This window comes from Brienomyrus brachyistius, chromosome 5, assembly GCF_023856365.1.
Source record: "Brienomyrus brachyistius isolate T26 chromosome 5, BBRACH_0.4, whole genome shotgun sequence".
In the NCBI taxonomy this organism is placed as follows: Eukaryota; Metazoa; Chordata; class Actinopteri; order Osteoglossiformes; family Mormyridae; genus Brienomyrus; species Brienomyrus brachyistius.
In genome coordinates, this window is record NC_064537.1 from 22,869,354 (window position 1) to 22,999,040 (window position 129,687).

Consider the following 129,687-nt stretch of genomic DNA (forward strand, 5'->3'; position numbering starts at 1 on the left):
CAGTCCTTCGAGGCCCTGGGAGGAGTTAGGGTGCAAGGTAGGATGTATGACCCCCCCAGACACGATGTCTGATGGTTTTTTGTGAATGACGTAAAAGGGTAATTGTCAAAGTCATCCTGCTGGATGTGTTGCCAGAGGGAGGTGACAAGCCATGGAGAATTTTGGGAGTGTCTGATAGTGGGTTGAAGCCATAGGAAGTCAACATCCTCCTGGTTCAGCAGACGGGAGGGAGATTGTGATGTGAGTATAGCAGGTTCACCCCTGGCATACTCACCGGAAGCCATCATTCACGCTGTTGGGGATTTGAGGCAGAGGCAGGGCAGGTTGTCTGCAGATAGTAGCATGCTCAGGGGACTACAAAACCTTCTGATGAGTTCTCCCAACATTACCAGGGGAGGAACAGCTCGACAACTGGATAGAGCAAGCGCATCTCATGATAGACAACTCTGAATGATCAGATAAAGAGAACAGATTTGAAGATTATAGAGAGTTTAAAAGGTCCAGCTGCTGTGGTAGCCCAGGCATTTAGACACCCAGACGCATCCTCCAAAGAGTATATACTGAAGCCACGGAGAATACTTTTGGGTCATTTGTTACTGGAGAGGAACTTTAGTTCTCGTTCAAACTCTGTTGACAGCGGTGACAGCGGTGAGCAGTTGTCTGAGTTTCTTACACAGATAGAGAAAAGCCTATAGATGAGCTTGTTATGGGTGTGGTGGGACAGGATATGATGCCTGAGAATTTGAGATTGAAGAAGCGAAGAGTTCACCCACCTAATTTCTTAGGACTATTAAATGAAATCCAAATGTAGAAGGGATATGAGGCTGCCCGCAACAAGCTGATGTCTACAGTGAATAATGGTAGTAAATAAAATGTTACATTGCCTGCGTTTCAGTGACGCTTAAATTTACGCATCATCTGGAAGTAATAAGTAGCACCAAGAAATGATGAAAATATGAAAATACTTTCTATGCTTTCCAGCTCATATACCACTTCCCCTCCCTCCTTCATTGCTCTCTGTATTAGTCCCTTGTAAAATCATTTTCTCTTCTTAGTTACCGTTTAGTTGTTGCCAGCAAGTGCCGTTCAATCAAAATCGAGCATGAAAAACGTGGTGGTTCTTTTTGGTAAGACCAACTCAAACTCTCCCTTTTCCCTCAATTTTCCACCTCATCCTCTCTCTCTCTCTCTTTAATTAGCTTATCCAGTTTTGTTTGTTTTTCATCTTTAGTCATTTTTTCATTGCATTTGTTGCTGTTTGCTACATGTATATACTGAGGCTGAATGTGAAAAGATGTATTAGTTTACAGCATAAATACTTTTTCCCATTCTTCCAATCGGTGCGGACTTTCGTTGGGTAGTAATTGTGTTTGCTGATCCTCATGCTCCAGTATTCTGATCGGAGAAAAACTGAACGTGGGTTCGATAGTCTTAAGCCTGAATATTTTATCATGTTATATGTTATATTTTATATGTTATATTTGGCATTTTAAACGCTTCACTCTTGTAACATCGATTCAGCAGCTGTATTTGTCTAACACATTGTTGATAATTATTAACTATGAACACACCGGAGGGCAAAAGCCTACAGTGTAAAAAAGAAAAAAAAAACGATAAAAAAAAAGTCTGGCAGCAAAGTTGCCAAACGGTTAATGTTAACATTTGGTATTTAACCGTAATTTATTTTACAGTACATGACTGTAAAACATTACAGGGTTTTACCGTATGTGTGCTGTAATTTTACACCCAAACTTAAGCCAAACCTTTTACAGATTAAAAACAAAACACACTTAAAACAAATAATATAAATTTACTTTACCATCCATCCATTTTCCAACGCGTTTATCCTTCGGGGTCGCGGGGGTAAGCTACGGGCACGAGGCAGCCCACCTATGGGCATTTTTTTTTGTATCTCCAATTAACCCCTGGAGGACATGGGGAGAACATGCAAACTCAACGCACTTGTAACTCAGGCGCAGACTCGAATCCGGGTCCCCGAGGCGTGCTAACCACTGCACCACCATGCCGCCACATTTACTTTACCGTTTCTTTAAAATCACATTATCCTGGGGAAACAAACACTGCCTATCATTTTACATGCGTATCCTATATAATTACAGCTAATTACTGTTAAATATTATTAAAGCCTTTAAAAAACTGCTCACTGTTTCATCTACAAGATCATAATCGTTATAATACAGAACATCATAAGTAACACAGAGAAAAGAAATGTAAAATTACATGCGATTGTTGTTATATAAAATTTGATAAAAGACAGTTCCCTTAAAAAGTACTCCATACTTTACTACATCCATCCATCCATTCATTTTCCAAACCGCTTATCCTACTGGGTCGCGGGGGGTCCGGAGCCTATCCCGGAAGCAATGGGCACGAGGCAGGGAACAACCCAGGATGGGGGGCCAGCCCATCGCAGGGCTACTTTACTACATTGTAGATTAAATAGATAAAATAGTATTCAGCAAATTTATATAATTTTTAATATAAAACGGGGTGAGAAGCTTAGTGAATATGCTTCCAAGAACTCTTAGCTGTAACTGCTGATAATGGAGCTTTCATATAGAACTGAATTGCTGGTCTGAATACTTACATAAAGGAAAGATTTAAGTCTTTAATATTTAACACATTTACAATTTAAATTTACGTTTTTATTAAAATTACATTTACAAAAAATACAAAAAGGGGCCTGAATACTGAATAATGACATTAAAGCTCAAAAACAAGGTGAAAACTAAATCTTCACATCGGTTCTGAGCCTCATTCTTAAAACCAGTTAAATTTTCCATGCCTTTTGCTTCAGATAAAATCACGTTTGGTTGTAAAATAAGACATTAATGAAAGTTCACTGTAACCACAGACAATGGAATAGAACGACAATGTATCGTAAATAATAAACTTTAAAATAGTTTTTACGTTTTTACAACATGTACAATAATTTTATTTTACTATTTAAATAATTTCGTTTTAGTATTCAGTAATAAGTACACTGTGTAGAATTCCTCTGAATGTATTTACTAGAGAACTTTCATTAATGCCTTATTTTAAAACCGAAAGTTAAGTGATATACTGTAAGCTTCGTGTGACGTAGGCTAAATAAACGTGTGTTAACGCCACGTATCGGACTTGTGTTTCATTCCGAGATGTACTCCGCGATGGACCTTGAAACAGTACTGACTATTAAATCGGGTGACTATGCATTTCTTGTTAAAAAGGAATTCGCAACAATTAATCATGCAGTAACTGCTTAAAATACTATCAGGTTAATAAATTTTCTTACATATTAACTAGATTTTAATTGCATTCGGCATGGTTAGGCAGTGGTTAGCACAGTTTGCATTTTCTGTGGTTTCCTCCCACTGTCCAAAAATGTGCTAAGGTGAGTTGGAGTTGCCAAATTGCCTGTAGATGTGAACGGTATGTGAATGTGCCCTGCTGTGAGTTGCCCTGAATAGGATAAGCGGTTACAGAAGATGGATAATTAATTAATGTTAAGCATTTATTGCAATTTCTACTAAAGTTAAGCGTTTAAAACTGATAACTAGATTAACACCATGCACAACACACACGCAACAAAAATATAGGCGTTCTGTTCTAGATACTCTTTGACATTAGGTGTCTGGGTTTATAATGAAACCCATGTAGGATGCATTTATTACTAATTTCTATACATTGTGCACAGGGACGCTGTAAAGGGGGGGGGGGTAAACGATGACGATTCTCGGGGCCCATGACTGAGAGGGGGCCCAGAGAAGCCCCAAATAAAATTGTGGTGCTGATAGTAAAAATTATTAACTTAAAATTATTCTATTTGCTGTTTCCTGGTGTCAAAAAATGTGTTTGTTTAAGAAACACAAACGTCCGTGAGCCCCTCTCCCCCTCTCGATTATCATAAAATGGTTCAGTCCGCCCAAATTGTATCCAGGCAACAGCTTGACTTCACTTATAGCGTCGGCAGAAGTGAAAATGCCTCAAAAATCTGGAAGCCAAAAACGGACAGAGAAAAAATAAGACAAGTGATATAGGCAAAGGGTCGACAGTATGTTACCCAATATTTCAGAAGAAAAGGTGGGTTTGTAAGTAGGACTAAATTGTTAGTGGACCGCCCGTGTGACAATGATCGTAGCCTACGGTTTAAATATTTATTTACACAAATATTTAAACTAGTTTTAATGAAAATTCATGTAGTTTTAGGAAAAGTCAGGGAGCAGCAAGGCTTTGTGATTTATTTAGACAAAGTTATTGAATATGCAAATTTTAAAACGGTCAAAATGACACCTTGTTCGTTCTAGTGTTAAAGATAAATACCCTAAGTTTAAATGTTGTGGTTAAAATGACTGCTGGTGGCCGTTCTAGTGTTAAAAGTGCATGATAAGGGAACTGAATTTTCTCCCCATGTTAGATCAAGAAGACGCTGGAAAAAATAACAATACACAGTTTTAGTTAAACGTTCAATGCAGTCAAACGCACTTTGTGAAAATCATGCCTCGTTCCAAACAGAGTCAAATGAACCAGCAGCAGCAACTGGTACAAATATGTACAGTGCATACATACAAATATAAATATATGTGAATACACTATATGACACATGTACAGCTATGCACAGTATATACATTATACAGTACTGAAGTAGTGCAGTATTACAGAGGACAAATTACGGGTGTGGACATGGGATGGAGTTCAATTGTCTGATTGACTTAAATATATGAGAATGATAGTCAAAATACCATAAAAGCGCATGATTTTATGTAAATTAATATGAAAAAAGTCTCAGCTGTGTTGGGGGCCCTGTCAAGATTCTTTTCATGGGGCCCAAAATCCTTAGCAGCGCCCCTGATTGTGCATATAATTATTCTAAATTCTTGTGGATCCTGCATGGCTATGGTACGAATTGTGTGCATATGTTTGCAGGAGTTGCCATTGCGGTTTTGCCTGTACATTTCTTTAATTGAATTATTATTTTTATTTTTTTTTTTGCGATAAGGTGATGTGGCTTTTTTTTGTTGGTATATTTGTGACTTTTTTGAGTGAGTGGCTGGCAATGACTACTGCTGGAGTATATGTCTTTTTTTTCACTAAGTTCAGCTTTGGAGTACTGGCTGGTCTAATTTGTGTGTTAGTCTTGAGCGTATTTATCCTTTATTCTCTTTCCATCTATAGAGCCAGTGAATGTGGTGCTGGTGTTCTGGGGGTGTTTGGTGGGGCCTTTCCTGCACTGCATGGAGTGATTAAGGTGTGAGTCAATAAGCACTCGCCCTATGTTGTGGTTTGTTGTGTGACTGTGTATGTTAGTGATATCTCCTTAATACTTGAGCTCTTGGTGTGTTTGCTGTGAACTTCCTTTCCCTACTTCTTCTAGGCAAGCACTCTCATTGGCTTGCATAATGGCTTAACTTTGCAGAATTGAACTGCCAGTACTGTGGCTTCGTAAGTGAACTTTCCCTTCCTGGCTTACGATCTGTGGTTTTAGCCATGTTTTGATATTGTTTTTAAAGGCTTTATTTGGGTTAATAAATATTGCCCAGTTACTGAGTCTCTGTCGTTTATGCGACGTAGCTGTGTCTGAGGGAATCCTGAGGGTAACAGTAATCATATAACTTAAGGGGCAGGGCCTTAGGTGGCGTACGCTGGTCTCCTACCTACACTTAGTGACGTAGCACCCCAAGGTCACACATTTCCCTACTGTCGCACGTGTGTTTGCCTGTGTCTTGTATATACCCGGTCTGATCTTCGTGTGTATTTAGTGTGTATAAATATCCCACTGTGTGCGCATCTTGCAGTTCGGCATCTGACAATCTTGTGTTTCCCGTCTGTGTATTTGGGCTCGGTGCTTGTTGGGTGCCTGTTGTGGTCCTTCTATTTACAATTGCACGGGGCATGCTGGGATATGTGCCCTGCCCATACTACACTAGTGTAAGAAAAGGAATCTGGTTGAGGAATCTGTTCGTTGACTTAATTTTTTTATGTCAACCAATGCATTTTTTTCACAAAATTTTTGGTTGCAAAATAAATTATTCGTAGGCCACAGCACAGGCATTAAAGTTGTTAAACTATTCAAGTAATAAAGGATTTTAAACCATCTGCCACAACTGCACCCTTACCAGTTATAGAAAGTTAAGGCGCATCTCATGTATTTGCATAGATTTTCCAAAAATATTATTTGAAATAATGACAGAACCAGTAAGCATAGGCTTAACTGTTGTGCTGAATTTATTAAAGCAAAATTAAGGAAAAAAACACTCAAAGAAACACACATTCGTAGGCCTATGTGATAACTGTCATGCCCTGCCTATCGGCCCCTCCTGTTTCCTCTCTAGTGTGGCCCTAATGAGCCATGCTTAGGGCTTGATTGTCTTACCTCTCGTTCCTGCCTTCGTGTCAGTCACTCCCAGATGCCTCCTGTTTGCTCCATCTTTAGCCTTGCATTTAAGTGCTTCCCAGTCCTGTGCTCCTCAGATTATTAACGTCATACCCCCATGTTGTCTGTGCTTAGCCCCTCTCTGGATTACCTGTTTGGATCTCTTATGATTCTGTTTATTAAACTAAAAAGATTAAATTGCAAATAAAGTACCTTTTGTTTGCTGATTTTATCCGCTCCTGGGTCCTTTGTCCTTCCGTACACAATAGAATGACAGATTTCCCCAAGCTGCTGATTACTCAAATCCTTTCTGCTGATTGCCACATGTTATTTCAGATATCTAGTGCTGCTTCCACAGGCAGGGGTGCATCTCTGCCAGTGAGAATAGCTCACCTCTGGGAGTTACAGGAGCCCATAGCCACCATCTACCTGGACTCTGATAGTGGACTCTAGAACAAAGTGGGTATGCTGATCCCCACTGCAGACAATGAACCCACTGACTCCACACTACTTGCCACGGGGCAGCCTGCCTCTTTGTCATGAGGAGTAGGACAGCATGCCACTTCTCTAGGACCTGCAGCTCCCAACAGAAGCAACTGCAGACTCCTTGAAGCTTTCCGCCAGCTCCTGCTGCAGGAAGTGGAGACTTAGGAAGTAGACTGAGCCCATGCCCGAGTCCAACCCCGAGTCCTTCCACACCGCAGCTACAGCCCCAGCTCCTGACCCAGAAAATGCCGCTCTGTCCAGGCTCCTGGCACAGCGGAAACCAATCTGTCCACTGGCTTCCCACAGCTGACTGCCTCTGCTGCCACACCTGTAGCATCCTATCCAGGAGAGCCAGCCATCGCAGCTCCCATGTCCAACCCCAGTGAGATCCCCGCCAAAACTGTAGAGTCTGTCTTGGCCTTGGCTGTGTCTCCTAGACCCATTCATATTATTGCTGCAATTTAGACTTCTGGACCAGGAGAGGCCACTGTGCCCAGGTCAGAGTGGGCGACTTAGTTCTGCTCATCTGGTGTCCCAGATTCGTCCTGACCATCTGCAGGTGTCCAGCTGGCACCTGCTTCACTGTCCTTTGAGGTCTTATGGCACCCGCCTCCTCGTCTCCTGCTGCTGGCTTCCTGGCATCAGCCTTGCTGTCAGCCACATAGTTGCCTGCCATTGACTCCCAGACATCGGCCTGTCGTCTCACCTCTTGTTGTCGCCGCCTACCCAGAATGGATGGATCTGGACAAGGCCCAACGAGAGGACCCAGGGCAAGGTCCAGAGGGTCCCATTCTAAGTCCCGTTCCATGGGCCTCTACTGTTTCCCCATGCACATACCGACCTGGAGGGGGATACGGGGGCACACTATTCAGGTTTGCTTCCCAGACCCCAGTCTGCCCAGAGATGTCCACCCAGACATCTCCTCTGTTGTGGTCCAGTGGACGGCAACTGTGACACCGTCCTGCTCCTATTCCTGTACCTCTCCTTGTTCCAGTCTTGCAGGTCCCTCATCATCCTCCGCTTCCTGCCCTGCAGTGCCCTCTTCATCCTCTTGTCCTGTAGTACCCTCGTTGTCCTGCAGTCCCCTTGACACCCTCCAGCCCCAAAAGCTCTGCTGACCCTCCAAGACCCACTGGACCTGCCACCTAGAGGGGCTCTACCCCCCAGGGAAAGGGACTTAGGAGAATCTACTGTATGGCCCAAGATTACCACCCAGCTTCCCACGGTCTTTGCCTAGTTTCATGGGATCAAGAAGGCTCCCTGCATGCCCCCCTCTCATTGTCCCTCTTCACACCTCAGTCTTTGTCCATTTGCTCTGACTCACAATTATTTGGCACTGGCCTGTTTCCCCTGTGGCTCTTTCCTATGTATCTGTCCCTGTCCTTGTTATCTCTTCACCTTTTCACCCTGTCCTGGTGTATATTGTGTTACTCATCCTCTGTGTTGTCCTTAGTCATGCCCAGGTCTGTTCAGTGTCCCTACTGGCATCCTATGTCAGGTCTCATGTCCGGTGGTGTTCTCTAAGCATTCTGTCTTCTCATGTCTGGTCCAGTTCAGTCCTCTGTGTGTCCTGTCGCCTCTTGTAAAGTGCAGTATACAGTCTGGTTGCCACCCCTTTGGTTGTCCCTTTGGTCCCCCCCGGCTGTCTGGCCTTTATGCCCGGAGAGTATACTTTAGCAGGGCAGGTATTGCCACACCCTGCCGATCTGCCACACCTGTTTCCTACTTAGCGTGCCCCTAATGAGCCACACCTGCGGCTCATTTGTCTTGCCTCTCATTCCTGCTCTCATGTCAGTCACTCCCAGCTGCCTCCTTTTTGCACCCTTGTTAGACTTGTATTTGGTGCTCCCCAGTCCTGTGTTCCCTAGATCCTTCATGAATGTCATACCCCCCTGTTGCCTGTACTTAGCTCCTCTCTATTCTACTCATGTGGATCCCTTATGATTCTGTTAATTTGCTGTTTTACCCATTTAGTTTACAGTTTTTCTCAGTTGCTTTGATACATATCTCGAATCATCCTTAACATTTGCAAAACAGTAAGTGCATTTCTTGAAACAATTCGTACAAATAGCAACACATAATGGATTACGTACAAAAGCCTGTAACTTTAGCAAAATCCTTAGTTTGTCCCTGATGTAAACTATGCCTGAGGTTTCGATGACAAGACTGAAAATACACAAGGCTGTACATTTTCTGTATAACATATATCAGTTTCAACAGTATAAAGTTACGTATGCCATTCATGTACTGTAACAGACAACACACACGCATACTCTATATGCATTTTTACAGTCTGTATATAAATACACACTGTAAATATGTATAAATGTGTGTGTGCTACAGTTTATGTACAGTATGTAACTGTATAAAGTATATTTACTGAATAACTATAAAATGCAAGTGGAATACTGCAATAGTATATACAGTAAGTATACAGTATTACAGTACAGTACATTGATGGACAACATACCCATTGTCTTTATAAAATGTTTCAACGATTGAGGACACAGTTGTTCTCCCAACATTCCGCTGCAGCATTTGACCTGCTTCAGCCTTTGTACGGCCATGATTGAGGACATGATCCACAATTGTGACCCTTATTTCATCAGGAACGTGCCTCTGTTCTCGGCTTCTTCTACTTCTTCCTTTGTTTTGCTTCCCTCACTCCTCTTCTCCATACCAGCTGGTGATCCTGTTCATTTCCTCGTTGTTCTTCCATTGCCAAATTGTAACATCATGTCGTGCTCAGTCACTACATGCTTGCCAACTGAAGGTTCATGAGATGTACCTCTGAGCTATTTTAGATAATTGAGTGATCATTGGTCGAGCTACTGTAATACTTTAAGCATTCCCCTCTATTTGGTGAAAGTCAAGATTCAACTGAGAGAAGTTAATCAATTCAGGACATGTTTATATTAAAAAAATAACTGTAATAGAGATGTATAGAGAATATGCTTAACAGATTACTGGTTCAACCATTTTGCATGTGAAGACTTATTCAATGAACTAATGTCTTAATGTTTTGAGGGGGGAGATTATTCAACAGAAAACTAGTATAATACATTCTGACCAACATGACAATCTATAATGTAGGAATCAGCAGATGATTGTACATAATAATTTGCATGACTGTGCTAAGGCATTTTTCAATTTGACCAAACAAATGAAACTGCATTTATGATGTGCACAAGTGACTCAGTGATGTGGAGGTTGTGCAAGTAGTTATGAGAATTTCCTTTCTATTCTGAGAAATGTAGCCAAGCAACTGAGAAAAATTGTAAAGTCCTTTTTGTTCACTGATTACATCTGCTTCCATGTCCCATCCCTCCAAACACAGCAATTTAAATATTGTTACTGGGACCAAATGGAATCTGATCATTTAAAGACATTCCAATCTTAAACCAACGTATATGTGCTGATTACTTTTATATGCATTAAATAGTAAAGTAATTGAATTACTTCTGAATTAAGTAACTGGTACCTGTAACTAATTACTAATTGCATTTTTCAGTGCATGTTCTAGGAGACAATATTAAGTCCCACGACTATACCTGGCGGAAGGCAATATTGCAATATTCAGAAAGTCAAGCACCTAACAAAATGAATTTTTTTACATGCCGCATGTAATCTGGGATAGGCTCTGGACCCCCTGCGGCACTGAGCAGGACAAGTGGTTACAAAAGATGGATGGATGGTAATGAGACTACATTATCATTGTAGTTTTATTTTTTTATTTATTATACTTTATTGATCCCCTGTAGGGAAATTATCTTTACGCCTCCCTCAACTTGCTCTTTGTGGAGTAAGTTGACCGCGAAGGGCTGCCAGGGAGCTGGGGGTTAAGGGTCTTGCTTAAGAAGCCACAGACGTGCTGAGGCTGGGTTTGAACCTGTGACCTTATGATTACAAGGACAAAGGCTTAGCCCACTGAGCAACACGCTGCCCCCAGTCACTACGAGACTTTGTTTGGTATCTCTCAGGGAAAACAGCAGCAATAAAGAATATAAAATACAAAATAAAATTACAAGTATAATTCAAGGTAAAGTAAAACAGAAAAACAGTTCATTGTAAACAGGTATTGCATACCGTGAGCGTGGGTAATGCGCGCGGGCAGGTAGATGGGCAGGAAGCAGGCAAGGTACGGGGAAACGGGGTTTATTCTCAGGACTCAATACAGGACGAAGCACGAACATCGACTAACATCAATAACAGACCATGAACTAAGGCAAGACGGGGACTGAAATAGACAAGACAACTGGGTACAATCAGGGAAGCACACGTGGGTAATCAGGGGGCGTGGCACACACGAGGATCGTACGAGCCGGGCATGACACATACATTATAAGAATTGCATTTGTTTAATGTAAATTGCATTTGTGTGGTGTAAATATTTCTAGGTATAAAGTGATCGGTGCAGTAGCAGCAGTTTGAGGGAGGGGAGGGAGATGGGAAAGACAGTTGATTGGTTTGCTCTCTTCAGTCTTCAACAGCTATGTGTATATATGTATAGTGTGTGTGTGTGTGTGTGTTTTTTTTTTGTCCTGTCCGGCAGCTTTAGCAAGCAGAATCATGGTCTGAATGCCCTGCTGTACCATACATGTTTGCTTTACTATGAGGGGCTCTATAAACTCTGTATGGGCCCCTCATGTTGATCGATTTCTTTTTTATTTTTTTTATTTATTTCATTTTTAACACATGTAAAATACTGCAGTGGGTGAGCTCGCCGGAGAGGAGGGACAGATTAGGAGGGGGGAAAAGTAAGCGAGAAACACAAGTCATGAGTGATATGAGTAGAGTAGAAAACACAATCTGCAATTGCTGAATCTGTAAAAGAGAGGGAAGGAAAAAAAGGCAAAAGATCAACAGCATCTGAAAGAAGTTCAGAAATTGATAAATTCAGGAACAAACAAAAATGAAGAATGAAGAAAGTAACACAGCTATACAAGCATATAAAATCTTAGTGTGTGCTTGGAGGGGTGCGTGCAAGTGTATGTACATTCGTGCTCAATTGTGTAGGCGAGATGTGGGCTTGTGTGCGTGTATTGTGTGCGTGCGTTGTGTGTGTGTGTTGTGTGCGTGTTTTGTGTGTGTGTGTTGTGTGCGTGTATTGTGTGCGTGCGTTGTGTGCATGCGTTGTGTGTGTGTGTTGTGTGTGTGCATTTTCAACATGAAACGTACTAAATAGCAAGGGAGGGAGGCTGCAACCACACCCCACAAGAGCCAGAGGTCGGCAGAGACAGGACCGGGAGGCGCAGGATGTCCGCAGCCCCCGAAGAGCACGGATGAGCCAGGGATCCATGTCGCAATGACAGCTGCGCCCCCTCTCCAGCTCGGGGAGGAGGGAGCTCCCACACGCAGCCCCTGCAGCTAAAAGGGCATGAGCCCCAGAGAACCAAAGGCAACAGGCAGCGGGGGCGGCCGCTCCTGTACGAGCCAAGGCCAGGGCCCCATGTGGCTGGGGACCGACCAACCCCTGTCAGAGAGCCTTGCAGACACACCTCTCAGCCAAGCACATAGACCATACACACATCCCCACAACATACACAGACACCCACACACAGAGACAAAAAGACATAAGCCCATCCACTCCGGACTGCCCTCCAACATGCAGGAGAATGGATGCAACTCCCGGCGTCAGCTGGGACCCCAGAGCGCCGCCAGCCGAGCAACCACCCAAGGCAGAAGGCCGCGCAGCACAGTGAATAAGGCCATGTAAATGGCCCACCCCACCGTAGTATACATGGCATACGCCCACCCCGAGGTCCTACATGTGTGCATGGCATGTTGTTGAATGAGGGGGTAGAGGGGCTGGGCTTCCAGGAATTTGATGCTGTTGACCCTTTCCATCTAGGAGGAGGTGTTGTTTTCCTGGCTCTCCTTAAGTCCACAATGTTCTCCTTTGTTTTAGTAGTGTTCAGGACCAAGTCACTGTTCGAACAACACCAGACCAGATGTTGAACCTCCTTCTTGTAAATATTCTCATGTATTGTGAGGACATCCAAAATCCATGAGCACAGTGTAGATGTTAATTACAGATTTCTGAGGTTATGTGTGTCCAATAGGCATGTAATGATGAATCTCAAATCTGTTAAAAATTGATGTAAATGTATGATGATTTAAACCGGCTGATGTGGAAAATCAATCGCTACTTTAGGAGTACTTCACAGTACTTTACTTAACAGAAAAACCAGTGTAATATTACATTTGATGTCACTGCGTATTCACATCGACGTCGTAAGTCAGTTTTTGATTTTGACCAAACGCGAGATAGCGAGCGAATTTGAAATTGAGGATGCATTGCTGGGCGACACGGTGGCGCAATGGTTAGCGCTGCTGTATCACAGCAAGAAGGGCTTGGCTCGGGTCCTTTCTGTGTGGAGTTCGAACACTCTCCCTGTTTTCGCCGGGGGCTCCGGTTTCCTCCCACCGTCCAAAAGTGTACAGCATGGGTTGATTGGTGAGTCTAAATTGGCCCTGTAGTTGTGTGAGTGTGTGCGCCCTGCAGTGTGTTGGCGACTGCCCGGGGTTGGTTTCTGTCTGCGATCATTGTTCCCGTGATAGGCTCTGGTCCTCTCCCCCCCCCCCCCCCCCATGCGCTGCCAGTTTGCTCCAAGGCACTTTACATGGGTGTGTTGTGACATCATCAAGAGAGAGTAATCTAAAACAGGGAAAATATAAAAAATTAAATAATGAAAGCCAGATGACAATGGAGGATAGGAACCGAAAACTCCCAAGTAGGGAGAAGGTCAACCAGCTCCCCAACCCCCTGCTGAGTGAAAAGTTCAGCCCTTTGGAGCTGAGTGCGAAGATTAAAGCATTCCTTTCCGTGTACTGGAACCAGCAAACAACAGAACCTCGGTTTTCTGAGCGTTTAGTGATAAAAAATTATTTGACACTTCAACACATTCATAAAGATTAGTCAAACATGATTTAAACCATTTCAAGACTGTTCCACACAACCCAACCTCAAATTTAAGTCTTTGTAATAGGGTAAAATTCATTATTCGTTATAGGTCTTGGCAGAACTTCCAGGGATTCTTTAAGAAGCTTAGTGGGTCCAGTGTACAAGTTGTTGGTTTGATCTTAGTTATAATAGTTTTTAGCTCTTGTTCATTAATTAATTCAAAAACATTAAGGGTGTGTTCACGTTCCGTTTGCCTTGGAGTTAATTGTGAGCCATTTGAACATGTTTGAAGCCTATTGTAATTATATAATTAAAGAAGTTCATAAAATGTTCACTACTGAACAGCAGTGGTAGCAGAGGTTCAGCCTATTTTGTTAGATGAGCTGTTGTTTTAAAAAGGTAATGAGGGTTATTTCTATTGCCATCAAAAAAGTTAGAATAATAGGCAGAACGTGCCCTAGAAAGGGCTTGCTTGTATTGTTGCAGCCTGTTATACCATGTCAACTTGAACACTTCTGAGACTGTGGATTTCGATTTGTGCTCCAATCTGAGGCACTCCTGTTTGTAGGTACCTTTGCGATCATTAAACCATGGGGAGAGTCTGGTGGATTTTACTATTTTATTTTTCAAAGATGCTGTTACGTCTAAAATTTTACTAACCACTGTACTGAAGTCATGGGTGACTTCATTGATATCTGTACTAGACATGAAGTTAGTTTTACGTGTTGCATTTACAGTATAAATTGGAGGCAAAGTCTATCATTTAGGTGATTGTAATAATCTTCTTTGCCATACTCAAAGAGGGTGGCTGAATCACAAAGGTGATTAGAAAACGGTCAGAGAAGGGCTTGTTCAATGTACTGTAATGCAGAGCCTTGAAATATTGAAACTGGTGTCTTTGACATGCTCCATAACAAGTCTGTCAGGATGGCATGGGAATGAATAGGATGGAGATGGTCCACGAGGATGTAAAAAGCTCAGTCTCAACTCTCCAGTGCTGGGCATAGTTTCTTCAACACATCCTTGCCACACATAGAATGAACAAGTTAGCAACATATTGCAGCATCTATCTTTTTCCATTCTTCAAGAATGGCCTCTTTTAGAGCCTGGATGCTGGACGGACAGTGACACTCAACCTGTCTCTTCAGAATTCCCCATAGATGTTCAATTGGGTTCAGATCAGGAGACATACTTGGCCATTGAATCACTTTCACCCAGTTTTTCAGAAATGCACCAGTGACTTTACATGTGTATTTTGGATCATTGTCAAGTTGGAAAAGTGCACGACGACCAAGGGCACGGAGTGATGGTAGCATCTTGTCTTTCAATACAAAGCAGTACATCTGTGAATTCACGATACCACCAATGAAATGCAGCTCCCTGACACCAGCAGCACTCCTGCAGCCCCGCATAAGGACACTGCCACCACCATGTTTCACTGTAGGCACCATGCATTTTTATTTGAACTCCTCACCTTTACAACGTCACACAGTTTTGAAGCCATCAGTTCCAAAAACATTTATCTTGGTCTCATCACTCCAGAGTATAGAGTGCCAGTAGTCTTCATCTTTTTCAGCATGGGCCCTGGCAAATTCTAGATGGGCTTTTTTGTTCATGAACTTTAAGAGAGGGTTCCTTTGTGGACACCCAAGCATGCCATTCCACTGCAGTCTACGCCATATTGTGTCATGGGAAAAATCACCCCAGTTTGACTTTCTACTTCTTTAGCTAACTGCAGTGAACTTGCATGCCGATTTTCTTCAACCCTTCTCATAAGAAGATGCTCCTGTCGAGTTGTTAACTTCCATGGACGACCTGGACGGCTCTGTGAGATGGTTGCAGTTCCATCTTTCTTTAATTTTTGTATCACTTTTGCTACAGGATCTTCACCAGCTTTGCTGAGCTTCTTATAGCCTTCAGCTTTCTTGCGTAAAGAAATCATTGTCTTTCTCAGGTCTTGTGACTTTTCTCTTCCATGTGGTGTCATCGCTGACAGCATGGAATGGGAAGGGGTTTCTTTGTTAATTAATGCCCTTTTATGGTCAAAATGCCTGTTTAATGAATAATTAGACTCCCCTGTGGTTGATTTCTTGTTAATTAGAATTTTGTAGCTTAAAATTTAGCTTTGCGCCTAAGACCTTTAGTGGGGTGTACTCATTTTTGCACATGGTCTTGAATGAATTTGTTAGGACATTTCCTTTTTTGTGTGAGCAAATTAACAAATCTTGTTTGCAATCAATGACCCACATTTGTGGGAGTATTTTGAAGTATAGTATCCCATAGACAATTTTGATTTTGAAAGGTAACTAAAGGTTTTCTGACAAATTTGTCAGAACTCATTTATGCTGAGCACTAAATTCACATTGAAACAATGACAAATTATATTCAGCTGTGCAGAAGTGACATTACGGTGTGGGGATTACACTTCCATCCATCCATTTTCCAAACCACTAATCCTACTGGGTCGCAGGGGGTCTGGAGCCTAGGGGCAGGGGAACGGACCAATGGGCACGGGGCAGAGGGATTACACGTGTTGTTTTGAAAATGTTAACTGTCATTGGAAAAATGCTCCTAAGCAATTGAGAATAACTGCAAGGCATGAGTTAATTGTTTCGGGTACATTACAGGCTTTTGCGGCTAAACCACAGTGATCTATTACCACATTTATTCAGTTTTGATCCCAATCAGCTACATTTGTTTGCTAGTCAATCCAAACGTCTCCGCCCAACTGCCAGTGCTATTTCAAAATCTATCCATCCATCCATTTTCCAAGCCGCTTATCCTGCTGGGTCGCGGGGGGTCCGGAGCCTATCCTGGAAGCAATGGGCACGAGGCAGGGAAAAACCCAGGATGGGGGGCCAGCCCATCGCAGGGCACACTCACACACCATTCACTCACACATGCACACCTATGGGCAATTTAGCAAGTCCAATTAGCCTCAGCATGTTTTTGGACTGTGGGGGGAAACCGGAGTACCCGGAGGAAACCCCACGATGACATGGGGAGAACATGCAAACTCCGCACACATGTAACCCAGGCGGAGACGGGAACCCGGGTCCCAGAGGTGTGAGGCAACAGTGCTAACCACTGCACCACCATGCCACCCCTCTATTTCAAAATATTGTTTCAAATTCTTTGTTATCTGAAGCGTACTGTTTCGAAACATTGTTCCAAGTTCTTAACTAAAAACAGAAACAAGTTATGCAACAGGACTTTTTTTACATTTCAGGGCTTTAAGTGTTTCTTCAAGATTCTGCGTAGGCTAAAAGTTGCACAATGTATCTGGGACCAGAAAATTTAGCTCCTGTCTGAAGAGATTGTCTTCCTTAGAAAAAACAGTTCATCATTCACCAAGGCCAGTTGCACAAGCAGCCTCATAACAAACGATAGATGCATTATAAGAACTTTTCAATCCACTGAGAAACATAGCTCCATCAATTTCACATCAAGCAAATGGACAACAGACCCAGGCTAGACAAGTGCTAACCCTTTGAACCCTGTCTATTTTTGAATGTTTTTCTATCCCCTTGATTTTAGGCTCATTACATTGCATGTACATGAGTTAGCCACATGTTGCATGTTTTTGTTTTCAGGACATTCTGAGCTACTCAGATATATAAACACTGTATAACATCTGAAAGAAACTGATGTCGAAATACAAAATCAATGTTTAGTTTATGAACCACAGGATAAACACAGATGCTTGACTTTACAGAAGTCAAGTCAAGTAGTCAAGTCAAGTAGGTTTTATTGTCATTTCAGCCATACACACAGTATATAGAGAAATGAGATAAGGTTCCTCCAGGACCGTGGTGCAACACAGAGCAGGACAAAGACAGAGCGACATCATAAGTGCAGACAGGACAGCATAACAGTACAAATTGACAAAACAAGACAAGAAAACATACAGTGCCAATTAACGGTGGTAACAGTCTGGATACAGAATTTAAGTCCTTCTTCTTGCAAGATTTTGTGGGTTTCTAACATGATTTTTCATGAAAGCCATTTATGCCTAGTAAATAAGCTCTACGGACTGCACAATATTACAAAGTGAATAAAGCTACATGTTTCAAAAGTGCTTGAAATACACCATGCACGATTGTATGTTTTGATGTTAATGTATGAATCTTAAACATAAGTGATTCGCTTTTTATAATGCACAATGATAACAGTTTTGTGTCTTTCTTATAAGAATGGTCATGTCATGAGAAATGGAGGATTTGAGGGCAGGTTTCAGGAGAGCCAAAGTGGCTTTATCAAACAAAACAGAAGCAGGGAAACAAACAGGACTGCGAGGGGTCAAAATAGGAAGGCTAGGACTGAGAAGGCCACGGGTAACAGGAGAACTGACCTTAATGACCAGACTGAGAAACACAGGACTGGGAAGCACATATATACAGGACTAATGAGGGACTGATATAATTCAAATGTTGATGTTTACTACACTAGGGTTGGGGACACGACACAACTAGAAAAAAATAGAGGGGTTCTGGAGGACCAGCAGGGACCCCTGCTGGTCATACCAGGGGATGGACATATTATGAATATTATGAATATTATGAATTTGTTATTATTATATATTATTTAAAATGCAGTGAAATTATCTTAAGTTTCAAGCCTTTGTCGCATGAATTTTCTTCATATTTGTGACCAGTGCTGGCAAAATGAGTCGGAATGAGGAAAATTTCAAAATGGAGTTATTATTATTTTTAGATTCTCGTTTTTAAAACCTTCAAAATGATTTATGGTTTGTTGGAATTGGACAAAAAATGACCGAGTTACATCCGTTAGAAGTTATTTACATCAACAGGGCTTTATAAAATTGAGTTCTATTGGTTCAGAGTGATGTCATTGGAAATTCTATGCAAATTTTTAGAAAGTAGGCGAGCTTCGCTTCACGGTGGAATTTCATGATTTTAGATTATTTAAGTTGTGAAGATAATTGTACATATGTTTTTTTTTCTTGCAGTGTTTGGTGCCATTTTGCCATTTTCACTGGGTCAATCTAGGCCAAAAGGTAATTTAAAAACACACACTTGTTTTGTGTCCATTCCAGAAAGTAGTGTTCCTTTAGCCTTTCTTAACATCCAAGAAAAATATTAAAACCAAGTAAATGCAATCCAGTAAGGATATAGTGTTTTAGAGCAGAATATCAAAGCATACTAAGGCAAACAAATGTGCATTTTTTAGTGTGTTCTATAATCATGTCTCGAGTGCCTACTAATAGAAGGGGTGACATCTCTCCCCTGATCAGACCTTAATTAACCAATAATAGCTAGAATACAGTGTAATGAAGTATCAGTTGAAATTTTACTTCTGTTTTAAAATGTCATATGAAAATATTTGGTATTAGCTAATTCATGGTATGAAATAATAACTTTTAAAATCCTCATTAATGACATTAATGCTTTAAAAATAATAATAATTATTATGACAATGACATTTATTGATCCCCATGGGGAAACTCCCTCTTCACCTACGTCATCATGCTCTCCATGACACACAAAAGCTATGTAGGTGAGAGTGAGCTTGGCAGTGAAGGGCTGTCACCTGTGTAGCACCCAGTGAAGGGCTGTCACCTGTATAGCACCCAGTGAAGGGCTGTCACCTGTATAGCACCCAGTGAAGGGCTGTCACCTGTGTAGCACCCAGTGAAGGGCTGTCACCTGTATAGCACCCAGTGAAGGGCTGTCACCTGTATAGCACCCAGTGAAAGGCTGTCACCTGTGTAGCACCCAGTGAAAGGCTGTCACCTGTATAGCACCCAGTGAAAGGCTGTCACCTGTATAGCACCCAGTGAAAGGCTATCACCTGTGTAGCACCCAGTGAAGGGCTGTCACCTGTATAGCACCCAGTGAAGGGCTGTCACCTGTGTAGCACCCAGTGAAGGGCTGTCACCTGTATAGCACCCAGTGAAGGGCTGTCACCTGTGTAGCACCCAGTGAAGGGCTGTCACCTGTGTAGCACCCAGTGAAGGGCTGTCACCTGTATAGCACCCAGTGAAGGGCTGTCACCTGTATAGCACCCAGTGAAGGGCTGTCACCTGTATAGCACCCAGTGAAGGGCTGTCACCTGTGTAGCACCCAGTGAAGGGCTGTCACCTGTATAGCACCCAGTGAAGGGCTGTCACACGTGTAGCACCCAGTGAAGGGCTGTCACCTGTGTAGCACCCAGTGAAGGGCTGTCACCTGTATAACAACCAGTGAAGGGCTGTCACCTGTATAGCACCCAGTGAAGGGCTGTCACCTGTATAGCACCCAGTGAAGGGCTATCACCTGTATAGCACCCATGGATCTGGCGGTTAAGGGCCCTTGCTTAAGTGCCCACAGACATGTGGGAATTCTGGCACAAACCAGCATCCTTCTGATCAATGGCAAAGAGGCTTAACCTGCTGTGCCACACACTGCCCAAATCTACAAAACAATATGCAATACTGGGGAATTTTTTAATATTTCAAATAATTCCAAAAGAAATACTGCATGTATTTTCTTAGTGTAGTTCTCTTCTGTGAAAATATGTTTGTCCGATACGGAGAAGCTGGTATGTATGTGTGGGTCTTCATCTTCCCTTTCCGACAGTGAGCATAAAGAAGCAATTTTTACCTGTATACTTGGGGGACACCATAGTACTCACCTGCTCAGGAGGAGGCAGCGTCAAATGGTATTTCGATGGTACTGTAATCCCAGATCAAACGCAACAAAACTATATCGTCACCATAAAGTCTATTAGTGAACAAGGCCAATATGTGTGTGTGAGGAATGGAATTAGGAGTAAAGAACTTCAGCTCAAAGTTGAAGGTAACTAAATATCTGCATTTGAAAATAACCTATTGTTACATTTAGATCCCTGTAAAATGTGCCACATGCTGTTTATATGCAAATATATACAAATATGCTGCTATAGAAATATCTCTGTGAATTTAGTACAGTGTTATTTGTTTGCTTAGCAACAATCATGTATCAAGAAATACATGAACTTGTTCAATTTGGGAAAGTGTCTATTTAGATCTTTGTAATGAATGGTGATGTGATTACCCAGTTAATATTTACATTACTTAAGGTTTAAAGAGAAAATAAGAATGGCAAATTCGCCTTGATTGGCAGGTCTGAGCCTGACGATATCTAATCTCCTCCTTTCCTTGCTTCTTTCATATCCCAGATGCCTTTCCTCCAGAGATCCTAGTCATTCAGTCTGGAGATTCAGTGGTCTATAAAGATGACTCTGTTCATCTAGCCCTTTATGTGGACAACGACTGGCAGAATTGGACCTGTTATGTGTATAAACACCAGCGTCTTTACCATGTTATAATAAAAGATTACCCAGAAACTGGCCCTTTGGAGTTCATGACGTCCTCTGTGGAGAAGACCTCAGAACCATATATTTATTGGTGTAAAAATAAGATCACAAACACGAGAAGCAGCACTGTTGTACTCTCAGTAACCGGTAAAAAAATGCTTTTATTAAAATGACACTTTCTATACTTTCCTATTGATCCATTTGTACACTAGTTATACAGTTTTTCTGAATGCTTAAACACTGTATACCTATGTGTCTGTGTTTGCTACATGTATGACAGCACCTTTTTTGCAAACTGCTGTGCCTGCACAGGGATAAAGCTAAAGCCACAAGTGCTTTTCATTTACACTGCCAGTGCGTAGCTGGTGCTTGGTGTGTAAATTCAAATGATGGTTTGTGTGTGCCGTATTGATGCGATAACACAATTTTAAAATAGAGTTTGAAGAGTTTTGCTTTTTCAAGACATATATAATGTGTTGCTGGTTTGGTGTAAGGTTTTCTGGTTTCTGGTTAGAATTTAGCCTATAGTTTCAAAGGTAGTGCCTAAGCAATAAGAAATAATTGGACGATTGCACAATTAATGCAACTTTATCTGAACAAGGGATTTTCCATCAATCAAATCAACTGTAGTTTACAGTTGACATGTACATGGGGAATTATTTCAGTCATATGAGGTGTTGTGTTTTTGTGCTAATTTTATATGAGAGTTTTCTTCATAATTATTTGAATTGTCAGTCTCTCTCTGTTTCTCATTGTGCTGTTCTTGCCCCTTCAGATCTAATGGTAAAACTTGTGCCTCACCCTGATCTGGCAGAACTGAGAAAAGATTTAGAACTGGAATGTGTTACACATGGCGCACCAAAGACAAAAAATGTTATTTTCTATAAAGACGGTAAAGCAATGCATCCCCAAAACAATGTGAAATATCTGATTGAGAATATGACAAAGATCGACGAAGGAAACTACGAATGTGAAGCTACCTACACGTTCCAAGCGAGTACCAGCAAAAGCGAGTTCACTGTCAAATCTGTGCCTCAGGAAGTCGTTGGCATAGGTATACAGTGAGTGTGAAAGTGTGTGTATGTGTGTAAGTTCTGTCTTATTTACAGTACCAGTCAAACGTTTGAACAAACTGCCTAGAAAGGAGAGTGAAAGAGTGTCGCATCACATACAGTAACCTGGCCACCTGACCTAATCACAGCAGAAATTGTTTGGAGGAGATTGACCAGAGAGTGAAGGAAAAGTGGCCAGTGAGAGTCCAGAGTGGGACCTCCTTCAGGGCAGATGGAAAAGCATCCCAGGAGGCCACCTCATGGAACTGGTGTAGAGCAGTCAGTAGGGTCATCCAGTCCCTGGAGTGATTGGGGTTAAGGGCCATGCTCAAGTTAATTAGTTTAGTGTGCTTGTAATTATTCTATAATGTAGTGAATATTACAAGTAAACCTTTCTACGGGAAGGTGTGTCCAAACGTTTGTCAGGTACTGTATATATCTACATGTTTATTTGTTTATTCATTAATACCATATTTTCATATTCTCTCTGTCTCTTTATCTTTAGGCTGTATTTTTTTGTGTATTCTTGACTTGATGTTTAAATTGTATACTCATGCTACCCCCCAAAAAAACTCCTGGTAGTTTTTTTACATGGTAAATAAAAGGAATCTGATTGGTTCTGATTGTTTCAGATTGGTTCTGATTGGTTCTGATTATCTCCCTTTTCCTGTCCCTCCAGAAATAACTCTAGAGGCAGCCATGTCATACACATCAGGGAATCCTGTGTGCACTTGCAGCAAATGCAAGCCTGAGGGCAAGGCTGAATTCTACCAGACTGAAAATGGTCGCTATAAAAAAGTTAAAAATACAACCCTATCCCAGGGGAAGTACGCCTGTAGAGTTCGCTGGGATACCGGAGCCTCCTCATTCAGTCTGCCATTGTCTGGTGAGTCCTGGATGGTGATTTTATAATGTGCAAAACTAACAGCCTGCATCCATGCCAAGTCAATCTACCGATGGACTCCATTCCAACCAGTCACATGGTGCTATATGGGAGAGCTTGTCTATTAAAGTTATGGCGCCCCCTGGAGATCCTGCAGGCGCTGGCAGGTGTCTAGTGGAGGCTCAGTGAAATTAAACCACACAGAACAGGCAGATTTGCTTTTAGGACTGGGTTGGATTAGAGCATTATGCGTGAATCAGATAAAACAGATTCTATACATGCTACATTCTTCAGATATTGACAAAGAGTCTTCAGAATGAGATTCTTTTTCTTTGCTTCAGAGTTGCAAGCTGCCTTGTTGGTCAGACAAAGTATTCAGCTGAAGAATCTCTTCACTATTATTGTCCCTCTCATTCTCAGTTGCAGTGTCAGGAAATGAAGCTCGTTCCAATACAGGTGTAATCGTGGGGGTCATGGTGCTCATTTTGATTGTAATGGGGCTCATCTTCACCGTGGGATAGTTCTGCTGGAACAGAAGACATAAGCAAAAGTGTAAGTCTTGATTTTGGTTTGTTGTAACTGCTTAGGTCTGTCGCCACCTTTCCATGTTTGTCTACCGAAATTCAACTTACAGTCATTTAATTAAATACCCTTCTTTATACTTATCTGTATTTGTTTATATGCTCAGTGTGCTTCTCAGCATTGATTCAAGCTTAAGTCATTCTCCCTTATTGTTAGCCAAAGCAGTGTGCCAGGTGGCACCAGGCACTGTGAGATCTGACAAGGGGGAAGGAGGTTATGTGGAGCTCAAGGGAGGAAAAAGAGGAGAGAGGAGTGGAGAGTACGACACACTGAAGGGGCCAAACACAGAAAGAGTAACTACAGCGGAAGTCTCAGACACTAGAGTGCAGGGTCGCTATGAGGCCCTGAAGGTTTCTCTTAAGGGGGAAGGAGGCAAGGGGGTAGAAGGGGGATATGAGACCCTGAAGACATTTAAGGCAGAGGAAGGTGCAGGAGTGTACCACACACAAGCAGGGGAACATGGAGTAGGATGTGAGGCACTGAAGCTGTCCAAAGCAGAGGGGAAGTAAGGGGAGTATCAGACTGTTCAGCCAGGAGGAAATTAAATGGGGGCCTGCAGGAAGGGAAATGCCAAACTAACAGGGAAACAAAGGGGTGGGGGGGAGAGAAGAAGTGAACAGCTCGAGAGAAATGGAGCTAATGTCTCTGATACATGTACATGGGTGACGATTGTTTTTACATTGTTTGCTCTATTTTTTTGAGACTCTATGGTTATGCTATAATGCAAAAAAATGCTGTTTGGCCCTAAATGTACTTTATTTACCCACTGAAATGGTAACTAAATGCTACAGTTATTACAGGTTGTAGACCATCCACTCTTCATTACAATCAGGACATCAGCATCATCAATGGAGTGAAAATGATTATTGTCTTACAGGTGGTCTGTCATCAGTGGGTTACATGGGAAGTGGCATTTGCACGTCTGCGGTGCGTGAATCCAGTGTGTGTGACACAAACACATGAATAACAGTGTGTAAGTGTTAAAGAAAAGATGTGGCTATTGAGTAAGGAGCCAATCGTGTGATCATACGTTTCTTTCTTTATTTCATTAAACTTCCACATGTACATTTAAGTATACAATTACAAGAATCACATAAAGTGCATTTCTGCTTTGATATTGCATTTTAATCATTCATCAGTTCAGTTATATGCTGAAAACATGAATTTAACAGTTTATTATTCAGTATTGGGTTTATACTTTAAATGCATATTTTGGTATAGATAGCTACAGTAGATATATATACCAGCTTCATCAGACATACCATATTTCTATTTTAAAATTTATCTATGCTGAATGACCATAAAAAAACTTCATTCTTCAATCCATCCATTTTACAAACTGCTTATCCTACAGGGTTGGGGGGGTCTGGAGCCTATCCTGGAATCAATGGGCACAAGGCAGGGAATAACCCATGATGGGGGGGCCAGTCCATTGCAGGGCACACACACACACACCATTCACTCACACATGCACACCTATGGGCAATTTCGCAACTCCAATTAGCCTCAGCATGTTTTTGGACTGTGGGGGGAAACCAGAGTACCCGGAGGAAACCCCATGATGACCTGGGGAGAACATGCAAACTCCACACACATGTGACCCAGGCGGAGACTCGAACCACTGCACCACCATGCCACTCCCGCATAATTAATCAGTTTATAGACAAATATAAAAAATATAATTTTTTGTTACCTAGCATTAAGCAGCTAATTGAGTATGTTTGTGCGAATTGAATGATATATGATATGTAAAAATATATTTTTTTATTAATGAAATGCCATCCCTTATTAAACAATATATAAAATTCTCTAGTTTGGTGAAAACTTTTTTTCTCCAGATTTATCTGAACTAATAAAAATTATTGATAAAAAAAACTGGTTTTGATTTTGTAATATGGATCAGCATATGCCGGCTGTCAACAATGTTTTCACGGGGTGGTTCTGTGTCATCTCTCCCTAAACATCACAATATCTTTTTCCATAAAGATCAAACGCAATGTTAGAGATTGAAACGATATTCATTCGTACTCTGCTATTCGTATTTACAGGTGTTCATTTTTGGACTGGCAAGATAGGTGGAATAGAAGTAAAACATTAAGCAATTAATAGAATATAATCAATACTAATTATTTAATAACTGAATAATTAGTTAGCCTCACCGGCACAGCAATATATTTATCAAGATGCTTCAATTATAGAAACATAATTAGCAAAAACTTGAATCCTGAGAATAAGCCCAAGCCTAATATACATGATTAACAGAGGAGTAAACACGAGGCTGATGTGGCTGATTAGCAGGAGGTTAACAGGAGGGCAGGGGCAACAGGTAAGACTAAGGAACTTCAGGGACAACTGATTAGCAGCCACGCCCAAGGGAAATGGTGGGAGCAGACAGGCAGGATGGGGCTGGACGTAACAGCATTGCTTGTGCCTGTGTCTGAAATAATTTCCCTACAATATGGTCAACTAACACATTTAATGAAATTCATAATTATTGAATTTCATAAATGACATATCATGTGCATTATGTGGGGGGCGGGGGATGCATTTTACAGCAGCTTACTTGTTTCGTATTTAAGAAACTTCGAACAAAGTTCGTGCTGTTTATTCAGGTTAGTCTATTGGGTAGATTTATGACAAGCATTTTAGGAGATCAACTGACAGGAACATGCAGGGGTGGAGGGGGGTGTCTCCTTATGCAAAAGGTGTGCACCCTTTTCAAACCTAGCTGCACTGAATATGTGAAGCTTGCTCAAATAACTGTAGGTCCACTGTGTGTATTATCAAAAACATGATGACATGGACATGGTCATCTGAGAGATTTTGGCTCTGGCTCTGTTGGTGCTACGTAAATGAAACTTGCTCAGATAGTACACTTTGCTACACAGAGTGTGCTCTCCATTTTATGATACATGACCTGAGACAAAGATGCAGGGGGGGGGGGGGGGGGTTGCCATTCACGCACATGACAATACTAAAGCATTTGTAATTGCAACGATTTTCTGGGAGAAATGGTGCCATAAATGTTGGGGAGCCAATATATTTGGCCATGACTGTACTGATAATTTGTTTAAATGAATCCTGACATAAAGCTGCCCTCTGTATCTGTCTAACTGTAGGTCACTCCATAAAACACCATGATTCAGGGGAACCTAAATCATTTAAAATTGGGTCCATTTTCCAGCAAAATTCAAAAGGGGTGCAGTTCCCGGCAGGTACCCTGCTGTGAATGGCACCCCCCTGCATCTTTGTCTCTGGTCATTATATCACAACATGCTTTAGACAGTACACTATGTTTAGTAAAGTGTACTATCTGAGTAAGTTTCATTTGCGTAGGACATATAGAGCCAGAATTCAAAGGGGGTGCAATTTACGACAGGTACACAACAACAGCTACTGAGCCAGTTTCTTAAATATGAAACAAGTAAGCTGCCGTAAAATGCATTTCGTTAAATTTGTTGGTTGCTAACAGCATTTCGTGGTAGAATCAAAGGAGAGAATGGAAATGGATTTCCAGCCAGGTAAGCTGTCATAAAGACAGACATCTTTTTTGTTTAGATATTTCAGATCACTGTACCAGAACAGTCTCTTCATTATGGAGAAAAAAAAATTAAATATGTATAAGGAATGATATTGTGTAATTTTCTTTGGTTATTAAAGCCAAGAACTTCCTTGTTCACAAACTACTAAACTAAGGATGCGACAAATAACCAACATTCTCGTTCAGGGCTCATCGTCTACATGTCACAGTTTCTCAGTTTTAAAAGGGTTAAATGCGACTTTCATGACGTGAAACAGTGATAAATGTGCAAACGCACATTTAATATTTCTCTTGCACATTTAGATTGATGGAATGTCTTCCAAAGAGAATCAAAAATTGTTTTAAGTAAATTATTTAGTAAATTTTTTTTGTTAAATTATGATTTTCAAGTATATACAAAAAAGATTAGTAACACAGAATACACATCCCACCCAACACGTAATTTTATTTGAAAATGTTCCCATCTTCTGCATGAATCACACTGCACCTACAAAAAAACAAACACATACAAATTAAATGGTCACATGTTTTGAGAGTGAGTATATTAATAAATATTTTGTGTTACCATTTTGATCATGCTTGTTTCTCCATTTTCAAGCATACAACACAGAAGTCTTCAGCATCCATCCATCCATTTTCCAAACCGCTTATCCTACTGGGTCGCGGGGGGTCCGGAGCCTATCCCGGAAGCAATGGGCACGAGGCAGGGAACAACCCAGGATGGGGGGGCCAGCCCATCGCAGGGCACACTCACACACCATTCACTCACACATGCACACCTATGGGCAATTTAGCAACTCCAATTAGCCTCAGCATGTCTTTGGACTGTGAGGGGAAACCGGAGTACCCGGAGGAAACTCCACGATGACATGGGGAGAACATGCAAACTCCACACACATGTGACCTTGGTGGAGACTCGAACCCGGGTCCCAGAGGTGTGAGGCAACAGTGCTAATCACTGCACCACCATGCCGCCCCGCAGTTAGTTTATATTCCAGCATTTTAACATACTACAGAATCACTCGATTTTGGCAAAATTAATGCTCTATATTTTAATCCCCAGAACCCAGTGTTGAACATATAAGCATTTTTTGCCCTTTTGTCTAGTCATATCATTTTTTTCTTTAGCTTACCTGGTTCTATGTTTTAAGTGAGTGAGGTATATTTTGGTAATATCACAACAGGACAGTGTCATTATGCTCTGCGGAGACTGTGGAACTGTTTTACAATTTGCTGTGAATGAGCTGGGTGAAAAGCTGAGCGTTGATGCTGACATTAGTGGCGCCTAAACTTCTTCTTTTTTGCTATCAAAATCTGCCTCCCTTGCCAGGACGAGTCGCCGACAAAGCAACCACGCCACCATTTCGCCTCTCCCTTCCCGCGCCAACTTCCATTTTTTCCGTCCTTGGAAGGGACAGGAAGGAGGATCTCTCCAATTTTTTTTCTTTTATATTGTTTTAGCATTTGGGTACTGTCACGCTCGATCACGGGCAGAGCGGCGATCGTGCGGGCGAGCAGGCAGAAACGGGCAGACAAGCCGTAATCAGGGCAAACAAGGGGTTTATTACGGATAACGGGGCAGGGAACAGAAGACGCCAACTAACATCAATGACGGACCCCAGTCCTTCGTCTGTGTCCCCTCCCTTTACGGGACACAGACATGACGACCCCAGGTCGGGGTCGAGTTCGCCGGGGCGAGGGTGAAAACGTCACAAGTGTGATCCCCGAGGGGTCCCATTCCAGCTCCTCCACCTCCGAAGAGGGAGGAGCCACGATGGAGTCCTCCGGGACCACCTTGGGGACTAGGGCGACAGGAACGGGGGCAGGCCGGTTTTCAGGCTGTCACTTGGATACACGAAGTTTGAGTTCCCTCCATAGGTTTTCTGTGGGATTAAGGTCTGGAGACTGGCTAGAGCACTCCATGACCTTAATCTGCTTCTTCTTGAAGCAGCTTAGGGTTGTTGTCTTGCTGGAAGACCCACCCACAATGCATTTTCAGTTCCCTGGCTGAAGGAAGGAGGTTCTCTTCTAAGATTTTATGCTACATGGCCCCATCCATCTTTCCTTCGATGCAGTGCAGTCGTCCTGTACCCCCAAAGCATAATGCTTCCATCTCTGTGTTTGACAGTAGGGATGGTCTTCCTAGGGTTACAGTCAGCATTCTTTTCCCTCCAAACACAACGAGTAGATTTGATGCCAAACAGCTCGATTTTGGTCTCATCTGACCACATCACATTCTTCCAAGCCTCAATAGAATTTTTTCGGTGTTCACTGGAATACTTCAGATGGGTCTGAACATGGGTCCTAATGAGCAGGGGTACTTTGTCAGCACTGTAGGATTTCAAAATATACTGTGTTACCAATGGTTTTCTTGGCAACCGAGGTCCCTGCTGCTTTGAGATCATTAACGAGCTTCTCCCGTGTAGTTCTGGGGTTAGCCCTCACTGTTCTTAAGATCATTGATGCCGCACAAGACGAAATCTTCCTTGGGGCCCGAGATCTAGTGTAATTGACAGTTATTCTGTCTTTATTCCATTTGCAAATAATTCCACCAACAGTTGTCACTTTCTCATCAAGCTGCTTGCTCGGCAGCAACCGGATCTTCCTCTCTCTGCTTCTTTTTCTTGTTGCTAATAAAAAAGTGCTTCATCCCTTACATGGACTTAAGCAAATGCCTCCTGTCTTTTTCCTCTCGCTACACTGGTGACCCCAACATCTCCTCGTAAGTGTTTGAGATTTCCCTCAGCATTACAGCTAACGCTGTGACTTTAAAGCTGCCGGACTTATGGCATGACAATGCCGCTGTGGTTCACACAGGCTGAAGCCCAGTTCGCCATCCAGGGCATCACAAAGGACAACACAAAATATTATTATGTTGTTGCTGCACTGGACAATGCCACAGCATTGCAGGTGGTGAGCTTTCTACAAGATCCCCCGGCGGACGGCAAGTACGAGGCTTTTAAATCGCTGCTGCTAGCGACTTTTGAGTTGTTGGAGCCGAAGCGGACTTCTCGCCGTGCCCTCCTTGGGAGATCAGAAACCGTCCGAGCTTATGGACCACATGCTGTCTTTGCTGGGCAGACATCAATCCTGTTTTATTTTTCGTGAGCTATTGATGTAGCAGATGCCAGCTCCCATTCGCTCAGCCCTAGCAAGCTCCCCACTTACAGATTTCCGCGAGTTGACGAGATAAGCAGACAGTTTACATTGCCAGTCGGCAGTTCTGCGCCGTGCTGATTTCACTTTTTCTGCCCCTGGTGTCGTTGTTACAGCTCAGCGTGACTCTAAATCCGGTCATTGTTTTTATCATGCCCGTTTTGGTGTGCGCGCTAAGAAACGCATCCCGCCCTGCTCCTTCAAGCCACCGGGAAATGTCAGGACCGGCGCCCTGTAGCTGTGCTGGGCGCCGGACGGCAAAGCAGTCTGCTGTTTGTCAAAGACTCCGTTTCTGGGCGGAATTTTCTGTGTGACACAGGCACTTAGGTGAGCGTCCTCATCGACTCATAACTCGACAAGCAATCCGGAGTGCGTGGTTTTCCCCTAACGGCACTTCGATTGAAACTTTTGGCCAGTAGACCTCTGTTTTCATGGACAGCATTTCCGATGGGTTTTTGTGTTGGCGTCAGTTTCCACTCCATTGTTGGGAGCTGATTTTTTGTCTGTCAACAATTTGCTAGTGGATGTTAAAATAAGCACCTAATAAACGTGGAAATTTTTGCCCTTTTCCATGTACACTCAGCGGGACTGGCCCTTCCAACCTATCTGGTGTTTCTGCTTTGGCTGATGTTGCCTCCTGGCAATTTCCCACCCTCACCACACCCACCTTTTCCACAACCTCGGTAAAACATGATGGGGAGCACCACATAACCACAGCAGGCCCACCATTGCATGCCAAAGCTAGATGCCTAGACCCTGAGAAGCTGGCTGTCATCAAAGAGGAGTTTGCCACGTTGGAGCATTTGGGGATTGTTCAGCGTTCTGACAGCCCCTGATCTTCTTCTCTCCATATGGTGCCCAAGCCTGGGGGTGGCTGGCGCCCTTGTGGGGACTATAGACACCTTAATGATGCCACTACCCCTGACCTGTTCCACACATCCAAGATTTCTCTGCCCGTTTGGCAAGCACTCTCATTTTCTCCAAGGTGGACCTGGTTAGGGGCTACCATCAGGTTCCGGTACACCCCCAGGACACCCATAAGACTGCTGTTGGTACACCTTTTGGTCTGATTGAGTTTCTTAGGATGCCTCATCTTAGGAGGCGCAGCTCAAACCTTCCAGCGTTTGATGGACAGTGCTGTGCGGGACGTGCCTTTTTCTGTTTGTTTATTTAAACGACATTTTAGTTGCCAGCACCAACTTGGATGAGCATTTGACTCATGTTCAGGCATTGTTTTCACGTCTCAGTACTCACGGGTTAATTGTGAATGTTACCAAGTGTCAGTTTGGTGTCTGTTCTATTGATTTTCTTGGCCTCCACATTACCTCGGAGGGGGCGGTGCCTCTCCCGGAGAAAATTGCTGCTGTTCAGGATTTCCCACGGCCAGTCACGGTCAAATCCTTCCAAGAGCTTCTGGGAATGGTTAACTTCTACCATCGTTTCATCCATGGGGCCGCCCACATTATGTGTCCCCTATAATCTGCACTTAAAGGTGGTTGTCGAGTAGACTCCAGAGCAGTGTTCCATAATGCTAAACAGGCCTTGGTGGATGCCACGTTGCTAGCTCACCCTTTGCCGGTTGCTCCCATTGCCATCACTACAGATGCTTCCAGTGTTGCTGTGGGTGCAGTACATGAGCAACTGGTTAATGGGGAATGGCAGCCGCTGGCCTTTTTTAGTCGCCAGTTGCACCCGAATGGGCGCAAGTACAGCACTTTTGACCGTGAGCTCCTTGGTCAAAAGCCATTTTCCTGTTAGAAGAGCACCTATTCACTGCTTTTGTGGATCACAGCGTCATCTGGCGTTCATTTCCGAATTTACCACAGACATCCATCATGTTTCTGCCAAACACAATGTGGTGGCTGATTGCCTTTCATGTTCAGTGGTTGGTTTTATCCACCTCAGTGTGGATTATGCACTAATGGCAGCGGACCAGGCAGCTGACAGTGAGATTCAGGGGTTGCAGTTTGCTGACACTGGTCTGCAGCTCCAGGATGTGCCCTTCGGTGATGCCTCGCTACTGTATAGCCAGGTATAGCCTGCTCTGATCTTTTTGTAGATTGCATTTGTGTTATGAGTCCAGTCCAGTTTATTGTTTAGGTGAACACCAAGGTACCTGTAGCTCTCCACAGCTTCAATGTCCATACCCTGGATGTTCAGTGGTTGCAGTGGAGGATGTTTGTGCCTGTGGAAGTCTACCACCAGCTTCTTGGTTTTTCCAGTGTTGATCTGGAGGTAGTTCTGCTGGCACCAGTTCACAAAGCCCTGGGTCAGTTCTCTATACTCCTTGTCGCCCCCATCAGTGATTAGGCCGACTTTTGCAGAGTCATCAGAGAACTTTTGCAAGAAATAGTTGGTGGAGTCGTAGGAGAAGTCTGCAGTGTAGATGGTGAAGAGAAATGGCGCCAGAACCATTGCCTGCGGGGCCCTCGTACTACAGATGACTCTGTTCGACACACAGCCCTGAGTTCTTGGCCATAAAAACCAAGCACAATTCACAGAACACGTACAGTACTACCTCTGCCATTGTGATGCCAAAACGACACTTGCTCTGCGAGAGTCCTTCTTGCAGCCTGCGCCTTACCTCTCTTAACTGCTTTATTAAGTGCGGTTTGCAGTATTTTAAGATAGTGGGAAGGTTTCTCACCAGCATTCTGAAAAACGTTCATGAATTTCGCGAACAGCTCATCCCTATCATGAATCGTACCAAAAGCTGAATCAAGTAATTCAAGGTAGGCTCGTGGAGAAGCATGACAACCTAATGGCTTAATGACGTCTGCAGCTGGAGGCAAGAGACTCTTCCTGATCCTATGAAGATCAGATATAGAGGGGTCTTCAAGGATTAGCTCAACACTAGTGCATCTGTTATCGTAATCAGTTTCATTGCTAAGACAAGGACATCTCCCAGAAACTTGACAGATGTAGGAGACTGAGCAACGGCTCCATGACTCCTTACCATGTGTTCAACAATGACATTCTGCACCTCAAATGGGTTGATATTCACAGGGCTGGTTGAAGCTGGTGCTTTAACTTTCTCAGTAATACCCTGGAAAGAACCTTGAGGGGTGGGACAAGCAGGGGCTCCTATCAAAGCACACTGTTCTTTGGCTGGGTTAGCCTCCTCACAATCACTTTCTTCGTCTGCATCGCCAATAATGCTTCTATCCACAGGATCCAACGAATGTGATATTAGTGTTCCTCATGTAGTATGTCACCGAAAGACATACCACTTTGTTTAGCAATGTTTTTCAGTGTGTCAAGATAGGAACTTGTGGCATCAGTACTTTCCTCAGAAGAATAAACAGTGTCCAGGGCCCGTACAAGGTAAGTAAGGTGTGGGTCAGTTTTAACTGAATAGTTAAGAGGCAGTAAGGGCCTGATTGATTCCATTGCAGACCCATACTGGTATCCTACAATGGTGTGGTTATGAAATTTGGATGGAAGATCGTCAATGGGAATGATTCCCCATCTGGATCCTTACATAAACTTCAGCTGGTACAGAATGCAGCAGCCAGAGTTCTCACGGATTACACCGGTCTTATCCCCCCTTCATTGGCTACTACTTAAGTCTTGGATTGACTATAAAATACTGCTATTAACCTATAAAGCACTGAATGGCCTTGCACCAGAATACCTTAGTGATCTGCTGACCACATACAACCCTCCACGCTTGCTTCATTCTCAAGGCACAGGATATCTGTTAGTACCTGGGGTAGAAAGAGCTACAGCAGGCTGCAGAGCTTTCTCCTATAGAGCTCCTCAGCTGTGGAATGGTCTTCCACCACATGTGCGGGCTTCAGGCTCACTCTCAATATTCAAGTCTAGACTAAAAACGCACTTGTTTAGTTTAGCTTATAGAGACTCTAGTTCTAGCTCTAGCTAACTGCTCACCCCCAGTTAGACCTGTAGTGTGTGGTGTGGAGCTGGATGGGGATCGGTGCCATTGGCTTTGGATAAACTGAACTGTCAGTGCTGTCACTCTAGCTTCACAATCCCTTGTGGAATTGGAGTGTTGCCATTTCAGGGACTCTCCATGCCGGCGTTCCCACTTGCCTCTCCCTCCTACTGATGCTGCCATAGCCATATCTGCCGGAGCTTGCACATTGCACTTCATATTGCACTCACCTAACTATTAGCACTGCCTATAATCTCCCTACTTTGAATAATTGCACATTTTATTTCCCCTACTCCTCCTGGGGGGGGGGGGTGCTGCCTGGAGACCTCAGCCTATCAAGACATCTGTCATCTTCCATGTATGACCCGCTTGCCTTACCTCTGGTTGCCTGGCGACAGGAAGTGTTGGCACCAGCTTGTCATCACCTCCCTGCTCCCCGGTTGTGTCTCAAATTTTATGATTTGGAGAGTATGACTCAGCACTCAGCCATCTCTCCAATTTGACTCTCTGCCGGCCCCTGGAGGTTGGGCTCCCCCTTTGAGTCTGGTCCCTCCCAAGGTTTCTTCCTTCTTGGGAGTTTTTCCTTGCCACTGTTGCCTATGGCTTACTCACTGGGGGCTTTGGGTGGGGATGCTGTAAAGCACTTTGAGACAATGTAATGTTCTGATAATGCGCTATACAAAAATAAATTTGTTGTTGTTGTTGATTCTAGATATAGAACCATGGTGTTTCAATACATCAGAAATGTCTTCATCAGCTGACAAACTAATACGTCCATTTACCAAGAGGGCATTAGGTACTTTAATCATTTCCTTCCTAGCTACCTCCATTTTGTGCAGCTAGTTGTAATTCAATACCAAGATGTATTTAATGTATTCAAAATATAAAGTATTCCCCAATTTAACTTTAACGTAATAAATTTTAACAAAAACTAAGTGCATATTTTATACCTCCTGGCTGTGCACAAAAGAACCAGTTGTACTTGTAGCAAAGCTAAACTGTTAGTGGAGTAGAAAAAAATGTTCCTTCATGAGCCTCCATCTGTTATCTCTTCCAGGAGGTGTATTTTTATGCAGTGCTGTAGTTCATTTGCCATCTGTACACTCTTATCAGCTATCAATTCAAGGGCATAATGAGACTGACCAGGATGTTATTTTACACCCTCATTCCATTATTGCCGAAATGTCTCCTGTTAAGGCTATCATTCCTGATTAATGTGCTGCAAATTCCATAACTTCACCTAACAGGCCTGATCCAGTTCAGAGACCAAGCCTCAGCTTTGATTTTGGGGAATCGCTGTTATCATAAGAATGGAAATATAGGATTACAAAGATGCTGAACAGTATGCCAGAAGTGTTTGCACATGATGACCTTGACTTTGGATGCACGTTAAAGGTAAAGCATCAAATTAAACTTTCTGATGAAATTCCCCTTAAACAAAGGGCACGGCCTATTTACCCACAAGACATTGCTGCTGTCCGTCACCACCTGCAGGAGTTAAAAGATTCTGGAATAATCAGGGAGTCAGTCTCCTTTTGCACCTCCAGTTGTTGTCTGTAAGAACAACAGAGATGTAAGATTGTGTATTGACTACAGGAAGTTAAACGCTCAAACCATTAAAGATTCCTATGCTTTACCCAATCTTGAAGAGCCCTTTTCAGCCTTAACTGGTTCGAAATGGTTCTCGGTAGTAGACTTGAAATCTGGATATTATCAGATAGAAATGGAGGAATCTGACAGACATAAAACTGCGTTCATATGCCCAGGTTTTTAGGAATTCATCCTAATGCCACAGGGAATTACTAATGCCCCAAGTACGTTTCAAAGGCTAATGGAGAAGTGCATGGGAGATCTACATCTGAGAGAAGTTTTGGTGTTCCATGTTGATCTTATCATATTCTCTCAGACCCTTGAGGAACATGAGGAACATCTCATGAGAGTGCTAGGTAGGCTCCGGGAATATGGTTTAAAGTTATCGCCTGAGAAGTGTCCTGACTTCAGTATGCTATTTGGGGCATATCATATCAGAAAATGGAGTTCAGACTGACCCTGAAAAAATAAGAACCCTTGAAACCTGACTAAAACCTAAGAACCTCAAAGAGTTAAGTTCATTTCTTGGATTCTCAGGTTATTATCAATGATTCAGTAAATATTATTCAAAGATTGTCAAACCTCCTAATGAACTTATAGCTGGATACCCCCCTCTTCGCAAGGGAGTAAGACAAAATGGAGAGAGAAGAGTTATTGCTTTTGCAAGCAGAGGACTTTCCCACAGTGAATCTAAATACATTTACATTTTACATTTACAGGATTTGGCAGACGCCCTTAGCCAGAGCGACTTACATAAGTGCTTTGAGACTCTGCAATGAATTTCCAATGCTAGCTCAATAAGGACCCAAGCTATGAATACTATCTCTGAGAACTCCATTGAGTAGTGTAGATTTTTTTATTTATTTATTTTTTTTTTTAAACACACACCAGAATAAGAGTCGAGAAAGAATATAGAAGTTCTACGTCAGGTATTTCTGAAAAAGAAAAGTTTTGAGTCGTCGCTTGAAGACAGTCAAGGATTCTGCTGTTCGGACATCTAGGGGGAGTTCATTCCACCAACTAGGTGCCAGGACAGAGAAGAGCCGAGATGCGTGTCTTCCTTGTGCCTTGAGGGGAGGAGGGACCAGTCGAGCAGTGCTGGAGGATCGGAGAGATCGTGGTGCAGAGCGGGGTGTGATGAGGTCCTTTAGGTAGGATGGTGCCAGAGAATTTTTGGCTTTGTATGCGAGCATCAGTGTTTTGAATCTGATGCGTGCAGCTACAGGAAGCCAGTGGAGGGAGCGCAGCAAAGGAGTGGTGTGGGAGAACTTGGGAAGGTTGAAAACAAGACGAGCAGCTGCATTCTGAATCAGTTGGAGGGGACGGATGGCGCTCAGTGGTAAACCCGCTAGAAGCGAGTTACAGTAGTCAAGGCGTGAGATGACGAGGGACTGGACGAGTATCTGGGTAGCCTGAGTGGAAAGAAATGGACGTATCCTCCTGATGTTAAAGAGGAGAAACCGACAAGAGCGAGAAAGACTGGCGATATGTGAGGAAAATGACAACCGATCATCTATGGTAACTCCAAGGTTTCTAGCAGAAACCGAAGGACGGATTAGGGAGTTGTCGAAAGAGATCGCAAGGTCCTGGAGGGGGGATGAGTCAGCCGGGATGTAAAGCAGCTCAGTTTTACTAGTGTTGAGTTTTAGCTGGTGAGTGGTCATCCAAGATGAGATGTCTGCCAAGCATGTAGAGATCTTAGTGGAGACATGAGTGTCTGAGGGAGGGAAGGAGAGGATGAGTTGAGTGTCATCGGCATAGCAGTGGTAGGAGAAGCCATGTGAGGATATAACTTCGCCAAGAGATTTAGTGTAGAGGGAGAATAGGAGAGGACCAAGAACCGAGCCCTGAGGGACACCGGTGGAAAGACAACGTGGAGTAGATGTGGATCCATTCCATGTCACTTGGTATGTTCGGCCTTCTAGGTAGGAAGCCAGCCAGCGCCAGGCCAGGCCACCAATGCCAAGACTCCTAAGGATGGATAGGAGAGTTTTGTGGTTGACCGTGTCAAATGCTGCTGATAGGTCAAGAAGGATGAGGACAGATGACAGTTTGGCCGATCTGGCAGCATGTAGCTTCTCAGTGACTGCTAAGAGGGCAGTCTCTGTAGAGTGAGCTGCTTTAAAGCCAGACTGATTAGGATCCTGGAGGTTGTTCTGAGAGAGATAGAGAGAAAGCTGGTTGTAGACTGTACGTTCGAGGATTTTTGAAAGGAAGGAAAGAAGCGATACTGGTCGGTAGCTGCAAGTGTCTGAGGGATTTAGAGTGGGTTTTTTTAGGATGGGAATGACCCTGGCTATTTTGAATGCTGTTGGTACATGACCGGAGGTTATGGAGCCATTAATGATAGTCGTGATGAAGGGAAGAAGGTCTAGACCGATTGTCTGAAACAATGCAGAAGGGATTGGATCAAGTGGGCAGGTGGTAGGGTTGGAAGATGAGATGACTTTCATGATCTCATCTGCCGTAAGACCGGAAAACTGGGCCAGTGAGGGGGGAGGGAAATCCTTAGTGTGTAGTGTAGTGGATGAGGGAGAGAATGTCTGACAGATTCTGTCAATCTTCTCGGCAAAGAAGTTGGCAAAATCTTCAGCAGTCAGGAAGGAAGGAGCAGGAGGAGGGGGAGGGTTGAGAAGAGATGAAAAGATGTTATGGAGTTTGCGAGGATCTCGTGAGGATAATTCAAGTTTGTCTTTGTAAAAGGCAGTTTTAGCTGCAGTCACGTCCATAGAGAATTTGGATAACAGAGTACGGTAGGAAGACAGATCTGCATCAAGCTTAGATTTCTTCCACGTCCTCTCTGCTACCCGCAATTCTCTTCGGTTAGTACGTAATGCAGCTGAAAGCCAAGGAGTAGGCCGAGTTTTCCTTGGTTTGGAAGACAGCGGGCAGAGGTTGTCCAAGGATGTGTGAAGTGAGGAGATGAGAGTATCAGTTGCAGACTCCAGTGCCAAGGAGGAAAAGGAGTCAGGGTCAGGAAGGTAAGACAGGGTGCAGGAAGCAACAGAAGAAGCGGAGACAGAGTGGAGGTTTGGTCGAGTGGGGAGGAAACGTTGAAAACTGGGATTGGCCAAGACGGGTAGGGCAATGGTAAAGGATACAAAGTGGTGATCAGAAATGTGTAGAGGAGTAGAAGAGATGTCAGTAGCCGGAGAGGGGCGGCTGAAAACCAGGTCGAGGACGTTACCTCCTTTGTGTGTCGGAGAGGAGCTGTTGGATGTTAGAGAGAAGGAATCGAGAAAAGGGAGGAGACCAGAAGAAGGGAGCTTGTCATGGGGGAGGTTGAAGTCACCAAGGAGAATGAGAGAGGAGCTGTCAGTGGGGAAGAGACTGAGGAGAGTATCAAGCTCCTCTAGAAAGCAGCCTAGGGGGCCAGGAGGGCGGTAGACAACAATGATCCGAATATCGAGTGGAGAGGTAACAGCAATTCCATGGAATTCAAAGGATGAAATGTTGAGATGGGGCAGAGAGAGGGGCGTGTAGCACCAGTTCCGAGTTACCAATAGACCTGTGCCACCGCCCCTGCCAGTCTGGCGAGGAGAGTGAGAGAAAGCATAAGCAGAGGAGAGAGCTGCCGGGGTAGCCGAGTTCTCAGGCGATATCCAGGTCTCCGTCAGAGCCAGAAAGTCAAGAGAGTGGTGTGAAGCAAGGGCGGAAATGAAATCAGCCTTCTTTACAGCAGACTGGCAATTCCAGAGGCCACCCAGCACGCTTCGCTGGCACTGGGGTGTTATGGGAGGGTAGACAAGATTACTGAGAGTGCGGCACCTGGATGTTGGATGAGATATTCTAGGTCTCAAAGATAAGTGTACTGGTATACGTCTAAGGCACATGTCTTACTAGCAGAGAAGTAATCCACAAACAGAGCTTAAATACCCAGCACATAAACTAGAATTGCATGCCCTCAAATGGGCAGTGGTTGAAATGATTTCAGATTATTTATATGGTAACAGCTTCACTGTAGTAACTGACAGTGACCCCGTCACTAATATCTTAATATCTGCAAAACTGGATGCCACAAGCTATCGGTGGCTGTCAGCTTTAGCCGCATACTCATTTGACCTGAAATACAGAGCTGGTAAATAAAACAAAGATGCTGATGGGTTATCAAGGAATCCTCATGGCAATCTGGTAGATGATTTTGTTTCACAAAAAAGTAAGAACGAATAGAGCAGTTCACATTTAAACACCTAGGTACGGATAAACATCCGGTTAAGGACCATTCAGCCATCCAAGCCATATGTGAAAAACACTCACTTGTTGCCCTAGTGGAGTCTCTGTCCATTTATGAAACGGCAATTCCTGATGATTTCATTTCAGATTGGAGGTCCGAAGTGTGTTTAATAATACCCAGTTTTACAGATGTGAAAAATGCACAAAGGTCTGACCCTGACAAAGGTCAACTCATGTGAAGCCCCATTTCTCAGCCTTTTCAGTTGCCAGTTCAAGACAGGTGCATATATATGAGCAGTTTTATGTTCATTGATGCTAAGGTAAAGGTTAGATTTGTATGAAGTACACTTGTACATGGTGGTTTTAAGTTTCCTCTGTTTTTCGATTGGCTCATCTCGTTTGGCTCTCAGCGGAGGCGGTCGCACTTCTCTCCCTCTCCGTCCCCTTATCTTCCCTGCTTCGCTCCTCTCGTCTCGTCTAGTCTACTGTCTTATACCGGAACCTAACTGTCCGGCGGGAACGTATGCTGCTGGCTACACGATGGACGGATGGGAGCGGTGGAGGGTCGTGTGCCTGGCAGCTCTTTCCGTGGAGGACATTGAAGACATCTACCTATTCGGAACCATGATTACAGGTATTATGCTGATTGGATTAGGCATTGCCCTGGTTTATCGAAGATTGAAGAAAACGGTGACAGCCGCTCAAAGCCCCACTAGGCTGGCCGGAATGATTGATGGAGTGGGCAGAGCTGTCAGCACTCAGACTGTGACAATTGATCGGAAACTGGATAACATCACTGTGACTATGGATCGCAAACTGGATAACATCATGGAGAAGCTCACAGCTTTGCAAAACTTATTGGATGGCAGAGACCGGCGTGGACATTAGCGTGGACATTAGTGGAGCTGGAAATTACAGCTTCTCGTACGGAAACCCAAACAACCCTATTCTATTAGGTTTTGGCTCCCCCCAATCAGCACTGGCCTCGGCCAAGGCCACTGCTGAACTAACAACTCCCCCTGAAGAACAAGGCAGTGAGACTCTCTTGCATTCCTCTCCCCCGATCCCAAGGACTTACCGCTCCCTCCCCCCCATCCAACGCCTTCGCCGCTTCATACCCCCAGCGTGAACAGGCGGGTCTGTTGACCAGCGCCTCCATGGCTGCAGGACCGGATGGCTGTTTGTCTCTGCTGGACTACCTCCACCACCCCTTTTCCCTCACCCGTTGCAAGTCGTGTCATTTTTATGTTGTAAGGCGTAGTGACCATGTGCTTATGTTGCTGAGGTGTTTTTTTTCGGTTCCCACAATGTCCTCCCCACTGGAGTACAGTCTGGGGGCTGTTTTTTTATTCTCCTCCTCTCTCCTCATGTTACTCTGTTTCTTTTCTTCTCTCTTCCCCTGTCTCCCGACCGGTCTACCCCCTACTGTGATGTTTGTGTATATGCATGGTCGGGTTGATGGCCAGTTTTTTCGCTGGTACTCGTGACTAGTGACATGGTATATTGCAACAGCAATAAAGGGTTTCATCAATCAATCAATCAACTGGGATTGAGATTCCACGCAAAGCACTTTATTTGACTTCCCTCCCTTGTGCAAGTGGTTAAGGCTTGGAAAAATATAACAGAAAAAAATCTGTATAATCCAAATATTAACTCACAGTTTGACAATTGATAATCATACAAAGCTGACCACATCACCAACTGTGCAAAATGTCTGTTGTGTTGGAAGGGGACAATGGGCTGTTTGTGGGAAGTGTGTTTGTGGAAGTGCAAGGTTTTTTGTGCAAGTTGCTGATTCAGCTTGAGTGCGTCTTTCTGCTCAGCGCCAAATGTTTCAAAACACCAGTTTCTGTAAGAGGAATAAATAGGGTTTCAGCTGACATTGATTTGTGTGGTCATTCTTTAGGAGAAATGTATATCTGTAAATTTATATTTAACCCTCGAGTCAAGTGCATTGTCGGCGACGCAGCATACTTTTCGCATCTATTTCAGTTTATATCTTGCTGAAATCTTCATGTAGAATTGTGAAAAAAACACTGACTAAATCCGTAATCTGTCATCTTTTCAAAACGTCAATTGTTTGAAGTATTAAAGTGTTTAAAATTTGGTTAAATTGGCAAAAAGTTAAACCATGTCACCTTACTTTGTTTTACCTGCATTGGGGGCAGGGACAGATTACGGACCGGGCCAGCGGGGCCGTTGCCCAGGGGCCCTTGGGGTGCAAAGGGCCCATGGGGCCCCTAGCCCAAAACAATTTGCAACGCTTATCAACAATGTATTTTCGTTTGTCTATTTTAGAGGGCCTACATTCTTTGATCCTCTGCCTACAAGGGCCCCTGACCCTATAGGGAGGGCGTTTGGCTGCCAAGGGCCCTTGAATTGTGGTGCTGGTGGTGGTGGGGGGGGCCCTCGCGAACGTTTTGCCCAGGGGTCCACACAACCCATAATCCGTCCCTGATCGGGGGTGTGTAGCACTGCCCTCACCTGAAGATCACTATTCACGTTCTAAATAGCCGCATTACCACATATTCAAATCACATTCACATGGTAATTTGATGAACAACGCAATGGTGAAACGTGATCCAGATACATCCCCATCAGCACCATAAAAAGGGGGGGGGGGGGTGTGGCCAAGTGTGAATGGCTCATGCATGCACAGGAAAGTTGCTACATATTTAATGAAAGGAGGCTAGAAATAGTGACATAAGTTAGGTTTTTCTTATTTATGTATCAAACTGAATGTTGCAACTACACCATTTAGTCATCCTCAGGTAGCCAATACTTTGGTGGTCAGATATCTGGGATCAAAACAAACTGCCACCATTGCTTACTATGTACTTTCTAATGTTTCTGCAAGTGTTCCAAACTTCATTTAGCAATGTCTATACTTTGATGTCAAATTACAAACTTCACATAAATCTGACATATTTACAAAGTACACTAAGATTAAGATGAGTTTAATGCCAAAACATTTATATAAGAAATAATTTATTTGCTATAAATTAAGTTTATGATATTGAATGAAATGTGTGACCATGCCCCAGTCAGTGTGTTTCCTACCCCTAGACCCCAGAGGGTTAAATGCAATTACTGTATATGTAACACAATTTGCATAATTTAGGGGATGGGTAACTGGAAAAAAATAATTTGTTGAAGGTAGAGTGTGATGCCTGGTCAATAAGGGAAGCAGGGATCCAGAAATGCGAACAACCCGAAGGTTTATTTGCAATACGGAGATGGAGGTAATAGAAGGGCGAGACAAAGAGAATAGTCGTAGAGCGTTAGCTGGGGTCCAATACCAAAAGATCTGTCCGACGATGAAACACGGGACACGCAGACAAAGGGAGAAGGGGACAAGAGTAGCCGGTCTCAGCAGGGAAGGTTGTTCAGGTTCAGGTTCGGGAGCAGGTCTGGGGAGAGGAAGAGGACAAGGCAAGGTAAGTACATGAGGCAGACGGAACAGGGAGGAAGCAAGGGAAGTAAGGCACATTTGCATGGCTCAATACTTCGCACTGAGCTGCTTGAGTCTCCAGTTTAAGAATGTTCTGTCATTAGCGGCATGTGGAAACACCCGCCGGGCTCCACCTATGTAGGCGGGGCTACCGTGGAGTCTGCGGCAGGTCTGGTCTGCCCGGGCGTGACATCACCCCCCCCTTGACGGCCGCCTCCTGGAGGCCGATGTCGCTTGCGAGGTCTGCCACGCGGCCGGGGAGCTGGCCTCGTAGGGTGTAGCGCATGAAAGGAGGCACTAACTGAGGGATCGATCGGTGAGGTTGCCGGGATCCAGCTTCGCTCCTCCGGAGAACAGCCCACCCATTCCACCAGGTACTGCAACCCACCCTGACGACGACGGGAGTCCAGGATGGTCCGGACCACATCGGAGGGCTCTTCGTCGGGCGTCGCTCCAGGGGCTTCCAAGGGCAGGACCGACTCCGATCTCAGGGGACTGCGCTTGGCTGGTTTGAGGAGAGAGACGTGAAAGGTAGGACATATACGGTAAATCCGCGGCAGCTGGAGACGCACGGCAACCGGACCCACTCGGCGCAGAACGCGAAAAGGGCCGATGTATCTGGCGGTTAGTTTTTTACACCCTGGGAGGCGTAAATTTTTCATTGACAACCAGACCAGTTGTCCCGCCCGGTAAGTGGGTCCCGCACGGCGCCGACGATCCGCATGCCTCTTCTGTCTCCCCGCCTGTCCCTTTAGGGACTGCTGTATTCTCTGCCAGACTCCTCGACTTCTCTGGTACCACTCCTCCACCTGGGGTACGGATCCCTCCGGAGAGTCCCAGGGAAAGAGGGGAGGTTGGTACCCCAAGACGCACTGGAAAGGTGAAACGTTAGTAGTGGCATTTACCCGTGCGTTTATGGCATATTTGGCCCATACTAAATGAGCTGCCCAGCTGTCGGGTTCTCTGTGACAGAGCGTTCGTAGGGCCTTGGCTACCTCCTGATTGGTTCTCTCGGCGAGCCCGTTGGATTGGGGGTGATAAGCAGATGACAAGTTCAATGAAATGCGGAGTTTTGAACACAACGCCCTAAAAACCCGGGAGCTAAACTGGGGACCCCGGTCTGAAACGATCTCCTCCGGTAAGCCGTAATATCGAAACAGAGTGGAGATAAGCAAGTCAGCCAAGTCACTCGCCGTGGGGAGCTTGGAGAGCGATACTAGTCGACACATCTTAGAAAATCTGTCTACGATGGTTAATACAATTGTTCTACCTCTCGACCTGGGTAGGTCAGTGATGAAGTCCATCGCGATATGGGACCAGGGTCGAGATGGGACTGGAAGTGGTTGGAGAAGCCCAGCGGGAGCCTGGTGAGAGGCCTTAACCTGAGCACACTCGGGACAGGAGTCTACGTAATCCTGCGTGTCCCTCCTCCAGCTGGGCCACCAGTACCGCCGGGAAACCAACCTTTGAGTTGCGTTCACCCCGGGGTGTCCACTGCCGAGGTGGGTGTGTACCCACCTTAACAACGCCTCTCGATGGCTTCGGGGAACATATTGAGCCCCGGGAGGGCAACCCGGGGGTGGAGATCTTCTCTCGTTCTCCCGCCTGATGGTCTCTTCCAGGGTCCAGGTGACGGTCGAAACGAAACACTTAGGATCAAGGATAGGCGCCGCTTCCTCGGAGTTGGTGGGTGGATCGTATTGCCGGGAGAGAGCATCAGCCTTAACATTCTTGTTTCCGGGAAGGTACTGTACGGTGAAATCGAAACGTGCAAACCATTGCGCCCAACGTACCTGGCGGGCCGAAAGCCGCTTGGCTGACTGGAGGTACTCTAGGTTCCGGTGATCGGTCAGAACCAGGAAGGGATGTCGGGCTCCCTCCAGCCAGTGTCTCCATTCCTCTAGGGCAAGACGTATAGCCAACAGCTCACGCTCTCCCACTGGGTAGTTATGTTCAGACGGGGATAACTTGCGTGAGAAATAGGCGCACGGATGTCTATGTCTAGTCAGTGTGTCACGCTGAATCAGGACTGCTCCCACCCCAGCCTCAGAGGCGTCGACCTCTACTTCGAATGGGATTTCTGGATCTGGCTGAGCCAGCACCGGGGCAGAACAAAATGCTCGTTTTAGTCTGTCAAAAGCTTTGGTCGCCTCCTCGGTCCAGGTTAGGCGAACCTGAGCTCCCCGAGTTAGTGACGTGAGAGGAGCCGCCACCTGACTGAAATTACGTATAAAGCGGCGGTAAAAGTTTGCAAACCCCAGAAACCTCTGTAGCTCTTTTAGTGTTCGGGGTTGGGGCCAGTCTAGGATGGCTCTCACCTTCCCCTCCTCCATCATTACCTTCCCGTGTTGAAGCACGTAGCCTAGAAACCGGACCTGAGTTCGGTGAAATTCACACTTGGTCTGCTTGGCAAAGAGGTGATGTTCCCACAGTCGTTGAAGTACTTGTCTTACGTGCTGGATGTGGGTCTGCTTGTCTGGGGAGTAGATGAGGATGTCATCTATATAGACGATCACACACTTGTGTAGGAGATCCTGAAAAACATGGTTCATAAAAGACTGGAAAATAGAGGGACTATTAGCCAGTCCATAAGGCATCACAAGGTACTCGTATTGCCCCCTACTGGTGATAAGAGGTCTTCCACTCGTCCCCCTCCTTAATACGTATCAAATTATACGCACTTCTCAAATCCAATTTAGTGAATATCCTCGCCTCCCTGAGTTGTTCTAGGGCCGAGGGAATCAGAGGGAGGGGTTCCCTCCTCTTCACCGAAATGGCATTGAGAGCTCCGTAATCGATACACGGACGCAATCCCCCGTCTTTCTTCCTTACGAAGAAGGAACCTGCCGTCACGGGTGACGTGGAAGGCCGTATTATCCCCTGCAGAAGACCCTCACTAATGTAGTCCTTGAGCGACCTCTCCTCTTGGACCGACACGGGGTATAATCTCCCCTTGGGCAGGATGGCTCCGTCCAGGAGGTTAATCGCGCAATCGCATTCCCGATGAGGGGGAAGAGTGAAGGCTCGCGATCGGCTGAACACATCCTGGTAATCCTGGTACTCTTTGGGAAGCAGGTGCAAGTCCTCGGACTCCGGGCTCTCTATGCTGGAAGCACGACAGGGCAGAGACATGCAGACGGAGAGACATTCCGGGGACCAAGAGGTAAGCTCACCCGTTCTCCAGTTGAACTGCGGGTTGTGCCGTTGTAACCAAGGTAGACCCAAGATTAGTGGATCCTTGGAATGAGGAAGGAGATACACCTCAATCCGCTCCTCGTGAAGAACTCCTACTCGCAGGCTGAATGGTTGCGTACGATATCGTATTGTGCCTTCACGGATTCTCGCTCCAGTTACCCCTAACACCGTGAGGGGACATGCGAGTTTAACACAAGGCAGGCCCAAACGCCGAGCCAGCGCTTAGTCAATAAAGTTACCGGCTGCCCCACTGTCCACAAGGGCGAGGGTCCTCTCCGCTCTATTCTGAAAACCTAGGACGACTGGAAGGGTTAGTTGGTTACCGGTTGGAATTATCTGAAGCGGAGCACCCACCGGTGGCGTGTCCTCTTCCTTGCTTGGGCAGACGGGACAGGACAGCCGCATGTGTCCAGCCTCTCCACAATAGAGGCAAAGTCCCCCTTGGGTTCTCCTCCGACGCTCCGCTGCCGAGATGGAAGCTCGCCCCAACTGCATGGGCTCGGGCTCCTCTGCTGACGGTCCGGGAGTGGCCCGTCGCACCTCTGTCAAGACCCGTCGCCTTCTGCGGTCACGGACAGTGTTGTCCAGCCTTACTGCGAGTCTAACGAACTCCTCGAACGTAAGAGCCTCTCCTCGGGAGGCGAGTTCGTCCTGCAGGTCTTGATTCAGACCTCGGCGGAAGATGGTCATGAGTGCGTTATCAGGCCATTGGAGTCCGGCGGCGATCGTACGAAACTCTAGCGAGTAATCAGCAGCCGAACGACCTCCTTGTTTACAGTCCAGGAGACGATCGCCTGGTCTCCTTCCTACGGTAGGATGGTCAAACACCTCCAGTAGTGCCTGATGGAAATCTCTAGCAGAGGTGATGAGTGGACTCTCATTTGCCCACAAGGCCGTTGCCCACTCTCTAGCGCGACCGGTAAGGAGAGAGATAACGAATCGTACCTCGGCCGCTTGGGAGCGGAACATCGCAGGATGTTCCTCCACGTAAATCCCACACTGCATTAAGAAGCCCCGGCAGGTGTCGGGATTACCATCATATCGCTCGGGCAAAGCGATAGGAGCCGAGGCAGCAGGGCGAGGTGGAGAGGCAGGTAGGGGAACCTGGGCAGCTTGATTGGCGAGGAGCTGCTCAATCGCTGCGAGTCGATGCTCCACCGAGGGGTTGTGCGCTGGATCCATTACGAACCGGCGAAGTATTCTGTGATGCCTGGTCAATAAGGGAAGCAGGGATCCAGAAATGCGAACAACCCGAAGGTTTATTTGCAATACGGAGATGGAGGTAATAGAAGGGCGAGACAAAGAGAATAGTCGTAGAGCGTTAGCTGGGGTCCGATACCAAAAGATCTGTCCGACGATGAAACACGGGACACGCAGACAAAGGGAGAAGGGGACAAGAGTAGCCGGTCTCAGCAGGGAAGGTTGTTCAGGTTCGGGAGCGGGTCTGGGGAGAGGAAGAGGACAAGGCAAGGTAAGTACACGAGGCAGACGGAGCAGGGAGGAAGCAAGGGGTAAACGCAAGACAAGAGATTGCTCGGTAAGGCACATTTGCATGGCTCAATACTTCTGAGCTACGCACTGAGCTGCTTGAGTCTCCAGTTTAAGAATGTTCTGTCATTAGCGGCATGCGGAAACACCCGCCGGGCTCCACCTATGTAGGCGGGGCTACCGTGGAGTCTGCGGCAGGTCTGGTCTGCCCGGGCGTGACATAGAGCAACATGAGATTAAAGCAAGCATTTCTTTGTTATTGTGTTAAGAGCATCATCATAAGCTGAACAAAAAGCTACAAGTTGGCTGAACTTCACTTTCAAATATGTCAATTTGAAAGCCTTTGTAAAGTCAACAACGGTACACATCAGTTTCAAAAATCTCTTGCATCATGTTCCCTAGATAATTTGAGTTTTCTCAACATTTTTTTACAGTGTGGAAGTATTAAGTAATACTAAGAAACAATGAGAATGTGAAAATACTTTCTATGCTTTCCAGCTCGTATACCACTTCCCCTCCCTCCTTCATTGCTCTCTGTATTAGTCCCTTATAAAGTCATTCACTCTTCTCAGTTACCGTTTAGTTGTTGCCAGCAAGTGCCGTTCAATCAAAAGCGAATATGAAAAACGTGGTGGTTCTTTTTGGTAAGACCAACTCAAACTCTCCCTTTTCCCTCAATTTTCTACCTCGTCCTCTCTCTCTCTTTAATTAGCTTATCCAGTTTTGTTTGTTTTTCATCTTTAGTCATTGTTTCATTGTATTTGTTCCTGTTTATAATATACTAGGCTCAATGTGCAAAAATATGTTCATTTATCACTAGATTTACCGAGTTTTTATTCTCTGCTGAGAGTCCCAAGGTGTTTGTCACCCCTGCTGTGATTTTCGCAGGTCTTCAGCCCCATCCTCCTCCTGCTTTTGTTGCGCAAACACACCCATTACCTGTGAGGCCTGGCGCATTTGCATTTTTTACTCAGAGTAGCTCAAATCCAAGGCAGGCTAAACCTCTGTGTGTGACATGGAAACCTTCACAAAAGTCTGCCATATCTATACCAAATATCCCACACGCTGACTGACCTGCAAATATGAAAGACGCACATTCACAAAATATATGGAAACACAAGTCTGTGTTATTTATAAAACAAATTGAGTGAAAATAGAATGAAAAGTTGCTAATAGAATGAAATGAATAAAATGAAAACATGCTAACACTTCAGTCTCCAATGCATGTTTGTATATAAATGTCATAAGCTGAGTGAAGTCATGGTCCATGGTTTTTGACATGCTCATACACATACAGAATAAAATGTCATTTCATTTTCATTGGCCATCACTGAATTATAACACCAAAAGTGAATTTTGTTTTTGTGTGATCTCTCCAGCTTTGCATGTTTGGCTGTTCATGTAAAAATTGATGTATCCGTGCCTCAGTTCCAGGTTCATCTCTTCGTCATCTTTCTGCCTTTTGTCTCAGTGGTTACTGTCCCACACAGTCTGTCTATCTTTCAAAGTCTGTGTTTGCAGCGTTTGAAAACCCAGTGACCATCATCCCTGTATTTGGCAATGGAGTTCCTTGGCTAGAAGAATCGGAAACAATCTTCTTTTTCCTTTCCACCCTGTAGATGCTTTGTACAGAACGTAGGCATTCACCGCCACCAAGTCCAGCATGTTGTAAAACACAGATACTGGCCACTTGCTTGTTGCTGCTCGTACTGAATACATGCGCGCCATTCTAAACACTGACGTGGAGAATTCCTCTCCCTGTGCAGTGTCCTTTGCCAATGGAGGAAGTTCACGGCAAACGTTATTCACCATGCCCAGTAAAGTGAAGCAGTCTGTGTGACAGTGACAGTGAGGTGAAGAAATTGTCCATTGTGACATTTCTCCCGTCATCCAGAAATGACTCCATCAGACTCATGACCACGTTCTCTGCCAGCCTTCACCAAGAACTGTGCTGAAAGTTTCACTCCAGGAGAACACATGAACATAGATGTACAGCTGTTCTCGACCAAGGTTCATTGTCCATGCAGTATATTTACATTTACATTTACAGGATTTGGCAGACGCCCTTAGCCAGAGCGACTTACATAAGTGCTTTGAGACTCTGCAATGAATTTCCGATGCTAGCTCAATAAGGACCCCAGCTACGAATACTATCTCTGAGAACGCCATTGAGTAGTGCAGAATTTTTATTTTATTAAATTTTTTTAAAACACACACCAGAAAAAGAGTCGAGTAAGAATATAGAAGTTCTACGTCAGGTATTTCTGAAAAAGAAAAGTTTTGAGTCGTCGCTTGAAGACATTCAAGGATTCAGCTGTTCGGACATCTAGGGGGAGTTCATTCCATCAATTAGGTGCCAGGACAGAGAAGAGCCGAGATGCGTGTCTTCCTTGTGCCTTGAGGGGAGGTGGGACCAGTCGAGCAGTGCTGGAGGATCGGAGAGATCGTGGTGCAGAGTGGGGTGTGATGAGGTCCTTTAGGTAGGATGGTGCCAGAGAATTTTTGGCTTTGTATGCGAGCATCAGTGTTTTGAATCTGATGCGTGCAGCTACAGGAAGCCAGTGGAGGGAGCGCAGCAAAGGAGTGGTGTGGGAGAACTTGGGAAGGATGAAAACAAGACGAGCAGCTGCATTCTGAATCAGTTGGAGGGGACGGATGGCGCTCAGTGGTAAACCCGCTAGAAGCGAGTTGCAGTAGTCAAGGCGTGAGATGACGAGGGACTGGACGAGTATCTGGGTAGCCTGGGTGGAAAGAAATGGACGTATCCTCCTGATGTTAAAGAGGAGAAACCGACAAGAGCGAGAAAGACTGGCGATATGTGAGGAAAATGACAACCGATCATCTATGGTAACTCCAAGGTTTCTAGCAGAAACCGAAGGACGGATTAGGGAGTTGTCGAAAGAGATCGCAAGGTCCTGGAGGGGGGATGAGTCAGCCGGGATGTAAAGCAGCTCAGTTTTACTAGTGTTGAGTTTTAGCTGGTGAGTGGTCATCCAAGATGAGATGTCTGCCAAGCATGTAGAGATCTTAGTGGAGACATGAGTGTCTGAGGGAGGGAAGGAGAGGATGAGTTGAGTGTCATCGGCATAGCAGTGGTAGGAGAAGCCATGTGAGGATATAACTTCGCCAAGAGATTTAGTGTAGAGGGAGAATAGGAGAGGGCCAAGAACCGAGCCCTGAGGGACACCGGTGGAAAGACAACGTGGAGTAGATGTGGATCCATTCCATGTCACTTGGTATATCGCATTCAAGCCGGACAAATTTGGGATCAAGTTCTGGATGGCCACGGATTTGGAGACCAAATACGTCTGCAACGTGTCCCCTAACTTGGGAAAGGACCCCAGTCACCAGAAAAGGGAGAGGCTGGCAGAGAACATGGTCATGAGTCTGATGGAGCCATTTCTGGATGACGGGAGAAATGTCACAACGGACAATTTCTTCACCTCACTGGCACTGTCACACAGACTGCTTCAGCGCAAAACAACACTACTGAGCACAGGGAATAAAGTTTGGTATGAACTTCCTCCAATTTCAAAGGACACTGCACAGCAAGAGGAATTCTCCGCGTCAGTGCTTAGAAGTGGCAGTGTCTCCTTGACAATTTATGCACCTAAAAAAACAAGATTGTGTGTGTTCTGAGTTCCTTGGACCAAGATGTGGCGATCTGTGAAGGCAGAAAGAGGAAACCCAACACGATAACAGACTATAACCACATGAAGGTATGTGAATGTGTGTATAATTTTACATCAGTGCTACAATGTTTTCTGATATGTACTATACAGGCCTATATAGAAAGAAGGTAGAAAAAAAGCAAATACACTCATGACTCTCTCTCTCTCTGCTGTTATAGTGTGGTGTAAATGTGTTGGACCAAATGGCGCGCATGTATTCCGTAAGAGCAGCAACATGCAGGTGGCCAGTAGCTGTATTTTACAACATGCTGGACCTGGTGGTGGCAAATTCCTACGTTCTGTACAAGGCATGTACAGGGTGGGAAGGCAAAAGAAGATTATTTTTGAGTCATCTAGCCAAGGAACTCCATTGCCAATTTATGCCACAAAAGGCTATGGGGACAGAGGAAGGCTGCTGCTGTGCCAGGACTTGTATGGACAACTCAGTGTCAGGTACAGGAGAACTGCAACAGAAACCGCAGCAGGTTTACCAGTGCAAAGTGTTACAAATTCACTTGCGCCAAATGCAGGGATGATGGTCACTGGGTCTGCAAACACTGCAAAGTTTGAAACACTCAATTTTTTTTATAAATAAAACAGACTTGTGCTTCCATATATTTTGTGAATGTGTGTCTTTCATATTTGCAGGTCAGTCAGCATGTGGGATATTTGGTATAGATATGGCAGACTTTTGTGAAGGTTTCCATGTCACACACAGAGGTTTAGCCTGCCTTGGATTTTAGCTGCTCTGAGTAAAAAAATGCAAATGTGCCAGGCCTCACAGGTAATGGGTGTGTTTGCACAACAAAAGCAGGAGGACAATGGCCCAAGAAACTCTCAGCAGGGATGCTAGTAGGTGTTAGGCCCAGGGAATTTACGCAAATTTGCGTAGATTTGGCAGTTCTAGTGTTAAACCATAAATAGTTTTTTCCCCCTTCTGGTGCGGACTTTTAATGGGTAGTAATTGTGTTTTCTGATCCTCATACTCTTTTGTTCTGATTGGAGTAAAAGTGGACGTGGGTCTTATGCATGAATATTTTATCAGCATTTATATGACGACATGTTTGGGCTTTTAAACTCTTCACTGATTTAACATTGATTCAGCAGTTGTATTTGTGTAAATCATTATTGATACTTAAACTATAAAAAATATTAAGTAAAGCCTGTATTGACTGTTGAAATATTGCTCCTCAAATAATAAAACAAAATAAATTATTCACTGAAAATATTAAGATGTTAGTGTCATGCCCTGCTCGTCGGCTCCTCATGTGTGCCACGCCCCCTGAATTCCCACGTGTGCTTCCCGGATTGTCTCCACCTGTGTCCCATTACTTTGATCAGTCCCATCCATTTAAGTCCGAGTCTTGCCTGTATTCCTGGTCGGTCATTGTGGCTTCCCCTGTTGCCTGTTGTTAGAGTCCCATTGGTTGCATGTTCCCCGGTCCCGTTTCCACCATTAAACCCGCTATTTACCCCGATCTCCGCCTGTCTTGCCTGCTACTTGCCCGTCTGCACGCACGATCGCCTGTCTGCTCAAACCTGATCGTGACAGAATAACCGACCCCTGGAAGAAGAGGAAGCAAAGGAGGAGGAGGATCCCAGAGGAGCCGATCCAGATTGGAGCCTGTACGCTCGCCAGGATTTGGCTCCCTGGTGAGGACGAAGAGGAGGAACCCGTCCTCCTGGACCTGGAGCCGGTCCTAAAAGAGCTACGACCGCCCCTCGAGCGGTACCCAATTCAGCCCAAGGGGCTGGATGACTGGAGAGGAGCAAGAGCCGTGAGAGATGCTATGCCGCGTGTGTCACACCGGCATGTGCATGACAGCACTGAAGCGCAGGCTTTAAAGGGAGTGGGCAAAGAGAGTGGTCGTGGTCCGTTAGCAGGGTTCAGTAGCCGGGGAATCTGTCCTACACGACACGGGACTGGAACACACATGGGGAAGTGGGAACAGGAGGTGCTGGACTCAGCGGGGAAGACAGGTCAGGGTCGGGAACGGGTCTGGGAAGAGGACGAGGAGAAGGCAAGGTTAATACACAAGGCAGACGGAACAGGTATGGGAAATCAGGGAGACGATAGACAAGAAAACGCTCGGTACGGCTCAATAACATTGGCTCAATACTTCGCAGCGTATTCTAGCTTGTCTGTGCCTTTTGACTGCTCGGAGCTGAGGATCCCTGTGGTGCACCTGGTGGGCTCCGCCCCTGTGGGCGTGACAGCGTGTGCCCCGCTTCCCAATAATGCAAATGCCACTATGTTACTGCAGGGGCGTTATGGAAACGGCAAATGCTTTTATAGTGGTAAGTAGTTGTTGATACAATGAAGCGTTAAGGATACGTTTAGTGCTTTGCCAGCGGTATGGAACCGCCATATTAATGTGAGGGCATTATGGAAATGCCAAGATCGTCTATAGGGGTAAGTAGTTGTTGATGCGATGAAGCGTTATGGATATGCTTAGTGCTTTGCCAGCCGTATGGAACTACCATGTTAATGTAGGATCGTTATGGAAACGGCAAGCGTCTCTATAGGGGTAAATAGTTCCTGAACCTGACCCGTCTTCTCTCCTGCTGAGCCCGGCACGTCCTGTTCTCGTTTCCCCGTGTGTTCCAGTCCTGTGCCCCCGTGTAAGGAAGGATTCCCCGGCTTCAGACCCACGCCTTTGGACCTCGACTATTCTTTCAGCCTGTTCCCTCTAACCCTTCTCCAGTGCCGTTATTAAAGAGCGCTGTGAAACGCATTTCTGGATTCCTTTCCCCTTTTTGTGGGCAGTGTCACAGAATACTTTGTCTAAACGTGATGGATCCAGCGCACAGCGCAGCACTAGAGACGCGCCTGACCGCAGTGGAACAACTCCTCGCAGCGCAAGCGGCTCAAGTACCTCTGCCTGGTTCACCTCCCCGCCCTGTCACGTCCGTCCCAATAGCGCTTCCAGAGCGCTATGACGGAGACCCCGACGCTTGTCGGGGTTTCCTCATGCAATGCGGCCTCTATGTAGAGGAACACCCGGAGATGTTCCGCACTCAGGACGCGGAGGTCCGTTTCGTCCTCTCCCTCCTTACCGAGCACGAGACTGGGCTACAGCACTCTGGACGTCCCAGAGTCCACTCGTCGATTCCGCCTTGGACTTCCGCCAAGCTCTGCTCGAGGTTTTTGATCACCCGGCGGTGGGACGCAGACCAGGTGATAGACTCCTGGACTGTCGCCAGGGGAGTCGCTCGGCGGCTGACTGCTCCCTGGAGTTTCGTACCATCGCCGCCGGTCTCCAGTGGCCGGACGACGCTCTGATGACCATCTTCCGCAGAGGACTGAACCAAGAGCTGCAAGACGAGCTCGCCTCGCGCGGAGAGGCTCTCACTTTCGAGGGATTCGTCAGACTAGCGGTTCGGCTCGACAACACGGTCCGGGACCGGAGACGCCGACGTACCCAAGCTGAGGCACGCAGTGTCCGACCAAGCCCCCCACCTGACGTTCCGAAGCCCATGCAATTGGGAAGATCACCCCTCACCGAGGCTGAACGACGGAGACGAACCCAGGGAGGCCTGTGTTTGTACTGTGGGGAGACAGGTCATCTACGCTATAGCTGTCCCCGACGCCCACGCCGAGAGGAGGACACGCTTCCGGTAGGTGTGGTGGTTGGGGCTGGGTCAGCCCTACCGCAATTAGTAGTTCCGGTACAATTGAGTAATCAGGAGAGGGGCGAGTCTGTTCTGGCACTGGTTGACAGTGGGGCTGCAGGATCCTTTATTGATCAGACCCTGGCGCAGCGTTTAAGGCTTCCCCTGACTCGCGCACCCAATTTCGGTCTTGGGAGTGACCGGAGGAAGGATCAGAGACGGTACCATCCGGTTCCGTACCCGCCCAGTCACTCTTCAAGTCGGGGTGCTCCACCGGGAAAAGGTGGAGCTGTATGTCCTAACCCACGCTAAGGATCCCCTTATTCTGGGTTTGCCATGGTTGCAGCTGCACAACCCGAAACTGGACTGGAGAACCGGAGAGCTCCTAGAGTGGTCACGTGAGTGCTTAACCGCCTGTATGAGTTTACCATGTAGAGCTTCCAGGGTGGAGAGCCCGGAGCCAGAAGACATGGAGTCGATCCCGGAGGAGTATCTGGACTATCGGGACGTATTCAGTCAGGAACGCGCCTTCACTCTTCCGCCTCACAGGACCTGTGACTGCGCTATCAACCTCCTGGAAGGAGCGAACCTCCCCAAGGGGAGGTTATACCCCGTTTCGCTCCAGGAGGAGAAGTCCCTCAAAGAGTACATTCAGGAAAGTCTAAAACAAGGTATAATCCGACCATCTACCTCTCCAGTCACCGCCGGGTTCTTCTTCATTAAGAAGAAGGACAGAGGGTTGCGGCCGTGTGTTGATTACCGCGCCCTTAACGCTATCACGATAAAGAGAAGAGAACCCTTACCGCTGATACTTTCTTCGCTGGAGCAGCTTCGAGAAGCGAGATTCTTTACCAAGTTAGATCTCCGGAGCGTGTATAACCTGATCCGAATCAAAGAGGGAGAAGAGTGGAAAACCTCCTTTGTAACCAGTAGGGGACAATATGAGTATCTCCTTATGCCATACGGGTTGGCTAATAGCCCGTCCATATTTCAAGCCTTTATGAATTATGTGTTCCAGGACTTTCTGCACAGGTGTGTTATCGTTTATATTGACGACATCCTCATCTACTCTCCCGACCTTCGAACCCATGTCCAACAGGTGAGACAAGTACTCCAGCGCCTGCGTGATCATCACCTCTATGCCAAGGCAGCGAAATGTGAATTTCATCAAACCCAGATACGGTTCCTTGGGTACGTACTCCACCAAGGACGGGTCGCCATGGAGGAGGGTAAAGTAGCCGCCATTCGGGATTAGCCGAAACCCCGCAATGTGAAAGAATTACAACGATTCCTTGGGTTTGCTAATTTTTACCGCCGATTTATTCGGAATTTTAGCCAGGTGGCGGCTCCCCTCACCTCCTTAACCCGAGGTTCGCCAACCCGCCTCTCCTGGACGGCCGAGGCGGCTTCTGCCTTCGCAACTCTGAAGCGATCCTTTTGCACCGCTCCGGTGTTAACTCACCCCTGTCCGGATCTTCCATTTCAGGTGGAGGTCGACGCCTCTGAAGCGGGAGTTGGAGCCGTACTCATCCAACGCAATCCTCAGACCGGCAAAAGACATCCCTGCGCATACTTCTCGCGCAAACTTTCGGCGGCAGAAAGCAACTATTCTGTGGGAGATCGTGAGTTGCTGGCCATCCGCCTTGCCCTTGAAGAGTGGAGACACTGGTTAGAGGGGGCTCGTCATCCCTTCCTGGTCCTCACCGACCATCGGAACTTAGAGTACCTACAATCTGCTAAACGTCTATCAGCTCGTCAGGCTCGGTGGGCCGAGTGGTTTTCACGCTTCGAGTTCAAGGTACAATACCTCCCCAGAAGCAAGAATGTCAAGGCGGACGCGCTGTCCCGGCAATTTGACCCTCCTACACAAACCGACACCACGCACCCCATACTCGACCCCACTTGTTTTGTGTCTGTCATCTCCTGGACCTTGGAAGACTCCATTAGGCAAGAGAACGAGGGGAGGTGTCCTCCCCCCGAGTGTCTCCCCAGTCTTCTCTTTGTTCCCCGCAGGCATCGCGGTGCCCTGCTGAAGTGGGTCCACGCTCAACGGAGTAGCGGACATCCGGGGGTCAGCGCCACCCAACACCTCCTCTCCCGCAGGTACTGGTGGCCGGGCTGGAGGCGAGAGACTCAAGCCTACGTCGAGTCCTGCCCGGACTGTGCACAAGTAAAGGCGTCCCACCAAGCACCCGCAGGTCTCCTTCAACCCTTGCTAGTTCCGTCCCGACCCTGGTCTCATATCGCCATGGATTTTATTACTGATTTGCCCAGATCACGAGGTAAAACCATTGTCTTAACGGTTGTTGATCGCTTTTCCAAGATGTGTCGCCTGACAGCATTACCCAAACTCCCCTCCGCCGGGGACCTTGCCGACATTCTGATTTCCACTCTATTCCAGTACTACGGTATCCCCGAGGACATAGTGTCTGACCGGGGTCCCCAATTCAGCTCCCGTGTGTTCAGGGAGATCTGCCAGAAACTGTGTGTTAATCTCAGTCTCTCTTCGGCCTATCACCCCCAAACGAATGGCCTCACGGAGAGAACGAACCAGGAAGTCACAAAGGCTCTAAGAATGATGTGCCGGGACGATCCCGCTACCTGGGCCTCCCAACTGGTATGGGCGGAATACGCCCTAAACGCTCGGGTGAGTCCTGTCACCAACTTATCCCCTTTTCAGTGCGTCCTCGGCTACCAACCACCCCTCTTTCCCTGGGACTCCCCGGAGGGAATGATACCCAGCGTAGAGGACTGGTACGACAAGAGTCGTGGGACGTGGCAGCTGGTCCAACGGTCCCTGCATACCCAGGCGGAGAAAAGACGCACCACGACCAATAAACGACGGTGAGCAGGACCCACCTACAGGGCGGGACAGATGGTTTGGCTTTCCACGAAGAATCTTCGTATCCCTGGCTGTCGTAAGCTCACTGCTCGGTATATTGGTCCCTTTCGCGTCCTTTGGCAGGTGGGACCTGTGGCTGTCCGACTGCAATTGCCCAAGCTGTATCGCATCTGTCCCACGTTTCATGTGTCCCTGCTTAAACCTGTGAAGCTCAGTCCATTCCGTCCGGCGATCGCCCCCCTTCCGGACCCGGCACTAGACGTACAGGACGAGATTCCCGCAGACAGGATTTGTGCTGTCCGGGATTCCCGCCGACGCCGGGGACAGCTCCAATATCTGGTGGACTGGGAGGGCAGTGGACCCGACGAACGCAGCTGGGTGCCCGCCACCTCTGTCTCGGATCCTACTCTCCCGCAGGCGTTTCACGCCGCGAATCCTGCCAAGCCGGCGCCCCGGTCGCGGGGTAGACCCCGGAAACGTCCTCGGCCTCCGGGAGGAGGCCGTCGGGGGGGGGGGGGTAATGTCACGCCCACAGGGGCGGACTCCACAAGGTACGACGCAGCGTACCTAATTAGCGAACAGTCAAAAGACACAGACAAGCCCCAGGATGCCGCGAAGTATTGAGCCAATGACTTTGTGCCTTACTAAGCGTTTTCTCGTCTCTCGTTTTCCTGAATCCCTGTACCTATTCCGTCTGCCTTGTGTGCTTACCTTACCTTGTCCTCGCCCTCTTCCCAGACCCGTTCCCGAAACTGACCCGTCTTCTCTCCTGCTGAGCCCGGCACGTCCTGTTCCCGTTTCCCCGTGTGTTCCAGTCCTGTGCCCCCGTGTAGGAAGGATTCCCCGGCTTCAGACCCATGCCTTTGGACCTCGACTATTCTTTCAGCCTGTTCCCTCTAACCCTTCTCCAGTGCTGTTATTAAAGAGCGCTGTGAAATGCATTTCTGGATTCCTTTCCCCTTTTTGTGGGCAGTGTCACATTATGGAACCGCCGAGCGCTTCTATAGGGGTAAGTAGTTGTTGATACGATGAAGCCTTATGGATACGCTTAACGCTTTGCAGTGGTATGGAACCGCCATATTAATGCCAGGGCGATCGACGAGGAGACATCAGTGTTCGATGGCGTTATAGATGATAAGTAATGGCATAACATCCTTAAAAGGGGATTGCTTAATCACCACCAATGGTTATCTGAAAGATACTTACATCAGATGAGGCGATGACCCGCTGTGCTTCCAGGATCATAGAGGTATCTGCGCGGACGTATGAGGCGGAGGTGTACTATTGCAAGCCAGTGTTTTGATGTACCCAATGTTTATCTATATATCTTCTCAATTTAGGTTTTAGGCCTGCGATAAACGCACGTTTCAATTGCTGCATACTCTGCTTTCTACGTATATCTCTTAATTTACTTTGTTCCAACCAATTATCTGAATACTTATATTCCTTCTTCCTTTACTCCAACTTTCCTTTCTTTGAGGTTCGTAACATTTCTAGTTTTAAATTTTCTTGTAATTTTAGAATATCTGGAGTGTGGAGTTTCCCTTCAAATCCATGTTTTTTTCCTCCAACTCCAATTACTTATTTGTCCTGATCCTGGTTTATATCCTTCCATGAACTTTTCATCTCTCTCTAGTTCGATTTGTTTACTCTGATTCTTCCCCATTATTACCTTTTATTGAATACATTACAAAACATAAAAAAATCCTAAAAGCAAGTCCCTGGCATGAGACTTCAGGAGGACACTAACACGGCCTTCTACTGCTCCCTATTAGAGCAGCGGTGTTAGTTTTCAGGGATGAAACCCGTCCTTTATCCTTCAGTCACCAGTATGTTGTTGCTTTTAGGGTGGATCGTGTAGGTTAGTCTAAAACCTGTAAGGACACATCCACATAGAACGCCGTACACTCTCTCCCACAACGCCTACTTTCGCTCCCGCTTAATTTCGGCTAAGCTTAACCATATGCATGCCTTGGCCACCTACTCACTTAGGTGCCGTATGTCTCACTTGGCCACCTATTCACTTAGGTGCCATGTTTCTCACCTATGTAGTGTGCTCTCTGTTCCGTCACCGAGGTCCTTCAGGCATCACCAGACGTCGAGTGCAGTTCTAACCACCGGCCTGATGACGAATTCACGTCACAGGTCTTTCTTGCACCCGTCTCCGAGTGGCTGCCGGCAGGCTTCAGTGTTGCTCCTCTCGGCGCGCTGGCGATGTCGTCAGGGATCCTCGGGTCCGGCTCAAAGGACCAAATTATATGTTGGGGAAAGCGCCCGGCGTTTCCACCCCAACTCCACCTTTTATTGAGACAACACACTTTATAGTTTTACTTGCAAGGGTACCCACACTCTCTGCAATGCAAACTACAGCAGAATGTGTTACAAAGGGTGGTTCCCCTTGGCTCCTTTATTTATAGTCAGTGGGAGGTGCAAGAGTCATGCAGAATAGGGATGTGAGAACAAGAACAGTTTTTTACTTAAGTGTACAGCTGTTGAGCACATACTCAGGTACGTGCAGCTAAATACTATTATTAATATAATCTAGAGTATGAGGTTAGAAGAAGACAAAATAATGTATATATATATTTACACTCATAGCTAATCATACAGGAATGATAACAAAAATGATTAATAACAGTTTCTTCAACCTAACAGTATCAAACTGGTAGCCCTTCGTATGGCTCAGTACCCGTGAAGTAGCTCTCAGTTTCAAAAAGGTTGGTGACCCCTGGTTTAAACCATAGAAATGAAAATGCTTTGATATATTTTCAAAATGTCAGTACAAGTATGTTTATAAGCTCCAAAATTCTGAATGATCGTCAGTTCCAACTTTCCCATTGTCACTGACTCATCATTTTTCATTAACAAATTGATAGTAATTCACGTCAAAGACAACAGAAAATTGTGCCAAATGATGATAGTTGAACAAAAGGGACATTATGGTGTGGGGATTAAACTTTTAATTATCATTTGAGAAAAGCTCCAAAGCAATGGAGAAAATCTGTAAGTGCCTTTACTTGTAGAAATGTCCAGCCAGAGACTTTTTCAAATATGAAGAGAATAATTTATTTCTACTCAGACAGAAAATCAACTCTGCATGCAATCTCCCCTTTGCTGCTTGAGCACAAGCACATCAAGTGTGGAGACAGTGAGCACAGATGAACAATTTCTCAGGGCAGTTACAAAATCTTCAGGAGGTATCTGATCACTGCATAAATAAGAAATACAGTTGGCTAAGACTTTGCAGAACATCTGCATCCAAGCTGAGAATAAAACTGTACTCCCTATCCCGCCAGCTTCGGCTGAGGAAGAATCTAGTAAAGGCTGAATTAAGGTGCTGGCTGAATGGATCTTAACTGCAAAGCTGCTTGAGAGCAGTGAATGATGTCGCAAAATACATTTCATGATTAAATTTGCAGGTCTCTCTGTATTAATCTCTGTATGACTTCTCCTTACATAATTATTCATGAAAGCCACTGACTCTGCAGCAGTCATGCCTTTAGTAAATAAGCTCTACAGAGCCTTCTTGGGGCACAATATTGTAAAGTGAATAAAGTTATATGTTACAAAAGTGCTTGAGATTCACCATACTCCATTTTATATTTTGATGTTAATGTACAATGCCAATGGCTTTGTCTTGTTGTTATGTTATAATAATATTATGAATATGTTGTGAATGTATATGATCAAAAATGCAACAGAGGAAATGAGCTTAAACCCTTGTAATGTGATTTTTTTCACATTTGATCCAATTTTATAAAGAAGCCCTTGCAACTTTGCATGCTTAACTGAACTGCATAGGTGGACATTTCAGGTACAGAAAGTAAAAACCAAAACCAGGATTTTGCTTCAACCAGCCAGTTGATTACTCTGTGACTGTGACTCTTTATGCTCAATTGGTTGGTTGAAACAAAATCCTGGTTTGGATTTTTACTTTTTGGACCTGAAATGTCCACCTCTGCTGAACTGTCAATATCCATTTATATTTAATTAATTACTTTTAATTGCTTTAATGATTAAATGATCAACAAATTTATCTTGGGAATTACATGTTTTTAGATTAGTTAATTGAGATTGTTTTTTTTTCTTACAGTGTTTGGTGCTATTTTGCCATTTTCACTGGGTCAATCTAGGCCAACAGGTAATTAAAAAAATACATTCTTATTCTGTGTCAACAGAAAGCAGTCTTCCCTTAATCTTCCTTCACATCCAAGAAAAATATTAAAACCAAGTAAATGCAATCCAGTAAGGGTACAGAGTCTCCCAGAAAACTAAAGTTTACTAAAGCATAAGGCAATGAAAATGATTGTATAATATATACAGCTTTGGAAAAAATCAAGCAAGGAAGAAGCCCTTTATTAATGAGAAACAGGGAAGAGTTGGACAGGAGTTTGCAAAAAACATGTATATTTTACATAGATGCCCACCCATAAATTGAGAAATGAGTGAAACAAAAAAATGTGCTGTGGTCTTTTAATTCCCAGAGCTGTATATGAATATACATTGATGGTGTCAGTCTGTAGTTTTTTGTAAGATGCATGTTGCATTTGTAAGATGCCATGATTTATCGTTTAGCTAGTTGCCCTTGTCACGATCGCTGATCGCGTGTAAGGCGCACGGACAGACAGGCAGGCAGGCAAGGATCAGGCAGGAAGTCCAAAGTCGGGGAAACTAGGGGTTTATTCAGGCGACTAAGGACCGGAAACATCAGACGACAGCTAACATCAATGACGGACGAGGACAACAGGTAGGACCAAGACTTAAAACAGGACAAGACTAATCAAAGTAATCAGACACAGCAGGAGACGATCAGGGAAGCACACGTGGGTAATCAGGAGGGCGTGGCACACACGAAGAGCGGACGAGGCGGGCATCACAGCCCTGTGAACTCCTAAATGACACTGACCTTCTGGACAATGTTAGCTCGCCTTCTGATTGGCACTTATTAGTTAACTAATAGCTAGAAAACATGTAAATATTATTTGTGTCACGATCGCTGGAGAGCGGGTGATCACACGGGCGAGAAGGCGGGCAGAAAGGCAAGCAGGCAGTCAGGATCGGGACAAAACGAGGGTTTAATTGGGGAAAACGAGGTGCAGTGAACATCAGACGCTGATTGACATCAATGACAGACCACGGACTCAGGTAAGACACGGACTGAAATACACAGGACTGATCAAAGTAACTAGACACAGCTGGATACAATCGGGGAAGAACACGTGGGTAATCAGGGGGGCGTGGCACACACGAGGAGCCGACAAGCAGGTCATGACAATTTGAAATTTTACTTGCATTTTAGAATTTAATATGGAAATATTTGGTATAAGCTAATTCTTTGTCTGAACTAATAACTTTAAAAATCTTCAATAATGACATTAATGCTGTTAAAATATGCGATACTGGGGAATTTTTAAGCATTTATAATAATTCCTAAAGAAATACTACATGCATTTTCTTAGTGTAGTTCTCTTCTGTTTAAATTTTTTTGTCCAATACGGAGAAGCTGGTATGTATTTGTGGGTCTTCATCTTCTCTTTCCGACAGTGAGCATAAAGAAGCAATTTTTACCTGTATACTTGGGGGACACCATAGTACTCACCTGCTCAGAAGGAGGCGACGTCAAATGGTATTTCAATGATACTGTAATCCCAGATCAAACGCAACAAAACTATATCGTCATCATAAAGTCTATTAGTGCACAAGGCCGATATGTGTGCGAGAGGAATGGAATTAAGAGTGAAGCATTTCAACTCGAAATTGAAGGTAAGTAAATATCCACAATTATCAATAACCTATTGTTACATTTAGATTCCTGTAAAATGTGCCACATGCTGTTTATATGCAAATATATACAAATATGCTGCTATAGGAATATTTCTGTGAATTTAGTACAGTGTTATTTGTTTGCTTAGCAACAATCATGTATCAAGAAATACATGAACTTGTTCAGATTGTGAAAGTGTCTGTGTAGATCTTTGAGAAAAGAAGAATGGCAAATTTGCCTTGATTGGCAGGTCTGAGCCTGACGATATCTAATCTCCTCCTTTCCTTGCTTCTTTCATATCCCAGACGCCTTTCCTCCAGAGATTCTAGACATAAAGTTTGGAGATTCAGTGGTCTATATATATGACTATGTTCTTCTAGCCCTTTATGTGGACAACGACTGGCAGAACCAGCACCTTTACCGTGTTATAATAAAAAATTACCCAAAAACGGGCCCTTTGGAGTTCATGACGTCCTCTGTGGAGAAGACCTCAGAACCATATATTTATTGGTGTAAAAATAAGATCACAAACACGAGAAGCAGCACTGTTGTACTCTCAGTAACTGGTAACACTTTCTATACTTTCCTATTGATCCATTTGTACACTAGTTATACAGTTTTTCTGAATGCTTAAACACTGTATACCTATGTGTGTCTGTTTGCTACATGTATGACAGCACCGTCTTGAAATGTGAATCCTCCCTGGATACCTGCTCCATTGGAAACTTCCTGAAGCACTGACCTGTCACAGGAACTGTGTTAGTCCGGATGGATTGACCAAAGAATATCTAAGAACTGTGAACATGGCTTCTCATTAATTCAATGATGCTACTAGTAGGTTTTTCAAATTTAAGATCTGATGTAATTTTCTCTGTCTGAAAGTGCTCCTTCTCATTAGATTCACATTTCAAGAGGGGTATTCTCAAAATTGACCTCTTGGCAGCTGAACGGAAAGACTTGAAAATGTCATATTTGACCCTGGGAGTTTATTTTGAAGGAGTTGAGTTGAGATAGTTATATTTTCAGAATTTATAGTTCAGATATGCTTCTTTCAACTGTATAAGCAGGGGCGCTCTAAAGGGGGGGTAAACGATGACGATTCTCAGGGCCCATGACTGAGAGGGGGCCCAGAGAAGCCCCCAATAAACTGTGTTGGGGGCCCTGTCAAGATTCTTTTCATGGGGCCCAAAATCCTTAGCAGCGCCCCTGTGTATAAGTTTCATGCCCATCACTAACTATCTACACAGTCAACCACGCCCCCGAAGTAGGGGGTCCTGTGGGGGATTTCTCACCTCTGACCATTTTCAGATGGCAATATATCAAAGAATAAACGGTTTTGATTTTGTAACATGGATCAGCATATGCCGGCTGTCAACAATGTTTTCATGGGGTGGTTCTGTGTCGTCTCTCCCGAAAACATTACAATATCATTTTGCATAAAGATCAAAGACAATGTTAGCGATTGAAAAGATATTCATTCGTACTTTGCTATTCGTATTTTCAGGCGTTTTTGGACTGGCAAGTTAGGGGGAATATAAGTAAAAAATTAAGCAATTAATACAGTATAATAAATACTAATTATAATTATTTAACAACTGAATAATTAATGAAATTGTTGACCATATTGTAGGGAAATAATTTCAGACACAGGCACAAGCAATGCTGTCACGTCCAGCAGTGCTGCCTGTCTGCTCCCAGCATTTCCCTTTGGCGTGGTTGTTAATCAGCTGTGCCTGAAGTTCCGTAGTCTTACCTCTTGTTCCTGCCCTCCTGTTAACCTCCTATTAACCAGCCACAACTGCCTCATGTTTACTCCTCTGTTAATCATGTATATTAGGCGCTCTCAGTCCTGTGATCCTTGTTCAGTCATTGATCCGCATGAGCTTCCCTGCCTGTCTTTCTAAGTCAACACCCCTGTGATAGGTTTCATTTGTACCCAGCCTGCACTGGAGTCATCCTTCTCGCACTCCACTGTGATAAAATTTGAGACGCCCTTTGATGGTCTTGGGCTTATTCTCACATTTAAAAGTTTTGCTGCTTATGTTTCAATAATTGATACATATTGATAAATATATTGTTGCCACGGTGAGGATCAGCATATGCTGGTATGCCCATGGGCGATTGTAAATAGCCCCTTGTTGTACTGTTGTGTTAATAGTTGTATTTTCCAATTGTGGCATGTATGTTTGCCCGTGTCTTATGTGCACCCAGTCTGATCCTCACGTGTCCTTAGCTTTGCATAAATCTCCCACAGTTCAGCATCTAACCTCCATCCGTTTCACTAGTATATTTTGTTCCAGTTAAGTGTGCCCGATAGTCTTATTAAGAGCTACTACAAAAGACAGTATTTTAATCGGCGGACTAGTGTTTTCGTCATTCGTTGTTCTTTCTATATCTTGGCCTACAATATTGTGGCGCTGGGCGGACCGAAGCATTGTGGGAGCAGAAAAAAACAAGGAGACTTGCTTGCCAGGGAAAATGCGCTCTTTAAAAGCAGTCCATAACAAAACTATAACAGGTATCCAAAGAGCACTGAACCAATTACACAGAGCGGGAACACAAGGTTGTTAGGCGCCGAACTGTAAGGTTCACACATGGTGGGAGATTTACGCAAGCTAAATACATGTGAGGAACGAAGAGGGTACTCATAAGACACAGGCAAACACACATGCGACAATAAGCAAATGCAACCCTTAACAACACAACAAGGGCTATTTACAATTGCACACGGGGCATGCTGGGACATGCGCCCTGCCGGTGCTACATTATTGAGGCCGAGCCTCCGGGTTCGCCTAACTTAATAATAAAAAAACAACACAAGCTCCATCTCAGTCACTGAACACTTCTCATCTTTTTATTTATAATACCCCGTGCCTTTCTTTTTTAAAAAAAAACCAAGGGTGTCTTGCCAAACAGGACGAACACAAGTGGATCCAGGCAACCAAGTTTATTAGGGATTAAACAAAGCGTAGTTGTGAGCCGGGTCCAAGTTGTTGTCAATAGCCGTCCGATCGTATCGCCAAAAGCCAAAACTTAACCCAAAGCCGTGGTCGAGAGAGGCGAAGCGGAGGGTTGAGAAGCCAGTAGATCAATCCTTGGATGTAGATGACGGGGGAATACACGAGGGGCTTCACGTGAAGGGCGGAGGGGCAGGAGGGCAGGTAGGAGGTGCGGGAGGCTCAGGAAGGGCAAGAAGGACAGACTGTAACTGGGGAAGAAACACAGAGTTAAACCACTCAACACGTGCATAGCAACTATACCTTGCACTATGCTGTTACCAGTTCAAGGTTTAAGTACCGTCTGTCAATTGGTGGTGTTGGTAAAATTGGTAAATTTCTTACATATGCCCTCCCACAAAAAAACATCACTGTTTCAACAAAAGAAAAGAACAATCACAAATCCACAGCCCACAACAACCCAAATGACAAACCCTGGGTGTCCATTATAGGACCAAATCAATCCCAGAGCACAGAGCGCTATCAAAAAAGGGATATGTCTACAAGAAACAAAGAACAAAACAAGCAAAACAACAGCAAACAGAACATTCAGTAAACCACAAAATCTGAGAGATATGCAGGATGCCACAAAACTCTTCCGGCCTTAGACCGTGCCATACCGGAGTCCAGCCTCAGTATCTCTGACAACCCTGTATTCAAATGAGGCCCTGCCCCATCCAACCCAGGAGATGGGGGGTGGCTGGGGCATCAGCCACAGGGGATGAACTCAAACCGGACAAATGGGCAGGGGGATCTGAAAGATGGGGTACTGGTAACGTGTACGGTTTTAGTCTATTGTGATGGACCACCTGTGCCCTTCCAAGCCTGTCCAAAGGCTTGACAATCCAATTAGTTAGTCCAGCTTCCCTCTCTGAGTCCATCACTTCCACAATCTAGTAGGGGCCATTCTAGTGAGGGCGACTCTCCATGGGGTCATTTAACCATTCCATGGCACCAAAACCATAGCCCCCATGGTGAGCACCTTCATCATGGTACAATTTCTGTTTCTCATGTGCCTCAGCCAGATTAACCAAAGCCACACTGAAAGCCAACTTGAGTTTGCTGACACAAAATCTGCATGACTTCCCCTCATTCCTTTGGTCTAACACCCCACAAGGTACCAGCACATCAGCTAGGACTCATCTCCCACAGTCATGCATGAGGTATAATGGGGTAAATTTTGTACTGGAATGAACTATGAGTATTATAGGCAAAAGCCACCTGCTTCACATAACTATCCCATTCCCCACCTTGTGACAGCAGTTTCTTAGCTAACCGATCAATTAAAGTTCTATTGTGCCGTTTTACCATACCATCCGATTTAGGATTGTAGGCCGTGGTGTGAGTTTTCTTGATCCCTAACAATCGGCAGAGGCACTGAGTCACCTCAGCCTCAAACTGCCGACCCTGGTCCATATGCAATGTCTCCGGGATGCCGTGCACCAGGACAAAATCCTCAAACAAGCAGTGTGCCACTGTATTAGCGATCTGATTTGGCAGGGCATAGAGGTTCACAAATTTAATAATATAGACTTCCACTACCAGCACATACTTGTTACCTCTTGTGGTCACTGGCAACTCTAAGATGTCAGCTGCAATCCTCTGCAAAGGCCAGTTAGCAGGAGACCCACCTATAGGAGCCTTTGGTTGAGGAACTGGGGAGTGCTGTCACATCCCGATCATGTCACTCCTCCTGTGTGCCACACCCCCTCATTAACCTCATATGGAATCCTCCTGATCACCAGCTGTATCTAGTCTTGTCTAATTGAGTCTGTTTATTTAAGTGCTTCCCAGTTTGTGTTTCCTCAGTCTTGTCATCAACGTCTTGATGTCGCTAGTGTTTCCTGTGTTCCTGATCGTGTTTACCTCTAATAAATCCTGAGTTTTATCCTCTATTCCCGGACTCTTGCATCTGTCTCCATTACCCTGCACCGCCATACCTCAGCGATACATGACAAGCGTTGCGTCTGACATGCCCTACATTTTTCACACCAACATATATGTCCCGTAACATGAAAGGCCAATAATATGTTTGCCTAACTTTTTCCCAGACCTGTTCAGTTGAAAAACAAGCAGCAGCTGGCCCTCCATGAAACTGATTCAGGAGCTGAGGCACTAAGGTTGGGGGAATAATCACCTGCACCTGCTTCTCACTTGATGGAGATGTTAAAGTCTGGCACAAAAGTCCCTCTATAATCGATAAGCGGCTGAATTCTGTCCACAACTTACGAAGAGGGAGAGAAGAACCCTCTCCGGGGGGGTCTCTGTTTACCTTGCCCAATCCAAACTAACACCTTGTTAATGTCCAAATCCTTTCTCTGCAATGACATTGACTCCGACCTGTCCGAGGCAAGTGAATACATCAACTGGGGATTCTGAGCGGTACCAACTTCTCCTGGCTCTGTAGGCAAAATGTGCCTGGCTGAGGCACATGAGAAACAGACATTGTACCATGATGAAGGTGCTCACCATGGGGGCTATGGTGTTGGTGCCATGGAATGGTTAAATGACCCCATGTAGACTCGCCCTCACTGGAAGGGCCCCTACCAGATTGGGGAAGTGGTGGACTCAGAGTGGGAAGCTGGAGCCACAGAGAAAATAAGTGGTCTAACCAAAATAACAGTGTGGTGGGTAACTTTCTTATGCCCAGTGACAGGGGTCTGTCCAGGAACATCCCACTACCTTGATACCAGGTTTTATCGGGAGGCAAAATGTCATTCCCCCCTGGAGAACAGGCCGGACTCGACATCCAGCAACTTCCGTGGGATCCCATAAAGTCTCAGGATGCAAATCCTTTCTCTGCAATGACATTAACTTCGACCTGTCCGAGGCAAGTGAATACATCAATTGGGCCTTCTCCTGTCTTAGTAGGCAAAATGTCATTCCCTCCTGGAGAACCAACAGCCTGCACATAGCTGTAAGAGTTCCTTGACTCAATGTAGCTGTCCAACGCTGGCCAGCGTGATAATGCATCCGCATTTCTATGGCGGAAACCATCCTTGTGGACAATAACCCAGTTGAAAAGGTCTAACTCCAGAATCCACTGGCCCCTTCTCCTTGTTGGGTCATTTTCCAGGGCTATACAGTGTTATGCAAAAGTTCAGGCACCCCTGATAATGTGTTGGTGCCATGGATTGGTTAAATGACCCCATGGAGAGTCGCCCTCACTGGAAGGGCCCCAAGGATTCTCTAAAGAGACACAGAGAAGTCATTAAACACCTGGATCTAGGTTTTTATCCGGGACACCCACAATCTCAGACACTCATACTCCTCGCTCAGTCTCTCAAGAGCCCCAATCAGAGCTGCCATTGATTCTGCTAAGATCACAGCATCGTCAGTAAAGTCAAGATCAGTAACTCGTTCTTTACCAACGGAAGCCCCACAGCTGCTGGACCCCACGACCCTGCCCAACACCCAGTCCACACAAGTAGGAGCAAGAATACACCCCTGGCAAACCCCAGAATCAACTGGGACACACAGAGGTTCTCCATCCACTCTGCCTAGCACTCACAGTACCAGTGTACAGGCCGGAATTGACATCCAGCAACTTCCGTGGGATCCCATAAAGTCTCAGGATGTCCCACATAGCAGCTAAATCAAACGCTTTATGTAAATCGACCAAGGCTGCAAAAAACCTCTGCCGATGTTTGCGCTTGCGCTCGAGGAGAACTCTCAGTGCCAGAATATGGTGGATGGTAGACTTCTTAGGCACAAAACCAGACCACTCCAGTCATTGGTAGGAGAGCAAGTGATCATGGATTCTGTTAAGGATGACTCTAGCCAAAACCTTACCTGGCATTAAGAAACAGTGTTATCCCCCTATAGTTACCGCAATCCAGACGATGACCCTTCCCTTTCTAGATAGGGACTACAAGTCCCATTTTCCAGTCAGTTGGGATGACACCTGTCTCCCAAATTGAAGCAAAGATTACCTGCAAGGTCAGTATTACCAGCAGCCTGGAGAAGTTCACCAAGGATACCACAGATCCCTATAGCTTCCCTTACCCCCCAGCTGATTCTGCAAGGACATCAGTAGGCAGGAAGAACAGTGGGTGTCAGTCCCCTATGCTGACCTTATCAGGTACCCAACACAAATATCAGCATCATACAAGCTCTCTCACACAACTACATACATGTGAATTTTCTATTGTTATGTCCACATGTGTTACTGCCCTAATCACAAATTGATCTGCTTGAAAGTGGAGATACCAACTCCAATTCTGCCTCTCTTGACTTGCAGATATTTCGCTGATCTTCTATCTGCAACACGTGGTTCAAGCTCAAAGCAGAAGAAGACTTTGTTGAGAAAACTAATTCATACGGTTTCTGAGCAGTTTGCTGAGATAAGCATAATATTGACTAAGGAATATACAAGGAATATACAATGATGAAAACACACCTTATACTGAAAAATGTTAAGCAATATCAGTCTCATATATATACATTTTCAGTCTGCAAGCATTTTCTGTTTATCTCCAATCATCTAGGACACCCATGAGTTCTTCAGCTGCCTGATATCCCAGCTAAATGAGCTGGGGAAGTTAATTCTGGCCTGGGAGAGAACAGTGATGTACACCAGTCCTATGGAAGGACACCTGTCATTCGAGATGCTGTGCCAGAGGACGTGTACCATGTACACCCTGCTGGTTTTATTGGTTTTGCACGGCTGTCTGAATGACTTACGTAATGCTGCCATAAAGACACAAAGCATTAGTATCGCTTTCCACTTTCTCTACCTGGATGTCCTCCCAAATTTGCAAGTGGAAGATCTGCTGAAGAACTACTTCGAGGTGTCTGTAGTTCTGCACACAAGATCACTCACAACTAGCAGTTTTCCAGAACACATACTCACCCTACGCCTGACTATCTGGTTCTGACACAGAAGTGTTGCATTGTAATGGTGCTGGTAAAAGGCACTAATGACTTAGTACCTCTGTGTGCTAATTACAGAATACAGAGGTGGAGTTCAGGTGTGCCACCTGCAGGGGGGGCATGCTGTCCTTTCATGGGCATTTATTACACTGCCTCGGTGAGTTCATTACATTCCCAACAAATAAGAGGAACAGTTGTATGCATATATGGTGCTCAGTAATGTGCACAGTGTGACAAATGGATGTTTTTGTGTTGAGCGGTATGTTGTTCATTTTCTCATACATGTGGTGTGTGTGTTCTGTGCTGTCCCTCTCCCCTTTCTCATTGACTCTCCTTCTGCATCTGCAGTATCCTGGTCCTGCACATGAAGAGATTCAACTTCATCTCAGTTTGAACTGGTCAAAGTGCAGGACCCAGTTCTCCTCCGCAGGGAGACCTCCCTGCTCCGCCACTTCAGGGAGATCTCCCAGCTGACAGGGACACCTCAGGCAGCACTGCTCCAAGAAGGTAAATAAGTACCTTGGGGTGCACTTCCAATATACATAATCATAATATACTGTACTATTCAGCAAACTATATGGAGGGATTGTACAGTTCAATGGATTTCAGTGGTGGAACCAGTAAGAGTAGATCATCTCCCCATAAAACCTGGTACCAAGGTAGTAGGATGTTCCAGGACAGACCCCTGTCACTGGGCAAAAGAAAGTTACCCACCATGCCATTATTTTGGTTAGACCACTTGTTTTCTCTGTGGCTCCAGTAGAAATGTCATTTCACCTCTCATCTCATTGTGTTTGGTTTCTCCTGTGGTTCCGGTCTCTCTTAAGCAGCTGGACCAGAGACAGAGCAGCAAACACCTGCACTGTTGAGGGTAGGGAGAGTTGGTGGAAGACATGTGAGTGAGAGGGAAAGAGAGGGAGCTTAGGACATTAGTAAAGTTTAATAAGAACAGAGTAAGAGAGACTGGAGATACGCAGAGTGGTGGAGCTGCCATAGAGGTAGATGAAGTTCATGGTGAGTTTTCCCTTCAGGCGGAAACAATGGTCGGACGGGCAGCCACCCAGACACCGCTATCAGCTTGTCGGTATTCTCAGCCACCTTGGCTCCAGCACCATCTCTGGTAAGATAGATAAATACACAAAGGACTTTTTTTAACAAGACCTTCTTACACAAGAAGTTTACTGTTATATTCATTTGTGTAACAAAATTCTCACGTAGTGAAAATGCTCGTATTTGTGTAGCTGCCCAAATGTGATTTTTATAAAGATACTAAATAGTCCTGTGACCTAGAAGGCATATTTTACACCATATAATCAGAGGACGGCCTACCTGTCTTTCTCGTAGGTCACTACATCAGCGACACCTTTACCATGGAAGAGAAGGGCTGGCTGGCTTTCAGCGACCACATAGTGACCAGGTCAGACGAGGAACAGGTGCTGAGAAAGAGGAAGAGCAGTGCGTACATGCTGTTCTACACCCAGCAGGTAAGCAGAGAAACACTGAATACACTCTGTTATGCTACATCCAGCAGCTAAATACAGACTCAGTGGATACATATTGCCCACCGAAGACGCAGTTACATACCTTACTGCAATATGTCAAACTTTCAGAAATATTAAACTGAATCTTTTATGTTTTATGCTACACTAATGAAAGCCTGCCACTTGTACCACTTGATGCATATGAAATGTGCAGAAATGTGTTCTTTTGTAGGAGTCCTTACACTGAAGACTACTGATGCCTTCATATTGGGGACTAATGCTGTGGTTTCTGGTTTTGTTGAGCCAAAAGAGGAAGGAAATGGTACCAATGAGTGTTTGATTACAGGTACGGAAGTAGATGTGGAAATTGTATGGAAAAGACAGCTCTGGGGTAGCTTAGTCCCCTGCTTGTTTTCTATTCATATTAAAATGGCCTCCCTTGCCACAGTTTACAAGGGAAAACATATTCTTCTTGTAAGCATTTTCCCCAAGACAAGGTCTGTTTCCGTTTAAGAGCTCCTTTCACTGGAACTAAGGGGCCAAGCCCAACCCCTGAAAAACAACCCCACCAATCTTTATATTTGGCACAATGCAATCAGGCAAGTACCATTCTCCTGGTAACCGACAAACCCAGACTCATCCATTGGATTGCCAGACAGAGAAGCATTATCCGTCACTCCACAGAACACGTCTCCAGTGCTCTAGAGTCCAGTGGCGGCGTACTTTACACCACTGCATCCAACACTGCATTGCACTTGGGTGATGTAAGGCTTAGATACAGCTGCTCAGCCATGGAAAGCCATTCCATGAAGTTCTCTACACACTGTTCATTAGCTAATCTAGTCTGTAGCTACTGACTCTGCAGACAGTTGGTGATTTCTGCACACTGTGTGCCTCAGCTTGTCTTGTCCCTGCTCTATAATTTTATGTTGCTGTTGTGCCCAATTGCTTCCACTTTGTTAAAATACCACTACAGTAACAGTTATCCATGGAATATTTTGTAGTGAGGAAATTTCACGAATGGACTTATTGAACACGTGGCATCCTATCACGGTACCACGCTTGAGCTCACTGAGCTCCTGAGAGTGACCCATTCTCTCGTAAATGTTTGTAAAAGCAGTCTGCATGCATAGGTGCTTGATTTTATACAACTGTGGCTATTGAAGTGATTGAAATACCTGATTTGGAGGGGTGTCTAACTTTTGGCAATGTAGACCTTTTTTGGGGCAAGTATATTACTTGGTTAAGAAATGCAAAATTTGTGAGCATTTGTTGTATTAAAATATCAATCATTTTGTTTGTTCACAAATGATGTGTGATGCAGTTCTACATTCATGACATACATGACAACTCTGCATGATGCAAGACAGATGGGGAAAGAGAACATATGTGGACACCCCCAGTAATTACGTAATTAAGTCATACCCATTGCTGCAACAGGTGAATAATTAAGCACACAGTCACGCTGAAGGTACACCTTCTTGGTTGCACTGTGAGGGAGCCAGTGACATACCTAATGATGCAAACAAAGCTGTGGGTCGGGCCTCCCCTCTCTCCAGCTACAGAGAATAATGCATAGCACCTTGGGGTACAGATGCCTAATGGTGCCAACCAAACTGCAGGATGAACTCTCTCAGTTGCCACGTAATAGAGGGACAGATGCTTTTTCTCTGACTGGGGACATCGCCAGGGCAGCACCAATGTGCTGTTCCAAGCCCTGTACAGGAGTATTTAGGACATAGAAGCCAGACTACTTACATACATCGCCCTCCACAATTATTGGCACCCCTTTGAAAGATTTGTAAAAATGGTTAGTAAAAATTCACATCACACTGAAAAAAATTAGGAAAAATCCAACATTGCCTTAATATAAATTTATTGAAAGAAAAACAAATCCTTCATCAAGAAATAATTATTTTCAACAAAAACACATGTGCCACGATTATTGGCACCCCTGCTCTTAATACTTTGTACAAACTCCCTTTGCTAGTATAAGAACACTGAGTCTTTTCCTATAAAATATAAAGTAGGAGAATACCAGCAGGGCATCTGAGTCCATTGCTCTTTACAATCTCTGTCATTTTTTTTTTCCAACAGGACGCTCTACAGCTGTACCGATTGTCAATAAATTACCCTAATGGTTATACCTAGGTTCAATAGGGCGGTATGAACGGCTTAATCAATATCAACGCATTTGGGTTATATTTATAGAACAAAATGTACTGCAATATTATTTATATCAGATGTTTAGTGGATTGTCAAAAGAACAAGCAGAATGAATATGAAATGAAAGGAAACTGATCCAGGTCACTATACAATATACACCATTAAAAAATAATAATTCACAAGCAAATATGAAAGTTGCCAATCTGGGTGCACCCTGGGTAACAATTCAGATTAATTATAAAAGAAAATACATTCATATATAAATCATTTTTGTCAAAAAATATACCGTCCGTGAAGTAAAACAGCAGCAAGCAAAACTAATTTTGTTTTCAGTCTTAGTCCATACGAACAACTAGGCCCAGTCCGTATATATATAGAAAGAGAATTCCAAGTTCAATTGTTCAAGTTCAAGGTCCAAGCAAATGGCAAACGATGCTAACACCCCAACCAGATTTTGGCAGCGACAGGTTAGAATCTCCGTAACTACTTGCTCTCCCTCACGTCTGCTCGCGCAAGGGTCTCCTGGTGGCTCGCCATCTCTTCTTTCTTTCTTTTTTTTAATCAAAAATGACCTGCACATTTAAATATGCAGTCATAAAAACATGAAATATTTTACACAATAAACTTAAAAAATAATTGCAAGCAAAACAAAATAAAAATAAAGACATTGAATAGGTAAGTAGATTATATACATGTATACAATGAACACAGCAGTATGCTAAGTTAGCAACATAGAATTGCTAGCATGCTAACTCACTTGCAGAACATTCTCGTTATACTCGACTGCTAACTACTTCTTTATTGGACTTTTATTAAAAGAAAAAAATTAACTTACCAAACAATGCATTTTACAAAGATATTTATATAGATATATCCTTTACGCAATGTTGGTTCTTTACGCCCACTGCCTTCTTCAAGCCACCTAATCTGCCATCTAAAGATCTACCGTTAAAACAGGATGATTTTACCAAGTTCCCACCAGCTACGAGGGGAAATGTTAAAAGGTTCCTACTTAGATTTATTAACTCTTATTGGGGAAAATAATTAAATAAATTAAATAAGTCTACATTGTAAATACATACATAAGCCTTTACTATTTATATTCATACTTATTATTATTATTATTATTATTATTATTATTATTAATAATAATAATAATAATAATATTATTATATTTCATTTTAATATCTGGGGGGTGGCATGGTAGTGCAGTGGTTAGCACTGTTGCCTCACACCTCTGGGACCCGGGTTCAAGTCTCTGCCTGGGTCACATGTGTGTGGAGTTTGCATGTTCTCCCCATGTCGTCGTGGGGTTTCCTCCGGGTACTCCGGTTTCCCCCCATAGTCCAAAAACATGCTGAAGCTAATTGGAGTTGCTAAATTGCCCGTAGGTGTGTGTGTGTGAGAGTGAATGGTGTGTGAGTGTGCCCTGCGATGGGCTGGCCCCCCGTCCTGGGTTGTTCCCTGCCTCGTGCCCATTGCTTCCGGGATAGGCTCCGGACCCCCCGTGACCCAGTAGGATAAGCGGCTTGGAAAATGGATGGATTTTAATATCTGGTTTTGTATTTTATAATTTACAATCTAATTGCAATTTTTAACTGGGTTACATCCTCCCCTTGTGAAGATAAGCAAGTCCCTTCACTTTATGAACATGCTTAAACTACTTCTAGATCTTGCAAGGACATGTTTCTTATGATTCCTGCATGGTATTTCAGGTACAGTCATAGAACTAACAATGGCCTCATTTAGAGATTGGAACAAGGAGTTAAGTACAATAAGTGGGTTACCTTATTGTAGATAGTGGAATTTCTTTGGGGGTTTTGGGGTTCTGAGGGACCGTCTTAATGTGGGGTCCTCACTAACTATGACTTGCTCTGTGTTCTCCTGGGTATTATGTAGGGCTGGGCGATATGGACCGAAAAATCATATCTCAGTATTTTTAACTCAACCGCAATATACGATATATCTCAATATTGTTTTCCCATAAAGTAATAACAAACAGGCAGTTCCAAGTCAGAGTCAAATGTCCTCAATATCACACGGGCACTTTTATTTACAGACAGCTGTACATATACATCACAAAATAGCTCACAAAAAATGTCTATTTGTCCTACCTTACTGCGTTTCAATAGATATATCTCTCGATTGGTGCTAGGATACAAATTATACATTTTATTAGTAACAAGTTACAATGTAATTCCTAAGTAATTTAGTAACTACTCGGGTACAAATGATGAACAAGGTAACTGGTTGAAATAAATGATCCATTATGATTCATTGCTAATGAACATGAGATTTATATTTGAACTATAAACGTGTAACAATGTATACAACTGTAGTGCAGCAATAACGTATATTACTCTCACTGACATTGCCCTCAGCTGGATTCAATCATACCTCGCAAACCGGATAGAGTACCTTGCTATGGGTGACTCCACCTCACACAGTCTCCTGTGGCGTTCCCCAGGGGTCAGTTCTTGGCCCCATGCTCTTCATTCTTTACCTTTCCCCGCTCGGTCAGGTCATCAGCCGCCATGGATTTTCCTTTCACTGCTACGCCGACGATACACAGCTTTATGTAAATGCCACAGCTGCAACGCCACTCTCATCATCCCCATCATCCCCATCTCAACTCACCGTCTGTCTGGAGGAGATAAAGGTTTGGATGGATCACAATTTCCTTCAACTCAACAGCTCCAAAACCGAGGCCATTCTGGTTGGCACCCCTCACCAGATAAAATCATCACCCATAACCAGTATCATCTTCTCTGGCTCTAATATCTCTCTCTCATCAACAGTCACAAATCTTGGCGTAAAAATGGATCCCCAACTCACCTTTGAATCCCATATCAACCATCTCTGTAAGACCTCCTTCTACCATCTCCGGAACATTTCCAAACTCCGCCCCATTCTCTCCCTATCTGATGCCGAAAAGCTGGTCCATGCCTTTATCTCCTCTAGACTGGACTACTGCAATTCACTTCTCTTTGGGATACCTAGCAAGAGCCTTCAGAGGCTCCAATACATTCAAAACTCTGCAGCAAGGATCCTGATGAGAGTGCGAAAACATGAGCATCACTCCCATTCTCCACTCACTTCACTGGCTTCCCGTCTCCGCCAGGATTGAGTATAAGGTTTTGCTTCTTACACACCAATGCGTCCATGGACATGCCTCCCCCCCCTACCTCAAAGAACTTATCAACCCACAACGCGCAACACGTTCTCTCCGTTCTACGCAGGCTAACCTCCTCCACAAACCAAGAACCAATCTGAAGACTATGGGAGATAGGGCTTTCTGTGCTGCTGCTCCAAGCCTATGGAATGCCCTCCCTGACTTCCTGAGGGCACCACAACCCACTGACTGTTTTAAAAAGCATCTAAAGACTTTTCTTTTTAACAAAACCTTTGGTTCCTCCACTTAGAAGTTTTAAATTTGTTTACTTTTAAACTATTTATTTTGTCTCTCTTTATATTAACTTGTAGCCCTTTGAGATCCTGGGATGTAAAGGGCATTATAAATAAAATGTATTATTATTATTATTATTATTACTTACCTCTGAATGGTACCAGTCACTCGTCTATGGTCATATGGCCGAGATTATACATGAAAGGCAGGTTTGACAACCACATGTCCCAGACTTCTCGAATGGGTGCTAGCCTGTCTGTTGTTCTTCTCGCTCGTCATGATCTTTTATCATTAAATCGGAGTGCCAATGTCAGCTGCCCGAACCGCACTCTGTTCTTTGTCGTTGGGAATATTGGTCTCCCAGTCTTTGGGTCCCACAGACTTGCGACACTCCTCTTGACTTGACAACCCCCGCCAGAATGCAGACACCGAGAAAGGCATTGAATTCTGAAATGTTAGTTCCACCCAGCTGTTGGAGAATTGATTTCTCCCCTCCAGGTTGTCATGGTGACAATAATCCTTTCCACTCGTAATAGCAGTCCTAAATCCCTTGAAGGAAAAGACAATGTCACTTGCCTGTGAGACATACAGCCGTGTTGGTCCTGGAGATGTGTTAAGGATGTACTGTGCTAGCAGTCTGCCTCCTCCTCCATCTGGTGCTCTGTTTGCCTAGGTTATGTTGCTGTTTTAGGGCACAAACATCTCTTCTTGGAAGCAGACCTCTTCAGACACTTCATGGGTCGTATTACTAAGCTCTATGCTATCCTCCTCCGAGGTACTGCTTTCCAGACCCACAATGTGATCAGCGACTTGTTCAGCAGTGTAACTTTCCATATTGTAACCGCAAGTAATACCACTCTGGTCAGGTTTGGCACCAGTGTAAGCACTCATTGTTTTATAAACAATTTCCTTTGATCTGAATGGATGCCTGCTAAGTGGCAATAGTGTTTTGTTCGTCCATTTGCCAAGAGATACGATCCCAGCAGACACTACAAATAGCTTCGCAACAGGGAAGGACCAATCACAGTGAATGAGTAGAGAAATCGTGGCCAAAGGCAAACAAAGATATAATAGCATGATCTTTTTATTTTCTTTTAATAAATTGCTTTTTAGAAGTCAGCACATTTTATACAACTTACAAATTACGCATTTTGCATGAAAAATTACAATTCAGGGTGTTTTCGTGAATTTTGAACAAACAATTCCCCAAATGCCAAGAGAGCACATTCAAATGAATGGGAGGTGGGAAGCATAGGAACTTTCAGGGGCTTGCACAGTTAGAGCGTTACAAAGGCATACCTTTGAATACGTTTGCTCTAAAGAGATCCCATCCATCCATCCATTTTCCAACCCGCTTATCCTACTGGGTTGCGGGGGGTCCGGAGCCTATCCCGGAAGCAATGGGCACAAGGCAGGGAACAACCCAGGACGGGGGGCCAGCCCATTGCAGGGCACACTCAAACACCATTCACTCTCACATGCACACCTACGGGCAATTTAGTAACTCCAATTAGCCCCAGCATGTTTCTGGACTGTGGGGGGAAACCGGAGTACCCGGAGGAAACCCCACAACGACATGGGGAGAACATGCAAACTCCACACACATGTGACCCAGGCGGAGACTCAAACCCGGGTCCCAGAGGTGTGAGGCAACAGTGCTAACCACTGCACCACCATGCCACCCCCTAAAGAGATCCAAATTTATAAAAAAGTCATTACATTTTAGACATCTCAAAAATTTTTATATTGGCTTAAAACTAAATATTTTAATTGCTGCTAGGTGTCGCGCTGACTCTGAACGGCTTTCCACGGTCTGTGTAGACATCCAGTGGTCAAAAAAATGCATTACATTAAACATAAGGGATGACTTTTTGTAGTAAAGAAGACATAGATTATATTAGCAAATTATAATAAAAAATATTAATAAAACTATTCCAACTGGGTCCCCAGGATAGCTATCAGCTATCACTTTTAAAGCCTAACAGTTAATGTACCATCTTGCAGCCTGCATGCAAATCTCAATAAATCAGGCAGACGTTTCTGACTTCCAATATCAATAGGCTCTAGAAATGTTCTTCCAGGAGCCCAGAACGATACACTACAGTGACACAAGCCACACTTTGTGGATAATTGTCATAAAAAGGAATATTCTTATGTTTAGTTCAATTGTTATATTGACTGAACTCATTAAAAAAAACACATGAACACGATGAATTCTGTCGGTGTCCATCTGCCCCTAGGGGAAACACACAGTGTGTGTGTGTAATATATATATACATTGTCATGACCTGTGCGTCCAGTCCTTGTGTGTGCCACGCCCCTGACCATCCACGTGTACTTCCCTGATTGTGCCCAACTGTTTCTTGTTATTTCGGCTTGTTTTCTGTATTTAGTCCACGTCTAAATCCATCTGGGTTAGATCCGTCATTGATGTTCGTTGCCATCTCCCTGCGCCTCCCCTTGGATAAATCCCCAGCTTTCTCTGTATTTTGCCTGCCTGCCTCATCCTTCCCTGCTTCCTGCCTGCCTGTCTGCCCGTCCAACCCACGGATCATCACAGAATGACGGATCTCCCTAATGCGCCTCCACAAACCAAGGATCAGCGCCTCGGTCTCTTATAGGAGGTGATATACTGGCTCAATCTACCCGAGGTCCAGGAGGACCCTATAGCTCGGGAGTTGGCCAGCCGGAGCGGGACCATTCTCCAGGGGATGTCTTCACCCGAAGACGCACACCTAATAGCGGAGGTGCGCGATAATTTCCGGCTGTTGGTAGCGAGGGTAACGGAGAGGCGGCTCCAGCCGCTAGCTCATTCTGTCACAACCTCCCCTCAGCAGACGAGCTAAAGACGGAGAAAGAAAGAGAAGCGAGGGGAGAGACCATTGGAGGAGCTGGCTGTCTTCCTGGGTTCCGCTTCTCTTCCCCGCTTCTCTCCCTGCCGGTGATCGGGAGGACTCCCCGATTATGCCAGACATCCCCACTGCCTCCAAGTTGCCACCCCGGGCAGCTTCCCCCTTCCAGGGCACATGCCTGGCTTTAAAAGGGGCCAGGGCAGTTTGGGACACTATCCCACAGATCCCGCGGGCTCTGAAAAGGGCAACGCCCACTAGTGAGGCAGCCACACTGGAGCCCGTGCATGATCTGCCTGTCCTGCCAGCATCTGATCTGCCTGTCCTGCCGGCGTCTGATCTGCCTGTCCTGCCGGCACCTGTTTTGCCTCTCCCAGCGGCTGCCGTGCCGCACAGCAAGGCTCCAGCCACTGCGGCACCCCTGCTGGCCCAGAGTCAGCAGTGCCTGCACTGCCCGAGGCGCCTGCCACCTCCCCGCCTCCAGTTAGGGCTCCGCTCCCTGCTTCTGCTGCCGCACCGCCTGCTGCACCTCCCAAGGCACTGACGCCTCCGCCTGCAGCTCCGCCCGAGGCGCTGCCGCCTACGCCGGAAATCCCGGCTACGCCCGCGGTCCTTGCTATGGCCCCGCCTCCTGCAATGCCTGCTACGATTCCGCCTCCGCCTGAGGCCCCTCTGCCTCCACTAGCTGCTCCACCCGAGGCCCCTCTGCCTGCACCCGCTGCTCTGCCCGAGGCCCCTCTGCCTCCGCCCGCTGCTCTGCCCGAGGCCCCTCTGCCTCCGCCCGCATCTCCGTCCGCTGGCTACCTCTGTGACTACTAATATTAAAATTTACTTTCGGAAAATCGTCTGTCATATTGTTGTTTTTGTTAGTCCTGTGTGCTGTATAGGTACTGTATGCTAATTTCCGTTATTACAGTTAACTATGCGAAGTGATATGGAACTGTAATGCGGTCAAGAGAGCTACCTGGAACTACGTTCGCCGTGCGTTTATCTGAAAATAATTGCACACCTCAGAACGTTCGTCAGCCAATCAGATTCAAGCATTCAACGGTCCCGTAGTATAATCTTAATATAACATCTATCTGCAAAATAAAACAACGCAACCAACCGTTAATACTAAGGAATAAACTATATCTTACACTGACCAATTTTCCCCGGTCCTTATCTGACCTGTGAGTTTAGCTGTGCTTTTATTTGGCGAATTATCTAATCCATTCAAATCTAAAACTTCTGACTTCCAACGGTCTGTTTGTTTGCAATCGCTGCATACGCGAAATGCGCCCGTTGGCAACACTGTTAAACAAAGCATATATTTTAAAAAGTCTAAATATACATACCTTAATATGTGTCTTAGTCCTTCTCTGACTTCGTAGCGCTTTCTTGTATCAATTCTCAGATGATCCCATCAGTTCTGATCTGCAAACCTTTTATTTCTTTAAACAGATAAATAGAGCCTTCCACTGACCTCTGCGTATGCGCACAAGTTTGAAACTAGTTGCGACCGGAAGCGTCCGGTCCATCACAGTATAGACCTTTTGTGAATGTAGAAGTTATAAATTCATATTATCTAATTTTTAATTATTTTTTGTAATGTTTGTAACCTTAACTCTACACAAACAATTTAATATATATACAACAACACAGTACAATTGTGGTGGATATATGTTTAAGAATGAAATGTGCAACAGGTTTTAGAACGGTTAACCAATGTAGATTTTATATACATTGAATGCAAAATTAAAGTTAATGAAAGAAAATGCACAAAAAAAGTGCTGTTGCGCTTTAATAAAACAACAGCACACGTTGGTACAGTAAAAACATTTAAATTTTACAGATAAAGCATGTAACCATAAGTCTAATTTCTGTAAACATACAGAAAAGAAATTGTCCAGTTTCACTGAAGGGATTTCTCTGTTATTTTACAAACTGTGCGTAAATATACGTTTATGCAATGTCATTTTAATAATTTTTTTTCTGTCATTTAACATAACAGGAAAAAAACGTGAATTACAGTCAAATTGACTGATATAAAACATTTTAAAATTCTGAAAAAATTTGTCTTATTTTACAGTGTTCTTACAGAGTTACATTTTTGTGATTAGCTACAGAGTTAATTGGGACATGATAAGCCCCAGAGCCAGCTAGGGTGCAAACACACACCTACTGTACATGATCGCAACATGCAACAGCAATCGACATGCATTCTCTACAGGTTACACTGTTACATTATCTTGTATTTTCCTAATGATCACATTAGTTACGTGTTATACAATGTTATATAATATCCCATATTGCCATGCATTATAACATATGTGCAGAGAAATATCATTGTTGCTTTGGATAAATAAATTCATGACCATACACCATAAATTTTGCTGTTTTGAATAGTAAACAAAACGTTGCATTACGTGCGTTATAGTAACTCTTAAAATCACGTATCATCTGGGTGTATTAAGTAATACTAAGAAACGATGAAAATGTGAAAATACTTTCTGTGCTTTCCAGCTCGTATACCACTTCCCCTCCCTCCTTCATTGCTTTCTGTATTGGTCCCTTATAAAGGCATTCACTCTTCTCAGTTCCCGTTTAGTTGTTGCCAGCAAGTGCCGTTCAGTCAAAAGCGAATATGAAAAAGGTGATGGTTCTTTTTGGTAAGACCAACTCAAACTCATTTTTTCAACATTAAACACCTCGTCCTCTCTCTGTAATGTGCTTATCAAGTTTTGTTTGTTTTTCATCTTTAGTCACTGTTTCATTGTATTTGTTCCTGTCTGCGATTTATTAGGCTGAATGTGAAAAATCTGTTCATTTATACCATAAATAGTTTTTCCCCTTATTCCAGTCTGTGCGGACTTTTAATGGGTAGTAATTGTTTTTGCAGATCCTCGTACCCTATTGTTCTGATTTGAGTAAAATTGTACGTGGGTTCGATAGTCTTAAGCCTGAATATTTTATCAGCATTTATATGTTATATTTGGGTTTTTAAGCTCTTCACTGATATAACATTGATTCAGCAGTTCTATTGGTCTAACTCATTATTGATAAGTATGAACTATAAAAAACATAAAGGAAAGCATATATTGACTGCTGAAATAGCGCTCCTCAAATAATAAAACAAAATAATAAATTATTCACTGAAAATATTAAGATGTTAGAAGACATCCAACTGCGTCATTTGTCGAGGAAAATGTTTTTTGCTTCCGATAAAAACATATCATTTCACTTTTGATTTAAAATAAGGCAGTAATGAAAGTTCTCTGTTACCAAAGACAAAGGAATTGGCCGACTATGTATCGTAAATAACAAGCTTTAAAATAGTTTTTAAGCTTTTCCAACATTTACAATAATTATTTTGCTGTTTAAATTATTTCGTTTTAGTATTTAGCACAAAGCACGATGCGTAATATTCCTCTGATTGTACGTACTAGATAACTTTTTAATACCTTATTCTAAAACTAAAAATTAAACGATATAAGCTTTTATCTGAAAGAATGAAACACTTTTATCCTAGGGCGTAAATGTGTATCAGGGGGATGCGTGTTAACGCCACGTCTCAGGCTCAGTTTCATTCCGCGATGTAAACTGAAACTATGCCGCTCTTAGTCACAATGCGAAGTTCCAAGTGTCTTGCACACTGATGTTTATTTACAGCACACTTAGCACTGACGTAAACACCGTAGAACTAAAGATACAGGACAAATACAAAGAAAATAAATATTACATATTCGCTAACAATAACATACATACAACGATAAACTCAAAGTACAACATACCACTTTTGCCTGCTTGTGAGCTAAGAGGGAATGTTTGAAAATCCTAGCTGGAGAGGACGTTCTCTTAATTTCTTGTGCAGTCTAAAACTCCAGCGCCGCTCGCAAAACTTATTCCTCTCCAGCATATGGGAAATGACGTATAACATATACGTCCGAAACAGTTAAAATATATGCAAAATATTTAAAGGAAACAACCCTTAATCAAATAAAATCCCCTTGCATTCTGCAATGTAAATAATATTAAATATAAATATAACACATATGAAATTAATCAAAAGCAGATGAATCTATTGAAAATGAAATAGTAATGCCAGCTAATGGTAATAGCAAATTAAACCAAATTACAATTTTAAAACAAAGTTTACTACTGTCAGCACAGAAACAGTTACAACCAAGGCTTGACACCGCGCAGTAGTGTGTCCCATTGCGAATTACACTGATTTTTATACACTTTTATTTTATCAGGATATTCATCACAGGGATTTTCCAGGTATCATTTTTGGACCATTTGCTATCATTGTCCCTCCCTTTCCATTGCTCAGGTATTCCTCGCACCTGTGTGATAAGGCTGACATTTATTTTATTATCTATTCCCTTGGTAAACATGACCGGGCAATATTGTTTCTTTGTATAGTTTTGGCAAAGACCCCATTAATGCAGTAGGAAAGCAAAACTTTCCAAGTTTCACTGATAAAAAGTAACAAGTTTTTGGTGGTTTCAGCTGGTCCCAAGATGCTTAGCCACAGAAAGGAATATTGTGGACCTTCGAAACAGTGATAAGCTGCGCTAATCAAAATACATATTCATACATCAATGGCTAACAGAAGATAATTAACAGATACAAAACTGCATTCTGTAGAGGTCACACTCTCTACCTGCGTATTATACAGTGCTATATAATATTCTACAGTGTTACTTTCTTTTCCTATTTTTGCTTAGCATTGCGTTTTTTACCAGGACACAACATCAGATATTAAGCCTATTTTCACTGATTTTCATTGATTTTTGGTGGGGCGTGACACACGAGGGCTGGACGATTGGGGCAGGACAGGATGTTTAGTTTAGCTCATCACAATACAGAGTGGGCACTTTACGGGTTTCCAGTGCATAGTTTGAACACTGACCAATCAATATCTTTGTCCTGGCCACTTCAATTGCATGTAGTCCACTAGGTTATTTCCTGTATTTAGTCTCACAGTCAAACCTATCAGATTATTTTTTCTGTATAAAACATCATTTGAAATTATGAACGCAACTTAAATATTTCAGAAAGATGGTCCACGGTGGACAATACCATTTCCTGAAACAGAGTAGCCTAAATTATCACTAGAGTTTTGCTGGGGCAGTTGGTATTTCGTTGTTCTTGCAAAAAAATTCTTTGAAGACGACCTGAATATTATTACTTATTGACTGATATACACACATGTAGAGCATATAGCCTTCTTTTTCAGTGGAGAAAATGGGACTTCAGAAAATTAAACATCACTACTAACCTCATAATTACATCATTTTGATCTTGATTTCAATAATTACTCTTGCTACTGGTGTCATCATTTATATCTCATACACATACATTATGGAAAGGACAAATCTCTTCAGAAATGTGGTAGGCTTGTGTTCTCTTTATTTCTGATGAAGCAGAAATATACCTTCATGAGGCCCAAAATCTCTGCCTACTACAATGAGAGTAAAAATAATTAGCATCCAAAGAGCTACACTGTCACCCCCTAAGAAGGTCTGACCTTGATTTACAGTCCCAGGATTTTTGGACTGAGTTTGCAGATCAGATCATCTGCAATATTTTTATTGTGTTCGCCCTTCTTAAAGTTCGACCTGTCTCACATAAGTTGTTCTTTCTTGCGTGGAATCCAGTCTCTCTCATGCAGTATATGCATTTTCATGCTTTACTTCGCATGGACAGTAAGCAAGGAGCTGGCAGTTAACATTAAAACTTCAGGCTTTATAGGGTTCAATTTTCGCTGGGTGTAATTCTTGCTAGAGATCCAATAGGTTCAATTTACGCACTTTTCCTGCCTCCTCATTAGCATTTGATTTAAATAACGAACATTCCGGCTTTCACTAGTTCAATTAGTAAACATTTTGAGCCTCATCAGTTAACATATAAGATCAAGGGGGCTTTAAATATAGTTAACCAGAGAGCATTTTGGTTTTCACTAGTTCACCTATAGTAAACACTTTAAGCCTCACTAGTCGACTAGTGCAGAAAATTGTCGGTCCCTAGTTAACTAACTGAAAAAGAGTGACTAGCAATAGTTTTTCTTCAGCTAGTGCAGTGGTTCTCAAACTTGGTCCTCAGGCCCCACTGCCCTGCTTGTTTTCCTGCTATCCCTACCCCACACATAAGTCCCAGCTGTCTTTCAGCTTCTGATTGACTGAACACACCTGATCCAGGTAATCAACAGTGTGTGGGGCAGGGATAGCTGGAAAACAAGCAAGGCAGTGGGTCCCGAGGACCGACCTAGAGAACCACTGAGCTAGTGCAACAAAATAGCAGTCTAGTGTGATGAAATGTCCAACTAGTGCTGACAAACACTGAACTAGTGGAGAAAACTGAGGTCTGATAACAAGGATGTTGAATATATGCTCAAACCGCTTTCCATAGAGTCCCCCCATGCTCTCCCTGTTGCGCGTTAATTTGAAATCATGACGTCATTTGCTACTTTATAGTTAGATGGGTTCTATGTAGTTTTAATGTCTTTCCCTGAAAGCGTTGAGGTAAACAAGTTATACATGTACAAACGTTGTATGTCTTTTTGATGTTTCAAAAAATAATTTAAATGAATTAAATCACTAATAGATGTTTGATGGGAAAAAATAGAATGTATTGCTTATAGGATTTAACCTATATTGTGCATGACAATTGATGTGATATTGTTAATTTCTAATTATAACTGTGACGATCGGTCAGGGAAGCAGGATATGGGAAACCGCAATCCAAAACAAAGGAGTTTATCTCAAGCAGGCAGACAAGGGAGCACACAGGCGACAACGTCAATGACCGACCTGGGGAAACAGACTTGAACGTGGAAATACAGGACATTGACATCAGAATAAATGCGAGACAGTTGGTACGCTGGGACTTCCCGCAAGGGTAACGAGACGGGCGTGGCACACACGAGGGCTGGACGCGCTGATCATGACAATAACTTAACTGTAGCAACTTAATCCTTACATTTATCAACTTATGCTGACAATGATGTCTTTGTAAGTATTGAGATATTATCCAGTTCTAAGATCGTAATGCACAGTTTCCTATGCTAATACACAGGCCTACAGAAATTACGGGACACTAACTGTAACATCATGATGCATGTAGGGCCTTACCCCACGTTTGAAAAATAGTGAGGTCCAGGACCCGGGGGTTGGGCGTGGGTCTTGTCAATCACATTATTGGTACCATCCCCGTCACAAGCTGTTGTTTTTTAAAAGTAATTAGTTATGTGAAAGTTTATTAGCCAATTTATTTATTCAGGTTTGGACTTCCTACAGCCCAGGATGCATGGTTTCCTATGGTAACACACATATACAGAAATTGCAGGACACCAAATAGGTGATACAGATCTATTTACATGGAAATGCATAGCTACCTCGTGTGGAATCTTGAGGTCTTCAGCTGATTATAGTCTTGTTAATAGCTATTGCGTATTTAAGTCTGCGTTAGAGTATGTTTCCGAAGTCCAGTCATTAATGTTGTGACGTTAGTTCATGTTCCTGAATGTGTCATCTTCATTAAATCCCACGTTCACCCGACTCCTTGACTCCTGCTCCTGTTTCCCTGGTCCGTGCCCAGAGTTTCATGATACCATGTTCCACGTTTTGTTTATTACCAAAATCATCAAGGGTGTAAACCCTTTTCTTGCTTGATGAATTAATTATAGATGACTTCTTGCACACCTATGCCTTATTTTTCACAGTGGGTGTGTCCTCGCTGATGAGGGGACAACAGGCATAAATCAAAAGTGCATAACATTTAAAGCACATCTGTGACTTACGAACCTGATGGGGGAATCGAACCCCTTTAAGTAAAGGTGAAGCATTTTAGTAGAGATAGAAAAAAATTGTATATTTAAATTGAAGCATTTCTTCCCTATTGTCAAAGTCATTATACGCAATCTTGACCTTGAATTACAAGTGTAACCCTGTGAGAAATGGCATTGAGATTAATTTTATGTATCTGTTTCATTGCTTAATTATGTTTTTTGTAAATTTGGGTTACCCCAGAATTTGAGGGGTCAAATTCTGTTTCAGGGGGATGTGTCTCAGGTCATGTCAGAAGGAAGAATGGGGTTGTTTTGGCTTTATTGGGGTTGGTGATGTTGGACCTCCCTGGGTCATTGCAAAGTGGTGCCCTCTGTCTGGAAGGTTAGCTGAGTTTTTAATGTGCAAATCCCAGGTGTTGAGTTTGCAGGTCTCTGTATTAATCGCTGTATGACTTCTCCTTGTACTTTTCCTTGCAGGATTTCGTGGGTTTCTTGCATAATTATTCATGAAAACCACTGACTCTGCAGCAGTCATGCCTTTAGTAAATAAGCTCTACAGAGCCTTCTTGGGGCACAATATTGTAAAGTGAATAAAGTTATATGTTACAAACGTGCTTGAGATTCACCATGTTCCATTTTATATTTTGATGTTAATGTACAATGCCAATGGCTTTGTCTTGTTGTTATAATAATATTATGAATATGTTGTGAATGTATATGATCAAAAATGCAACAGAGGAAATGAGCTTAAGCCTTTGTAATGTGATTTTTTTCACATTTGATCCAATTTTCTAAAGAAGCCCTTGCAACTTTGCATGCTTAACTGAACTGCAGAGGTGGACATTTCAGGTCCAGAAAGTAAAAACCCAAACCAAGATTTGTTTCAACCAACCAGCTGATTACTCTGTGACTGTGACTCTTTATGCTAAAGTGGTTGGTTGAAACAAAGTCCTGGTTTGGAATTTTACTTTTTGGACCTGAAATGTCCACCTCTGCTGAACTGTCAATATCCATTTATATTTAATTAATTACTTTTAATTGTATAAAATGATTAAACCAGCAACGAATTTATCTTTGGAATTACACGATTTGAGTTAACTGAGATTAATTGCACATGTTTTTTTCTTCCAGTGTTTGGTGCCATTTTGCCATTTTCACTGGGTCAATCTAGGCCAACAGGTAATTAAAAAAATACAAACTTATTCTGTGTCCATAACAGACAGCAGTCTTCCCTTAATCTTCCTAAACATCAGAGAAAAATATTAAAACCAAGTAAATGCAATTCAATAAGGGTACAGAGTCTCCTAGAAAACTAAAGTATACTAAGGCAGACAGCAATGAAAATGATTGTATAATATGTACAGCTTTGGAAAAAATCAAGCAAGGAAGAAGCCCTTCATTAATGAGAAACAGGGAAGAGTTGGACAGGAATTTGCAAAAAAAAATGTGTATTTTACATAGATGCACACCCATAAATTGAGAAATGAGTGAAACAAAAAAATGTGCTGTGTTCTCTTAATTCCCAGAGCTGTATATGAATATACAACAATGGTGTCAGTCTGTAGCTTTTTGTAATATGCATGTTGCATTTGTAAGATGCCATGATTTATCGTTTAGATAGTTGCCATGTGAACTCCTATATGACACTGACCTTCTGGACAATGTTAGCTCGCCTTCCCTGACCCTCCAGTTGGCTTTCTTTGCTAAACCAAGCATTGTACATGAAGGCTGTACTGTGTTATCTGACATGTTATCTTTCTTGCTCAAAAATCCAGCTTTGTGATACAGGCCCCTGGAGAATTTCAAGTGTTACTCTGTTTTCCAGGAATTATTTCATGTGCTTTGTAATCATCTCTTGAGTTCCTACTAGCAGAAGGGGTGACATCTCTCTTCTGATTGGCACTTAGTTAATTAATAATAGCTAGAATACATAGTGAAATGAAATATCAGTTGAAGTTTTACTTCTATTTTAGAATTTGATATGGAAATATTTGGTATTAGCTAATTCTTGGTCTGAACTAATAACTTTAAAAATCTTCATTAACATTAATGCTGTTAAAATTTGCAATATTGGAGAGTTATTAAACATTTAACATGATTCCTATTGAAATACTGCATGTAAAAGTGTAGTTCTCTTCTGTTTAAATATGTTTGTCCAATACGGAGAAGCTGGTATGTATTTGTGGGTCTTCATCTTCCCTTTCCCACAGTGAGCATAAAGAAGCAATTTTTACCTGTATATTTGGGGGACACCATAGTACTCACCTGCTCAGGAGGAGGCAGCGTCAAATGGTATTTCGATGGTACTGTAATCCCAGATCAAATGCAACAAAACTATATCGTCATCATAAAGTCTATTAGTGCACAAGGCCGATATGTGTGTGAGAGGAATGGAATGAAGAGTGAAGCATTTCAGCTCAAAGTTGAAGGTAAGTAAATATCTGCATTTGAAAATAACCTATTGTTACATTTAGATCCCTGTAAAATGTGCCACAAGCTGTTTATATGCAAATATATACAAATATGCTGCTATAGAAATATCTCTGTGAATTTAGTACAGTGTTATTTGTTTGCTTAGCAACAATCATGTATCAAGAAATACATGAACTTGTTCAATTTGTGAAAGTGTCCATTTAGATCTTTGTAATGAATGGTGATGTGATTACCCAGTTGATATTTACATTACATAAGGTTTAAAGAGAAAATAAGAATGGCAAATTCGCCTTGATTGGCAGGTCTGAGCCTGACGATATCTAATCTCCTCCTTTCCTTGCTTCTTTCATATCCCAGACGCCTTTCCTCCAGAGATCCTAGTCATTCAGTCTGGAGATTCAGTGGTCTATAAAGATGACTCTGTTCATCTAGCCCTTTATGTGGACAACGACTGGCAGAATTGGATGTGTTATGTGTATAAAAACCAGAGCCTTTACCGTGTTATGATAAAAGATTACCCAAAAACTGGCCCTTTGGAGTTCATGACGTCCTCTGTGGAGAAGACCTCAGAACCATATATTTATTGGTGTAAAAATAAGATCACAAACACGAGAAGCAGCACTGTTGTACTCTCAGTAACCGGTAAAAAATGCTTTTATTAAAATGCCACTTTCTATACTTTCCTATTAATCTATTTTTACACAAACGATACAGTTTTTCTGAATTCCATCAATAAAATCAACCATAGTTTACAGTTGACATGTACATGGGGAATTATTTCAGTCATATGAGGTGTTGCGTTTTTGTGCTAATTTTAAGAGTTTTCTTCATAATTATTTGAATTGTCAGTCTCTCTCTTTGTTTCTCACTGTGCTGTTCTCACCCCTTCAGATCTAATGGTAAAACTTGTACCTCACCCTGATCTGCCAGAACTGAGAAAAGATTTAGAACTGGAATGTGTGACACATGGTGCACCAAAGATAAGTAGTGTCACTTTTTATAAAGGCAGTGATACAATACTGACTCAAAGTGAAGTGAAATATACAATTAAAAATATGGCAAAGACCGACGAAGGAAACTACAAATGTGAAGCTACCTACATGTTCCAAGCGAGTACCAGCAATAACAAGTTCACTGTCAAATCTGTGCCTCAGGAAGTCGTTGGCATAGGTATACAGTGAGTGTGAAAGTGTGTGTATGTGTGTAAGTTCTGTCTTATTTACAGTACCAGTCAAACGTTTGAACAAACTGCCTAGAAAGGAGAGTGAAAGAGTGTCGCATCACATACAGTAACCTGGCCACCTGACCTAATCACAGCAGAAATTGTTTGGAGGAGATTGACCAGAGAGTGAAGGAAAAGATTAGCTTAGTTTTATTTACCGTATGCAAGTTAGCACAGGGTCAACGTTACAATGAAACATAATTGACAAGAATCAACAAGTCTCTCAGCAATATAGTATAAAGAAGTAGTGGGTGGGGGGGACAGCATTATTGCACATGAAAGAGTGAGCAGCAGTACAATTGTCAACGATTTAAGGTGGCAGTATTGCACATATTCTGTTTGGTTCTGAATGGTTATGATTTCTCATTATTTCTGATTGGTTCTGATTGGTTTTCATTATTTCTGATTGGTTCTGATTATCTCCCTTTTCCTGTGTCCTCCAGAAGTAACTCTAGAGGCAGCCATGTCATATACGTCAGGGAATCCTGTGTGCACTTGCAGCAAATGCAGATCTGGCGGCAAGTCTGAATTCTATGAGATTGTAAATGGTCACTATAAAAAAGTTAACAGCGGATACCAATACCACCTACCCCAGGGGAAGTACGCCTGTAGAGTTCGCTGGGATACCGGAGCCTCCTCATTCAGTCTGCCATTGTCTGGTGAGTCCTGGATGGTGATTTTATAATGTGCAAAACTATCATCCTAACATCCTGCATCCATGCCAACTCAATCTACCAATGGACTCCATTCCAACCAGTCACATGGTGCTATATGGGAGAGCTTGTCTATTAAAGTTATGGCTCCCCCTGGAGATCCTGCAGGTGCTGGCAGGTGTCTAGTGGAGGCTCAGTGAAATTAAACCACACAGAACAGGCAGATTTGCTTTTAGGACTGGGTTGGGTTACAGCATTATGCGTGAATCTTGGCAGATAAAACCGATTCCATACATGCTACATTCTTCAGGTATTGGCAAAGAGTCTTCAAGTCTTCAGAATGAGATTTTTTTTCTTTGCTTCAGAGTTGTTTGTGTTCTTGTCTATGAGACCAAGAATCTGTCTTGTTAGTCAGGCAAAGTGTTCAGCTGAAGATTCTCTTCACCGTTATTGTCCCTCTCGTTCTCATTTGCAGTGTCAGGAGATCCTTTCAATCCAGGTGTAATCGTGGGGGTCCTGGTGTTCATCTTCATTGTAATGGGGCTCATCTTGATCGTGGGATATTTCTGCTGGAACAGAAGAAACAAGCAAAAGCGTAAGTCTATTATGTTTCGCTGTAACAGCTTTGGTCTATCACCACCTTTCTATGCTTGTCTATCCAACAGCAGTCAAATTCAACTGACTTATTTAAATAGGGTGCAGGTGTGTCTTTATAATTATCTGCAGTTGTTTATCTGCTTAGTGTGCTTTTCATAATTGATTCAGTTTTTTTGCCATTCTCTCTCAATTTTAGCCGAGGCATTGTACCAGGAAGTGGCACTAGATGCTGTGAAATCCGACAAGGGGGAAGGAGGTTATGAGGAGCTCAAGGGAGGAAAAAGAGGAGAGAGGAGTGGAGAGTACGACACACTGAAGGGGCCGGATGCAGACAAAGTCACAACAGCGGACGTCTCAGACACTGGAGAGCAGGGTCGCTATGAGGCCCTGAAGGTTTCGCAAGATGATTCGAAGAAAAATGAGTATGAAACTCTTAAGGGGAAAGAAGGCAAGGGGGCAGAAGGGGGATACGAGGCCCTGAAGACATCTAAGGCAGAGGAAGGTGCAGGAGTGTACCACACACAAGCAGGGGAACATGGAGTAGGATGTGAGGCACTGACGCTGTCCAAGACAGAGGGGAAGTAAGGGGAGTATCAGACTGTTCAGCCAGGAGGAAATTAAAAGGGGGCCTGCAGGAAGGGAAATGCCAAACTAACAGGGAAACAAAGGGGTGGGGGGGGAGAGAAGAAGTAAACAGCTCAAGAGAAATGGAGCTAATGTCTCTGATACATGTACATGGGTGACGATTGTTTTTACATTGTTTGCTCTATTTTTTTGAGACTCTATGGTTATGCTATAATGCAAAAAAATGCTGTTTGGCCCTAAATGTACTTTATTTACCCACTGAAATGGTAACTAAATGCTATACAGTTATTACACATTGTAATCCAGCCATTCTTCATTACAATCAGGACATCAGCATCATCAATGGAGTGAAAATGATTATTGTCTTACAGGTGGTCTGTCATCAGTGGGTTACATGGGAAGTGGCATTTGCACGTCTGCGGTGCGTGAATCCAGTGTGTGTGACACAAACACATGAATAACAGTGTGTAAGTGTTAAAGGAAAGATGTCGCTATTGAGTAAGGAGCCAGTCGTGTGATCATATGTTTCTTTCTTTATTTCATTAAACTTCCACATGTACATTTAACTATACAATTACAAACATCATATAAAGTATATTTATGCTTTGATATTGCATTTTAATCATAACTCCATTTTAATGGGGAATTCAATTAAATTTGATGAGTTCAGTCGGATGCTGAAAACATGTACAGAATGTGTCTCTTGCAAATTTTTATTTGTATGAATTTAACAGTTTATTATTCAGTATTGGTTTTATACTGTAAATGCATATTTTGGTATAAATTGCTACAGTAGATATACCAGCTTCATCAGACGTATCATATTTTTTATTTTAAAACTGACTTATGCTGAACCACGATATAAACACTGCATCCTAAAAGATCACATAATTATTCAGTTTATAGACAAATATGAGGACAATATTACTTTCTGTTACCTAGCATTAAGCAGCTAATTGAGTATGTTTGTATGAATTTAATGATATACTGTATATGTAAAAGGTATATTTTTTATTAATGAAATGCAATTCCTTTTTTTAAATATATAAAATTCTCTGACTCGGTGCATCCCTTTTTTCTCCAGGTTTATCTGAACTATTAAAAATTATTAATTAAAAATAAACTGCTTTCGATTTTGTAATATGAAATCGAATTGACTTCACCACAAGGTGGGGCTGTCAACAATGTTTTCACGGGGTGGTTCTGTGTCGTCTCTCTCTAAACATCACAATACAGTATCTCTTTCCATAAAGATCAAACGCAATGTTAGAGATTAAAAAGATATTCATTCGTACTCTGCTATTCGTATTTTCAGGCATTAGTTTTTGGAATGGCAAGATAGGTGGAACAGAAGTAAAACATTAAGCAATTAATACACTATCCATCCATTTTCCAAACCGCTTATCCTATTGGGTCGCGGGGGGTCCGGAGCCTATCCCGGAAACTATGGGCACGAGGCAGGGCACAACCCAGGATGGGGGGCCAGCCCATCGCAGGGCACACTCACACACCATTCACTCTCACATGCATTCCTACGGGCAATTTAGCAAGTCCAATTAGCCTCAGCATGTTTTGAAACCGGAGTACCCGGAGGAAACCCCACAACGACATGGGGAGAACATGCAAACTCCACACACATGTGACCCAGGCGGAGATTCGAACCCGGGTCCTAGAGGTGTGAGGCAACGGTGCTAACCACTGCACCACCATGCCGCCCCATGGCATTAATACAATATTATCAAAAATATTTATTTAATAATTAATGATATGGCTTAGCATATTATACGGAAATAATTTTAGACACAGGCACAAGCAATGATCATTCTAGCAGAAATGTTCCCTTTGGCTAATTAGACACAGAGAGGCACATATGGACCCTGAGAGGAATAGAGAAAGTACATTCATTCATACGGTCATTAATTAAGTGATCTTGCTACCCACCCCGCCACCCACCCTCCACAGCCCAATTCCTCCCAAACAGATGGATACAGAATTACTCAGCAATTTTAGGTGAGGGGAGTGTGCTGAGTACGCAGAGAAGGCGCAGAAGAAATGTTTATGAGAATGTAGCGCATACTGTAACTGTCATTCAAGAGTGTATCTGTCTTCTCAGATTTCAAGATTTTACTACTTCTATGTTTCTATAATTAAATCCATCCATCCATCCATCCATCCATTTTCCAAACCGCTTATCCTATTGGGTCGCGGGGGGTCCGGAGCCTATCCCGGAATCAATGGGCACGAGGCAGGGAACAACCCAGGATGGGGGGCCAGCCCATCGCAGGGCACACTCACACACCATTCACTCACACATGCACACCTACGGGCAATTCAGCAACTCCAATTAGCCTCAGCATGTTTTTGGACTGTGGGGGGAAACCGGAGTACCCGGAGGAAACCCCACGACGACACGGGGAGAACATGCAAACTCCACACACATGTGACCCAGGCGGAGACTCGAGGTGTGAGGCGACAGTGCTAACCACTGCACCACCATGCCGCCCCCTATAATTAAATCATGTTGATAAATGTATGAACAGTCCTGCAAAACTTGTAAAAAATAAAAGGAATTAAAAATAACAATTAACACTTTTTACGTATTCGTTTAGGTCTATTTATAATAGGATTTCTTCTATTATAAGAATGCAAATTTGGTATCTCCCAGACCGATCCTCGCTTGCAGCGCCCACACATTTATCAGTGTGTTGCCCATTATTATGTGATCGTCGCAATGTGTGAGTCCAGGGGCACTGTTTCCCATGTTACTGGGAATTTACGCAAGGTTCCTGTTTGCGTGTTTGAGCACTCTGCGCAAAATACACAAAATAAAACGCAAAATAAACAATCAGAAAGTGACATACGAATAATTAAAAGAATAACTCTCTGTCATGCCCTGCTCGTCGGCTCCTCGTGTGTGCCACGCCCCCGGATTACCCACGTGTTCTTTCCCGATTGTACCCAGCTGTGTCTGATTATTTTCAATCAGTCCTGTGTATTTCAGTCCGTGTCTTACCTGAGTCCTTCGTCCGTCATTGATGTTAGTCGGCGTGCCATGTTCCCGAGTCCGCGGCATTCAAATAAATCCCCGTTTGCCCTGATTCTGCCTGTTCGCCTGCTTCCTGCCCGCTCGCCCCGTCCGTGCGCCAGACCCGCAGACGCCGAGCGTGACACTCTCATGTCGTTTTAAAACATTTTGAAATCTGCAAATAAGAGTACAGAAAGTGGAAACGCTGCTGCTTTGAAAGTGTCTGCTGCATTGAAAAGGTAAAATTAATTGCGATACGTTAAATCAAAAGGCAAAATAATTACGGCACGTAAAATGCGCAGAGGGCCCGTGCATGTGAACATGAACCTTGCGTTTAGTCCCAGTAACATGATGTCGTTGTAAATGTTTCCATGGCTTAAAATATATATGTAATTTTTATACTGGGAATCGGATTTACAAAAATTTCAACAAGTAATTTTTTGCCAACCCGAACGGTGGGGCATTCTAAAACGCTTAACGTGAAAAAGCTTAATGTGGTTTAATGTATCAAAACAGTGATCAATAATCACCAAATTTCTCACAGACATATATCATGGTTATAAAGACTTAGCGGTATAGAATCAGGGGCGGATCCGCCCTCAAGTCGGCAGATCCGCCATAATATGCAACTCATATACGACATGGAGTCACACATTACGACGATCACAAAATATGGTGTACAGTAACACCGTTCTCTTGTTGATTTGAATTACGTTTATGATTTGTCTTCACTTTGAAGACCAACCTTTGTAAGCAAAACCATAACAAAACCCTGGCTTGTCAATTATTATTTTGAGTTTTAAGCTTTTAAACATGTAATGATCTCTACAGATTACATTTTTTATTGATACTTAATGTCATAACCACCAATAGCAGAGTGCAGAGTAAGAAACATTACAGAAAAATCCGCTTGGGACAAGTTTCTTTCATTCGTTATACATCTTTTTCAGTCAAGAAGAGATGAAAATACATGGAGCGCAATATGGCAGAGGTCTGCAGGGACAGAGTGTTCCTCAAGCCCTTTGTCTCTCTAATTTTCTTCCTCTGCTATGTTTTGCTCTGTGATCGATATGTTGGATCGGAAAGCAAAACTAAATCTGACACCAGGCTTCCTGACAGAGGGATGCAAGCATCCTTTAGAGAGGGATGCAACTGAAATGTGGGCAATTATTTCTTGAATTTCCAGTTTCAAAGACTTGGGTATTCTTGTCAGATGAGGGCGCAGTGCTGGTACTGGAGGCAGAGAGGTCTGGAGCTGGAGGAACATGGACCAGAATCACGAATGGAAACTATACGGTCTTGACCCCATGCATCTGATCCTCTCCCACCAAAATGCTTCTGTGTGTTACATTGGGGGGGGGGGGGGGGGAAGGGGGCGAGGGGTGATGAAAGGTCAACTACTTCCAAAGGGGGGCATGACAAAACTGTGAATTGGTTTGCATAGGACTTGTCTGAAAGATGGGAGCTTGTAAAGCTGCTCAGTTTCAGGACTGCCTTTATCGCTAAAGTTATCAGTAAATACATCAATGTGTATTCTCGTATTGCATAACCAATACTATTTACATTCAAACAAAATTATAGCTCAGAATTTCTGACCATTTCCACAATTTCCACAAATACCATTTACAGTATAACATTTTTCTTAGCAAATCCTTAGGACTAAACTTTGCACAATAAAATTTGATAAGTTAATCTACGAAATTGTTCTGTTTTAGTCTAAAATTTAGGTTTACTTAATGGATGAGGAAACGCACAGACCAACTGCATGCAAGTTAAGCCATCCCATGTGATATCACTCAACAGTCATACATATATGTTCAGCTCTGTCACGTGACAATAAAAATTGTCAAAAAGTTTTTGAATTGTACTGAATTAATCAATTGTTTTGACAGTCAGGTATTGATTACATGCAATGTTGATACAACTAATAGGCTACTTAAATATATAGCCCATCACACTAAATAGTTAGTCATTATGTTCTTCCGGACCTTTGCTTCAAGAATTTTTTTCTAACTGGACCTCTTCACATTCTAGTTGAATACCCCTGCTTTACAGAACTTTAGAATGCGTAATGCCGAACTGCATGTGCCGATGCCAACAGAGGAGTGTATGCCGCAGCTGCACGGGCAAGGAGGGATCAGTTGGCAGAATTAAGAGCTAAATAGTCTTTAAGCTCGTAAGGAATCTAAATTATGAGATGTAGAAAAATAACAGTCCTGATGCTGTTTTAGCCTTCCAGGTAATTCTTTATTAATTTCATGTATGTGAATGACGTGTATTGCATTGAACGGTATGTGTATTATAATAAATGGTATGCATATTGCATACCGACCCACCCCCTCCAAAAAAAGGACGAGAACCAATTTTTTTTTAAGTGGCCTTATAGAAGTATATGAAGAGTCCAATTAGCCCTGACCACCAAAAACTGAGAAGAGACCAGTGGAAATGCACATCTGTTCTAGCAGCCATCTGAAAGCACCAATTTTAGACTGCTGCTTATTACACGATGCATATATTTTGTAGAGCGCTGTAGAGTGTGCTTTGGGCATGTGAAAGATGTGATTCTGGTGCCTACGCAAATCCTTGGAAGCTCTAAGATTTCCCCCTATATGTTGCTGTGCTGTTTTTATGTGCAGTAATTATTTTATTAAACTATATTTTCGCCACCTCCTCAATAAGTGTTTATGGCTTTTTGTTTTAGAAGAGTTACTTCCTTCTGTGCTTTTCTTAAGCGAAGGCTGGGGAGGAGCCACACAAAGTACTGTTTTTGAAAACGCTAAGATTGTTTCTAGAAAGCCTCCACAGTCGTTGCCAGCAAGTGCTGTTCAGTCAAAAGCGAAAAAATGAAAAACGTTGCGGCTTTTTTTGGTAAGACCTACTCAAACTCCACTTCAACCTCGTCCTCTCTCATTATTTTGTTTGTTTTTCATCTTTAATCATTGTTTCATTGTATTGGTTCCTGTCTGCGATATACTGAGGCTGAATGTAAAAATATGTGTTCGTTTATACCATCAATATTTTGCTCCCCCTTCTTCCAGTCCTTTCGATGGGTATTAATTGTGTGTGCTGATCCGTAGGCTATATACCAGTGTTCTGATCGGAGTAAAACTGGAAGTGGGTACGACAGTCAAGTGTTAATATTTTATCGGAGTTTAAGTGTTGTATTTACCACAGACAAAGGAATAGGCCTACGATGCAAAGTAAAGAACAAACTTTAAAATATTTTTAAAGTTTTTACAATTACAATGGTATTATTTTGTTCTTTAAATTATTTTTTTGTATTTAGTACTAAGTGCGTCCCGTAGTATTCCTCTGATGTACGTACTAGAGAACTATCATTAGTGCCTTATTTTAAAACCTAAAGTTAAATTATATAAGTTTTTATCTGAAGCAAAGAAATACTGTTATATTATTGCATTAATGCGCTTGAGGGGGATGTACATTGACACCACATATCAGACTCATGTTTCATTACAAGATGTACTTCAAAACAGCGCTGCCCCCCAAAGCAGTACTGTTTATTGCATTTTCTTACATAGTAACTGGATTTTACTTGCACTATATTGATCAATTGATGGGGCGGTACGGTGGCGCACCGGTTAGCAATGTTTGCATGTTCTCCACGTGTCGTAGTGTAGTTTCCCCCCACAGTCCAAAAACATAACGGCCCGTAGCGTGGTGTGTGAATGTGCCCTGCAATGGGCTGCCCTGAATAGGACAAGCGGTTACAGAAGGTGGCACTGGCCGTGAGATGTACGCATTTCAACCAGACCTCACGCCGAGTGCATATAGCTGTCCCGAGTTATACAGGGATAACGGTCACGTACCATCCAATCAGAAAATAAAATTTGTTGTTTCCGGGTAAATTCCAAAATAAGTTACGTGTGATCCCGCTGCAAGCACATTACTACATGGATGCGCGCACACACGGAGTGCAGACAAGCTGGAAGAGGAAAAGCAGATCCGACGAATCCAGTAGATAGGACTCTCAAGTCTCACACATTGACCGTTGAGACATAAACTCCGCCTGTAACAGATGTAACCTCACTCTAAACTTTTTATGAAACTTGAGAGCCCTGATACTATTAACTCTTGATTACCATCTCTACTGAAACGTTTGAAACCGATAGCTAGATAAACTCCATGCACAACACATACACAACAACAATGAAGCTTTTCTAGATACTTAATTGTTCTAGATACTTGTTCAGAGGCGTCTGAAGCATTTTGAATGTGGGGGGACACACTGGCATAAAACGAATATTTTATGTTAAATATAGGGGGCTCCAAACGAATGATTATGAAATCTGTGGGGGTGACATCCCCCTCAGATTTCATAGCGGCGACGCCCATGTACTTGTCATTATCTTTCTCGTACCCGTCACCAAAGTGCTGTGACTGTAGTCATTTTGATATGCCCAATATCTCTATTTTACATGTAAATGACTTTCAAGCGTATTCCGCGACTGATTTACTGCGTTCTTTTAACTGAATTTTTCACTACGCGCTCTGGAGGGTAGTATTACGTTCCGTGGCTCTACATGACGAAACGCAATGTTCAGAATGCCGTGCAGGTAACAGGACGAAACATTTTTACATTTATTATGTTTTTAGAAGTAAATGTTACAGTCCAAAACGCACGCGAATAATTCATATAATTATATAACGCAACAGTACATAGAAATACACAACTATATATAAAGCAATTACTGTAGCGCCGAGCGAACGACAGAATTGCCGACAGCACGGTGGGAGATTTACAGAAGCTAAATTCCTATGATTGTTGTAATCACAGATACTGTGCTGGGAAATTATGATTATTGAAAAAAAAAACAGGGCAGACAGTAGATATGGACAGGCAACAATTACCAAACAAGGAGCACAATACTAAGAGATGCTTATATACATGACTAACAGGGGAGTAAACACAAGGCAGCTGTGGATGGTTAACAAGAGGGCAGGAACAAGAGGTAAGACTAACAGGCTTCAACTGCAGCTGATTAGAAGCCACAACTGAGTGAAATGCAAGGATCAGACAAGAAGGTCCGGGCTGGATGTGAAACCTGATGTCAAAGGGGTGTATGGGTGAGTTTAGCCCACTGATAGATTTCTTCAGTGAAGCCTCAGGTTCTTTTAGTGTTGAATGATGAGGCAGGTTCCTTAATCTTAAGCAGTTTATGAATACGATGCTGATGTTACAGAATGAAGATGTTACAGAATGATGTTTACACACTGAGGGAAACAGGCCCTTTATCTATGGTCTTCGTACAGACTGCTGGAGCCAGGGGGTCAGATGGCCTTAGTGAGAGTAAGTTGCAAAGACAGAAAGAAATATAAAAATAAGAAATATGAAAGCTATAAATGAGTGAACTAAATGAACATAATTAAAAAACTGCAAATTAGTGAGGACATGGATTCACGTTTTCCTTCGCCGGTTCGATGCAAGCGCCTGGTGGCCAGGCCTGCACCCATGGGGCCTGGTCGGGCACAGCCTGAAGAAGGCACGTGCATCTCCCCTCCAATGGGCTCACGACCTGTAGGAGGGGCCAAAGGGGTCGGGTGCAATGTGAGTTGGGCAGTGGCCGAAGACGGGGACTTGGCGGTCCGATCCTCGGCTGCAGAAGCTGGCTCTAGGGACATTATGAACACCATTGTTCATAATGAACACCATGTTCAAACATATAAGGGTGTTCATATCTGCACTTGGCACCAGGACACCTTAGGCCGCAGTTCAATGATCGACTTTGTGGTCATGTCATTGGACTTGCGGCCCCATGTATTGGACAGTCGGGTGAGGAGAGAGACGGTGCTGTCAACCGATCACCACCTGGTGGTGTGGCCGGTCAGGCCTGGCAGGCCCAAGCGTATAGTGAGGGTATGCTGGGAATGTCTGGCGGAATCCCCTGTCAGAAGGAGCTACAACTCCTACCTCCGGCAGAACTTCACCCATGTCCCGGGGGAGGTGGGGCACATTGTGTCCGAATGGCCATGTTCCTCTCTTCCATTGTGGAGGCGGCTAACCAGAGCTGTGGCCATAAGGTGGCTGGCGTCTGTCGCGGCGGCAATCCCCGAACCCGCTGGTGGACTAATGACTACCGGCGGGCCAAGCGGAACGCAGCTTCGGCAGTCGCTGAGGCAAAAACTTGGTTATGGGAGGAGTTTGGCGAGGCCATGGAGAATGACTTCCAGACGGCTTTGAGGAGATTCTGGTCCACCATCCGGCGGCTCAGGGTGGGAAGGCGGTGCAGCATCAACACTGTTTATGGTGGGGATGAGGGCGCTGCTGACCTCAGCTTGGGACGTTGTAGGTCGGTGGAAGGAATACTTCGAAGACCTCCTCAATCCCACCGACACGCCTTCCAATGAGGAAGCAGAGTCTGGGGACTTGGGATGGAATTTCTGGTGTGGAGGTTGCTGAGGTGGTTAAAAAGCACCTCAGTGGCCGGGCTCCCGGGGTGGATGAGATCCGCCCGGAGTTCCTCAAGGCTCTGGATGTTGCAGAGTTGTCCTGATTGATATACATCTGCAGCATCATGTGGACATGCGGTGGTGGTCCCCCTCTTCAAGAAGGGGAACCAGAGGGTGTGTTCCAACTATAGGGGGATCACACTCCTCAGCCTCCCTGGTAAGGTCTATTCGGGGGTCCTGGAGAGGAGGAATCAGCACCTCCAAATCCGAGACCATGGTCCTCAGCCAGAAAAGGGTGGAGTGCTCTCTTCGAGTCTGAGAGGGAGTCCGTCCCCAAGTGGAGGAGTTTAAGTATCTCGGGGTCTTGTTCACGAGTGAGGGAAGGATGGAACAGGAGATTGACAGGCAGATTGGTGCAGCGTCAGCAGTGATGCGGGCACTGCATCGGTCTGTCATGGTGAAGAAGGAGTGGAGCCAAAAGGCAGAGCTCTCGATTTACCAGTCGATGTACATTTCTACCCTCACCTATGGTCATGAGCTGTGGGTAGTGACCGAAAGAACAAGGTAATGAAAGAAGCGACCTAAATGGGTTTACTCCATAGGGTAGCTGGGCTCTCCATTAGAGATAGGGTGAGGAGCTCGGTCATTCGGGAGATGTCCAGTGGTATCATGTCCAGTGGTACTGGGTCTTTATTGTTTTTTCATGATGTGACACAGAATGGAAGCAGCCGAATGAATGCTGAGGTGTTCAGAGACACCATGTCTGCTCAAATCCAGCCAAACTGATTGGGCTGCATTTCATAATACAGATGGACAATGACCCAAAACACACATCAAAAGCAACCCAGGACTTTATTAAAGCAAAGAAGTACAATTCACATCTCAAATGACCAAGTCAGTCACCTGATCTCAACCCCACTGAGCATGTATGTCACTTGCTAAAGACTAAACTACAGACAGAAAGACCCTCAAACTGAAAGCTGCTGCAGTAAAGGCCTGGCAGAGCATTAAAAAGGAGAAAACCCAGTGTCTGGTCATGCCAATGAGTTCAAGAATTCAGGCGGCCATTGCCTGCAAAAGGGTTTTCAACTAAGTATTAAATGTGAACATTTTATTTGCAGTTACATTAATTTGTCCAGTTACTTATGAGCCCCTGAAAGAAGCGGATTGTGTAGAAAAATTACTTTAGTTCCCCACATTTTTATACAATGTTTTTGTTCTACCCACTGAATTAAAGCTGAAAGTCTGCACTTCAACTGCATCTGACTTGTTCCTTTTAAAATGTATTGTGGTGATGTACAGAACTTAAACATTTTGAAAAACTCTGTCTTGGTCTCTGTCCAAATATTTATGGTCGATCCTGACTGTAATGTGCAAATCCCAAGTGTTGAATTTGCAGGTCTCTCTGTATTAATCATTGTATGACGTTTCCTTGCAGGATTTTGTGGGTTTCTTACATAATTATTCAGTCATGCCTTTAGTAAAAAAGTTCTACAGAGCCTTCTTGGTGCATAATATTGCAAAGTGAATAAAGCTAAGTGTTTGAAAAATTCACCATGCTCCATTTTATAACTGATTCTCTTTTTATAATGCACAATGGCAACGGCTTTGTGTTGTTATGTTATAATGATATTATAAATGTCTCATTATTTTATATTATGAAAATGCAACAGATGAAATTAGCTTAAGTTTTTCAAGCCTTTGCAATGTGAATTTTTACCCACATTTGATACGATTTTAGAAAGAAGCCAGGAAACTTTGCATCCTTAACTGAATTGTCAATATCCATTTATGTTTGATTTAGCTCATTATTTTTAATCGTATGAAATGATTAAACCAGCAATGATTTTATCATCTTAGTAATTAGATGATTTTAGATGAGTTAACTCGACTTGTGAGGCTAATCGCAGGTATTTTTTTTTCTTACAGTGTTTGGTGCCGTTTTGCCATTTTCACTGGGTCAATCTAGGCCAACAGGTAATAAAAAATATACATACATGTCAGGATGGTGAAATAGTTTTGTTAGTTTTGTGTTGTGGGAATTTTTTTTAAAGAGTTTTGCGTTCCATTTTTTTATAATAATTGTATTGTATCTGTTCAAAGTATAAAAATAGGATTAATGGATTAATAAGTATAAACTTAAATGATACATACATGTCCAGTTAAGTGTGCTTTAAGCATTTAACTATGGGGGACAATGCACACCATATAACTTTAATATATGTGTTTTTATTTACTAATAATTGCACTGTGTTCATTCACTACCAGTTACTGTAAACAAGATATCTGGGCTATTGAACGTGAAGTGCGCACTAAACAATGAAATATTAATTAAAATAAAGTAAAAATAAAGAATAAAGTCTGTAAAGAAATCTGGAAAACTAAGGGGTGTCGCTTGTTTTGTTGAAAGATATTACAGCCGTAAAACTAAATGTAAAGTTATAACTTTACCACGGTGTCTTAGTCAAGGATGTAACTTTGGCTGGAACATTGGGGGATTTGAGGTCTCCACCTATTATTACATGATTATTGAGGGGTTGTATTAGCTGCTTTTGATTTATGGGGGGGCTACAACCCCCCCCCCCCCCATCCCCCTTCCCCGTAATTTACGCCCGTGGTCTTAGTTAAGGTTTAAACCCAAACCAACTCCAACACCGCCGTAAAGTTATTTATATATGCGGTTTTCCAGCTGTAATATCTTTCAGTGTTTGTAATATATGTCTGTGTTTGTGTGTGCATTTTATGCTCAATGACCCAGTTGACTTGGCGGTGAATGGAGACAGTTAATTATACGCATTTATAAATACGTATAAGGTCACATAATATTAAAGTTACATGGTGTACCTTGTACCCCATAGTTTAATGCTCAAAGCACACTTTGCAGAACATGTCTGTATTATTTATGTTTGTCCGTGCCTTCACGTTGCAGCAAATAACAATGGTATTGCAAAACTATTGCGTGGAACACAAAAGTTTCGTGAGGTAACGAAACAATATTGCGACGGAACGGAAAACCATCTTAAAAATATTTTCCCTTCCTGACCACTTAGGGGCTCCGTAATAACCTATACAATTCAATTGAAAACAAACAAATCTATAAGGGGGAAAAATATAAAAAATTAAAACGTACAATAAGCTGGTTGCATAAGTGTGCACATCCTTAAACTAATACTTTGTTGAAGCACCTTTTGATTTAATTACAGAATTCAGTCTTTTTGGGTTCACACCTGCCATTAATCAATTGCATCCTACAGCAAAATCCATGGTCTGAGGAGAGCTTACATAGCATCAGAGGGATCTTATTGCTGAAAGGTATCAGTCAGGAGAAGGGTACAAAGAAATTCCATGGCATTAGATTTACCATGGAACGCAGTGAAGACAGTCAAGAAGTGGAGAAAATATGGGACAACAGTGACGTTACCAATAACTTGATGTCCCTCCTATCTTGATGAAAAGAGAGGATGACAAGACTGAAGGAGCTGCAGGAATTTCTGACAAGCACTGGTTGTTTACTACATGTGACAACAATCTCCAATATTTTCCATATGTCTGAAATATGGGGTCACAAGATGGAAGCCTTTTATTACAAAGAAATGCATCCATGCCCGGCTAAAAATACACCGAGTCCCTCAAAAGCATGTGGGAATTATGGTGTTACGGTCTGATGAAACCAGGTTGAACTTTTTGGGCACAATTCCAAAAGGTATGTTTGGCAAACAAACAACACGGCACATCACCGAAAGAAAACCACGGTGGTGCAGCATCATGCTTTGGGGTTGGTGGGGCTTTAGTTAAGATGGAGGGAATTGTGAACAAATACCAGTCGATGTTGGCACAAAACCTTCAGGTTTTGCAATGGCCCAGCCAGAATAATAAATACAATTGAAAATCTGTAGGATGACCTGAAGAAGGCTGTGCACAAGAGATGGCAAGGAAGAGTGGGCAAATACTGGCAAGTCAAGATGTGGCATGCTGAGAGACCTACCCCCAAAAAAGACTGAATGCTATAATTAAATCAAAAGGTGCTTCAAAAAAGTCTTAGTTTACGGGTGTGCACACTTATGCAACCAGATAATTGTTTTTATGATTTTTATATATTTCTCCCTAACAGATTTAATAGTTGTTCTAATTGAATTGTACAAGTTATAGGTCACATTAAAGTTGGGAAAAATTTTGAAATGATTTATTGTGGTCTTATTTTTTTTTACCTCACAAAAACCTGACATTTTAATGGGGTGTGTACACTTTTTATATCCACTGTAATAACTGAAAATTCTTATTAATGACATTAATGCTCTTAAAATATGAAATGCTGGGGAATGCTTAAGCATTTTAAATAATTCCTATTGAAATACTGCATGTATTTTCTTAGTGTAGTTCTCTTCTGTTAAAATATGTTTGTCCAATACGGAGAAGCTGGTATGTATGTGTGGGTCCTCATCTTCCCTTTCCCACAGTGAGCATAAAGAAGCAATTTTTACCTGTATACTTGGGGGACACCATAGTACTCACCTGCTCAGGAGGAGGCAGCGTCAAATGGTATTTCGATAGTACTGTAATCCCAGATCAAACGCAACAAAACTATATCGTCATCATAAAGTCTATTAGTGCACAAGGCCGATATGTGTGCGAGAGGAATGGAATGAAGAGTGAAGCATTTCAGCTCAAAGTTGAAGGTAAGTAAATATCTGCATTTGAAAATAACCTATTGTTACATTTAGATCCCTGTAAAATGTGCTACATCACTGTTTATATACAGTGAGGGAAATAATTATCTGACCCCCTCCTGAATTCTTAAGTTGACCCATTAATAAAGAAATGAAAAGTTTAATTTCACTGGTAGATTTATTTAAACAGCAAAAGATAGATTATTAATAAAACAAGAAAGAAAATATCATTATGTAACAGTTACAAACCAATGTGTCATTTATGTAGGGAAATAAGTATTTGATCCCTTAGAACACATGCTTTAGTACTTGGTGCAATAGCCATTGTTTGCATGCAGGATCAACAGAAATCTTCATCCACCCCTCTTTGCAGACCTCCTCCAAGTCTTTTTTAGGCTGTCACTTGGAAACACGAAGCTTAAGTTCCCTCCATAGTCCTTTTGTGGGAGACTGGCTAGGGTACTCCATGACCTTAATCTGCTTCTTCTTCAACCACTCGTTTGTTGCCTTGGCCATATGCTAAGATTCGTTGTCTTGCTTGGAAGACCCATCCGCAATGCATTGTCAGTGCCCCTGCTGAAGGAAGGAAGTTCTCATCCAAGATTTTATGGTATATGACCAGGTCCATCTTTCCCTTGATGCAGTGCAGTCATCCTGTAGTCTTAGCAGAAAAACACCCTCACCGCATAATGCTTCCACCTCCATGTTTGACAGTAGGGATGGTCTTCATGGGGTTATAGTCACCATTCTTTTCCCTCCAAATACGGCGAATAGAGTTGGTGCCAAACAGCTCAATTTTGGTCTCATCTGACCACATGATATTCTTTCAAGCCTCAATTATTCAGGTGTCCACTGGCATACTTCAGACAGGTCTGAACATGGGTCCTAATGAGCAGGGGTACTTTGCAAGCACAGCAGGATTTCAAACCGTAACGGCAGGATGTGTTACTGAAGGTTTTCTTGGTGACTGTGGTTCCTGCCGCTTTGGGATCATTAGCAGGCTCCTCCCATGTATATCTGGGGTTAGCCATCACCATTCTTAAGATCAGTGATGGTGCATGAGACAAGATCTTCCATGGGGCCCCAGACCGAGGGAGATTGACAGTTATTTCTTCTTTCTTCCACCAACAGTTGTCACCTTCTCACCAGGCTGTTTACTGATGGTAATGTAGCCAATTCCACCTTTGTGACGATCAAAAATCTTTTCTCTGGTGTCCTTAGATGTCTCTTTGGTATTTCCCATGGTCATAAGGTTGAAGATGTAGACAGGTTAGTGTCCCAAGAATACTATTTAACAAGGTAATGCCATTAAATGAGAATGACGGATTGGTATCTGTTAATACTTAATTAAGTACTTCTGTCTGTTAATATTTAATTACTATGGCGTTGTGTTAGTGCACATGTAACTTGATCTAATTACATGCTGGGTTGTACGGGATTAAATACTTATTTTCCTAGATAAATGACAAATTGATTTGTACCTGTTGAAAATCTATCTTCTGATGTTAAAATAAACCTACCATCGAAGTTATAGACTTTTCATTTCTTTGTAAATGGATGAACTTAGGAATTCAACGGGGGGGTCACATAATTATTTCTCCCACTGTACAAATATATACAAATAGGGTGCTATAGAAACTTTGGGAATTTAGTATAATGTTCATTTTTTGCTTAGCAACAATCATCTATCAAGCAATGCATAAACTTGTTAAATTTGTGAAAGTGTCTATTTAGATCTTTGCAATGAATAATGATGTGATTACCCAGTTAATATTTACATTACATAAGGTTTAAAGAGAAAATAAGAATGGCAAATTCGCCTTGATTGGCAGGTCTGAGCCTGACGATATCTAATCTCCTCCTTTCCTTGCTTCTTTCATATCCCAGACGCCTTTCCTCCAGAGATCCTAGTCATTCAGTCTGGAGATTCAGTGGTCTATAAAGATGACTCTGTTCATCTAGCCCTTTATGTGGACAACGACTGGAAGAATTGGATGTGTTATGTGTATAAAAACCAGAGCCTTTACCGTGTTATGATAAAAGATTACCCAAAAACCGGCCCTTTGGAGTTCATGACGTCCTCTGTGGAGAAGACCTCAGAACCATATATTTATTGGTGTAAAAATAAGATCACAAACGCAACAAGCAGCACTGTTGTACTCTCAGTAACCGGTAAGAAATGCATTTATTAATGAATGTGCACTCTATTTAACATATTGTGAACTTGAAAATGAAAACTTAAAGTAGGAAATAAAAAGTCAAATTGGAAAATGAAAGGAGAAAAAGGGTTTTTAATTTAACTTTGTAATCTTTCACGTCTGACTCATACATGAGTGGAAAATTAAAATGCAAACAGACTTTTATTTTTCATTTTGGCATGATTTTTTGCACATAGACTTTGAAACCTAAGTGGCAAAGTGGAGATTGTATTTTATTTTATCATTTTCCATTCCATTAAAAAAAGCAGCAGCCAGAGCTGAGGAATCGGGTAGATGTAGGTTTTATTATAAGGGGGGGCGAAACAGGAACATCAAAGAAAAGCACGACAGACGTTAGACTTCAATGACCAGACTGGGGAAAAACATATCTAATGCAGACTTAAATACATTGGACTAATGACAGCAACAAGAAACAACTGGTAAATACAGGGATTCCACACAAGGTAGATGAGGGGGCGTGGCACACGGAAGGAGCAGATAAGCGGGGCATGACAAGAACCTCCCCCCCCCAAAAGCGTGCACTCCGGGCACGCCTAAGGGGAGCGAAGAGACACAACCGGGGACACAACAGAACCTAGAGAAACAAAAACATCTACAAAGCACAGGGAACAGGACCGATAGGCAAAACAGGCACAAGGGCAACAACTCAGACAACCAGCGAGAAACCACGAGAACGCAGACAGACACAGGGACACCAAAAAAGGAAACATGGGACCTGGGGACACTAGGGGAAACGACACAGGGGGAACACCAACCGGAGGAACATAGGGACCAGGAGTAAACAAAGGCGGCACAGAGGGACGGGGTGCAAACACAGGGGGCACAAAGGCAGGGGACAAGGAGGCAAAGGGCGGGGGGAAACAGAGAGCTGGAGTGAACCCCAGTGGGCGGAAAGTGGGAGCCGCAGGGGCAACAGGCGACCACCAGGCCGGAGCCGCAGGGGCAACAGGCGACCACCAGGCTGGAGCCGCAGGGGCAACAGGCGACCACCAGGCCGGAGCCGAAGGGACCCTAGGCGAACGCGAGGCCGGAGCCGAAGGGACCCTCAGTGACTGCGAAGCTGGAGTTAGAGGGGACACCGAAGGAAGGTGGAAGGACTGACCGAGGAGAGAGGTGGAGGGCACAATGGAAGAGGGAGGAGAAGGCACCGTAGTCAAAGCCGCAGCCACAGCCGGCACAGGCGACTGACGAGTGGGAGCTGGGGGAACCGCAGGCGACCAATGAGGCGGAGGAGGAACAGCAGCCACCCGACAAGGCACTGCAGGGGAACCCGCAGGTGACCACCAAGCAGGAGCCAGGGGGACCGAAGCCAAGCCAGGGGGGCAGAGCGGGTGGGACCCGACCCTGACACAGGTGTCCTCTTCCTCTCTGGGAGACTGAGAGACGAGGTCCTAGCCAGTATCTGCCACGCTAAGGTGGTGGCTGGGGCGACCCACTGGAGGGGTGCAGTGGGGCAATCAGAGAAATCCCAGAAGGGTCCCATTCGTGCTTCTCCTTCATCTCCACTAAGGGACGAGGACCGATGGTCCAACAGTCGGGGATCTCCTCAAGGACAGGGGCCAGGGGCATGGGAGCAGGAAGCAGGACCGGTATGCATAAAATTTCCCAGAGCAAAATTTCATTCTTAAATGCGTCACAATTCTAAAGGTGACGTGATTTTGCTCCTACTCCCAGACTTAAGAATAAGTGGCACGCATAAACGTTCTTAAGTGTTAAGAGTAGGTCTCAGCTCTTAAATTATTTAAGAGAGCTGGAGAGGACTCCTAAACCAGTTAGGAGCTGCACGATGGCATCTGCATTGCGCGCACCCAGACGGAGACCACGCACTTTCTGCCAAAGAAAGGATGTCCTGCAGATGTACGACAATAATGATTTGATAAAAATGTACAGACTTCATTGTGAGGACATTCTTTTTCTTACCGATCTAATTAGGAAGCAAATACAATCTCCCACGTCACGTAACAATGCACTTACTGCTGAACTGAAGGTAATAATGACGCTACGTTTTTTGGCAACTGGAAAAATGCAGTGCTGTAGTATTTATGCTCCAGTGATGATTTTGGTCCCTCACAGTCTACTGTAAGCATATTTAAGCAAAGCCATAAATACTACTCTGATGGCTTTGACAGCAGCGTAGTGAGACAGTTCATTGACTTTCCAACAGACATCCAAAGCATACAATAGAAGGAAGCCATTTTTATGGGGATCACAGGCTTCCCAGGCGTGGTTGGAGCAATAGACTGCACTCGTGCGCATAACCAGTGTAGCATGATATGTCCAACAATAAAATTAAATGCACCAAATGTATAAGAAATATCTATTTCTTGTATCACAACTGTGATATATAGAGCACACAAGGCTACAAGAGCTGTGGTCGAGAGAGGAATCAGACAGCTGAAAGGGTGATTCCATGTCTTTCATGGAGAAATTAGACTTTCCCCTCTTTGTGCAAGTAGAGTCATTACAGCATGTGATATACTGCACAATATTTGCAAAACTTGCAATCTTCCACTGCCAGATGATGATGATAATGATGACAGTATTAGTGATACCACGAATGACATGCAGGTTGCTTCAGAGAGAGCATCAATAAAGGACTACATACAAAACCCAAGGGATGACGCAGAAGCGTAGTCGGGGATGGAGTGGAGGAGTCGATAGCCAAGAGTCAGTCCTACGCCAACACGCCACACTGGGAAGCAGGAGACACAGGAGGATGAGATGGGTTAGGGGCGGCAGGCAGGTGGGCAGCAGGTGCAGGGAAAAGAAACAATTGACAGAGGTTAAACGCTCAGTAAGGCTCATTCCACGATGGCAACAATATTTCGCGATCTGTGCAAAGTAGCAATCATATTTTGACTGCAGCCGGATTGCTTGCAGCTTGTGTGCTGTTCCTATGTGGGTGTGACTGCTTGTGCGGGCATGACAGATATGTTGTATACCTACATTAACGGTTTGACATCACTAATATATTCACTGTGCAGCACCTCTATTGGTTGAACTCAGTAGTTGGGGTGGGATTTGTTTTGTACTCCTCATTTCACGACACTTAAGTGCTGGCTCTGTCAGCACTTAGGAATTGGGCTTAGACTTTGCTGAAAATTACTTTTAGCATCTTTATACAATGATCTTAGGTCCTACTTTTTGCTAAGAATTGTTTAACTCTTAAGTCAAAGTGTACGACCATACTTAAGACCATTCTTAGGAAGTTTTATGCATACCGGCCCAGGGAAATAGGGATCTCCTCGGGGATGGGAGCCTGCGGCATGGGAGCAGGGTTCGGGGAATCAGGGACCTCCTCAAGGATGGGGGCGGGGAGCATGGGAACAGGGTCCGGGGGGTCAAGGGCAGGGACTAGAGCAGGAACCTCAGAGGGCAGAGCAGGAACCTCAGGGGGTGGAGCAAGAATCGAAACAGGAACCATGGAGGACAGAGCAGGAACCTCAGAGGGCGGAGCAGGAACCGGAGTAGGAACCATGGAGGGCGAAACAGGAACCAGCAGCACAAGAACCACGGGGGGCAGAGCAGGAACTGCCGGCACAAGAACCACAGAACTGGGGTTTGCACCTCGGTAGAGAGCATTGCCCGTTTAGGGAACTTGGAGACCCGCGGGATGGAATCCTCAATAGACCTGGCCCCTTTAAAGGCCAGGCGCTTCCCCAGAGAGGGCTTCAGGTGATCGCTCGGGTGAAGCAGCGGCGGTGATGTTGGGCACGAACACCGCCAGGTTCAGAATCGGGAGGGATTCCTCCCGAGCACGCAGCAGGGCACGCAGCAGAGACAGAGGACTAAATACATTGGACTAATGACAGCAACATGAAACACCTGGTAAACATGGGGATTCCACACAAGGTAGATGAGGGGGCGTGGCACATGGAAGGAGCGGACGAACAGGGCATGACAAGAGTGTTGAAGCACTATCTCCGAAACCATTCGCACATGTAACCAATGCAGTTACCACGGGTGTCAAACTGAATGCGCTTCGCTTTACAGTCAGTTTGTAATTGTATACCACACTTCTAGTGAAACATTGGTCTCTACATTCCTACAATGTTTTGCCAACTGCCTTTCCACATTGACAAGAAAGAACGTGAGATTTAGCCTGATTTCTTTGCTTTTTTTCCTAGAACAAATGATTTTGTTTTCTTATACTGTACTTTTGTTTGAGCAGTGTTAGAACATTTTGAGAACAGAAAACTTTATCCCCTTATTTGTATTAATAATATGATATGTTGGGAATACATGGCTATACTTGTGTGTATCTGTGTTTGCTACATGTATGACAGCACCTTTTTGCAAACTGCTGTGCCCTGCACAGAGGTAAAGCTAAAGCCACAAGTGCTTTTCAGTTACACTGTCAGCGTGTAGTTAGTGTATTTCATGTAAATTCAAATGACGGTTTGTGTGTACTGTACTGTATAGACGCAATAACACAATCTTTAAAAAGTCTTTGAAGAGTTTAGCAAAAAATGCTTTTTCAAGAAACGTATGATGTTTTGCTGGTTTGCATAACATTTTGTGGTTAGTGTGTAGAATTTTGGAAAAATAGCCTATAGTTTCAAGGATAGTGCCTAAATAATCAGAAAAAAAACTGTAACAGAAGAGTGCACAACTAAGGCGAATTTATCTGAATAATGAATTTTCCTACCTAATGGTAAAATGGACATGAAATCAGCCTTAATTTCCAGTTGACATATTGACACTGTGTCATATACGCTGTTGCGTTTTTGTGCTAATGTTATGGAATCATTTTCTTCATAATTATTTGAATTGTCAGTCTCTCTCTTTGTTTCTCATTGTGCTGTTCTCACCCCTTCAGATCGTTGGACACAACTAGTGCCTCACCCTGCTCTGCCGGAACTGGGAAAACAATTAGAACTGGAATGCATTGTTCGTGGCGCACCAAAGATAAGAAATGTCATTTTCTATAAAGATGGTAAAGCAATGCTGACTCCAAAAAACAATGTGAAATACCTGATTGAGAATATAAGAAAGACCGACGAAGGAAACTACGAATGTCAAGCTACCTACACCTTCCAAGCGAGTACCAGCAATAGCGAGTTCACTGTCAAATCTGAGCCTCATAAAGTCTTTGGCATAGGTATACAGCTGTGTGAGTGTGGGAGTGTGCGTGTATGTCTGTATGTTCTGTATTATTTACAGTGCCAGTCAGAAGTTTGGACACATTAAGCTGCATATCGTATCACATGATCTGGCCACATGACCTAAAGACAGTAAAAAGCCCCTGGAGCGATTGGGGATAAGGGCCTTGCTCAAAAGCCCTATGGTGGAATCGCCCATTCCTTTTATGATACTTTATAGATTTGATATTTTTATTTTAAAATGTAGGGAATATTACCAGTATAAACCGTTCAATGGGAAGTGTGTCCAAACCTTTGACAGGTACTGTAAATGCCAACATGTTTATTTGTTTATTCATTAATAACACATTTCCATATTCTCTATCTGTTTTTTGTCTTTTTATCTTTATCTTTGCATCTTACTATATTGTTATGTGTATTTTTGTGTTGGCAGAATGTTTAAATTGCATACTCATGCTACCCTCAAAACAAACTCGTTGTACTTTTTGTACATGGCAAATGAAAGGAATCTGATTGGTTCAAATTGGTTCTGATTGGTTCTGATTGTCTCCCTTTTCCTGTCCCTCCAGAAGTAACTCTAGTGGCAGTCATGTCATACACATCAGGGAATCCTGTGTGCACTTGCAGCAAATGCAGATCTGGCGGCAAGTCTGAATTCTATGAGATTGTAAATGGTCACTATAAAAAAGTTAACAGCGGATACCAATACCACCTACCCCAGGGGAAGTACGCCTGTAGAGTTCGCTGGGATACCGGAGCCTCCTCATTCAGTCTGCCATTGTCTGGTGAGTCCTGGATGATGATTTTATAATGTGCAAAACTAACATCCTGCATCCATGCCAAGTCAATCTACCGATGGACTCCATTCCAACCAGCCACATGGTGCTATATGGGAGAGCTTGTCTATTAAAGTTATGGCGCCCCCTGGAGATCCTGCAGGCGCTGGCAGGTGTCTAGTGGAGGCTCAGTGAAATTAAACCACACAGAACAGGCAGATTTGCTTTTTGGACTGGGTTGGGTTAGAGCATTATGCGTGAATCAGATAAAACAGATTCCATACATGCTACATTCTTCAGATATTGGCAAAGAGTCTTCAGAATGAGATTTTTTTTCTTTGCTTCAGAGTTGCTTGTGCTCTGGTCCAGGAGACCAAGAAGCTGCCTTGTTAGTCAGACAAGGTATTCAGCTGATGTTTCTCTTCACCATTATTCTCCTTCTTGATCTCATCTGCAGTGTCAGGAGAGGCTGATCGAATTTGGATGTAATCTTGGATAATCAGGGATATGAGGCCCTGAAGACATCTAAGGCAGAGGAAGGTGCAGGAGTGTACCACACACAAGCAGGGGAACATGAAGTAGGATGTGAGGCACTGACGCTGTCCAAGGCAGAGGGGAAGGAAGGGGAGTATCAGACTATTCAGCCAGGAGGAAATTAAATGGGGGCCTGCAGGAAGGGAAATGCCAAACTAACAGGGAAACAAAGGGGTGGGGGGGAGAGAGAGAGGAAGTAAACAGCTGAAGAGAAATGGAGCTAATGTCTCTGATACATGTACATGGGTGACGATTGTTTTTACATTGTTTGCTCTATTTTTTTGAGACTCGATGGTTATGCTATAATGCAAAAAAATGCTGTTTGGCCCTAAATGTACTTTATTTACCCACTGAAATGGTAACTAAATGCTACAGTTATTACAGGTTGTAGACCATCCACTCTTCATTACAATCAGAACATCAGTATTATCAATGGAGTGAAAATGATTATTGTCTTACAGGTGGTCTGTCATCAGTGGGTTACATGGGAAGTGGCATTTGCACGTCTGTGGTGTGTGAATCCAGTGTGTGTGACACAAACACATGAATAACAGTGTGTAAGTGTTAAAGGAAAGATGTGGCTATTGAGTAAGGAGCCAATCGTGTGATCATACGTTTCTTTCTTTATTTCATTAAACTTCTACATATACATTTAACTATACAATTACAAGCGTCATATAAAGTATATTTCTGCTTTGATATTGCATTTTAATCATAACTCCATTTTTAATGGGGAACTTTATACATTTTGATGAGCTCAGTTATATGGTGAAAACATGTATAGAATGTGTCGCTTTCCAAATTTGTATTAAAAACAGCCATATAAACACTACATTCTAAAAGATGACATATTTAACCAGTTTATAGATGAATATGAATATAAGGTTACTTACTTGTCATTAAGCAGTTAATTGAATATGTTTGTGTGAATTAAATGATATATGATATCTAAAAATATATTTATTATAAATGAAATTAAGTTGCTTATTAAAAAATATATTCAAATCTCTGGCTCGGTGCATCTCTTTTTTTCTCCAAGTTGATCTGAATTATTTTAAAACTAGTAACATGAAATCGAATTAACTAGACTTCACCACAAGGTGGGGCTGTCAACAATGTTTTCACGTGGTTGTTCTCTGTCGTGTCTCCCTGAATATTATATTATTTTGTATAGAGATCACACGGAATGAACCATTCAAAAGCCATTCGTTCTCTGCTGTTCATATTTTCAACAGTGTTTGGAGTGGCACGTTAGGTGGATTACACGTCAAATATTAGGCAAGTAATATAATCAACAATATTTATTTAATAACCGAATAATTAATGATATGGCTTACCATATTATACGGAAATAATTTTAGACACAGGCACAATCAATGATCATTCTAGCAGAAATGTTCCCTTTGGCTAATTAGACACAGAGAGGCACATATGGACCCTGAGAGGAATCGAAAAAGTACCCTCATTCATACGGTCATTAAGTGATCTTGCTACCTCCCGTCTCCCCAGCCCCATTACTCCCAAACAGATGGATACAGAATTACTCAGTGATTTTAGCTGCGATTAGTGAGAGGAGTGTGCTGAGTACACAGGGAAGGCGCAGAAGAAAGGTTTATGAGAATGTAGCGCATACTGTAACTGTCTTATTCTCAAATTTCAAATTTTTGCTCATTATATGTTCCTATAATTAAATCATTTTTATACATTTATAAATATTCTAGGAAAAACTGTATTCGTTTTAAAACATGAATTGAAAATAATAATTAACTCTTTCTACATATTCTACATCTATTTATCATAGCATTTATTTTTAATTATAGACTATAAAGTAGCCCCGCATTTTTGGTATCTCCCTAGACAATCCTCGCTCTCAGTGCCCAATTAAGTTGTTGTGTTACGGTAAATTCTGTTCCACCATATTGTCACCCACTAGTTTTAGATAAACTGTCGTTCTAACGTCTTTCTTAATTTCTTTAATGACTTTCTTAAAGTTTTTTATATTATGAGTGAAACAAACCATTTATTAAAACGTCGCCCGCCGGGACATTCTAAAACGCTTAATGTGAAAAAGCTTAATGTGGTTTAATGTAGGCCTACCAAAAGAGCGACCAATTATCACCAAATTTCTCACACACATATCTGAGACCAGACGTGGCGCTGACATCTGTCTCTTCTAAGCAAGTCCTCATATTGGAATTAACAGTCCCCTGGGAGGACCGCATGGAAGAGGCCAATGAGCACAAACCGCTCAAATACAACGAGCTCGTAAAGGAATGCAAGAGGAGAGGCTGGGAACATTACTTATGATGTGTCCCAGCGCATCCGCATATGTATCTACTCACCAGGGGCCTCATGTATAACAATGTGCGTAGAATTTAAACTATAACATGGCGTACGGACAAAGCTAGGAATGTACGTAAGCAAAAAAAATAAAATATCCAGATGCATAAAACTGCACAGATCGACACACATTCCCTTTATAAATCCCAATGAGTGCGAAATTTTACGTATGTGAACGAGCCCACAGCCACCCCCTCGACCCGCCCATAATTATGTATATTTGCATATGTAAATACAGTGAAGGAAATAAGTATTTGACCCCCTGGTGAATTCTTAAGTTGATCCATTAATAAAGAAATTAGAAGTCTGTAATTACACTGGTATGTTTATTTAAACTGCAAAAAATAGATTATTAACAAAACAAGCAAGAAAAAATCATTATGTAATAGTTGCAAACCAATTTGTCATTTATCTATGGAAATAAGTATTTGATCCCTTAGAACACATGCTTTAGTACTTGGTGGAGTAACCATTGTTTGCAAGCACAGCTGTCTGACGTTTCTTGTAGTTGGTCACCAGGATTGTGTGCAGATCATCAGGAATTTTCATCCACTGCTCTTTGCAGATCTCCTTCAAATCTTTAAGGTTTTTTGACTGTAACTTGGATAGATGAAGCTTGAGTTCCCTCAATAGGTTTCTATGGGATTAAAGTTCGGAGACTGACTAGGGGCCCCCATGACCTTAATGTGCTTCTTCTTCAATCACTCCTTTGTTACCTTGGCTGTATGCTTAGGTTCGTCATCTTCCTGGAAGACCCACCCGCTGAAGAGGTGGCTGAAGGAAGGAGGTTCTCATCCAAGATTTTACGGTACATGGCCCCGTCCATCTTTCCTTTGATGCAGTTCAGCCATCCTGTACACTTGGCAGAAAAACACCCCCAAAGCATAATGCTTCCACCTCCGTGTTTGACAGTAGGGATGGTCTTCATGGGGTTATAGTCAGCATTCTTTTTCCTCCAAACACGGCGAGCAGAGTTGATGCCAAACAGCTTGATATTCAGGAGTCCACAGGCATACTTCAGACGGGTCTGAACATGGGTCCTCTTGAGCAGGGGTACTTTGCGAGCACTGTAGGATTTCAAACCATAATGGCAGGATGTGTTACTGAAGGTTTTCTTGGTGACTGTGGTTCCTGCTGCTTTGGGATCATTAGCGAGCTTCTCCCATGTATATCTGGGGGTTAGCCCTCACCATTCTTTAGATCAGTGATGCTGCATGAGATAAAACCATCCTTGGGGCCCAAGACTGAGGGAGATTGACAGTTATTCCATCTTTCTTCCATTTGCGAATAATTCCACCAACAGTTGTCACCTTCTCACCAGGCTGCTTGCTGATGGTAATGTAGCCAATTCCAACTTTGTGAAGGTCAACAATCTTTTCTTTGGTGTCCTTAGACGTCTCTTTGGTATTTCCCATGGTGATAAGGTTGAAGATGTAGACAGGTTAGTGACCCAGGTGCCCCAGGGGCGTCATATATAAACGGTGTGTACGCACAAAAATGTTGCGTACGTCCGTTTCCACGCTCACGTCGAGATGTATAAAAACGAAACTTGGCGTACCGCTACGCACATTCTCAGGGCAGCTCCCCACATGGCGTACGCACGTTTCTGCTCGGTTTTGTACACAGACGGCTCCCAGTGGTAAGTCATTGCTACTGTGGTTTCCCTTTTTAAACTCACAATCATGACGCTGACTTTATCCAATACACCGACATTAATTGCATGTTGTTTACAAATGTATGGCACCTGATTTTTATTCAATTTGTAACAATAAAACAGTGCAGAAACTGACTGAACTATTACAACTGCCAATGCAGCTCTTGCGTTATTAGAAGACGTAGCTTATGGAAGAATTAGAAGAGAGCGCGTATTCAGGGATCATAGTGATTTAGTCAACACTAAGTCACGCCATGCCAGCTGTATTGGACGGCAAACATTAAAGTGCAATTTGCAGCGATGTCCGGTTTTCCCAATGTAATCCAAGCCATCGACTGCACTCACATTGCTATAAAGGCACCTTCAGAGAATGAATTTGCTTATGTAAATAGAAAGCACTAACACTCTATTGATGTACAAATTATGATTCGAACATTCGTCTCATTAATGCATGGGCGTCGCCGCCATTAAATCTGAGGGGGACGTGTCCCCCTCACATTTCAGAATTATTCATTTGGATCCCTCCACATTTAACATAGCATATTAGTTTTATGCTAGTGTGTCCCACCCCCCACATTCAATATGCTTCTAACGCAATGTTGTGGCTAGATGGCCTGGCTCAACCCGTTCGTTCATTCTCAGAATTCGTTCATTCTCAGAAATAGTATTGATGGAAACAAACTTGAAAATGTGGTGGTATGTGATTGCAGGCTGATCGGTAAGAAGATTTTCCCCATTTTATAATTTGTTCCAGTATTGTAAGTTTTATTTGATTTAACCATTTGACAGTTCCTTAGGGGACAGTGGGTGCCCACTGAAGTCGTAGCTTCTCACGGCTTTCGAAAACCCCGAACCCCGAATGAACAGGAGCGGCGTTATAATGATGTCCCCCTTTGTCGGGCTCGGGCAGTGGCAGAGCGCACCGTAGGGCAGCTTAAAGGCAGCTGGCGCGGCATGGACAAGACCAGTGGGGTGCTACTCTACAATCCGCAAAAAGTGTCGCATTGTACACGCATGTAGCGTGCTGCATAATCTGGCACAAAATCGTGGCTTGCCAGTATCTGAAGAGTTTAGGCAAGATGAACCTGAGCCACCAAATTTTCGGTCAAATAGAAGAGCATTACAACTTCGTTTGAATGTAATAGCAAGAATGTAAGACAGGTAATTACCAAACACCGCATTTATTTTTTTAACCATGAATCTTTTAATGTGCTGTTAATTAATATCACACAGTGTATCATTTCGATGTTTTAATTCATTGGCAACATATCTTACAGTTTGGACTATTGTATTTTGTGACTGCAGCACAGCTTCAGTCAGCACACGGCCGGATGGTCGCCCCCCGGTTACCGAGACACGGAAATGTGTGCAGCCAGCACCCAAAGATGTGCTCGGCACAGTAGCACCATCACTGTGTCGTCCTCGACACTGGGGGCACCTCTTGTACTATTGCCTGTCAGAATAAACAGAATAAACAAAAGTAACACCCCATCTGCACCTTGTTATTCATATACATGCAAGTAATTCAAACAAGTATGCTACGAGAAAAACTTACCCGCGCTGACATCGGCGTCCCCCTCACCCGATAAAGTGAGAGACCGGGGATTCCGCTCCCTCCGCCTGTGCTGTTTAGACTCTTACGGTGAGCGGCCACTCATTTTGTCACGTCGACTTTAATGTCGGACCACATCTTTTTAATTACGGCCACCGTGCGAATAGATAAAAACAGTTTTAACTGACTCCACCACGTTCTGCCGCTCCGTCAACTTTATTGCTGATGCCACTACTTAAACCACCAAATAATATCACTTTTCTTTTCTCGATTTCTGTTAACATGACCTCCACTTCAAACTCACTAAAATACTTATTTTTCCCACGTGGTTTATCCATTATTGTTTAAGAAAAACAGAACAAAGCGGGTATTTATACAGATTTTCATATGCAAATATGCATAATCATGGGCGGGTCGGGGGGGTGGCTGTGGGCTCGTTCACATACGTACAATTTCGCGCTCATTGGGATTTATAAAAGGAATGTACGTCGATGCATCTGGATTTTTTCTTGCTTACGCACATTCCTATTTTTGTCCGTACTCCATGTTTTAGTGTTAATTCTACGCAAGTCATTATACATGAGGCCCTTGGTCATAAAGACTTTCAACTGACAAAAAATCAAAACCGAAATCCTAGGAATATGGACTTTATCTTACATTAAGCATTTTCCTCTCCATTGATGCCCATTATAAGGAAAAGGCTTAACGTGTTATAATGTACCAAAACAATGACCAATAATCACCAAATTTCTCACGTACATATCTGGGGCCTCATGTATAACGACATGCGTAGAATTAACACTAAAACATGGCGTACGGACAAAACTAGGAATGTGCATAAGCAAGAAAAAATCCAGATGCATAAAACTGCACAAATCGACGCACATTACCTTTATAAATCCCAATGAGCGCGAAATTTTACGTATGTGCACGAGCCCACAGTCATTGTTGTGGCCACATCTGATGACACCTCTGTCTTGTGCATGGCAACAGATGACCTTGTCTTATAACTACTTGCTAGCTTCTCTTTCTTGAAATTAACAGAGAGAGGAGATGTGGTGAAGCTCGGGTCATTCCTTACTCTGGCCTCTTTCCTGACAAATTCAGAAAAGAATGAGAAAGGTGGGAAGGCAACATTATAGTCTTCTTTGAACTTTGGCCCTACTGTGGTGCATTTTTCTTGGAGGTTATATGGCAGCTTCTCCACAATTGGACCCCTAGCTGTGTCCAGAAAGCTTAAACCAGGTAAATATCCATCTAACTTTGCAGCTTCCAGTTCATAGAGCAAATCAGAAAGCTCACAGAGCTTGTGACATTCTTTACTGGAGAGCTTTGGGAAGTTCCTATTCTGGAAAATAAGGATCTTTTTATGGCTTCTGGCGAGGGATAACATTCTTCCAGTCTTACCCAGATCATATCCAGACCAGCAGATGGGAGATGTATGTTGACTGTTTTTATCCTTCTTGCATGTTCTGAAGACTCAGGGCCCAGTTACTTAATGAGCAGGTTTATCTCCTCAGTCGCAGTAAGACAGAGATCTGCAATGGTAATCTTGAACTTGGCTTTCCATCTTAAGTAGCTTTCTGGCTGGTCATCAAACTTGGTCAGTCCTCCAGCTATCAGCTGACTCTTTGCTAAGAACCTGGCGAGGTCCCTGGTGGCATTGTCATTAGTTATGTAAATCGGTTTAAACCTTTGATGTGGTTACTGCACACTGAGGGGCAAACTTGGTTCAACTGTATCTCTTCGTGCTGTTTACCACCATCTGGTGGTAAAAAGTTGTATTGGTTCGGTACTTGTTTCTGCTGATAGGGAATGTCATCATGCTGGACAAACATGTCTCTCTGTCTTTGGGTGAGCTCAGTATAGTTATGTTTATTGATATACTCACTTTCCGCTCTGTGGTGGACTGAATAGCTAAGAAGTCAAGCTCATCGCTTCGGTTCACAATGTTGCACTGAGCAGCAGCTTTCATCACTTCTGCTTTGGCTATGGCAGTGTCAGCTTCCTTCCGGAGTTGTAATACATCAGCGTTGCCTCTAAACGAACCTTTTTTAGTCTTGATGTACTTTTCTTCCTTAGCATTGGCTGGTCTAGCTTTAGCAGCCTGTGCTTCAGCCTGTGCTAGTGCTGCTGCCATACTGGCTCTAGTTCATGCAGATGATCTTCTTGAAGATCCTGCTGATGATATAACAATTAGCCTTCCTGAAGGTTTTGAGAACTTTAAGGAATGAGAAGAGGGTGACCTTGTCTCCTCATTGTGTTGACCTTGAGTCTCTGCTGTCTCCATTTTGTTGACTGAACACCGTTGCCATCGGGTTCCTTGTCAGCTTCAAGCCATTGATGTCCCTCACAGAGTGCAATAATTTCCCTGTATTGTTGCACCCAATGTGACTCCTGTCATATATTGAGATTCACAGCCAGCTAAACTCTCTCTTGGATCATATCCTCCAAGGAAGAGCTAGGTATTGTAGTTGGACAGGATTTAATACAAAAAGTGTGAAACTGAAATAAATACACAAAATACAAAGGCACTAATTAATGAATAATACAAAAAAGCTGTTCATAGCTTAAGGGGTAAACATTGCAGATCTACATGCAAGTCTCAGATACATAACAGTACAAGTAGTGCATTAACTCTAGATTCAGAAAAATAACATGGCATATTACACCACATGTAGTCCAAAAAAACATGGAGTCCAACTACTGCAGAGCCATGCATGTCAAAAAAGTCACTAAAACAGTTGCAAATACGTCGCAATAATTAGCAATATACATTCTAGCAATGATATATAATCTACTTACTTATTTTACCACTCAAAGAACTATCACAAACAGATCGTTCAAGATGATGCATCAGGTTTAATGCACCAAAAACATGCTCTCGCAAAGAAAGTTCCTGTTACATGACTTCTCCTAACTCAAATATACATGCCCTGACTACACCATCTAACCCCCCAACCCCTAGACTTCCTTCTATCCATCAACTGTGCAATATCCAATATCCAAATGCTAGATCTGTGTCCAACATCCACTACTCACCGCACGTGATTATCATTACCGTATAATACCTAAATAATGTGCAATAACCCACACTGCATATCACACTGTATATTCATATATTTAAAAAACCCTATTTAGTTCCCATATGTATATAGCGCTGCAGAACTTTTTGCACTATTTGATTATTGTTTGGCGTGTTCTACATACATGTTTGCACTGAAGGAGCTGCTCTTAATGTGTACAGTGACAATAAAAGGCATTCTATTCTATTCTATTCTATATGTATGTATGTATGTATGTATATGTATGTATATATGGTATATTATTGAACCGTTTGGTAGGCCCCCGATGGTTCAATACACACATGCGAAACATGGTATTAAGATATGCCTGTCATTGTTCTATACTGTAAGTATTAAGACGAATTTAAGATGACGTTTTTTTTCCCCAAAAAAATCTTTATCTTTTGTCCGCCCCAATTCCCAGATTGCCATAGCACATCATCTTTCTGTCTCTTCCTGTCCTCTGCTTCTTCCTCCTTCGCACCAACCGCTCACATGTACTCTCTCACCACACCCATAAACCTCCTCTTAGATATTCCTCCTTCCCACCAACCGCCTGCATGTCCTCCCTCACCACATTCGTGAACCTCCTCCAAGACCTTCCTCCTTCACACCAACCGCTCACATGTACTCTCTCATCACACCCATAAACCTCCTCTTAGATCTTCCTCTTTTCCTCTTGCCTGGCAGCTCTATCCTCAGCATCCTTCTCCCAACATACCCAGCATCTCTCCAAACCAATGTAATATTGACTTGCTTTGTCTCCAAACTGTGCCACCTGAGCTGCCCCTCTAATATACTCGTTCCTAATCTTGTCCATCCTCATCACTAACAACACAAATCTTAATATCTTTGACTCTGTCACCTTCAGCTCTGCCTCCTGGATAATTGTCGGTGCCACCATCTCCAACCCACATACCATAGCTGGTCTCTCTACTATCTTGTAAACCTTCACTTTCACTCTTTCTAATACCCGTCTCTCACAAATTGCTCCTGTCACTCTTCTCCACCCACCCCACCCTGCATACACTCTCTTTTTCGTCTCTCTTCCCCACTCCGCATTTCTCTGAACTGTTGACCCTAAGTATTTAAGTATTTAAAATACTCCACCTTCACCAACTCTACTTCCTGCCTCCTCCCCTTCCAACTGTCCTCATTGACACACATGTATTCAAGAATGAGTCGCTCTCAAGAGTGAATTCAAGTGTGATAGATTGCCATCTGTGCGATATGTTCATTCATGAAATTTCCTGACTATTAAATATTCCACGGTCAACTGTTAGTGATATTATAACAAAGTGGAAGCAAGTGGGAATTACAGCAACTCAGCCACGAAGTGGTAGGCCACGTAAAATCATTGAGTGGGGACAACATGCTGAGGTATGCAGAAGATGCCAACAGTCAATAGCTACAGATCTCCAAACTTCGTGCAGCCTTCATCTCAAAAACAGTGCATAGAGAACTTCATGGAATGGGTTTCCATGGCTGAGCAGCTGCATCCAAGCTTCATATCATCATGTACAATGCAAAGTGTCGGGTGCAGTGGTATAAAGCACGCCGCCACTGAACTCTGGAGTAGTGGAGACGTGATCTCTGGAGTGACGAATCATGCTTCTTCGTCTGGCAGTCTGACTGATGAGTCTCTGCTTTGCAGGTTGCCAGGAGAATGGTACTTGCCTGACTGCATTGTACCAAGTGAAAAGTTTGGTGGAGAGGGGATTATGGTGTGGAACATTTAAGAACATTTAATGGTGCAGCATTCAAAGCCATTTTGGAAAATTTCATGTTCCCAACTTTCATGTTTCCAACTGCTCACCACTGCACAAAGCAAGATCCATAAGGACATAGATGAGCGAGTCTGGTGTGGAGGAACTTGACTGGCCTGCACAGAGCCCGGACCTCAACCCAACAGAACACCTTTGGGATGAATTACAATGGAGACTGCGAGCCAGGCCTTCTCATCCAACAACAGTCCACAAACATGCTGAGATTAACTGGAGTTACCAAATTGCCTGTAGCTGTGTATGTGTGAGTGAATGCTATGTGAGTGTATCCTGTGATGGGTTGGCACCCTATCCTGGTCATGGGTTGTTCCCTGCCTTGCGCCCGTAGCCTCAGTGGGATAGGCTCTGGACCCCTCACAACTCTGAAGCAGTTTCAGAAAATGGGTGGAGATGTATATATATGTGTGTCTGTGGGGTGCGTCTGTCTCTCTCTCCTTCTGGACACATTTCCTCCGTGGTGTCGTAGTCAAAGAAAGTGCAGAATTTATCTTGTGTGTGCTATTCTCGTTGTTTTAAGGGTAAATGATCACCTCTATAACACCATGGTTTGTTCGAATTTACTTTATTTGCGCTTTATTTGTGTTTTGGGTTCCTCCTTCATATGTTGAACAACAGAATTACTAAAAAAAAGGAATGTACATGTTTTTATATGTACAGGGATTTTTTCACATATTCATATATGTCTATTTATACATTTCTCAAATTATACATCTGATATATAATCATATAGTTTTGTTTTTCAGCATCATGTGAAAACATAAACCAAACAAACCAAAACAAAAACACACATACTAGAATGATCATGTTTTGCTTTGATATCGAAGGAGAATGTGCTTATTCATGATATGGTTGTGCGCAAGTGATAGAGGTTGGTTCCGTCTGTGCTTCTCTCCAGCATCAAATCCACAGCACGTGTCATTGTGCCAGTTCTGTCATTTTGGAAAGCTACCTTAAGGGCTCATAAGAATCCATTTAATTAATTAAATACGTAATCCTGTCTCAGTTTAGGATTCTTCGGATTTAGGAAGGCAGCAAATTGGATTTTGCACAAAACAGCGGAGGAGAGCTGATGAAGAAAATTTTTGTATGCTAAATGAATAGGAATATGTGATGGACGTGAAGGTCTTTATACAGTCTTTGTTGAACACCTTAGCTGGTCAATGCAGTGGGGATATGGGATGGATATGAAGATCTTTACTCTATACAGTCTTTGTAGAACACCTTAGCTGATCAGTGCAGCGGGGATATGTGATGGAAGTGAAGGTCTTTACTCTATACAGTCTTTGTAGAACACCTTAGCTGATCAGTGCAGCGGGAATATGTGATGGAAGTGAAGGTCTTTACTTTATACAGTCTTTGTAGAACACCTTAGCTGGTAAGTGCTGCAGTGCCCACAAACAGCTTTAGCGTCTCTGATTGGCTCAGTCACAACCGCAGAAGTTTCTGCATGAAAGCTGTTTGAACCAACAGGTCATCAAACGTTGATGATGAATCAAACTGTCAGAGCAGCTTGTAGAGTTTCAGGACTGCCTTTATTGCTAAAGTTATCAGTAAATACACCAATGTGTGTTCT

The 129,687-nt window shown here is 43.5% G+C and overlaps 3 protein-coding genes and 2 long non-coding RNA genes across 14 annotated transcripts; 3 read left to right on the plus strand and 2 right to left on the minus strand.

The window, feature by feature from the left end:
* The first annotated feature begins 978 nt into the window (after window positions 1-978).
* On the plus strand, window positions 979-96,047 carry LOC125743018 (carcinoembryonic antigen-related cell adhesion molecule 20-like). 9 transcript variants are annotated; one of them, XM_049015604.1, is made up of 8 exons: window positions 979-1,127; window positions 18,733-18,780; window positions 20,342-20,560; window positions 20,922-21,206; window positions 21,835-22,113; window positions 22,791-22,997; window positions 94,282-94,401; window positions 94,600-96,047. In XM_049015604.1, the coding sequence occupies exons 1-8, from the start codon at window positions 1,103-1,105 to the stop codon at window positions 94,986-94,988; spliced, it is 1,572 nt and encodes a 523-aa protein (XP_048871561.1). In that variant the 5' UTR covers window positions 979-1,102; the 3' UTR covers window positions 94,989-96,047. The 9 variants fall into 9 exon arrangements, with proteins under 9 accessions (XP_048871561.1, XP_048871556.1, XP_048871555.1 ...); XM_049015599.1 differs by lacking the exons at window positions 21,835-22,113; window positions 22,791-22,997 and adding exons at window positions 92,823-93,101; window positions 93,597-93,812; XM_049015598.1 differs by lacking the exons at window positions 20,922-21,206; window positions 21,835-22,113; window positions 22,791-22,997 and adding exons at window positions 92,289-92,573; window positions 92,823-93,101; window positions 93,597-93,812.
* Window positions 19,590-20,029, minus strand: LOC125743041 (uncharacterized). The gene is made up of 3 exons (XR_007398266.1): window positions 19,981-20,029; window positions 19,778-19,864; window positions 19,590-19,719 (listed from the first exon to the last, which is right to left on the minus strand). It is a non-coding gene; the product is annotated as an uncharacterized LOC125743041 (long non-coding RNA).
* Window positions 60,621-64,649, plus strand: LOC125743035 (uncharacterized). Its single transcript, XM_049015646.1, has 5 exons — window positions 60,621-60,698; window positions 62,284-62,331; window positions 63,735-63,953; window positions 64,260-64,520; window positions 64,632-64,649. Exons 1-5 carry the CDS (start codon window positions 60,629-60,631, stop codon window positions 64,640-64,642), a joined length of 609 nt encoding a protein of 202 aa, XP_048871603.1. The 5' UTR covers window positions 60,621-60,628; the 3' UTR covers window positions 64,643-64,649.
* On the minus strand, window positions 69,504-76,566 carry LOC125743042 (uncharacterized). The gene is made up of 3 exons (XR_007398267.1): window positions 76,305-76,566; window positions 73,152-73,258; window positions 69,504-72,939 (listed from the first exon to the last, which is right to left on the minus strand). It is a non-coding gene; the product is annotated as an uncharacterized LOC125743042 (long non-coding RNA).
* A 4,713-nt stretch (window positions 96,048-100,760) lies between the features above and the next one.
* Window positions 100,761-118,675, plus strand: LOC125743028 (cell adhesion molecule 2-like). 2 transcript variants are annotated; one of them, XR_007398261.1, is made up of 8 exons: window positions 100,761-100,881; window positions 106,351-106,398; window positions 108,879-109,097; window positions 110,220-110,357; window positions 110,976-111,260; window positions 116,127-116,408; window positions 116,979-117,194; window positions 117,643-118,675. XR_007398261.1 is itself a non-coding variant. In XM_049015634.1 (7 exons), the coding sequence occupies exons 1-7, from the start codon at window positions 100,857-100,859 to the stop codon at window positions 118,264-118,266; spliced, it is 1,161 nt and encodes a 386-aa protein (XP_048871591.1). In that variant the 5' UTR covers window positions 100,761-100,856; the 3' UTR covers window positions 118,267-118,675. The 2 variants fall into 2 exon arrangements, 1 of the variants encoding a protein (XP_048871591.1); XM_049015634.1 differs by lacking the exon at window positions 110,220-110,357 and having other exon boundaries at window positions 118,181-118,675.
* The last annotated feature ends 11,012 nt before the right edge of the window (window positions 118,676-129,687 follow it).

What these genes read in the sequence shown, in the direction of transcription:
- LOC125743028 (XM_049015634.1), top strand. Translation starts at nt 100,857, where the DNA reads ATGAAAAACGTTGCGGCTTTTTTTG. An exon ending in AAACGTTGCGGCTTTTTTTG is followed by an intron (nt 100,882 to 106,350) that starts GTAAGACCTACT and finishes TTTTTCTTACAG; the next exon opens with TGTTTGGTGCCGTTTTGCCA. An exon ending in ATTTCAGCTCAAAGTTGAAG is followed by an intron (nt 109,098 to 110,975) that starts GTAAGTAAATAT and finishes TTCATATCCCAG; the next exon opens with ACGCCTTTCCTCCAGAGATC.
- LOC125743018 (XM_049015599.1), top strand. Translation starts at nt 1,103, where the DNA reads ATGAAAAACGTGGTGGTTCTTTTTG. An exon ending in ACTTCAGCTCAAAGTTGAAG is followed by an intron (nt 20,561 to 20,921) that starts GTAACTAAATAT and finishes TTCATATCCCAG; the next exon opens with ATGCCTTTCCTCCAGAGATC. An exon ending in TCAGGAAGTCGTTGGCATAG is followed by an intron (nt 93,102 to 93,596) that starts GTATACAGTGAG and finishes TGTGTCCTCCAG; the next exon opens with AAGTAACTCTAGAGGCAGCC.
- LOC125743035 (XM_049015646.1), top strand. Translation starts at nt 60,629, where the DNA reads ATGCAGAATAGGGATGTGAGAACAAGAACAGTTTTTTACTTAAGTGTA. An exon ending in GGGTCAATCTAGGCCAACAG is followed by an intron (nt 62,332 to 63,734) that starts GTAATTAAAAAA and finishes TCTTTCCGACAG; the next exon opens with TGAGCATAAAGAAGCAATTT. An exon ending in ATTTCAACTCGAAATTGAAG is followed by an intron (nt 63,954 to 64,259) that starts GTAAGTAAATAT and finishes TTCATATCCCAG; the next exon opens with ACGCCTTTCCTCCAGAGATT.